Source organism: Oncorhynchus kisutch, linkage group LG28 (genome assembly GCF_002021735.2).
Source record: "Oncorhynchus kisutch isolate 150728-3 linkage group LG28, Okis_V2, whole genome shotgun sequence".
NCBI lineage: Eukaryota > Metazoa > Chordata > Actinopteri > Salmoniformes > Salmonidae > Oncorhynchus > Oncorhynchus kisutch.
Window position 1 is genome coordinate 10292381 of NC_034201.2, and position 144179 is coordinate 10436559.

The window sequence follows — 144179 nt, forward strand, 5'->3', positions numbered from 1 at the left end:
TTGGTCAGTCCGAATGGCATCACTAGGTATTCATAGTGTCCGTTAGCCATGTTAAAGGCTTTCTTCCACTTGTCCCCTTCCCGTATCCATACCAGATGGTAGGCCTTCCGGAGGTCCAACTTGGAGAAGATAGTAGCAACCCTGGAAAGGCTCAAAAGTTGAGGCAGTGATTGGAAGCGGGTAACAGTTTTTAACCGTGATGTCATTCAGGCCCCGGCAGTCGATATACGGGTGGCAGAGTCAGAAGGACGGATACCCCCTACAGCCAGGGAGTCCTCAATATACCTCTCCATCGCCTTGGTCTCCTACCCGACAGGTAATAAAGCCGCCCCCGAGGCGGTGTAGTGGCTAGGAGAAGGTCGATGGTGCAGTCATAGGGCCGATGAGGAGGAAGTGCGGTGGCACGGGCTTTGCTGAAAACCTCCCGGAGGTCCTGGTATTCGGCGGGAATGGCGGAGAGGTCCAGGCAATGCGCATGGCAAAATGGGCTCAAACCCAGGATAGAACCAGTAGCCCAGTCGATCAGAGGATAATGCCTCTGGATCCGGGAAAATCCCAAAACCACGGGTGCATGAGGGGATTTAATGGGCAGGAACTGCATAGACTCACTGTGATTAACCGACACTCTCAGGTTAATGGGAAACATCGTGTGGGTGACTCTGCCAATAGAGCGCCCATCCAGCGATCTGACGTCCATAGGAATAGAGAGGGGTTGTGTGGGGATTCCCAGCTCTGACACCAGGGTAGCGTTTATAAAGCTCTCGTCAGCCCCAGAGTAAATGAACACCCGAAGAGATTTGGGCTGGTCACCCCACAACAGGATAGCATGGATTGGGGTACGAGAAATGGAAGATGGGAAACTCCCCATATGGCTCACCAGTGTACTCGTACCTACTTGACAAGCCTGGGCTTTAAATGGGCAGGTAGATAAGTCATGTCCCATAGCTCCACAATACAGACAGGTCTGGGTGTTTAGTCTGCATAAGCACTCAGCAGGAGACAATCTAGCCCTGCCCAGTTGCAAGGGCTCCGGAGGAGACGACTTGACAGCCCTCGGTGACTTCCGAGAGAACTCGGGTGACATTTGATCCACTCGGAAATGTGGGCTTTGGGGATTTCCATTATTCCTCGAAGGCGAGGTGGAAATCGAGGATGAGCGTCGGCAACAGGGAACAGACTCCCTCTCCCTCCTACGTTCTCGTAGCTGCCCATCGATCCGGATGGTCAAGGCTATGAGGGAGTCGAGATCCAGGGACAGCTCCCGGGCTGCGAGCTCGTCTTTAATCACCTCCAATAATCGGTGAAGGAATGTGTCGAACAGGGCTTCCCGGTTCCAGGCACTCTCAGCCGCCAACTACGGGAATCCTGACGTAGTTGGAGCAGCTTACAGAGAATTTAACACTTTACTTACCTCTGCCCCAAATTCCTCCAGACTGAGACAAACGGTGGATTGTTGCTCCCACACTGTCGTAGCCCAGCCAAGAGCCCACACCTGGAGGGGGGGGGGTGGAGACAAGCACAAAGACAGGTGAAACAGATAAGGGTGTGCCACTTTGGTTCAGCCTCATCAGTATTATCCATATAGTTATTTTGACACATTGCTTACATTTGTTCCATTTAATTGGATACTTCATCCAACATACCATAAACAAAATTCCAGTGTTGTGTATGTTTATAACTGTGTAGTATGGTGGAAGGTAGCCCAGTGGTTAAGAGCGTTGGGCCAGTAACCAAAAGATTGCTGATTCAAATCCCTGAGCCCACTAGGTGAAAAATCTATCTGTGCCCTTGAACAAGGCACTTAACTCTAATTGCTCCTGTAAGTCGCTCTGGAGAAGAGCGTTTGCTAAATGACTAAAATGTAAATGTAGTGTCTACAATCTGTGAGCAATGCACTGATCCTCCTCCCCGCTCTCTCCAGCTGGCAGAGGTTGATGGGAATGGGAATATGCTACCCTCCCTTACCGCCTACCTGCACATGAAGTTTGAGGACAGCCAGGCAGTGCTGGACGACTACTCTGACGTAGTCCTGTATGAACGAGGACACCTGAATCCAGATCAGCACCAGTCTGACCCATATGACCGTGCTGCCACCTACATCCTGACCAACGTGGTCCCAGAGATCAGGGAGTTCAATATCGGGCCGTGGCGTGAGCACGAGGAGCGCATCCGCGTTCGCCTCAACAACGTGTTCGCCTCACCGCCTTCATCGTCACCGGGGTGACCACCACCGGTAACATGATCCGCCCGGAACAACCTGGAGAACTTCCCGAAGACCCGGATGGACGTGGACCAGAATCTACTGCATCTCCCCCTCTCCTCTTCCTCTGTATCTCCACCGCACCATATAAGAGCTCCTCAACAACGCTCACACACGCCTACTCTGTGTGCACAAGGGTTTACAACTATCTCCATAGATCTACTATTATGTGCTTATTATAATGATTAAGCATGTATTTTTAACATAACAATTATATAGTACTTGTGATGCTTTGGCAAAGCTTTCATTATCGAAGATCTGCTTTGCAAATGACTTCCCTTGTAGCGTAATTGTTCCTCCATTCTCTGTATTTGTAGCATTCTTTATTGATCTGCCCCCTTTATAAAACAGCTCAGTGACATTCAGACACAATGGTTCAGTGTGTCAGCCATTCATGGAGAGGTGTTATCGGCTCACATTTGGCAAAAGTGGCTGTAAAATGGATACCATCAAAGGTAGTTCTGAGCTGTAAAGGACATCTTCTTTGACTAAAATAAATGAGTTATTTGACTTCCCGGTGCCATGTTTTACTGTTTCAACCAGTCACACACAATGTTACAGTATGAAGCATAATAATTTAGGGTCACAATTATGAAAACGGTGTAATTACAATTATTGATACATCCATAGATGGGGTGGTTGTTTAGAAACAAAACCAATGCGTGCTCAACTATGGGGCAAAGCAGATGGAGCTGGCTTAGACTGTTGACAACATGAAAACTATGTTATGTCTCCAAATTTTGGGGGAAAACATAAATACATTTGCACAATAAGCACTTGTTGTCTCTCAAATACATTGTTACTCCCTGACGAAGGCCATGCAGCTATGAGGATTCTGTGTTATGCACTATAACCCGTTACCATATATGTGATTATTATCTGCTGTTGGCTTGTGTGGATGTATGTGTTATGCAACATAGCTGACTTGAACCATTGTTAACAGTTTCAGGGCCATGGGCCTTTCTCATGATGGAAAAATACAGAATGACATGAAGACAGGACCTGTGCAATGAGTTGGGGGGGCACATTCAGAACGTATTGTTGCGAGAACAAACGGTATTTTGTTAGATAACAGGAGCCAGGTGTCTGATAACTGTATATTCTACACAGCTACAATGACTGACCGCTGAAGCACTTAGAGGGCTGGGACCAGCCTCTGCACCAACAATCAACGATAGGCTGGGTGAGTCTAAACCACGTCCAGTCTCTACTCTGACAGGCCAGCTCGGAAGCAGGAACTACCTCTGTCAGAGTATATTTATAATATCTTTGTCAGGAACAAGTCAGTTCTCTGTTTGCCCTGTGAGGTGGAACAGAGAGCCCGTATATACGAAAATTGCATTTACCACTTATTGCTTAGCTAATTAAAAAATACATAGCATACAATTGGTGACTCATTGTCATATTTATCCTGATACCAGATTCGAATTGACGCAACCCTAACAATTGGTGACCCCGAACGTGATCTCGTGAAGGACTTCGCTGGACATTGGCGTGCCAGCCAATTGGCCGTTACTGTCGTCGGACGGTGTCTCTCACAAAAAGACCGGTCTACCAAAAAGGTAAGCAGACACCTATTGTGAAAAAACTAAAGTTCTGCATATTGGCATTATCCAAATTTATTTTGGGAGAATACCTGTTTGACGTAAGTTACCAAATTATAATTCCCTTATACCTAGTATAAAAAATATTATAACAATATAGACAAAACTGTGGTGAATGCAATTTTAATTGATCATCGCTATTTTGCAATGTGTAAATGAAATGTACTTGTATGAGTGGATAGTCAGGGACTACATGAGACGAATGTGAATATATGAAAAATAGTCGGGGACTATAAAGTATAAGTACTGAATGAGTGGATAGTCAGGGACTACATGTTATGAATGCGAATACATGGAAATAGTCAGGGACTATTGGGGGTAAATTACCATATGATAACGAATGCAATGTACTAGATAGGTCAGGGACCTGTAGGTTTGCATGTGGGTGGGTCGGTGTACCTACTAGTGTGAGTGTGGGGGAACGGCAATATAACAGATAAATACAGGTCAGGGACCTGGGTTATATTGGAAGTAAGATAAGTTTGCCGAGTGACTGTGGTACATTGGGTATTAAGTCAGGGTACTAATACCATGTGTGAATGACCTAAGGGGTTCAAGAAGTGTCGGGGACACAGTTCATATGGAATAATTTACCTAGCGTATGATAGTACATTTAATATTGCAGTCAGGGACTGAATATTCCTAGGGGACCCACATTGCAGGATTGAGTGTGTTGAGAAATAAGGTCGATTTATTTTGCTTTTTTAATTAATTTACACGAGTATACACATAGACATATGTACTAAAATGTTATTAGAAATAGAAAAGGTACTGAAAACGTTGAAGTCCACGTATGTTTGCAGGTTTGAGTGATTCAACCTTGTATGTTTGCAGGTTTGAGTGATTCGAACTGATGTATGTTTGCAGGTTTGAGTGATTCGAACTGATGTATGTTTACAGGTTTGAGTGATTCGAACTGACGTATGTTTGCAGGTTTGAGTGATTCAACTGTGTATGTTTGCATGTTTGAGTGATTCAACTGTGTATGTTTGCATGTTTGAGTGATTCAACTGTGTATGTTTGCATGTTTGAGTGATTCGAACTGACGTATATTTGTAAGGTTTGAGTGATTCGAACTGATGTATGTTTGAAGGTTTGAGAGAGTCGAACTGTATGATTGTAGTACATTAGGTATTAAGTCGACGTACTAATACCAAGTTTGTATGACGGGTAAATAACAGGTGTGAGACCTAGGTTATGTTTTGAAATGGTAAAGGAGAAGTGCACGGTGTTTACTAGACAGTGGCTAGATTGGGACACATTCTAAGGCAGCACACAATTTAACCTGATTATTTCTATTGTATTCAAATTAAAACAAGTAATTGAAATACATTAGACAATCGCTAATCAGGAGGCAGAGAAGATGTTGAAAACATTGAAATCGGCATTAGAGACCAATGGAGGAAAATAGGGAAAAGATTGGAGAAAGAAAGGAGAAAAAGTATACAGAAGATGGATAGAAGAGGGCAGTATCCCAGTCAATGGGAGCCTGGTAGAATGCTGGAAGCGCTGAAGCGTAAAACATACAAAACCTGTTCCGAGTGGAAACAGGGAGGGGAGCCGAGTAAGGGTAAAATCAAGGAAGAAATGGAGAAGGCTAAATTGAAGGAACGCATAGGACTGGCTATGCTGGAAAAACTCAAGAAAATGTGCACGGATGAAAACCCACCAAAACCACAGGGAGGTAGACTATACCCGGAACTTCCTAAAGCGCCACCACCCTATGATAGTCCACGAATAATGGCACCTGTACTGGATCTCTCAGCCACAGTAAACTACCACAAAAGACCAGATGATGGCAGCAGTGGACAAGAATGGTGCCTGGCATCAGAGGGAAGAAAATAAGAAATACAGGCTCTGGTGGAAGCTGCCAGAGAGCTGAGCAGAGGAGTGGCTGAACTAAGTAAAGTACAGATGGAAGGAGGAAATATGAGCATAGACAGCAGGAGTGAAAGTGGATCCTCTGATAATGGAATCAGATGGACTGAGACAAGCCTGACAAATACCCAAGAGGAAGAAGAGGAGCGGAGGAGAGTATGGAATGAACTCCAAGACAAACTCAGAAAGGAGGAGGGAGCAGTGAAAATACTGGAACGGATCCTGAAAGACATGGAACGGATTGAAATAAGGCGTAAGGAACAGACTAAGCTGAATCAATGCACACCGACATCAGGGCCAGGTGTACATTTCATCAGGCTGGGTATGCACAGCCAAGGAACAGAGGAATATGAAGATGGTGAAGACACACCCCGGGTTGGGCCCCCACAGTGTGAGCTTGACCAAAGATTCATCTGTGGCGTACTTGAGGGGGGCCTATGGGATCAACAGTCCGCTCCCGCACACCACACCAGGAGTAAGACCAACAACCACAATGGATTGCAGGTTGAGTTTATTTGGAGAAAGATTGAATGAGTTACATGAAACATCGAGTCAATTTAAAACTAATTATTGGAGGGAGTACATTTCCATTTCCCCAGAGACATGATATCTTAAAGGGCACACTTACATATGGAATATGAAAGTTTTTATTTAGGTGAAATCTTTTGATAAAGGAATGTTTGCTGTGTCTGTCATCGAAGTGTCCAGAGCATGGAGGCACTACCAGGAGACAGGCCAGTACATCAGGAGACGTGGAGGAGGCCGAAGGAGGGCAACAACCCAGCAGCAGGACCGCTACCTCCGCCTTTGTGCAAGGAGGAGCAGGAGGAGCACTGCCAGAGCCCTGCAAAATGACCTCCAGCAGGCCACAAATGTGCATGTGTCTGCTCAAACGGTCAGAAACAGACTCCATGAGGGTGGTATGAGGGCCCGACGTCCACAGGTGGGGGTTGTGCTTACAGCCCAACACCGTGCAGGACGTTTGGCATTTGCCAGAGAACACCAAGATTGGCAAATTCGCCACTGGCGCCCTGTGCTCTTCACAGATGAAAGCAGGTCCACACTGAGCGCATGTGACAGACGTGACAGTCTGGAGATGCCGTGGAGAACGTTCTGCTGCCTGCAACATCCTCCAGCATGACAGGTTTGGCGGTGTGTCAGTCATGGTGTGGGGTGGCATTTCTTTGGGGGGCCCTGGGTTCCTCCTAATGCAAGACAATGCTAGACATCATGTGGCTGGAGTGTGTCAGCAGTTCCTGCAAGAGGAAGGCATTGATGCTATGGACTGGCCCGCCCGTTCCCCAGACCTGAATCCAATTGAGCACATCTGGGACATCATTTCACCACACTGTCCAGGAGTTGGCAGATGCTTTAGTCCAGGTCTGGGAGGAGATCCCTCAGGAGACCATCCGCCACCTCATCAGGAGCATGCCCAGGCATTGTAGGGAGGTCATACAGGCACGTGGAGGCCACACACACTACTGAGCCTCATTTGGACTTGTTTTAAGGACATTACATCAAAGTTGGATCAGCCTGTAGTGTGGTTTTCCACTTTCATTTTGAGTGTGACTCCAAATCCAGACCTCCATGGGTTGATAAATTTGATTTCCATTGATAATTTTTGTGTGATTTTGTAAGTAAGAAACACTTCTTTGGAGGGATGGTATGACTTATGACCTCCATTGTAACTTTCCTTTGTGATCTGATCAGCCTCATGGGAAAGCCATTTGGATGGAGAATCTAGGGTCATTTGTAATACTGATATTAAGGTAATTTAATACAAAAAGGCAGTGAAATTTACATTATAGTGTCATCATATTTTCTCTGATGAATGTGGTGTGAAAATGAGTTTGGTTTTAACACCTGTGTAATGGGGGAGGGTGTCCGTATGGGGATTACATGATAACCAATTTGGGACAGTCTTGGGATTGGAGAAGAGGGTATCCTTATAGCATAGGGGATCCCACAAAGGTGGATAGGTTTTCCATGATATGGGGAAAACCTGGGAGCACTGTTGAACTCTGTAAAGGCGATGAAATCCTACGAACCATTAGGTCCATTAAGCTTTCTGATGCAGGAACCTATACCCTCGGTCTGGAAAGGAATGGGGCTGACACGATGGGTGTGTTCTCTGTAAAGGTGCTGCCGAGGCCACAGTGGTCCCAGATGAACCAGAGCCAGACCCAGACACACTCCTCCACCACTCCAAGCCCAACCCTGCCTCCACCAACCGAATGACCAAACCCTATCCAGGTAATTAATGTTAAGGATATCACAGATAGCGACCAATTGGGTACTGAAATTGGATATGACGGTAGGGAAAATATGTGGTTGGCATACATGCGATATACTGCCAAGACATTACAAAGGAAGGACTGTGTTATTTGTGGCCATACTTGGCCTGTATTGGCTACTCATCCATTTGCCTTGGGAAAGGGGGAAGGATGGAGGTGTATGCTGGAAAGTTTTTACCATGTTAAACCCAACTCCACCCTTTGTAAGACTCTGTCTCTAGTGTTCCTGGAAGTCCCTCCTCAAAAGGCTCCATGGGGTGTTAAGGCGTACGGAGGTAACTACAGTTGCATCACTGGTACAGGTAGGAGTTTTGACTATGGGCAGTTGCCTGCAGCAGATTGTAGTAATAACATACATTAATGCCACTGGGCCAGTGAAAGGCTTGAATCAAACTAAGGGTGTTGCTGATGTATGGTGGATGTGTGGCCCAAACAGGCATTTAACACCTGTCCTTAGAGGTAACTGGCAGGGTACGTGTGCTTTAGCCAGTCTGATAATACCACTAACCATTATTGAAGTTACAGCTAATCAGCCCCTGGGATCTACTAGAAAAGCACCTAATGATGTTCACCCGTACTCCAGATATAAGCGTGATACACCTTGGTCTGAGGAAACAGATCATATACATTTCAACCTACTAGGTGTGCCAGTAGGTGTTCCTCGGGAATTCCAGGCCCTAAACGGGAATGATGGTTTATGGCATCTACCACCAATTCTTGGCCCCGCTATTGTGGATAAATGATATATACTAGAATCAACAACGTTTTGTTAATTACACCCACACAACTCTTACTGGTATGGCTGAGCAATTGGAGGCTACTACCAGGACCGCCAGGCAGAATAGATTGACTTTAGATATGATCCTGGCCAGTCAGGGAGGGGTTTGCAAAATGTTTGGTGAACAATGTTGTACATTTATACCTAATAATACCAGTCCTGATGGGAGTATATCAAAAGCATTGGTTGGGTTGGACGAGCTTTCGGCATAAATGAAGGGCGTGGCTGGGGTGGAGGAGTCTGGCTGGATGTCTTGGATGGGGGTGTGGCTGGGTGAGTATGCATCACTGGTGGTTACTGGATTTCTGACCCTAATTCTTGTATTTTTGTTATTGATGTGTTGTGCTGCTTGCATTATACCTTGTTTGAAGAAGTATGTTACAGATGTGGTACAGGCTTCAGGTATGATGCCCTTGCTTGATGCTCCTGAAGGAGATGCAGATACAGAATCTAACTTCCGGGGAAAGATGGGGCTGACTGAGGATGACCCCTGGTTTGCTGTGGGTGAGGTCGTGGAATGATAACTTCTTAAAATACTTAACGTGTACGATATAACTTGTCCTCTCTTATGTGAAGGTTTAGAGTCCCTGGGTGGCAAGGAGCCCACCTGGTACAGGATAGGAGTAGCTGAGAGGACCAGATGGTTTATAATAATGCTTTGCTTTGCTTTACTCTGTTTTCCATTACAAAAGTTTTATCCTATATGTCATGTCAATAAACAATAAAGTTTTATCCTATTTCTGGTAAGTGACACCCTTGTGGGTGTCAAAAGGGGAGACAAAAGCATAAATCATTTGTTGATTTTTTTTCTATTTTTCTTTGTTGATTTTTCTTTTCTGTATTTCTGTAAAAAAATAAAATATTTTTTGAATAATAAACTTTTTATTATTTTCATGAAATGCTATTAACATATTACTACGTTGGGACTGCTGAAATAAAGGATAATGAGTGACACCCTTGTGGGAGTCAAAAGGGGGAATCAAAAACAGTTTATATATATGTTAATCAACAAAGGGACGTGCATGACTTCATATATTCACAAAATAAAGGTTTAAAGTTCCTGGGTTCATCAGCAACATAGTATATCGGATGGTGTGGTTACACCCCTCAGGGGTGTAAAAAGGGGGGTTATGAGGATTCTGTGTTATGCACTATAACCCGTTACCATATACAGTATGTGATTGAATATTATCTGCTGTTGGCTTGTGTGGATGTATGTGTTATGCAACATAGCTGACTTGAACCATTGTTAACAGTTTCAGGGCCATGGGCCTTTCTCATGATGGAAAAATACAGAATGACATGAAGACAGGAACTGTGCAATGAGTTGGTGGGGCACATTCAGAACGTAGGTTGGATGGGGATTGTCACTGCACAGCTATTTTCAGGTCTCTCCAGATATGTTTGATTGGGTTCAAGTCCAGGCTCTGGCTGGGCCACTCAAGGACATTCAGAGACTTGTCCTGAAGCCACTCCTGCGTTGTCTTGGCTGTATTCTTAGGGTCGTTGTCCTGTTGGAAGGTAAACCTTCGCCTCAGTCTGAGGTCCTGAGTGCTCTGGAGCAGGTTTTCATCAAGGATCTCTCTGCACATTGCTCCGTTCATCTTTCACCCAATCCTGACTAGTCTCCCATTCCCTATCGCAAAAAAAAACACAGTATGATGCTGCCACCACCATGCTTCACCGTAGGGATAGTGCCAGGTTTCCTCCAGACGTGATGCTTGGAATTCAGGCCAAAGAGTTCGATCTTGGTTTCATCAGACCAGGGAATCTTGTTTCTCATGATTTTAGAGTCCTTTAGGTGCCTTTTGGCAAACTCCAAGTGGGCTGCCGTGTGCCTTTTACCGAGGAGTGGCTTCCGTCAGGCCACTCTACCATAAAGGCCTGATTGGTGGAGTGCTACACAGATGGTTGTCCTTCTGGAAGGATCTCCCATCTCCACAGAGGAACTCTGGAGCTCTGTCAGAGTGACCATCAGGTTCTTGTTCACCTCCCTGACTAAGGCCCTTCTCTCCCGATTGTTCAGATGGGTCAGGTGTTGGGAAGGGATCACAGTAGTGATTGAATGAGGGTGTGAGGTATGAGTTGAGGTGTTCAGAGGCTTGACTTCAGTACACGGCAGGGGTTGAGGTGTTCGTAGGCTTCAGTGCAGGACAGGCTCATCATGGATGGATGGTGTTCGAGAAGAGCTCAACTCTTCCATTGATAACAGGACAGGATTTGACTGGGAAGACAAAAAACAATAACACAATACACTACACAGTTAGAAAAAAGAACTAAGAATGAGTTAGTCCAAGCAAGTAGTAAAATCATTGATGTGTAATAATGTGATTGTGTTTGTGTATATGATTAACTCTACATACAATAATGAGCTACAATTGACAGGTCTACTCACAGTGCTTGGAGAGGAAACATTCAATGTGCCTGTGGATGAGAGGGCACATGAGACGTGGCTTCATTTCATGTCAGGAGAGAGTTGACAATGGTAATGGAGTGGAGCTGTCATCACCTCTTAAACAGGGAACAGGAGGGGACTTAGCTGTAAAAACAAAAAGCAGATACATTCCACTACAGCAGCTCCATCACTTGGGCAACACGTTTCTCCATGAAGTTAATCTCAGACATCTCAGAATCCCCAAAGTCAAACACAGACTGCACATCTCGCCCACTTGACACATCAAAGTAGCCCAAGAAACGTTCCTGAATGAAGCTCTGATCATCCACACCATCATCCACATCATCCGTACCTGACGATAACTGACAACTGCAAGCAGACTGGTTGCACCATAGGTCCCAGAGTGGTGTAGAAATGTTTTATCCCTGGGGCCTGGCGTTTTTCCTTATTTGGTAACCTAACCAGGAAAACTCTGCACCCTAAAGTTTTATACGGGATATGATGGGACCAGTTTGTCTAATCAGGTCACATGGTTCTAAACAAATGTTGTAAAAAATTATCCTGGTCCTGGGGAGGACAAAACCCTGTCAAACTGCAGCTACCTTATACTTGTTCATATATGAATTATATTTAGACGAGACTACCAAGACACAGAGACAGCAACTGATAGACACTAGAACTCACAGGGCTGAGCTGGCTTTATGCATGTTTGCATCATGTAGGCCTATGCAACTGTAGGGCTTATGAAAAATGTATTCACAGTCTATGTCATCACTATTATGTTGATTGATTATTTCCAGTTAATAATTTTGGATCGAAGAAACTCCAAAATGTTGTGTGGAACAAGCCCAATACACCACACTAGGATCATTCTCTGATCCTAATCCTTTGATTGGTTGGAGGATGTCCTCCGGAAGTGGTCATAATTACCATGTAGGTCTATGGAAGGGGTTAAGGCATACAAGCCTCCTAGGTTTTGTATTGAAGTCAATAGCTGTCCTCCGACTACACCATGGTGCTAGCCTAGAGTGTGTTGTTGTTGACTACTGTAGACCTTCATTGCAAAACAGTGTGTTTTACTCAGGTATTTGGTGACGTGACTATATTTAGTACAGTTTTATCTAAAAAGCATAACTTTTTTCATGTTTAATTATTTTAATTTTAATAATTTTTTTTTTTTAATTCTGAAATTCACTGAGTAGGATGGTCCTCCCCTCCCTCCTCTGAGGAGCCTCCACTGATGCTGACATGTTCTGATTTACTTTCCCCATTCTCCTATCACAGTAGCTTTTATCATGCTTATTCCTGGGTAATTATTTATAACCTGTTCAGGTTATTGATAGTTAGTTAGCATTATAGTACAGGTACTTTATGTAGAGATATAGAAATTGCTGTTTGAACAGGTCGTATGGTTTCCCTTTTCTCTATGAACTAATCAAAAACCACAGTTTCCTCAGAGAAGTTCCTGCACACTTTTAGAACTGGTGTTTGTCCTGACCATGTGACCTAACCAGGAGAAACTCCAAGCCCTAATTTATGCCTCATAATTAATTTCCCTCTCTTTATGTCAGTCAAAGATGACTTTGACTGACATAAAGTCATCCTTCAAAATGTCCCCATAACTCAGAAGACATTGAGCTCTGGTCAATTAAACAAAGTGTTTGACATGTGCATGGTCAAATTTGAATGAATGGTGTGTGAGTGTGTGCGGTATGACAATTATTGGATAAAACTTCTGGTAAACTACAGCCACTCATATCTGATGATGAAGAAGGACTATTTATTAGGCTGCCTACTGTTCTCAGTGCAATTAAACATGAGCATTTGAACATGTGATTCGTGATATGGGAATGACAAGAACTGTGAGTATCAAGGTTACAGGTGATTCCTGGCCAATCATATATAACACTGATTTGCATAGGGGGGAGTCATGAATACGTTTAGTGAAGGAAGTGCCGTAATGCTGACATACTGCTGAATGGTGCTGACACAGAAAAAGTGACAGATGAGTGTGAAGGTACCAGGGCAGTATTAAATATGGGGCTATTTATAGACTTAGCATGGGGTCTATATGGTGGCAGCCTTGGAGTGCTGCTGTGTGCATTTTCCTCTGGGTGCTCTGGGCCTGGTGTGGTGTGGTGGAGGACTTTAACCATGTGGAGCACTGTAATGACTCTACATGCTCAGCTCACCACGGGGCTACCTGGGGGGGCAGCAACCTGAAGAAGATATGCCAGCGCCTGGAGGACAAGCCCTGATTTGTCACCCTCTATGACCCCCGCAGACACATGCCCCTCTAATCTGCCTACACCTTCAAATGGTGGTCTTATATGAAGAAGACTATTCTGGTCCCTTAGAAATGGACTTATATATAAACTAAAGCTCACTGTCTTGATCAGAGAATGTGTGAGCCTTTGTTTCGCCCACACATTCCATAACTCAATATCTTTCTTTAGTAATAGCATGAATCCCCGCAGTAAATATAGAGCTCTTGAATTACAGCAGTAGGTTATAATTTAAAAGATAAGATAGTAGATCGGTAGACAGTCAGGCACTGCTTTCCCGCAGTTCTGCTAACGACGGCAAGAGCAGGTGTTCGGGTACAGATTGTAAGGAGCTCTGGTAAGCAGGTGCATGGGGTTTCTCGACTAGTGATTCCGAACAGATGGGAATTAAATCAGGAAGCCCCTTTGTTAAAGAAACAGACAATGTCACACAGTATACAGTCTGATAAATAAAATCTTTGGCTTTGGAAAAAATATATATTATTGAAACACTGAGTTTTCTTCATTCCTGAAATGTTAAATCTGCACACCCTGTACAAAACAATCTGTATCAATAGGCACCTACCTCGCCGATAATCAAATTGATGACCTCTCTCTCTCTCTCTCTCTGCCTCTTTCTCTCTCTCTCTGCCTCTCTGTCTCTCTCCATGTCTCTCTGCCTCTCACTCACACACTCTCTCTCTCTCTCTATCTATCTCTGCCTCACTTTCTCTCTAGTTCTCTCTCTGCCACTCTTCCTCCTTCTAGCTGGCCTCCAGTAAAGCCAGTAGTAATATGAAGCCCTTCCCCCAGTCGGCCTAGATGCACATGCGTCTCATGGACAGTCAGGCGGTGCTGGATGACTTTGCAAATGTGACCCAGAACAAGAGAGGCCAACTGAACCCAGACAAGCACCAGTCTGAGCCCCTGGAAAAGGCAGCCACCTACACCCTGACCAACGTAGTGCCTTAGATCCGAGAGTTCAACACCATCCCCTGGGCCCAGCATGAGGACCGCATCAGACAACACCTCAACAACTACTGCCGTGGCAATGCCTAGGTCAACACCAGGAGTCACCTCGGCCGGGAACATGATCAGACGGTGACAACCAGGAATGTGTGGGCATACCAGAGTACATGTGTACGGCCTACTACTGTCCAGACTATTACCACAATGCCCCCTACCTAGAACGCTACCGCCTCCCCGTGTTTGGGGCCTACGGCCTGAATGATAGGGTCAACAATGCTGTGGTAGAGGTGCCTATATCAAGACCCTAGAGAAGTTTCTGAAGGGACGGATGGACGTGGACAAGAACTATCAGATATTCTACAATGAAAGTGTGCCTAATGACATGTAGCCATACTAGGAAATATTTTGTCTCTAGCTAAATGATGACAGACATAAAAGCAAGGTTGTAGTATTGTGATGTGGATGCATTTATTCATACATACACTAGAGGGCGCTCCTGACAAACATCTGTGGTCAAATGTTTCTTTAATCTGCTTTGAAGCAACCTTTAATGGTTATGTGATTGTGAAGAAATGCATAAGACTGATGCAACAATGTAATTTCATTTGTGTTGATTGACAAAGAGCCGGGAGGGAGAATCGTGCTGTGCTTGGTGTAACATTCATCTATTACATCCAGGGGAGATTGACTACCCCTCACAAGTTGACCGACCGCGGTACTGCAGGTATTGTCTCCAGAAAACAGGATACCCATTATACAGAATTGGGAAATGGCGATCTCCTTGGTCAATATTCATGGTATACAGTGCACTCGGAAAGTATTCAGACCCCTTGACTTTTTCCACATTTTGTTACGTTACAGCCATATTCTAAAATGGATTAAATAAATAAAAAAAGAATCATCAAATCTACACACAATAGCTCATAATGACAGAAATATCTTATTTACATAAATATTCAGACTTGCTATAAGTCTCGAAATTGAGATCAGGTGCATCCTGTTTCCACTGATGATCTTTGAGGTGTTTCTACAACTTGAGTGGAGTCCACCTGCGGTAAATTCAATTGATTGGACATGACTTGGAAAGGCACACACCTGTCTATAGAAAGTTCCACATTTGATAGTGCATGTCAGAGCAAAAACCAAGCCATGAGTTCGAAGGAATTGTCCGTAGAGCTCAGAGACAGGATTGTGTTGAGGCACAGATCTGGGCAAGGGCACCCAAAAAATTCTGCAGCATTGAAGGTCCCCAAGAACACAGTGGCCTCCATCTTTCTTAAATGGAATACGTTTGGAACCACCAAGACTCTTCCTAGAGCTGGTTGCCCGGCCAAACTGAGCAATTGGGGGAGAAGGGCCTTGTTCAGGGAGGTGACCAAGCACCCAATGGTCACTCTGAGAGATCCAGAGTTCCTCTCTGGAGATGGGAGAACCTTCCAGAAGGACAGGTTCTCCCATCTGAGCCAGTCCTCAGTAAAAGGCACATGGCAGCCCTCTTGGAGTTTTCTTAAAGGCATCTAAAGAATTGTCAGACCATGAGAAACAAGATTCCCTGGTCTGATGAAACCAAGATTGAACTCTTTGGCCTGAATGACAAGCATCAAGTCTGGAGGAAACCTGGCACTATCCCTACGGATAAGCATGGTGGTGGCAACATCATGCTGTGGGGATGTTTTTCAGCGGCAGGGACTGGGAGACTAGTCAGGATCGAGGGAATGATGAACGGAGCAAAGTACAGAGAGATCCTTGATGAAAACCTGCTCCAGAGAGCTCAGACCTCAGACTGGGGCAAAGGTTCACCTTCCAACAGGTCAACGACCCTAAGCACACAGCCAAGACAACACAGGAGTGGCTTCAGGACAAGTCTCTGAATGTCCTTAAGTGGCCAAGCCAGAGACCAGACTTGAACCCGATCAAACATATCTGGAGAGGCCTGAAGAGCTTTGCAACGAAGCTCCTCATTCACCCTGACAGAGCTTGAGAGGATCTGCAGAGAAGAACGGGAGAAACTCCCCAAATACAGGTGTGCCGAGCTTGTAGCATCATACCTAAGAAGACTCCAGGCTGTAATTGCTGTCAAAGGTGCGTCAACAAAGGGTCTGAATACTTATGCAAATGTAATTTCATTTTTAAAATTTGTGATGTAGACTGATGAAGCAAAAAACCCAATTCAATCCATTTTAGAATAAAGCTGTAACTTAACAAAATGTGGGGAAAAAATCAAGGGGTCTGAATACGTTCGGAATGCACTGTATAAACAAATCAGCAAACACAATCATGGTACCAGTAATTGCTCCAATTTCACCAGATATCTTTCACCAGATGTATGTCCTTGAGCCGATTACTTTAATATCCCTCAGCCTGCAGTATCTCATCAGCCGTCGACTTGAGAAAGTCAATGAGAGGGAACAATACTGAGCTACCCTCCAACGTCACTTCCTAGAGTAGCTCACATTGTGTATCTAATGTTTCCAACAATTCCTCCACGTAGCAAGGTGGTGACACTTCCTGACATTCTTGCGCAACTGAGCATTCTCATCGGAAACAATGAGATGACGTCATCGATGGCATTGTCACATTTTTTTTTTTTTACCGTCTATGATTACATGAGAGTAAACTTAACATTAAAATTCGGGTTCTTAGACAAGCATTACATCACTGCTGAAACATTACGCCTTGAGCCGCTGGCTGTGACAGAAAACCAGGACCATTAGGAATGTAGGTCAGAGGACCAGAAGGGGTTAAATGCAACCCATTTGCAGAATTGACCAGTCATAAAAGGCTTTAAGATGTATCGGTCTCTTCTTTTCATTGCTAAAGCACAGCTGAGTGGTTCCTCTGTGGTTCCTCTGTCCTTGTTGGCACACGTAGTCTTTTTTTCGGTCTAAACAAATCCCTGCAGCGATATTTATAGATCTGTATTCCTAGAACTGCAGGTAACTGCAGGTAGTCTAGTGGTTAGAGTGTTGGGTCAGTAATTGAAAGGTTGCTGGGTGAAATCCCAGAGCTGACAAGGTAAAAATGTGTCGTTCTACCCCTGAACAAGGCAGTTAACCCACTGTTCCTAGGCCATCATTGTAAATAAGAATTTGTTCTTTAACTGACTTGCCTAGTTAAATTTAAAAAACTGCAAGTCATCCTAAACAGCACAGACTATAGGCTACACATCCCCTGTATACCTGCATATGTATAAACTCCTTGTGTAGGCCTGTCTGTGCTAAATTACTTTCCACACACATAAAACAACTGAGAAAATATCTTCAGCTCAATAATACATTAGGTCTTTGAATCAATGTTCATTCAAACCACAGGGCTGGTAACCTCAGGGGCCCCCAGATAGGAAAATGTGTAGAATTGCAAGAAATGTGTTTTAAAACAGCTAAATATTTAGCTCAGCCTCTTGGCAAATTGTGAACAAAAGCAGACGATGAGCTTAAAGAACAGCAAATAAAGATCTCTGCCTCATGGCAAAAATGTGAAGAATAGCATTACTAAACAGGACAGTTTTCTCTCTGCACCGTGGCACAATGTGTTGAAATGCAGTAAGTTAGCTGATTCCCCACTCTAAAACCCCCCCAAAGTCGGTACCCTGGGGCCCGAAACGCAGTAGCCTGGTATTGGTTACCAAAATACATCAATGCCATCTCATTTAGAAAAGACCGCTGAAGAATGACAGCCTCTAATTGCAGGCTCAGAATTCAGTGGTGAGATAAATTCATAACTGCATAGTAGTTTGCCAAAACACGACCCAGTTAAAACTTCTTTGGGAACGGAGGGCAGTATTGAGTAGCTTGGATGAATAAGGTGCCCAGAGTAAACTGCCTGCTACTCAGGCCCAGAAGCTAGAATATGCATATAATTAGTAGATTAGGATAGAAAACACTCTGAAGTTTCTAAAACTGTTTGAATGATGTCTGTGATTATAACAGAACTCATTTGGCAGGCAAAAATCTGAGAAAAATCCAACCCGGAAGTGGGAAATTTGAGGTTTGTAGTTTTTTAAGTGAATGCCTATCCAATATACAGTGTAAATGGGGTCGGATTGCACTTCCTAAGGCTTCCACTAGATGTCAACAGTCTTTAGAACGTTGTTTCAGGCTTCTACTATGAAAGGGGAGCGAATAAGAGCAAAACACACATTTATTGTCTAACATGGAGTCCTGGGAGTACCATCCGGTGAAGATCATCAAAGGTTAGGGATTAATTTTAACGCTATTTCTGTCTTTTGTGATACCTCTCCTTCTTTGGAAAATGGCTGTATGGTTTTCTGTGGCTAGGAGCTGACCTAACATAATCGCAAAGTGTGCTTTCGCCGTAAAGCCTTTTTGAAATCAGATACTGTGGCTGGATTAACAAGAAGTTTATCTTTAAAATAGTGTGTAATACTTGTATGTTTGAGGAATTTTAATTATGAGATTTCTGTTGTTTGAATTTGGCACCCTGCAATTTCACTGGCTGTTGGCGAGGTGGGAAGCTATCGTCCCACATATCCCAGGTTTTAACCTGTAATGAAAGTATTCCCGCCATAGTTCTCCTCGCCTGGGCATGTTCAGTACAAAAACTTTTTGGGGAACGGTGCAGATGGAAATCTATGAACGTAACTGTAACGGTTCTCCTCGTCATCTGAGGAAGAGTAGTCAAGATCGGACCAATGTGCAGCGTGGTATGTGTCCATGTTAATATTTAATAAATCAACTGAACACTGAATAAAAAAACAACTAAGAGAGTGAACGAAACAGTCCTGTAAGGTGCAAACACACAAAACAGAAAACAACTACCCACAAACACAGGTGGGAACAGGCTACCTAAGTATGGTTCTCAGTCAGAGACAACGGTTGCCAGCTGCCTCTAATTGGGAACCATACCAGGCCAAACACATAGAAATACAAAACCTAGACTACAAAACATAGAATGCCCACCCCAACTCACGTCGTGACCAACCTAAACAAGAAACATAACAAAGGAACTAAGGTCAGGACGTGACAGTACCCCCCCCCCCAAAGGTGCGGACTCCGGCCGCAAAACCTAAACTCATAGGGGAGGGTCTGGGTGGGCATCTGTCCACGGTGGCGGCTCTGGCGCAGGACGTGGACCCCACTCCGCAATAGTCTTGGCCCCCTTACGTGGCGACTTTGGAGCGGCGACCCTCGCCACCAACCTCGGACTGGGGACCCTTGCAGCGGGCTCGAATCAACGGGAAACTCCGGCAGCGCCGGACAGGCGGGTCGACTCCGGCAGCGCCGGAGTGAAGGATGTCTCCGGCAGTGACTCCTCTTTCACCCCAGCTGCCAAACTAACCCTGATACAGTTGACCATCCTACCCATGCCAGATTACGGAGACATAATTTATAGATCGGCAGGTAAGGGTGCTCTCGAGCGGCTAGATGTTCTTTACCATTCGGCCATCAGATTTGCTCCTTATAGGACACATCACTGCACTCTATACTCCTCTGTAAACTGGTCATCTCTATGTAACCGTCCTCACTCCCCCCGAAATATCTACTGCAGCCCTCATCCTCCACATACAACACCCGTTCTGCCAGTCTCATTCTGTTAAAGGTCCCCAAAGAACACACATCCCTGGGTTGCTCCTCTTTTCAGTTCGCTGCAGCTAGCGACTGGAACGAGCTGCAACTAACACTCAAACTGGACTGTTTTTTCTCAATCTCTTCATTCAAAGACTCAATCATGGACACTCTTGTGGCTTCTTTCTGCGATGTATTGTTGTCTCCACCTTCTTGCCCTTTGTGCTGTTGTCTGTGCCCAATAATGTTTGTACCATGTTTTGTGCTACTACCATGTTGTGTTGCTACCATTGTTGTTGTTATGTTGTGTTGCTACCTTGCTGTGTTGTCATGTGTTGCTGCCTTGCTATGTTGTTGTCTTAGGTCTCTCTTTATGTAGTGTTGTGTTGTCTCTCTTGTTATGATGTTTGTTTTGTCCTATATTTATATTGTATTTATGTTTTATTTTTAATCCCAGGCCCCTGTCCCAGCAGGAGGCCTTTTGCCTTTTGGTAGGCCGTCATTGTAAATAAGAATTTGTTCTTAACTGACTTGCCTAGTTAAATAAAGGTTAAATAAAAACAAAAAGAAATAAAATGGTATTGTAGAATTCTAGTGGTGCTGTTTACTCAGTAGTGCTGAATTTCAGCCTCAGCTGAGTATCTTTAAATCACTCAAATGTATTTATAAAGCCCTTCTTACATCAGCTGATGTCACAAAGTGCTGTACAGAAACCCAGCCTAAAACCCCAAACAGCAAGCAATGCAGGTGTAGAAGCATGGTGGCTAGGAAAAACTCCCCAGAAAGGCCAGAACCTAGGAAGAAACCTAGAGAGGAACCAGGCTATGAGGGGTGGCCAGTCCTCTTCTGGCTGTGCCGGGTGGAGACGATAACAGAACATGGCCAAGATGTTCAAATGTTCATAGATGACCAGCAGGGTCAAATAATAATACTCACAGGGGTTGTAGAAGGTGCAACAGTTCAGCACCTCAGGAGTAAATGTCAGTTGGCTTTTCATAGCTGATCATTTAGAGTATCATTACCGCTCCTGCTGTCTCTAGAGAGTGGAAAACAGCAGGTCTGGGACAGGTAGCACGTCCGGTGAACAGGTCAGGGTTCCATAGCTGCAGGCAGAACAGTTGGAACTGGAGCAGCAGCACGACCAGGTGGACTGGGGACAGAAAGGAGTCATCAGGCCAGGTAGTCCTGAGGCATGGTCCTAGGGCTCAGGTTCTCCGAAAGAGAGAAAGAAAGAAAGAAAGAGAGAAAGAAAGAAAGAGAGAATTAGAGAGAGCATACTTAAATTCACACAGGACACCGGATAAGACAGGAGAAATACTTCAGATATAACAGACTGACCCCTAGCCCCCTGACACATAAACTATTGCAGCATAAATACTGGAGGCTGAGACAGGAGGGATCGGGAGACACTGTGGCCCCGTCCGACGTTTAAACATATAGATTTTCCTTTGTACTTCCTCATTTCCACCATTTGTTTGCCATGCATCCTTGATTTAAAAAAATAGCCTTCATTCCAATGCATTAGCTGTATCAGTTGATTCATCAGCGTTGCTTTTGTCAGGTCAGTCAGCTGTTTAGAGAACTCATTGCTTTGTTTTTCAGGTGTGCGCGGGTATTGGCCCGTTTATTTAGCTTTATTATTTTCTATCAATATTTGTTGTCTTTCCTGGAACAGCTGATGATGGTCGACAATATCAGTAGACAACTAGCCAATAGCTAGACACCAATACGCATCCAATCCATCCAACAAGTATACGTTAATGACAGTAGGCCTATAGTTGACTCTTTTGGTTAGAAGCATTTGATTTGGCAATGCCACAGGCCTACATTATTTTATGTGCCCATGAAAACAGTTTTCAAGGTGAAACATAATGAAATGTTACGTTGGCATAGCAACACTTACAGTGGATTTTCTGAGATCTCCAAGATTCAAGTATCGTACAGAGTTTAAGTTCAATGTTTGAATTCAGTTGTTAAATGCTTAATAATGACAAATACATGTCATTAATGTACGGAAAGAAAGGTAGTGTTTTATGTCACAGGATCTGTGAAGACTCCAAGTGTTCAACTCATGTAGGGCTATTATATTGAATGCAGGCTACCTGTTCTGCATGTGTTCATATGTGTCAAATGTCCTCGGCTGAAAGGGGAGGCTACCTACCGGCAGTGTTTTATGCCTAGTGGAGTAAACGCAGTTTACCCTCCTTTTTTTTCAGAAAAATACATTAAAAGTATAGGGAGCATAATTTATTTTCTCACCGCGACCGGCAATCAGAGTTTACCCAACTATTTAAACTTTTTTTTTTACCACTACATCACTGGCTACTGGTAGGCCTATTTGACGTTCATGGTAATACACAATAGCCTATACAAGTAAATTAACTGTGTGTTAGGGTGACCATCACCTTTTTCCAGGGACGGTTTCAGACCCATTTCGGGTGTCCCGACTTTTCAGGCTACAAAGCAGGTAAATTTGTCAGCATGATGCATCAATTAATGTAGACCTAATCAATGGCAATCACCGAATGTCATTAGACTCACTTTTTGGTGTAATTTGTAAACAGATGTTGATTTCCATTCGTCAAATGGTGCGAGTATACATGCAGTTTGGATGCTGGAATTATTTTGGAGTAGACAAACATGCATAACAGGTAACCTACTTTTTGAAGTGATTTGTTTGACAAATCATGTTCATGCCAAAAAGGTCATACGTTTTACCGTTAAATTATGTCTTTGTTATTAGGCCCATAACTTCTTTTTTTTAAAGAGACCCCCGAATGTCACAGTGTCACACTCTGACTGGATCGCCCTGCCTCCCGCCTGTGTACCAGTGTCCTAGCTTAAAAATGGACCAATAGAAGTATAAAGAGGGGTTCCGATGGAATGTAGGAATGGCAACATGCAGGAACGCCCCGAATTGCTGGGCGCAAATGCACCCTTCTCGAGATGGAGAACAACAGATGCCGGTGACCCAGTGGCATGTATTCATGAATGCCAAGGGAAGCCAGTCTTCCACAAAAAATGTACCAAGAAAAAAATGACCAATACTAAATAATTTATCTTTTGTCTCTCTGAGGTTTCATAATTTCCCTTCCATTTGCAAGAGGCTGAATGTATCTCAATGGAGGAGGGGCAAGCGAAACAGCGCCCCTCTGGCTCTGTATGTGTAGCCCATCTATCTGATGCTGTCTGGTCAAAAAGAGTATGACATTGTTGCTGCCCTTTGCATTGAATGCAAGGGAAGCCAGCAAGCATTTGGCCTCCCTTGATATTTTTTAAAAATACAATAATATCCAAACAGCTTTGACCTAAACTGTGAACGGTCCCGGCACACCAAAAAAAAAGCGTGAAGGGACGCCAGTTTGGATTTGGCTTCACAACAATCACACCACATTAAACCAAATGTCATTGACCGAAAAAAACATGTGAATTGTTTCATCTTGTTGTGTTGTTGTCCTCAGGTGACTAGCTAGCTAGCTAAAATTGTCCCTTTCCTAAATTAGCCATGGACTGAGATAGGGATGTGGACTTGTGGTTTTGCTTAATTATCCGTACTGGCCAACGATTATGATGTTAATTCTGATCCAACCATAAATTCATACATTGTGCCTCTGGCCTGAGAGGATGGAAGTTCAATATGTAGCTAGAGTAGTAGGCAAATGTTAAGTAGCTGGCTAATCGTTTCCCATGAAAGGAAGTTAGGCTAGCATCAAGTATTTTAGCCAGGTAGTCTAGGACAACAAAAACGAAAAGTGTGCACTGCGTAACAAAGTCATAGACTGTTTCGGCAACATGAAAAAGGAGGATGGCATTGCAGTTTCTCTACAAGTAGTATTAGTCAACATGTTTTTTTCTCCTTATGCACACACAAATCAGTATCATGGACTGCAACATGAATGTTCAGTCATCAGTGTATTAGACTAAGCATAGGTGGTTTGATGATGTTGAAATGTTGAAGTTGAAATGCTGGTGTGGTACTGTTTTCTTTGCGAATTGTGTTAATTTTCTGGTGTTCTAAATCAATAGTTGTTTAGTAGTCTGACAATCTCCGCAACATTGACTTGATTGACCATGCTGTAGGTCATGTTCGTTACATGCAATACGCTTTGTGAACTCCACCAGACATGTTGCTCTCCGTTTTTGTGATGAAACAAAGGTGTGGTTGAATCTATTCTGTGTTTTCTTATTGTATTGGCCTTATGCCTATATATCACGGTGGCAAGTCATATGAACTAGCCGGTTATATAGAGCAAACAACGCAAGTATCACAACACAACAGTTGTAATATGTTTTTTCCCTGGCTTGGCTTCCTCAGTGACTTTACTCATGCGCCACTACTGCGGTGACCATAGCAACGAAATAAACAAACATTTTCAACATGTGAAAAAGTGAATAGTTGTAACACCAAAAGCATTCATAAAAAAAGTATTTAAAGGCAGGATAAAATATTAATTCAAAATGAGGTTAGAAAACAATGATTTGTTATTGTTAGACGTGACTCTGTGAACCTATAATCATATAATTGCACAGTCAGCTAAATTAGATGATCTGTTAAAGGACGTGCTGATTTATCACCACGCAGGCTACTTTGTGTTGAGCGGGTTGGAATGGGAACGCGTCTCAACCAATGAAAACTGTTGGTGGGCGAGGCCGGTACGGGCCGAACCCTCCTCGTTACATGTGCTGCAGCAGGGGGTACTTGCTCCGGTGTGCACGCGGCATTTCTTTGCGCTCGGAACAATGGACAAGGATACAGGTGGAGAAAACGTAGACGAATTTCGAGAGAATTTCATATAGGCTGATGGAGTGTAGGCCTACAAAATAGATAATTTGGTCACGGATGTGTTTTTTTTTTTACTGTGTATATTACACATTTACTTTGTTTAGCAATGCATTCTAAAAATGTTGGACCATTTTGCGAATGTCTTCCATTTCAGGTAAGATATCTATAGCACACGATTGAAACAATTCTTAATTTGATAACCATACTGTGTTGGTGATATAGCTTAAAACTGAGGCAAACATATTCAGGAGAATATATCTGTCCATGAACTTTAGTGCGCAAAGTTCCAAACGCATTCTTGAAGGTTTCCAAAGTACCCTATATTTTCAGAGGGGCGTGCCTAATAATAAATGCACTATTACAACGACAACGTCGAATCATCATTATGCGTGTTCTCAAACGTGTGCTTCTGCCATACCAGTTAGTGAATATGCCAAAAGGCTAAACCACGTTTTGAAAACTGTGCTGATATAGCTGATACCAGCTCCATTTCCCCCACTGGCCAGAATAGGCCCGTGACTTAACTTCTCACTGAAGGTCAATGGTGAGTAAAGAACCCCTCAGGGTTGAATCCCCAGGGCACATGTTACGGATCAAATCGTGTAGTTGAGGGTAAAAACTATTTTGTAACTAATTTATAGCCCTCCACATCACAATCGAGTTGGTCATGCTGGTCTATAACGCACACATGAAAGGTCTATGTGTGAATTCTATGAAGTCAAAGTAATGCCATCTATTTTCCCATTCACAAAGCAATTTATAGCTAAGCACGTCATGGTAATTAACTGTGCAGTTTGCCACTGATCTATAACACCAACATTAAAGGTCAATGTTAGAATTCTATGCAATCAATGTAATGCCATTTCTATTCTTCCATTCATATAAACATACCTCACTTATCAAAAAGAACAGGGACACAACGCAGAATTTTCGGCCTAAAGAAAATATGAACATTTTCTAGATGAAGCACATTAAACAATTGCGGAGGACTTCGCGGAAGAATCCTACTATTGACGTTTTATATGTTAGCCTTTTCTTGAATAGATTTAACACAGATTCATATTAAAAGCATTCCAATTAAATTCCCCATTTCAGACTCATAGCATTAACTATTTAAGTGAGTAAAACATACTAACACAGGGTGTTAAAGCTAGTAGCTAGCTAGCCATTTCACACCGGTTACACTTACCCCCCTTTGACCTCTTTCTCCGCAGCCACCCCAGCAGCTGGGCAGAGCCCAAGTGAGTTATCTGTTAGCATCAATGTAAAAGTATACATATGATCTCATCTATCGAAACGCTTCTAGCGCGCAATGCTAACTAGCTAGCCATTTCATACCGGTTAACACTTTGAATATCAATCTTTATTAAATATATTGAACAAAAATATTATCGCAACATGTAATCATTTCAAAGATTTTACTGAGTTATAGTTCATATAAGGAAATCAGTCAATTGAAATAAATTCATTAGGCCCTAATCTATGAATTTTACAGAACTGGGAATACAGATTTGTATCTGTTGGTCAAAGATACCATAAAAACAAGGTAGGGGTCTGGATCAGAATACCAGTCAGTATTTGGTATCACCACCAGTTGCCTCATGCACCGTGACACATTTCCTTTGCATTGTGTTGATCAGGCTGTTCATTGTGGCCTGTGGAATGTTGTCCCACTCCTCTTCAATGGCTGTGCGAAGTTGCTGGATATTGACGGCAACTGGAACATGCTGTCGTACACATAGTCCCAGAGCATCCCAAACATGCTCAATGGATGACATGTCTAGTGAGTATGCAGGCCATGGAAGAACTGGGATATTTTCAGCTTCCCGGAATTGTTTACAGATTCTTGCGACATGGGGCCGTGCATTATCATGCTGAAACATGAGGTGGCGGCGGCGGATGAATGGCACGACAATGGGCCATCAACAAAATGAAATGTTTTCGTTGTCTGTAGCTTATGCCTGCCCATACCATAACCCCACCGCCACCATTGGGGCACTCTGTTCACAACGTTGACATCAGGAAACCGCTCGCCCACTCAATGCCATATACGTTGTGAGGCCGTTTGGACGTACTACCAAATTCTCTAAATCGATGTTGGAGGCGGCTTATGGTAAGGAAATGAACATTCAATTCTCTGACCACAGCTCTGGTGGACATTCCTGCAGTCAGCATGCCAATTGCACGCTCCCTCAAAACTTGAGACATCTGTGGCATTGTGCTGTTTGACAAAACTTCACATTTTAGAGTGGCCTTTTATTGTCTCCAGCACAAGGTGCACCTCTGTAATGATCATGCTGTTCAATCAGCTTCTTAATATGCCACACCTGTGAGGTGGATGGATTACCTTGGCAAAGGAGAAATGCTCACTAAGACTGATGTAAACAAATTTGTGCACAACATTTGAGAGAAATATGCTTTTTGGCATATATAACCTTTCTGGGATCTTTTATTTCAGCTTATGAAACATGGGTCTAACACTTTGCATGTTGCGTTTATATTTCTTCTCAGTGTATATTCAAGAAAAGTCCAACTGAAAAATGTCAACAGTATTAACTTTAGTAGGAATGATTATTCAGCGATGTCCTCAACATCCTCAGCAAAACACATTTGGTGCTAGCTACATCTATTAAATTGAAATAAAATGTTCATATTTCCTTTAACATTCTGTGTTGTGTGCATATTATTTTGATAAGCCTTATTAATGCTTTATACAGTACTAGTCAATAGTTTGGACACACCTACTCATTCAAGGGGTTTTCCTTATTTGTACTATCTTCTACATTGTAAAATAATAGTGAAGACATCAAAACTATGAAATAACACATATGGAATCATGTAGTAACTACAAAAGTGTTAAACAAATCAAAATACATTTTATATTCTTCAAAGTAGCCATCCTTTGCCTTGATGGCAGCTTTGCACACTCTTGGCATTCTCTCAACCAGCTTCACCTGGAATTATTTTCCAACAGTCTTGAAGGAGTTCCCATATATGCTGAGCACTTGTTGGCTGCTTTTCCTTTACTCTGCGGTCCAACTCATCCAAAACCATCTCAATTGGGTTAAGGTCGAGTGATTGTGGAGGTCATCTAGTGAAGTACTCCATCACTCCTTTTTGGTCAAATAGCCCTTACACAGCCTGGAGGTGTGTTGGGTCATTGTCCTGTTGAAAAACAAATGATAGTCCCACTAATCACAAACCAGATGGGATGGCGTATCACTGCAGAATGCTGTGGTAGCCTTGCTGGTTAAGTGTGCCTTGAATTCTAAATAAGTCACAGACAGTGTCACCAGCAATATACCTCCACACCATCACACCTCCTCCTCCATGCTTCACGGTGGGAACCACACATGTGGAGATCATCCGTTCACCTATTTGCATCTCACAAAGACACGGAAGTTGGAACCAAAAATCTCAAATTTGGACTCATCAGATTAAAGGACAGATTTCCACCGGTCTAATGTCCATTCCTTGTGTTTCTTGGCCCAAACAAGTCTCTTTTTCTTATTGGTGTCCTTTAGTAGTTTTTTTTCCAGCAATTCAACCATGAATGCCTGTTTCACGCAGTCTCCTCTGAATAGTTGAGATGTGTCTGTTACTTGAACTCTGTGAGGTATTTATTTGGGCTGCTATTTCTGAGGTTGTTAACTGTAATGAACTTATCCTCTTATCCTCTTTTTCTTTCTTGTGGCGGTCTTCATGAGACACAGCTTCATCATAGCGCTTGATGGCTTTTGCGAATGCACTTGAAACTTTCAAGGTTCTTGAAATGTTCCAGATTGACTGACCTTTATGTCTTAAAGTAATGATGTCGTTTCTCTTTGTGTATTTGAGCTGTTCTTGCCATAATATGGACTTGGTCTTTTACCAAATAGGCTTATCTTCTGTATCCCACTCCTGCCTTGTCACAACACAACTGATTGGCTCAAATGCATCAAGAAGGAAAGAAATTCCACAAATTATCTTTGAAAAAGGCACACATTGTTAATTGAAATGCATTCCAGGTGACTTATGAAGCTGGTTGAGAGAATGCCAAGAGTGTGCAAAGCTGTCATCAAGGCGAAGGGTGGCTACTTTGAAGAATCTAAAATCTATTTTGATTTGTTTAACACTTTTTTTGTTACTACATGATTCCATATGTGTTATTTCATAGTTTTGATGTCTTCACTATTATTCTACAATGTAGAACATGGTAAAAATGGTTGGAGTCATTAAAACTTGTTTTTCAACCACTCCACACATTTCTTGTTAACAAACTTTGGTTTAGGCAAGTCGACATCTACTTTGTGCATGACACAAGTAATTTTTCCAACATTTGTTTACAAACACATTCTTTCACTTATAATTCACTGTATCACAATTCCATGGGTCAGAAGTTTACATACACTAAGTTGACTGTGCCTTTCAACAGCTTGGAAAATTCCAGAAATGATGTCATGGCCTTCGAAGCTTCTGATAGGCTAATTGACATAATTTGAGTCAATTGGAGGTGTACCTGTGGATGTATTTCAAGGCCTACCTTCAAACTCAGTGCTTCTTTGCTTGACATCATGGGAAAATCTAAAGAAATCAGCCAAGACCTCAGAAAACAAATTATAACCCTCCACAAGTCTGGTTCATCCTTGGGAGCAATTTCCAAATTTCCACGTTCATCTATACAAACAATAGTACGCAAGTATAAACACCATGGGACCACGCAGCCGTCATACCGCTCAGGAAGGAGACGCGTTCCGTCTCCCAGAGATGAACGTACTTTGGTGCGGAAAGTGCAAATCAATCCCAGAACAACAGCAAAGGACCATGTGAAGATGCTGAAGGAAACAGGTACAAAAGTATCTATATCCACAGTAAAATGAGTCCTATATCGACATAACCTGAAATGCCGCTCAGCAAGGAAGATGCCAATGCTCCAAAACCATAAAAAAGCCAGACTACGGTTTGCAGCTGCACATGGGGACAAAGATCCTACTTTTTGGAGAAATGTCCTCTGGTCTGATGAAACAAAAATAGAACTGTTTGGCCATAATGACCATCGTTATGTTTGGAGGAAAAAGGGGGAGGCTTGCAAGCCAATTAACACCATCCCAACTGTGAAGCACTGGGGTGGCAGCATCATGTTGTGGGGGTGCTTTGCTGCAGGAGGGACTGGTGCACTTCACAAAATAGATGGCATCATGAGGTAGGAAAATTATGTGGATATATTGAAGCAACATCTCAAGACATCAGTCAGGAAGTTAAAGCTTGGTTGCAAATGGGTCTTCCAAATGGACAATGACCTCAAGCATACTTCCAAAGTTGTGGCAAAATGGCTTAAGGACAACAAAGTCATGGTATTGGAGTGGCCACAACAAAGCCCTGACCTCAATCCTATAGAAAATGTTTGGGCAGAACTGAAAGAGCGTGTGCCAGCAAGGAGGCCTACAAACCTGACTCAGTTACACCAGCTCTGCCAGGAGGAATGGGCCAAAATTCACCCAAATTATTGTGGGAAGCTTGTGGAAGGCTACCTGAAACATTTACCCTATTTAAACAATTTAAAGGCAATGCTACCAAATACTAATTGAGTATATGTAAACATCTGACCTACTGGGAATGTAATGAAAGAAATAATTCTCTCTACTATTATTCTGACATTTCACATTCTTAAAATAAAGTGGTGATCCTAACTGACCTAAGACAGGGAATTTTTACTAGGATCAAATGAAAACTGAGTTTAAATCTATTTGGCTGTTGTGTATGTAAACTTCTGACTTCAACTGTTTACAACAAATACACTGCTCAAAAAAATAAAGGGAACTAAAATAACACATCCTAGATCTGAATGAATGAAATATTCTTATTAAATACTTTTTTCTTTACATAGTTGAATGTGCTGACAACAAAATCACACAAAAGTTATCAATGGAAATCAAATGTATCAACCCGTGGAAGTCTGGATTTGGAGTCACACTCAAAATTAAAGTGGAAAACCACACTACAGGCTGATCCAACATTGATGTAATGTCCTTAAAACAAGTCAAAATGAGGCTCAGTAGTGTGTGTGGCCTCCACGTGCCTGTATGACCTCCCTACAACGCCTGGGCATGCTCCTGATGAGGTGGCGGATGGTCTCCTGAGGGATCTCCTCCCAGACCTGGACTAAAGCATCCGCCAACTCCTGGACAGTCTGTGGTGCAACGTGGCGTTGGTGGATGGAGCGAGACATGATGTCCCAGATGTGCTCAATTGGATTCAGGTCTGGGGAACGGGTGGGCCAGTCTATAGCATCAATGCCTTCCTCTTGCAGGAACTGCTGACACACTTCAGCCACATGAGGTCTAGCATTGTCTTGCATTAGGAGGAACCCAGGGCCAACCGCACCAGCATATGGTCTCACAAGGGGTCTGAGGATCTCATCTCAGTACCTAATGGCAGTCAGGCTACCTCTGGCTGTGCAGCCCCCCAAAGAAATGCCACCCCACACCATGACTGACCCACTGCCAAACCGGTCATGCTGGAGGATGTTGCAGGCAGCAGAACGTTTTCCACGGCGTCTCCAGACTGTCACGTCTGTCACATGCGCTCAGTGTGAACCTGCTTTCATCTGTGAAGAGCACAGGGCGCCAGTGGCGAATTTGCCAATCTTGGTGTTCTCTGGCAAATGCCAAACGTCCTGCACGGTGTTGGGCTGTAAGCACAACCCCGACCTGTGGACGTCGGGCCCTCATACCACCCTCATGGAGTCTGTTTCTGACCATTTGAGCAGACACATGCACATTTGTCGCCTGCTGGAGGTAATTTTGCAGGGCTCTGGCAGTGCTCCTCCTGCTCCTCCTTGCACAAAGGCGGAGGTATCGGTCCTGCTGCTGGGTTATTGCCCTCCTACGGCCTCCTCCACATCTCCTGATGTACTGGCCTGTCTCCTGGTAGCGCCTCCATGCTCTGGACACTACGCTGACAGACACAGCAAACCTTCTTGCCACAGCTCGCAATGATGTGCCATCCTGGATGAGCTGCACTACCTGAGCCACTTGTGTGGGTTGTAGACTCCGTCTCATGCTACCACTAGAGTGAAAGCACTCAAAAGTGACCAAAACATCAGCCAGGAAGCATAGGAACTGAGAAGTGGTCTGTGGTCACCACCTGCAGAACCACTCTTTTATTGGGGGTGTCTTGCTAATTGCCTATAATTTCCACCTGTTGTCTATTCCATTTGCACAACAGCATGTGCAATTTATTGTCAATTAGTGTTGCTTCCTAAGTGGACAGTTTGATTTCACAGAAGTGTGATTGACTTGGAGTTACATTGTGTTACATTGCCTAAAAAAAATAAGGCCAATGAGGTTTCAGATGGCACTCTATCCCAGATCTTCCAAAGTGAAAGTGGCTTATTTTTTTGTCTGATGCGGAGTGTCTGAACTAGGGCTAATGTTGTCCAACTGTGAGGAATGGAGCTAGACCTGCACCGACATCTATGATGCGTAAAGTATGCAATGTCTCCTGTCACTCCCAAATTCGGGAGGACTATCAGGGCAATCTACCCTTCCAATGAGTTATTGCATTAGAAAGCAAAATAGAAACCACCTAAACCAAATGCAAAACTGTTTGGACAGCCGAACAGTCGGCAGTCAGTTACTCCACAGTATTTCCAGTAAATCTGCTTAAGTGATTCCGCTAGCTGACATCCTCTGTTCTCTGGTTGACATCACGGTCTGTTATATGACTGTCTGTTATGTAAAGCTGCAATTGCTGCCCGTCTGTATCTGCTCTCAGCCACCATTTCCAGCGTCTGCCTGAGGATGTGTGTTGTTCCCCCAGGGCTGGTGGCGGTACTGCTGACGGTACTCCAGTGGGCAGGGCGAGGCCTCCCTTCTCCTGTCAGGCCCATCTGTGACCCCCGCGTTCTGGACCGCTTCATCATGGAGGCCCGCGACACAGAGAACGCTCTGGTGAGACACTGACTGCCTGGGCCTAACCACCACTAGATGGACCTGGGCAACTTTTACATGTCTGGAAAATGTCACATTAGAAGTGAAATGGATGAGGATATTATTACAGTGTATTATGTACAGAGACACTTCATCTTTATTTGTGTGTCTGATCTTGCTCTAACTGTCAATCTGTCTTGCCTTCTTTCCCTTACGCAGCGAGGTTGCAAGGCAGGATGTGGCGTGACAGGCACCTTCGTGGTTCCACTGACCAACGTTGACTTTGTGGTATTGGAGACAAAGGATGTGAGTACCTATTTGTCAGGGCATGGACTCTATGAGGTGTCGAAAGTGTTTCACAGGGATGCTGGCCCATGTTGACTCCAATGCTTCCCACAGTTGTGTCAAGTTGACTGGATCTCTTTTGGGTGGTGGACCATTCTTGAGACACACGGTAAACTGTTGAGTGTGGAAAACCCCAGTTCTTGACTCACTCAAATCTTCAATCTGCCCATACCGTAACCCCACCGTCACTATGGGACATGGTTCACGTTGACATCAGCAAACCGCTCGCACACACAACACCATACACGTTGTCTATGGTTCAATCTTTTGTCTTGCCCATTCACCCTCTGAATGGCACACATACGCAATCCATGTCTCAATTGTCTCAAGGCTTAAAATCCTTCTTTAACCTGTCTCCTCCCTTCATCTGAAATTAATAAGGGATCGTAGCTTTCACCTGGTCAGTCTGTCATGGAAAGAGCCTGGTCAGTCTGTCATGGAAAGAGCCTGGTCAGTCTGTCATGGAAAGGGCTCTGGTTCAGACAGATCTGTGTTGATGACCGCATCTGTGTGTCCTGCATGAGCTATATTTAGGAGCTAGATCAGCTTTAACATAGATTGTGGCTTCTATCAATGTATCAATGTAATTGTCTGCATCATTTCCAATCCCCCATATATTATTGTCAATACATATACAGTACCATTCAAAAGTTTTTGTTATTTTGTACTATTTTCTACATTGTAGACTAATAGTGAAGACATTAAAACTATGATTATAACACATATGGAATCATGAGGTAACCAATACAGTGTTAAACATCTATTTATATTTGAGATTCTTTCGAAGTAGCCACTCTTTGCCTTGATGACAGCTTTGCACACTCAGGTAAATGTTGCAATTCTTCAGCCATTTCTGAATCTGCAACCAAAAACAAGCTACGTATGGACAGTACCAAAACAAATGATTCAATGATTCTATCTCTTCGCAGCAAAATCTGCAGAGCTGGGATGGTTGTAGCCCCCATATTGCCCGGAAATGTGTATAATTTCAATTGAAAAAAATGCAAAGTTTTGAATCCGGTGTCATTTTGTGTATCAGTTCATAAACCACATGGAATCGGTACATTGAAAATCTCTTCACAACTATTTCTAAATCTGAATGGCACAGCTGTCTTCTTTGGTCCTTAAATGAAACTGGTATCATTTTCTTTAACCTATTTTTGGTCTTTAATACAGGGCCGACAGACAAGTTCCTTACTTTTTCCCCCTTTCACTTGCCTCTTCCATTTTTTTGCGGTAATGCTACAATTAGTTGGATGTAATTTTGGGTAGAGCAGACATTTCCATATATTTATCTTAGCTGCATGTGTGACATAACTCCAGCATTCATTTTTATGATATCATTATCAAAGATTAAATCGTTTTTAAACATTTCATCGCCCAACATTTTTTAAAATCAATTTGTTTATTAGAGTTTAACCATAGTATTTGTATATTTGAGTTTAACCATAGTATTTGTATATTAGAGTTTAGCCATAGTATTTGTATATTTGAGTTTAACCATAGTATTTGTATATTTGAGTTTAACCATAGTATTTGTATATTAGAGTTTAACCATAGTATTTGTATATTAGAGTTTAGCCATAGTATTTGTATATTTGAGTTTAACCATAGTATTTGTATATTAGAGTTTAACCATAGTATTTGTATATTTGAGTTTAACCATAGTATTTGTATATTTGAGTTTAACCATAGTATTTGTATATTTGAGTTTAACCATAGTATTTGTATATTAGAGTTTAACCATAGTATTTGTATATTAGAGTTTAACCATAGTATTTGTTGTAATATTATTATTTTTTTTTCTGGTGGATTAAAGTTCAATTGCGACCAGTTTCTACGGCTTGTTTTTAAAAAGCAACATTTTGGAGATGATTTCATTTTCAAATGACCAGAAGTGAGTGGTTGTAATCTGAATAAAGGAAAAGTCCTGTATGAACTTCCATTGAGTCCATTGAGCTCTCTCTGCCAATACATTTATTTACGTACAGTGTACCCATTAATACTGGAATACATTAGCCCTAATGTGCATGGTTCTTTTGCTATATATGGCAATGTATAATGACATATTCAGGGAGTTTTGTTTTAACGTATGTGTTTATGTAATGTGTAATATGTGTGTGTTTTCCCAGACTGAGGAGCAGGCTCTGGAGGTCCAGTCGGGACTGTTTCTGTTCGGCCAGGCCCTGGGTGCTGTGAGGGAGTCAGTGAGCCGTGCTGCCGTAAAGAGCCTCATCGACAACAACAAGAGCAACATCCACAGCCTGGGCCAGGTGCTGCGCAGCCTCCACATCAAGGTGACTCACTGAGGACTGTGAGTGTCTCGTCTACAGCATGACCAGTGGATGGGACTGTGGTGTGAGCAGGGGTTCCGTGTGGCTCAGTTGGTAGCGCATGGTGCTTGTAATGCCAGGGTTGTGGTTTCGATCCCTACGGGGGACCGGTATGGGAAAAGTATGCACTCGCTGCTGTAAGAGTGTTGTTTACGTAAGACCAGGAGATGTTCCTGGTCTGATCAATTGACCAGGGAAAAACTCCTGTCCCTTTTTTCATTGGATGTGTCTCAGTGTGCACATACTGTTCCTCCACAGCAGAGAGCCTAGTTGTAGACCATGGATGTGTCTCAGTGTGCACATACTGTTCCTCCACAGCAGAGAGCCTAGTTGTAGACCATGGATGTGTCTCAGTGGGCACATACTGTTCCTCCACAGCAGAGAGCCTAGTTGTAGACCATGGATGTGTCTCAGTGGGCACATGCTGTTCCTCCACAGCAGAGAGCCTAGTTGTAGACCATGGATGTGTCTCAGTGGGCACATACTGTTCCTCCACAGCAGAGAGCCTAGTTGTAGACCATGGGTACAGTCAGTCAGACGTTCCTCTCCCCTCAGCGTGCCCCCACCTGCCTGCTGTGTTTGTTTTGCTTCTCAGGGGAGGGCAGTTCAGTGACTGCAACGGCATTGAGCAGGCCAGACATAGCAGTGGGAGTTATGGAAAGGGAACAGAATGTGTCTTCATTTTGGCTGCGTATTGTTTTTGGTATGGAGTAGCGGGCGGGAAGAGAACCTGGAATAGAACCCCTTCCCACAGAACAGATGAGTGGTGCTTTCTTTTTAGGGTTTGTATGTTAGCCCTTGTTCTTCCTCTCATCCATTGAACAGGACCTGTCCCTCTCTCCAGCGCCAGCAGTAGGTGACTCAGCGACCAGGAAGGTGTCGTCCCTATCCGAGCTGCTCCGTGTCCACACCAACTTCCTACGAGGGAAGGTTCGCCTGCTGCTCACCAACGCACCTGCCTGTCAACAGAACAGCACGTGATTGGAGCTTTCCCGGAAGACAGAGGCTGTGATTGGACCGTTGTTTAGAGAGAGGATGAGGTCATTGGACTTCTGCTGAAATCTCTGAATGGACTTCCAAGTATGGAATGTGTAGACAAGGTCGTTGTTGACTGGATAGAAACTGGTGGGCAAGTCAGTTGATGTGGGTGGAGCTGATGAGAAACCATGAACGAGTGAGAGAGAAAAAAAGGTCACTTCTACAACTCATTGACCTCATCGGTTCCTAGTACTACCTGTCAGTACCACAATGAGCTCTGATGCATTCCGCGGGAATAAGCTACAGACAGTACCCGCTGGGCACAGACGCCAATTCAATGTCTATTCCATGTTGGTTCAACTTAATTTCATTGAAATGACGTGGAAACAACATTGATTCAACCAGTTTGTGCCCAGTGGGTACAGATCATACGAGAAGATGATACATAAAGTCCTAAATCCAATGATTTCGATTTTTCATTTAATTTATACATGGTCTTAAAATGTGTTTTTGTATAACTTTTGTGTTATAAATCTCTATTTTCATATACGAGTGTGTACTTGGAAGTCTTTGAACCATATTTTATGATTGATGCTCAGCTTTAACATACTGTAGTCTGTGGTTTGTGTGTTCATGTAATATGCTTGTCAGTACTGTTATAATTCAGACAATGTATTAGTCACTTCTCACTGTGTGCTCTCTGCACTCGGACTGTCTGTGTGGCCCTCCCTCCGACTTACCCTGTCTTTGGGGTCAGAGTAGACATTGTAATTTCACCACCAGGCAGCACACACAGCTCTCTGGCCTAACAAGCAGAGCACTGAGTCTGAGAATGAGATCAGTTCCTAGTGGAGACCGTTCTGGACTCTGCTGCCCTCTGCTGGATAGACCTTGGCATCGTTGCCCTACTTATGCCCTGGTTATACAAAGAACAGAACCGGCTCTGGCTCTAAAAATATAATCATGAAATCATCTCATTATGTGTATATAGACCTAGTCATTTTCACAAAAAAACGAAACAAAAGAACACCAATCAAAGAAGATCAATAATGTCAACATGGGTAATCATTAATCAGATTAGCAACCACTCACAGATTAGCGATGATAAATCATTGGATATTGTGTGTTAAAATATAGGGAAAGCAAATATGATCATTTGTTTAAGGATATCTTTTTAATGTTCTCCAGTTCAGACACACAACATACAGTGTGTCATAGCCTCTATATGAAATGTTAACGTCATTCTTTAAACCCGTTCGTTATGCTTCCTTACAGTGTCTCAATCCTCCAGTAGGTTATGGATTCCAGACTAAATGAAAACAGACACAAACAGGTGCAAGTCTTTTTCGGCAACCCAGCGCGAACCTTGGAAAAGTAGAGATTTGCATCTTTGCAATGTTTTTTTTTGTTTGTAACGTTGAGCCAACGCCAGACTTAGTGTCACCGTGTAAACAGGTGAGAGTGTGCTTCCAGTCTGTTGGCTGTCATATCCCCGGTTTCCAAATTTCAGTCATATTTTTTAAAATAGAAAAATACTGCCTTTTCTTCTTTTTTGGAAACATGGGCATCTCAAATGGACAGCAAACAGGTGAGCTGATATTCCAGAAAATGACATTATAGTAAAGGATAGCAAAGCAACCACAACCATCAGAGTCTGAAACAATACTGAAGAGTACTGACTGAAGGTGTTGACAACATACTGTACCTGCTCTAAGCTATTCGGTAATACTATGTCACTTCTCAGGACAAACAATTACCAACAGCACCACTATCAAGATTCAAGTTCCCTTGTTTTGTAGGTTTGGATTGAGCACAGTTTCAAACCATGCCTATCTCTACCATTATCACTGCCTTCCTCTACCTCTGCCATTATCACTGCTTTCCTCTACCATTATCACTGCCTTCCTCTACCTCTACCATTATCACTGCTTTCCCCTACCATTATCACTGCCTTCCTCTACCTCCATCATTATCACTGCATATCTACCATTATCACTGCCTTTCTCTACCACTACCATTATCCCTGCCTTCCTCTACCATTATCACTGCCTTCCTCTACCTCTACCATTATCACTGCTTTCCTCTACCATTATCACTGCTTTCCTCTACCATTATCACTGCCTCCCTCTACCTCCATCATTATCACTGCATATCAACCATTATCCCTGCCTTCCTCTGCCTCCATTATCACTGCATATCTACCATTATCCCTGCCTTCCTCTACCTCCATCATTATCACTGCTTTCCTCTACCATTATCACTGCATATCTACCATTATCACTGCCTATCTACCATTGTCACTGCCTTTCTTTCCTTCAGTCTCTCTCCCTATCGCTCTCCCTTCTTCCTTTCTCTCTGTATCCATATTTTCTCTCTAAATCTGCTCTCTGCAGCTCTTACCATTGGCCACTTAACAGATGCAAAAGAACTCCTCTTAAATGAATTGTCATACCAGACAAAAGCTGTCTTCAAGATTGATGTGGCAGTTGACAAAATGTGCAAGTAATGCCGACCACCCCCAGAACCCCACCCACGTCCAGTATGTCCCTCCTACCCTAGAGAAACCTGAGCCATATCCCTGTCCCCACTGCTATTTATGTTGAACTCAACCATGCTAGGATTTTAGATGTAGTTTTCATTCACAGATCATTCATGTATGTTAATAACTGTCTATATGTGCCCATAACTTGTTGCACTTTGACCTTGAAAATCTAAGATATGAAAGAAAATCAAACAACAAGAGCTCAAATCAACCGTCTGAACTTGCACCTGTTGTCACAAAGGAAAGATTTGGCCCTTCACTCATAAACCAAACCATAAACATAATATTTACAAATACCAGTTTGTTCTCTTACAATTTAACATTTTTTTTTTTACAGTTTGTTTTCTATGTGTGTTTTGTTCTTTTTTTGAGTCCCGGTTCTTTGTCCCCTGTGATGGACCCCAGTCTATAACCCCGGAGTGTGATCATCATCATCCCAAAACAAGACAGGAAACAAAACAGGAAAAAACATCCCACTAGGTGTGTTGTTTGTGTTACATGTGATTAATGTTTATCAAATGTTTTTCTACTCAAGTTTTTAGCATGTACCGGCGACATGTCAGGTTCCTGCTGATGATTAGTCTCTCCATTGCCATTGTTGTTTTCAACGTCAATGCTTTCCTAACGTCGTCTCAACTTCGGTAACAGTTTTGTTTCTCACGAATGTCCAAGAGTTTGACGTGTCCCTGTGTTCAGTTGTGCAGTTGAAAGATCTGAAACGTGCGTACAAGGTTTTTTTCACCTTTGACCCTACAGTATGTCAGTCTGAGCCCCCTTCATACCCCCTGCCCCTCAACAACAGAGAGAATCTCAGAACAACAGAAGAGATGAAAAGACTGACATATCCAGTATCCAGAAACCTGTAGCACGTAGCTAAAAGTCCACTGAGGAGAGGATAAGAGTGCGTAAAACTAAGATAATTGTTCAAAGACAACCCTCATTTCCAGGAAAATATTTAGAATTATATCCATTTTTACCATTGAGGCGATTCACGTGAAATATGACATCTTCACGATTGAAAAACGAGTATTGGCCTATCATGGATAAACACTGCAGGCTGACGGAGTGGTAAAGTCCAACAATATTTTTTTTTTTACAGAGGAATGATCAAAGACAATCTTCAGTTGAGACGGCAACGCGATGACCGTGCAACACTTCACAGCTGAAGTAAGGAGAGAAAGAGTGAACTAAAAAGAGAGGGGGGGTGGGGGTGAGACAGGGCTTCAAACAGTCTCTCAGGGCAGCAGGTGCTTGTGGCACAGCCTCGGTGATAAGAAATGAAAAAAAATAAAAAATAAAGGACATATTTGTTCTTCTTGCTCTAATCATAGTCAATATTCATCCCCTGATACCTCTTTTGAAGTATCTACAGAACAGAACATCGTTTCCTTTATGAAGTGCACAAAGTTCAGCAGATATAGAAAAACAAAAAGAAATGACTTTTCAAGAAGAAAAGAAAACAATTGTAAGAAAACAAACGTAAAAAACAAACACACTTTCCACTCCGATGTCCGGTGCTCCGTTTAGAAAAAAAGGAAGAAAAAAAATCATGCAAAAGATCCCAGACAGTAAACCAGTTATGAATCTTAATATTCTCTTTATATTTTTTTTACAAGGATATATTCAGTCTTTTCCCCCTTGAGTAAAGCCCAGCCACAGTGCAACACTGAATGCAAGAAAAAAAAACGAAACAAAGTGCGATAGATCAGAAAAGAAAGATGAAACATTTGGCACTTTTTTGATGGTAATTCCTTGTGTACGATCAAGTCAGGATGGGCCTCTCCTGGTGGTCCGTTGGACCCTCATTGAGAGAGGAGCGTTATCACAGTTCTTGGCACCAAGAATGCTGGTAAAAACGAGATATCAGAATAACCACTTTTTTTCATTCATATCCTTACAATTGATCAATGATACTTCATTTACATGTATGTGTTTGTATAAAAGACTCCAAAGAGGAAAAAAGGAGTCATGAAGAGGTTTATTTGAGAGAGAAGGGAGGACGAAAATGAGACTTGGGAGGATTGTGTGAACGTTGCGATCAAGAGCCACAGGAACAGACAGGAAGAGAAAGTGAGTGGGAGTCAGAGAAGAAGAGAAGCAGTAATATGGGTTGAGAGAGAGAGAGGAAGATAGACAGAGTGAGAGAGAGGAAGAGAGTGAAACACACAGATTGTACAGACATATGAACAGGTTGGAGGATGTGTGATAGAGTTGTGTTAGTTGTAATGATGGGTCTTTGTCCCAGCAGTCCACAGCCTGAGTCAGACTGAGCCATGTGTCCCAACGGTAGGGGGCGACAGCACAGCCTCATAGGGAGATTGACAGAGAGCAGAACAACAGAGAGAGAGAGAAAAAAAAGAAAAAAGCAACACAGAAAAAGAGTCCCAGGAAAAAGCTGGAGGATAATCCCAGTGAGAGAGAGAAAGAACAGGAGAGGATGCATCTGGGGTGTTTGTTTGTATCTCTGCTGAACCACAGGTTGTGCCTGGTCCTATACGCGGGTGGTGGAGTGTTGGTGTGGCAGGGCGTTGTTGCTGTGGCCAGGGGTGGGGGTGGTGGGGGGGGGCGGGGCAGGGGGGTAGGTGTTGAAAGGGTGGAGGGGCTGCATGCCGCTGATGGTGCTTGGGATCATGGTAATGGTGTTGGCCGTCATCAGCGGCACGTCCTCCGGTGCCCGCCGCAGGGCCAGCGTGTAGTCTGGTGGGCCCACCTGCGCCCGTAGAGGCTCCAGGTCGCCGTGGAGACCCCGGGAAGGGAGGGGCGTGCCGATGCCGTGCTCCATCTCCACCCTCTGCTGCTTCATCTGCAGGGACATGAGCTCCTCCTCCTGGCTCAGCGCCAGGTCGTTGTGGGACGGGGCGCCCACCCCTCCCATGGTGGTGCCCATGCCGCGCTGCGGGGACAAGCGGCGGTGGCGTCTCTGCAGCAGCTCGTGGCGTTTGTCCCGTTTGTAGTAGAGGGCTGCGAAGGCCAGCACGTTGAGGAAGAGCAGCGAGGCGCCCACCGCCACTGTCACACTCAGCTCCGTGGAGTAGTCCCTTATCTCGTCGGGGAACGGGTTGCGGCGGGGCGGCTCGGAGGGGTCTGGCTCGGGTTCGGGGGGGTTGGTGGAGATGACGGGGTGGCGGGTGGAGCGTGCCCCAGGGGGGCCAGGTCGGTGGGCGCGGGGACCTCCTCCTCCAGGCGGCAGGCGGGTGGTGATGGGGTAGATGTCCTCATGCATGGAGTGCAGGTGAGGCACCAGCTCCAGCCAGAAGGCCACCTTGTTGGCCCGGTAGTTGTCCCTGACGCGGGGTTTCAGGCCAATGTGGAGATACTGCTTGTCCTTGGAGCTGAACTTGGTCCAGATTACCTCCTCAAAGCGGTTGGGCTTGGTGTGGATGAATTTAGTGTCCTGGGGTACAGGCAGGTTGGGATCCCTTATGGGAGGGAGTGAGAGAGAGTGAGAGAGAGTGAGAGAGAGTGAGAGAGAGAGTGAGAGAGTGTGAGAGGGAGAGAGAGAAAAGATTATCACAAGTATTGAGCATGTACTGTATGCATCTGATAAAGTTTCTAATCTGATATTTCAATGCCGTGTCTAGGTCTTGTCTAACTCCAGTACTGACCCGGTCTTGGCAAAGTTGGTCCAGTACGTCATGACCACAGCGCTGAGCATGACGTCATTCTTGGAGAAGTTACAGGGGAACAGGTCGGTGGCTCCCACCATGGGGACCCCAAACACGTAGGGCAGCTCATCCCCGTGGGCCGCGTCCGCCCACTCTGGCCGGGCCTCCGTCTGGCAGTGGTGGTGGAAGGTGTAGAAGTAGACAGGAGACTGGAACTCAGCGTGCAGCTTGGCTGTGGCCACCGCTGGCGCCACCCACTGGTGATCTGTGAACAGTGCCAGCAGGGTCTTCCTCCTCATGTCTCCGTTGTCCCTGTCGGCCCAGTCTGTGTACATGAACTTTATGGTCTCCCTCAGGATGTCCTTACCTGGAGAAATAGACAGACCGAGAGCAATGGAGAGAGCAAGCAAAAGAGATTAGAGAGAGACACAGAACGAGGGGGGGAGAAAGAGACATAGACAGAAAGGGGAGAGAAACAGAGCAAGAGAGGGGAGAGACAGAGAGAGAGAGAGAGGTAGAGGAGGAAAGACAGAGAGAGAGAGAGAGAGAGGGGAGAGAGAGAGAGGGGGGGGAGAGAGAGAGAGAGAGGGGAGAGAGAGAGGGGGGAGAGAGAGACAGAGGGGATACACACAGAGAGAGAGAGGGGGGAGAGAGAGACAGAGAGAGACACACACAGAGGGAGGAGAGAGAGAGAGGGGGAGAGAGATATATAGGGGGAAAACAGAGGGGAGAGAAAGACAGAGGAGAGAAAGAGAGCAACAAGAGACGGGGAGGAGATGGGACAGAGAGACCTTGAATAGCCAGCAATGAAATACTAAACAATAGTAAAATAAAATATATATCTACTCTTAACACACATGGGTAACTGGAGCATTACTTCTGCTCCTGTGGGGATGTCTAACATGCAGTGGTGTAAAGTACTCGAGTAAAAATACTTCAAAGTACTACTTAAGTAGTTTTTTGGGGTATCTGTACTTTACTTTTTCTATTTTTGCCAAATTGTACTTCTACTTCACTACATTCCTAAAGAAAATAGTGTATTTTTTACTCCATAAATTATCCCTGACACCCAAAAGTACTCCTTACATTTTGACTGGAAAATGGTAGAATTCACACACTTATCAAGAGAAGATTCCTGGTCATCCCTACTGCCTCCAATCTGGCGGACTCACTAAACACAAATGCTTCGTTTGAAAATGATGTCTGAGCGTTTGAGTGTGCCCCTGGCTATCCGTCAGAAAATTGTGCCGTCTGGTTTGCTTAATATAAGGTTTTTGAATTGGTTTATAATTTTATTTTTGACACTTAAGTATATTTTAGCAAATGCATTTACTTTTGATACTTAAGTACAGTTAAAACCAAATACTTTTAGACTTTTACTCAAGTAGTATTTTTACTGGGTGACTTTCACTTTTACTTGAATCATTTTCTATTAAGGCATCTTTACTTTTACTCAAGTATGACAATTGAGTATTGTTTCCACCACTGCTAACATGTTTGTGTGTATGAGGACATTTATAACAAACTCTCACCCTCAGGGTATCCATACAGGTTGTCCACAAAGTTGGAGATGGTGTAGTCGAAGGAAGCTGCAGAGATCCCATCATCCCCCTCACTGTCGTCCACAAACTTCAGCCCTTCTCCCTGGTTCACCCCCAGCAGGATGTCATAGTTCAGGAACTCCCCCTGGTGGCAACACACACACATAGCATCACAGAACAATGGAGGAAGAAAAATACACTGCTACAGCAACAGTAATTGCATTAACATAAGAGACTGAGGAATCCAGATATTTGTATTTTTTGTAATGGTGACTGGAGCCAGAGGCTGAGTCTGACCTGTTGCATGAGAATCTCGGGGTCGTCGGGAACCACGTCTCCATCCACCACGGGGCCGAAGGCGATGTGATACCTGGCCGGCTGGATGTCCTGGTCCACCAGCTCCCTGAAGCTCTTCCTCCTCAGACACTCCACCAGGTCGCCTGTGTCCCCGTAGCTGCAGCCTACCTTCTTAGCCAGGATCTTGGTGTACATAAGGGGCCGGTAGTTGACCGACCAGCTGGAGATGGCTGAGCCGCTCTGGGCTATGGCCCTCTGGAACAGTCCTGGGGGCCACATGAGGGTCAGAGGACTTAGTGTAGTGTAGAATGTGTAGATCCCTGAGTGTATAAATATAAAGTGCATTCAGAAAGTTCTCAGATCCCTTCACTTTTTCCACATTTTATTACATTACAGCCTTGTTCCAAAATGGATTAAATAGTCCCCCCCCCCCCTCAATCTACACACCATAACCCATAATGACAAAGCAAAAACATGTTTCAAAATCTTTGTAAATCTTTATAAAAATAATAATGAAATATCACATTTACATAAGTATTCAGACCCTTTGATCAGTACTTTGTTGAAGCACCATTGGCAGCGATTACAGCCTCAAGTCTCCTTATGCATGACACTACAAGCTTGGCAAACCTGTACTTGGGGAGTTTCTCCCATTCTTCTCTGCAGATCCTCTCAAGCTCTGTCAGGTTGGATGGGGAGCGTTGCTGCACAGCTATTTTGAGGTTTTTCCAGAGATGTTCGATCGGGTTCAAATCCGGGCTCTGGCTGGGCCACTCAGGGACATTCAGGGACTCAGGGTACTCTTGCGTTGTCTTGGCTGTGTGCTTAGGGTCGTTGTCCTGTTGGAAGGGGAACCTTCACCCCAGACTGAGGTCCTGAGCGCTCGAGTAGGTTTTCATCTCTGTACTTTGCTCCGTTCCTCTTTCCCTTGATCCTGACTAGTCTCCCAGACCCTTCTGCTGAAAAACATCCCCACAGCATGATGTTGCCACCACCATGCTTCACTGTAGGGATGGTATTGGCCAGATGATGAGCAGTGCCTGGTTTCCTCCAGATGTGACGCTTAGCATTCAGGGTAAAGAGTGCAATCTTGGTTTTCATGGTCTGAGAGTCCTTTTGGTGCCTTTTGGCAAACTCCAAGAGTGCTGTCATGTGCCTTTTACTGAGGAATGGCTTCCGTCTGGCCACTCTTCCATAAAGGCCTGATTGGTGGAGTGCTACAGAGATGTTTGTCCTTCTGAAAGGTTGTCCCATCTCCACAGAGGAACTCTGGAGCTCTGTCACCTCCCTGACCAAGGCCCTTCTCTCCAGATTGCTCAGTTTTGCCGGGCGGCCAGCTCTAGGAAGAGTCTTGGTGGTTCCAAACTTCTTCAATCTAAGAATGACGGAGGCCACCGTGTTCTTAGGGACCTTCAATGCTGTCTCAGAGCTCCACGGCCACGGCTTGGTTTTTGCTCTGACATGCACGGTCAACAGTGGGACCTTATATAGACAGGTGTGTGCCTTTCCAAATCATGTCCAATCAAGTTTTAGAAACATCTCAAGGATGATCGATGGAAACAGGATGCACCCGAGCTCAATTTTGAGTCTCATAGTAAAGGGTCTGAATACTTATGTAAATAAGGTATTCCTGTTTTTAAATTGTTTTAATACATTTACAACAACAAAAATATTTGTTTTCGCTTTGTTATTATGGGGTATTGTGCGTGGATGGAGGAGCCACCACCGTGGCACCGTGAAGTATTACATATGGGGGAGCACTGGTCCGGGTACACTGCCTCTCTCCAAAGCCCCACTAAATCATTGTAAACATTAGGCTTGGCAAATCCGCTGGTTTCCTCACATCACATACGGAGGCAGCGACAAGAAAATGGCGACAGGCCCAGCATACAGCCGTGTTGGCGTTAACTGACTGGTGGCTGTGTTAAACGGAGAGAGAGAGAGAGAGAGAGAGAGAGAGAGAGATAAAGAGATAGAGAGAGCGAGAAAGAGAGCACTGCTGCACCGTTATGTAAAGTGCCTTGTTGTCCCCCTGTTTTCATCTGCAGATTCTGACATTAATAATTAAGACCCCCTCCCCTCCATTCCATCCCCCATCCTCTGCAAGTGCCCCCTCCCCTGCTCCTGTCCCTATGAAATCAATTAAGACTCGTCTCAGCTGCGGCTCAAGTCCTGAGCTCAGCTCAGCTCTGCTCTCTCCTGCTCAGACAGACATCCATATTTTCAGTCCTCATTAGAGTTCTGTCAAACACCTGTCTCACATACACAGGCACACATCCATATTAACACAGTCCCAAAGTCCTGACTCACACGCCAGTCTCTCCCTCTGATAGCTACACAAACTGAGACTCCTATTCCTATACCAAAGTCAAATTCATACGGCTGTCTGGTGCATATTGATCTGATTCTACGAAACCTATTCTATGTTTCTGATAGTCGTATCCAAAGTTATATCCAATTTTATACCTCATTCAAATTCACACATCATCCTAGGGTTCAATGCCATACTACCTTGTTGCTCAGTTAGACACTATGAAACTGAGGCAAGAGGGACGTTTGTCTTTAAGAACACCTTTCTGGGTTTCCTTGGTGACACACACCTGAAGTACACTTAAAAATCATCTTGGATGTTCCTATGGTAGTGAGGATGAAAATGACAGTTTGTGATAACGATGACAGGGTTGACAGTGACGGTGGGGATTGTTGTCCTAGATTCGTTTCAGTAGCAGTTTATTACAAGTTTACATGTAGGCCGTACTTGGCAGCTAAACGATGAATTTCAGTACACGTCACACACAACTAAATGCATCTCAAGGCGCTTTAAAAGCAATGATGGTGATGATGAGATCGCTGTCATTATAGAGGATGACTGATGAATATTTTTGATGATGTTGGCTATGCTGCTGTTGTTGCTAATGACTAAAACGATGATGACTGGTCCTTACCCTCAGAGTGGTGGGAGAGGATGAGCAGATTGACACAGGAGGCTCCGGCGCCGGAGCCAAAGATGGTGATCCTCTCTGGGTCTCCTCCAAAATGGCCAATGTTCTCATTGAGCCAACGTAGAGCCTGGATCTGGTCCAACAGACCATAGTTCCCCTTGGCTGACTGGTCCCCGGTACTCAGAAACCCTGCAGGACAGAGAGTGAGAGAGGGGGATGGAGGGAGGGATGGAGGGATGAGGCATGTGAGGGTGACAAGGGTGATTCGATGACAGAGGGAATATTAATGAGAGAAGAAAGAGAGCAGAATGAGAGCAAGGAAGAAATAAGAAGGCAGAGGGGGGTTAGTTGAAGAGGAGTAGGAAGAGATTCAAGGAGAGAATACCAAATAATTTAATATTTCATCCTGGTCTTTTTCTGTTCTCCACAAACAAAGATGGCAGCAGCATTCGGTGACAGTGGCCTGGGTATTTACGAGGCCACAGCTCGTTAGCATCCTCAAGTGCTTTAACAGAAACTTTGCTAAATTAGTCAAGCACTGTATTATCTGATAAAAGCAATGACACTCATTTTTAATACCCATGTCGTTAAATGAATGCAGTAAAGAGAGCTCGTTAGCAGAGGCACAGGAGACACGTTTCATATGCTTCCAATATAGAGGAAGAAATGAGTGCAAGTGGCTTGCGAAAGTATTCACGCCCTTTGGCATTTTTCCTATTATGTTGCCGTACAACTTGGAATTAAAATAGATTTTGGGGGGGGGTTTGTATCATTTCATTTACACAACATGTCTACCGCTTTGAACATGCAAATGATATTTTATTGTGAAACAAACAAGAAAAAAGAAAAGAAAACTTGTGCAAAACTATTCACCCCCCCAATTATAGCTGTATGCCTCTTGGGGTATGTCTCTATAAGCTTGGCACATTTTTTGCCCATTCTTCAAGGCAACACCACTTCAAGTTGGATGGGTTCCGCTAGTGAACAACAATCTTTAAGTCATACCACAGATTCTCAATTGGATTGAGGTCTGGGCAATGAATTGGCCATTCCAAGACATTTCAATGTTTCCCCTTAAACCACTCAAGTGTTGCTTTAGCAGAATGCTAAAAGGTGAACCTCCGTCCCAGTCTCAAATCTCTGGAAAACTGAAACAGGTTTCCCTCAAGAATTTCCCTGTATTTAGCGCCATCCATCATTCCTTCAATTCTGACCAGTTTCCCAGTCCCTGCCGATGGAAAAACATCCCCACAGCATGATGTTGCCACCACCATGCTTCACTGTGGGATGGTGTTCTCAGGGTGATGAGAGGTGCTGGGTTTGCGCCAGACATAGCGTTTTCCTTGATGGCCAAAAAAACTAAAAATGTTAGTCTCATCTGACCAGAGTACATTCTTCCATATGTTTGGGGAGTCTCCCACATGCCTTTTGGCGAACACCAAATGTGTTTGATTATTATTTTCTTTAAGCAATGGCTTTTTCTGGCCACACTTCCATAAGCCCAGCTCTGTGGAGTATACGGCTTAAAGTGGTCCTATGGACAGATACTCCAATCTCCGCTGTAAAGATTTGCAGCTCCTTCAGGGTTATCTTTGGTCTCTTTGTTGCCTCTCTGATTAATGCCCTCCATGCCTGGTCTGAGTTTTGGTGGGCGACCCTCTCTTAGCAGGTTTGTTGTGGTGCCATATTCTTTCAATTTTTTAATAATGGATTTAATGGTGCTCCGTGGGATGTTCAAAGTTTCAGATATTTTTTATAACCCAACCCCGATCTGTACTTCGGCACAACTTTGTCCCTGACCTGTTTGGAGAGCTCCTTGGTCTTCATGGTGCCACTTGCTTGGTGGTGCCCCTTGATTAGTGGTGTTCCAGACTCTGGGGCCTTTCAGAACAGGTGTAACTATACTAAGATCATGTGACAGATCATGTGACACTTAAATAAAGTCCACCTGTGTGCAATCTAACTAAATATGTGACTTCTGATGGTAATTGGTTGTACCAAATCTTATTTATTTAGGGGCTTCATAGCAAAGGGGGTGAATACATACAGTGGGGCAAAAAAGTATTTAGTCAGCCACCAATTGTGCAAGTTCTCCCACTTAAAAAGATGAGAGAGGCCTGTAATTCTCATCATAGGTACACTTCAACTATGACAGACAAAATTTGAAAAAAAATACAGAAAATCACATTGTAGGATTTTTTATGAATTTATTTGCAAATTATGGTGGAAAACAAGTATTTGGTCACCTACAAACAAGCAAGATTTCTGGCTCTCACAGACCTGTAACTTCTTCTTTAAGAGGCTCCTCTGTCCTCCACTCATTACCTGTATTAATGGCACCTGTTTGAACTTGTTATCAGTATAAAAGACACTTGTCCACAACCTCAAACAGTCACACTCCAAACTCCACTATGGCCAAGACCAAAGAGCTGTCAAAGGACACCAGAAACAAAATTGTAGACCTGCACCAGGCTGGGAAGACTGAATCTGCGATAGGTAAGCAGCTTGGTTTGAAGAACTCAACTGTGGAAGCAATTATTAGGAAATGGAAGACATACAAGACCACTGATAATCTCCCTCGATCTGGGGCTCCACGCAAGATCTCACCCCGTGGGGTCAAAATGATCACAAGAACGGTGAGCAAAAATCCCAGAACCACACGGGGGGACCTAGTGAATGACCTGCAGAGAGCTGGGACCAAAGTAACAAAGCCTACCATCAGTAACACACTACGCCGCCAGGGACTCAAATCCTGTAGAGCCAGATGTGCCCCTGCTTAAGCCAGTACACATCCAGGCCCATCTGAAGTTTGCTAGAGAGCATTTGGATGATCCAGAAGAAGATTGGGAGAATGTCATATGGTCAGATGAAACCAAAATATAACTTTTTGGTAAAAACTCAACTCGTCGTGTTTGGAGGACAAAGAATGCTGAGTTGCATCCAAAGAACACCATACCTACTGTGAAGCATGGGGGTGGAAACATCATGCTTTGGGGCTGTTTTTCTGCAAAGGGACAAGGACATCTGATCCGTGTAAAGGAAAGAATGAATGGGGCCATGTATCGTGAGATTTTGAAAACCTCCTTCCATCAGCAAGGGCATTGAAGATGAAACGTGGCTGGGTCTTTCAGCATGACAATGATCCCAAACACACTGCCCGGGCAACGAAGGAGTGGCTTCGTAAGAAGCATTTCAAGGTCCTGGAGTGGCCTAGCCAGTCTCTAGATCTCAACCCCATAGAAAATCTTTGGAGGGTGTTGAAAGCTCGTGTTGCCCAGCAACAGCCCCAAAACATCACTGCTCTAGAGGAGATCTGCATGGAGGAATGGGCCAAAATACCAGCAACAGTGTGTGAAAACCTTGTGAAGACTTACAGAAAACGTTGACCTCTGTCATTGCCAACAAAGGGTATACAGTGCCTTGCGAAAGTATTCGGCCCCCTTGAACTTTGCGACCTTTTGCCACATTTCAGGCTTCAAACATAAAGATATAAAACTGTATTTTTTTGTGAAGAATCAACAACAAGTGGGACACAATCATGAAGTGGAACGACATTTATTGGATATTTCAAACTTTTTTAACAAATCAAAAACGGAAAAATTGGGCGTGCAAAATTATTCAGCCCCCTTAAGTTAATACTTTGTAGCGCCACCTTTTGCTGCGATTACAGCTGTAAGTCGCTTGGGGTATGTCTCTATCAGTTTTGCACATCGAGAGACTGACATTTTTTCCCATTCCTCCTTGCAAAACAGCTCGAGCTCAGTGAGGTTGGATGGAGAGCATTTGTGAACAGCAGTTTTCAGTTCTTTCCACAGATTCTCGATTGGATTCAGGTCTGGACTTTGACTTTGCCATTCTAACACCTGGATATGTTTATTTTTGAACCATTCCATTGTAGATTTTGCTTTATGTTTTGGATCATTGTCTTGTTGGAAGACAAATCTCCGTCCCAGTCTCAGGTCTTTTGCAGACTCCATCAGGTTTTCTTCCAGAATGGTCCTCTATTTTGCTCCATCCATCTTCCCATCAATTTTAACCATCTTCCCTGTCCCTGCTGAAGAAAAGCAGGCACTGTATAACAAAGTATTGAGATACACTTTTGTTATTGACCAAATACTTATTTTCCACCATAATTTGCAAATAAATTCATAAAAAATCCTACAATGTGATTTTCTGGATTTTTTTTCTAATTTTGTCTGTGTCACGCCCTGGTCTTAGTATTTTGTGTTTTCTTTATTTTGGTCAGGCCAGGGTGTGACATGGGTTAATTATGTGGTGTGTTTTGTCTTGTTTTCTTTGTAGGTATTGGGATTGTGGTATAGTGGGGTTATCTAGAAAAGTCTATGGTTGCCTGAAGTGGTTCTCAATCAGAGGCAGGTGTTTATCGTTGTCTCTGATTGGGAACCATATTTAGGCAGCCATATTCTTTGAGTGTTTCGTGGGTGATATATATATATATATATATATATAAAAAACAAAATATGCAACAAATATATATATAGCGTATATATATATATTTATATATATATATATTTAGTTTTTTTAATAGATATTTATATATATATATATATCTATAAATATATGCTATATATACATATATATATATATATAAATATCTATTAAAAAAACTAAATATATATATATATAAATATATATATATACGCTATAACCTGTTACCACTTCATAAACCCATTACCTCCTTCATCATCATTGTTGGACAGCTAATTGGTGTTGCTGGTGTTTTCACATAAAACCCTGGGCACACTGGTAGCAGAGCAGCACTCTGTTATCTGTGGGTCTGAGGCCTAGTTACTGCTTTACGAGACATACACACACCCATCGGCCTGCCTCTCTGCCTGCCTCACGGTCTGCTGGTTAATTGGTAGTTTGGACTTGATAGTTACTGGGTGGATTGTAAACAATGCCGGCAGTGATTAATACCTGTGGTACTGACATGCTACAACTGTACCAGGAGAGGAGCACACGTGTGAACTGACGTGTTAGACATGACTTTATGAAAAGGGATTTGATAGCTAGGAAGTGGCATTCTGCGATTGGTGATTATACATATTATACAGCGTTTTGCCAAAAACTGTATTATTGCCTGAATAATGACCTTGACAGGCAGATTAAATGGATCATGATGTGTCAGTAACAGAATCCTAGCTAAGCGTGTTGTGTAATTGATTGTCCTTGAGCAGAGCATGCCATCTTGCCTCCATGATTCCACACCATGCAGATCAAGGAAAACACCACTCCAGGAGCTACAGTACAAGGAACTACATGGGAAAATATGGTGAAATCCTTCCATGGCTCCGGGAGAGGGTTTTGTATTCTTGGTAGCCCTGTTTGTAAGGAGCAAAGGGCAGAGAGAGGGAGAGAGAGGCCTGGGGAGAGACAGAGGAACAAAGACATATGAAATGCAGCTATTCACTCATCCACTGCTGCTTAACTGCCCCCGGCACCAAAGTCAAAGAAAAGAGACCAAAATAAGACTAAACACAAAAGCAATCTGACCTCTAACCCCTGTGCGAGCGAAAGCTCTTGGCCTCCTGTGACTCAGTGACCCTACGACCCTTAAACTGTGACCCGTGCTGCTGGCCAGGGCCAGAGGTGTGAAGATGTGTCAGCTCTCATAACATCCATGTGCTGAACTGTCTGCCTGCCTCTGTTGCCTGGCAACCGGCCAGAGCTACAGTCACAGAGATCTAGACACACACACACATGGACTTAGAGTCAGAGACACTTGCATGCTCACATGAGCTTCTCCCCACTGCCTTTGATTGGGTAAGAGGGAATATGGTTATCTGCCAATATTTAAGATAAGTCTCTCTCTCTCTCCTCCTCCTCCTGCCACTCTCTCTCCCTCTGTTTTCTTTTCCATACTCTTCCTGTCTGCTGAGTTGGGCTTCCTGCCGACTTTCGCGCTGAGAGCAGCAGTTTATGGGGGCCGAACTCATGCATATTCAATACTCGCTTTAGGTAATGGCCAAGGAACTGTGAGGAGAGTCTTCAACCTCGGAGAGCGAGAGAAGGAGAGATCTGGCAGAGAGAAAGAAAGGGGAGAGAGACAGAAATGAAGGCTAGAGAGCACTAGATTGAGAGTGATTTGAACAGAAATGAAAAATATGAGACGAAGAGCTCTCTAAGCATCCACCAGACAACACTTCATGAAAAACTACCCCTTCCTGCTACTGGAACCATGGTAATACCATCACAGCTGCTGGTAATACCCTACCACACATACCAATATGATGGTTGTTTAAAATGATCAAGTCTTATATTGTGAATGATTGATGTTTCTTCTTCAGGGGAGACGGTGAGAAACCATTATCATGAATTAATTGTAGCTTGCATAACTTTATAAATCATACAGACCTGGTATGTGTGGGATTGAATTGTGTGTTCTAATCATGAACTATGAGCAATGACACACACACATACACACACACACACACACACACACACACACACACACACACACACACAATGAAACAGTTGGCTATGAGTGGAGTCAGAGCTATGAGTGCCAATTAGGATGTGCTGTTCTCCATTACAGTGGCTCAGTAAAAGCCTGCAGTGTTCACTGTTCCAAGGACAGAGCTGTCAGTGTGTGTGAATAGTTGATGTAAGATTTGTTCTGTGAAAACTGTATTTCACACCTCATGATTCATGAGGTGGGCGTGGCAGGCGGTGATCAAATCAGGTCATTCAATTAGATAAGCACGTGGTGGCCACATGTTGTATGTAAACACCTTTGATCTGACTACTTTGATATGGATTACTTTGATGTACGTTCTGCTGCCGTGTGTGTGTGTGTGTGTGTGTGTGTGTGTGTGTGTGTGTGTGTGTGTGTGTGTGTGTGTGTGTGTGTGTGTGTACCCAGGTGTGAGGGGCTTGTTGTGATCCTGGGGGTAGTGTTTTGGGCTATATGTAAGACAAAATACTTGATGCTTTTAATCAAGTAGAGTCCTTGGTCAGTTGTGGGACAAAGATGTGTTATGCCGTTGATCAGGGGCAGTGCATTAAACTATTTGAGGAACTAAGGTCTATTGTGCCTTTTGATACATTTTGTGGGGTGGAGACGAGAGGAGGGGGTTGGCCATGTTGAAACAGTTCTGGTGTTGACGGTAGGGTTTTTGTTGGGGGGCCAGTTGAAACTGTTTTGAATGAGGTGCGTTTTAGGTTCTGGGCTGAAATCCAGCATTGTAATCAAACCAGTTGGGGCGAGGTTTACATGCTGACCACACCGCTTGCGTCGCGTGTGCGAGCATGGCAAAATAAATGTAAACTTACATGTTTTTCAATTATTGCACCTACACTGCTCGCGTGTGCCAACGAGCATCTGCGTTGCCAAGTGCTAAAATAGAAGTCAGTTCTATTTGTGGCGCTGAACGTGGTGCAAGTCCTGCCTCTCCCATCTCCTCATTTGTTTATAGAAGCAGATACCCACGTGCCATCTCCTCATTGGTTATACACACATGGGTGATTGAAAGTTGAACTCAGTTTGTTCGGTCGTCATGGTAATTTTGAAAGTTAGATGCCAATCGCCATATAAAGTCCAAAGAAGAAATAGCCTGGAAAGAGGAGAGATGACTAGAAATTATTTGGTTGACCGTTTTGTGTGTGGATTAATTGTCGGAGTAGAGGACCTTGTGCATTTCAGGTAAAATAACAACTCAACGTTTATATCCCAGGACAAATTAGCTAGCAACAGCAAGCTGGCTAGATAGGACAAATTGGCTAGAAACTGCAAGCTAGCTAGCTAAATTGCCATAAATATTTAATGCTTTTGACCTGTCCCTAAATTAATATAATTGGTACAGAGTTTGTTTTGATATTTCAACCGGCGTGTCATTATCGCGTTTGGTGTGGGGGGACAAAATTAATTTGCGCGCGGCCAGTTTGGGTACGGTGTTAGGCCTCCCAGAGCATTCACACCTGGCCCAGTGGGGAATCAACAAGCAGTTGGCTGGACTTCACAGAGCCTTGGAAGTTCAATTTTTATATGAAATATTTTCACAACTCTGAGCACAAAGATTTAAAATCTGATCATCAAAATGTCTCATGTTTCAAAACTCTAAGCACATTTTCAATTGACGGAGTACAACAAACTGCACCAAATAACTCGTTCAATCTAAGTGTCTGTTTTTCAAAATGCAATATTCACTTTACTTTTGATATGATTTACTATCAGTTAATCAAACTGTTCAAAACAGATAAGTAACAAACCAAAAGTATGTAATGCCTAGTTAACGGATATAGTTTGATAACGGCTGTACACCGTACATTTCTATATTTTTACCTCATAAATGTATACATTTGAGTCAATTTATGTTGGAAGGTAAAACCAAATATCTGGATGTGGCTTCAAATACTACATCATAGGACAAAGTAGAAAGAGTCACTACGTGCTACAATTTGGAATTATAGTGTACAGTGCACTGCTGAAAAACCTGGGTTATATCTAACAATATATTCCACTCATTATCTGAATGCCATTGATACATTGTAAGCTGATGAATTTCAAGGAGCGAGACAGGCGATACTGTATCAGTTGACAAGTCATATAAGAAAAGGCGATCTTGTAGTGTTGCATGGAGGGAAGAAATGGCATACAACACCATGTGCAACGTTTTTAGAGTAGCCAAATGCTTCACAATACTTTTCTTTACAAGGATAATGAGATTGTAAGACTGGAATATTTCTCAACATGCTCACAACCTGCCGAGGATAGAAATAATAAAAACAATTGCATGTCAAGTTTTGGTCAAATACTGCATGGAATATTATATTTACCATCTACTATTCTTTCTATTCAGCACTTCAAACAGAACAGTTTTGAAATGTCTATGTTATATTTTTGCTATTGGGATAAATGGTAGTTAATAAGACAAGAAATGGTGAGCATATCATTATCTGCTGTATTGGATGGATTTTCCATATATGTCTCCATCACACAGTTCAATGTTCACACAAACATAATACAACTATCTAGTTGATGTTTTTCATGTGCTTTATCACACAACTGAACAATCATTCAGACAAAAACACACAAGTGTTTATATTTGTGTTTTTCCATAAATCAGCTAGTCTCAGGTTGTCTCGATACGGATTTTGTTTGTTGCATTTTTTTTAAAAGATTTGTTTTCAGCACGCTTTCAGTTATACTTTATTTTGTCATTCATGTGAAGCAAGTTCAGGGAGTGAGTGTTGTAATAAATACAAGGAACAATGAACACGAAACACAAACAACGCACCGACACGAAAACAGAGTCAATAACACCTGAGGAAAGAACCAAGGAGAGTGACAGATTTTGGGAAGATAATCAAGGAGGTGATGGAGAACAGGTGAGTTTCATGAGGCGCGCGAGACGATGGTGACAGGTGTGCGGGATAATCAGCAGCCTGACGACCTAGAGGCCAGAGAGTGAGTATACGTGACAATAACTGTGTGGTATGCATTTACAATGGAATCAGTTCCTAATCTACTGAAAGTTCGTGGCCAAATTATTTTATTTATCATTCCCCCCAGTGTCTTGGTACTAAAGGTTTTCTGTACCAATTCTTGGGAATCACTTTTACCCATCCTTGGATTTTGATGGATACGACATGACATTGACAGCCCCATTTCACATGTTTATACTTCAAAAATATGTTTTTTACAGGGTAGTGAAATATTGTTTATATGCTAAACTGTTGAGAATAAGGAACCTATGGTGAAACAGGAAGAAACTAATGTTCTATATACTACACATATCCAGAAGGCTCATAAACAAGTACAGTGGCTTGCGAAAGTATTCACCCCCCTTGGCATTTTTCCTTATTTGATGCCGTACAACCTGGAATTAAAATAGATATATATATATTTTTTTATATAATTTAATTTACACAACATGCCTACCACTTTGAAGATGCAAAATATTTTTTATTGTGGAACAACAAGATAAGACAAAAAAAACAGAAAACTTGAGCAGGAATAAATACTCACCCCCCACAAAGTCAATACTTTGTAGAGACACATTTTGCAGCAATTACAGCTGCAAGTCTCTTGGGGTATGTCTCCGTAAGCTTGGCACATCTAGCCACTGGAATGTTTGCAAATTCTTCAAGGCAAAACTTCTCCAGCTTCTTCAAGTTGTATGGGTTCCACTGACGTATAGTAATCTTTAAGTCATACTACAGATTCTCAATTGGATTGAGATGTGGGCTTTGAATAGGCCATTCCAAGACATTAAATGTTTCCCCTTAAACCACTCAAGTGTTGCTTTAGCAATATGCTTAGGGTCATTGTCCTGCTGGAATGTGAACCTCCGTCCCAGTCTCAAATCTCTGGAAGACTGAAACAGGTTTCCCTCAAGAATTTCCCTGTATTTAGCGCCATCCATCATTCCTTCTATTTTGACCAGTTTCCCAGTCCCTGCCGATGAAAAACATCCCCACAGCATGATGCTGCCACCACCATGCTTCACTGTGGGGATGATGTTCTCAGGGTGATGTGAAGTGTTGGGTTTGCGCCAGACATAGCATTTTCCTTGATGGCCAAAAAGCTCAATTTTAGTCTCATCTGACCAGAGTACATTCTTCCATATGTTTGGGGAGTCTCCCACATGCCTTTTGGCGAACACCAAACATGTTTTCTTATTCTTTTCTTTAAGCAATGGCTTTTTCTGGCCACTCTTCCATAAAGCCCAGCTCTGTGGAGTGTACGGCTTAAAGTGGTCCTATAGACAGATACTACAATCTCCTCTGCGGAGCTTTGCACCTCCTTCAGGGTTATCTTTGGTCTCTTTGTTGCCTCTCTGATTAATGCCCTCCTTGCCTGGTCCATGAGTTTTGATGGGTGGTCCGCTCTTGGCAGGTTTGTTGTGGTGCCATATTCTTTCCATTGTTTAATAATGGATTTAATGGTGCTCCGTGGGATGTTCAAAGTTTCAGATATTTTTTTATAACCCAACTCTGATCTGTACTTCTCCACAACTTTGTCCCTAACCTGTTTGGAGAGCTCCTTGGTCTTCATGGTGCTGCTTGCTTGGTGGTGCCCCTTGTTTAGTGGTGTTGCAGACTCTGGGTCCTTTCAGAACAGGTGTATATGTACTGAGCCCATGTGACACTTAGATTGCACACAGGTGGACTTTATTAAACTAATTATGTGACTTCTGAAGGTAATTGGTTGCGCCAGATTTTATTTAGGGGCTTCATAGCAAAGGGGGTGAATACATAATCATGCACCACTTTTCAATATATTTGAAAAGTAATTTTTTAAATTTCACTTCGGTACTTTTACATGAAATCCAAATAAAAATCCATTTAAATTACAGGTTGTAATGCAACAAAATAGGAAAAATGCCAAGGGGATGAATACTTTTGCAAGGCACTGTAGTTTATTACTTTTAAAGGATGTTATAATATATATTTTAGTTATCAAGATGTTAGTACTGTACTACTACACTAATACTACATTGTAACATTCTACTACCTTTTACAGTCATACCCATATACGGGTTGTAAATGGCAGATTTGGGTACTGATAAGCACAAACTGGAACGCAGTGGCTGAAAGTAAGATTATGTATATTACGTCAGAGCTCAGGCTCTGTGCCTCATAGCTCTGTATGGGTTTTGACTGACAGCCATTTTCTATAGGCTAGACCTACTATATTTATTTCTTAACCTTCCTAATATTAAGCATATTGCTTATCTTTCCAACAGGAGTATAGCCTTCCTGGTTGGCATGAAAATTAACCACGGGAAAATCATCTTCCATTCGCCATTTAAATTCATAGATTACATGCATTTTTTTTGCACACCTCATGTAGCCTAGCCCATAGGCCTATATGTTTTGATAAGGTTTGAATCACAACTGAAGTGGCCAAATAACTTCTTAAAATTAAGCACATTAATCCAGTTTACAAGGGGTATAGAGCCTAACTGGCATACATATGCAACGCAAGAGTTTCAAGTTTGGGGGAAGATATTTTTCACCACCAGCGAATGGAAGATGATTTTCCCGTGGTTCATTTTCATGCCAACCAGGAAGGCTATACTCCTGTTGGAAAGATAAGCAATATGCTTAATATTAGGAAGGTTAAGAAATAAATATAGTAGGTCTAGCCTAAAAAAAAAAAATATCGGTCACTTTTGATAATTGTGTATTTCCGCTATTTGGCCATTCGCGCTTATAGCCTTCTGTTGTGTACACATTGCTGCGCTGTCACGTCCTGACCTTAGTTCCTTTGTTATGTTTCTTGTTTAGGTTGGTCAGGGCGTGAGTTGGGGTGGGCATTCTATGTGTTGTTCTAGTTTTGGTTTTCTATGTGTTTGGCCTGATATGGTTCTCAATCAGAGGCAGCTGTCAATCGTTGTCTCTGATTGAGAACCATACTTAGGTAGCCCGTTTTTCCCACTTGATTTGTGGGTAGTTGTTTTCTGTCTCTGTGTCTCTATCAGACAGGACTGTTTTCGGTTGTTCTTTTGTTTACTTTGTGTTTCAGTGTTCAGTTATTGAATACATTTAACATGGACACTTACCACGTTGCGCTTTGGTCCTCTTCTTCTTCCACCGCCAACGGCCGTTACATGCGCTTATAATGTGAAGAAATAGCCTAATAATTTATCAACATTATAAGCTAAATGTTCTGATCTGCTACGTCAGCCTCATTGCGTAAAAAAGTTTTTTTGATGCTAGTGGTTGTATTAATTTGGGATCTATCGCATCCCACAACTGTCCCAGACTAATATACTGTCCCAGACTAGTATGTTTGGAATATTTATTTATTGCACAGAATAGGTCAACTTTTCTACTATGGGGATAGTAGATTGACATAGGCTAATGCTTTTGCTGTTCGTTAGGCCTACTTATGTTCTTGGCTGACGAAAAGTACATGTGAACAGTTCTTCCAATAGGACGTGTGCAGTTGCGTCCCTGATGTGTATGTCTTCACTTGTAGCCTGTGAGAAAGACCCAATCACATGATGGAGAGCCATGTGAGTGAGAGGTGCTTCGGAGCAAGCAGCACTCAGGGAGAATAGAATTCAAATGATTATATTTTGCCCGAGGGCACAACGGCCGCTGGCCGCAAAAGGCATGTCTTTTTTTAGGGGGTTTTACGGCGACACAATTTTCAATTTGGATACACATTCAATCTAAGTATCTGCTTTTCCAAATGTAATATTTAATACATTTTTTCTACGATTTTCTGGTCATTTGATAACAATACAATTAACTATCACTTTGAAAACTATTACAATCAAACTGCTCAAAACTGATAAGTACTGACTCAAAATGATGTAATGCCTTGTTAATGTATATAGTTTTATAAAGGCTGAACACTGTAAATCTATCAATTTGACATCAATTTATGTTGAAGGTAAAACCAAATCATATATGGATGTAAATGCATCATAGAACAAAGTGGAAAGAGTCACTCTGCTACCATTTTGAATTATAGCGTAGAGTACAATAGACTGCTGAAATATCTGGGTCTACTTTTAAAAATCCACCTTTCCAGAAAAAAAGTCTCTCTCCGTTGCCACTTGTTATAGACCCCCCTCAGCGGTGCCCTGGACACCATAAGTGAATTGATTGCCCCCCATCTATCTTCAGAGTTCGTACTGTTAGGTGACCTGACTGGGATATGCTTAACCCGGCCGTCCTACAATCTAAGCTAGATGCCCTCAATCTCACACAAATGATCAAGGAACCTACCAGGTACAACCCTAAATCCGTAACCATGGGCACACTCTTAGATATCATCCTGACCAACTTGCTCTCTAAATACACCTCCACTGTCTTCAACCAGGATCTCAGCGATCACTGCCTCATTGCCTGCGTCCGTAATGGGTCCGCGGTCAAACGACCACCCCTCATCACTGTCAAACGCTCCCTAAAACACTTCACCTTGGAGGCCATTCTAACTGACCTGGCCCAGGTATCCTGGAAGGATATTGACCTCATCCCGTCAGTAGAGGATGCCTGGTTGCTCTTTAAAAGTGCTTTCCTCACCATTTTAAATAAGCATGCCCCATTTAAAAAATGTAGAACTAAGATCAGATATAGCCCTTAGTTCAGACTTGACTGCCCTTGACCAGCACAAAACATCCTGCGGCGTTCTGCATTACCATCGAATAGTCCCCACGATATGCAACTTTCAGGGAAGTCAGGAACCAATATACACAGTCAGTTAGGAAAGCTAAAGCTAGCTTTTTCAAACAGAAATTTGCATCCTGTAGCACTAATTTCAAAACGTTTTGGGACACTAAAGACCATGGAGAATTAGAGCACCTCCTCGCAGCTGGCAACTGCACTGAGGATAGGAAACACTGTCACCACCGATAACTAATCGATCATTTCAATAAGCATTTTTCTACAGCTGGCCATGCCTTCCACCTGGCTACCCCTACCCCGGACAACAGCTCTGCACCCCACGCAGAAACTTTTCCAAGTCCCCCCCGCTTCTCCTTCACCCAAATCCAGACAGCTGATGTTCTGAAAGAGCTGCAAAATCTGGATCCCTACAAATCAGCTGGACTAGACAATTTGGACCCTCTCTTTCTAAAATGTTCAGTCAAAATTGTTGCAACCCCTATTACAAGCCTGTTCAACCTCTATTTCGTATCGTCTGAGATCCCCAAAGACTGGAAAGCTGCCGTGGTCATCCCCATCTTCAAAGGGGGAGACACTCTAGAACCAAACTGCCCTGCCTTTTTAAAATCTTCGAAAGCCAAGTTAACAAACAGATCACCGATAGTTTTGAATCCCACTGTACCTTCTCCACTATGCAATCTGGTTTCCGAGCTGGTCATGGGTGCACCTCAGCCACGCTCAAGGTCCTAAACGATATCATAACTGCCATTGATAAAAGACAGTACTGTGCAGCCGTATTCATCGACCTGGCCAAGGATTTAGACTCTGAGAATGCGGTGATTGACATCGGCAGACTCAATAGCCTTGGTTTCTCAAATGACTGCCTCGCCTGGTTCACCAACTACTTCTCAGATAGAGTTCAGTGTCAAATCGGAGGGCCTGTTGTCCGGACCTCTGGCAGTCTCTATGGGGGTGCCACAAGGTTCAATTCTTGGGTCTACTATTTTCTCTATATATCAATGATGTCGCTCTTGTTGCTGGTGACTCTCTGATCCACCTCTACTTAGTCAATACCATTCTGTATACATCGGGCCCTTCTTTGGACACTGTGTTAACCTGTTGCGTCGAGCAATCCCGTATCCGGGAGCGTAATTATAGCCTCAAGCTCATTACCATAACGCAACATTTTCACAAAAACAAGAAAAGCATTCAAATAAAATAATTTACCTTTGAAGAACTTCGGATGTTTTCAATGTGGAGACTCTCAGTTAGATAGCAAATGTTCAGTTTTTCCAAAAAGATTATTTGTGTAGGAGATATCGCTCCGTTTTGTTTATCACGTTTGGCTAAGAAAACCCCCCGAAAATTCAGTCATTACAACGCCAAACTTTTTTCCAAATTAACTCCATAATATCGACAGAAACATGGCAAACGTTGTTTAGAATCAATCCTCAAGGTGTTTTTCACATATCTATTCGATGATAAGTCATTCGTGGCAGTTTGGTTTCTCCTCTGAAGCAAATGGTAAAATACACACAGCTGGAGATTGCGCAATAATTGCAACGGAGGACACCAAGCGGGGCACCTGGTAAATGTAGTCTCTTATGGTCAATCTTCCAATGATATGCCTACAAATACGTCACAATGCTGCAGACACCTTGGGGAAACGACAGAAAGTGTAGGCTCATTCCTTGCGCATTCACAGCCATATAAGGAGACATTGGAACAAAGCGCATTCAAAATCTGGGGCATTTCCTGTTTGAAATTTCATCTTGGTTTCGCCTGTAGCATCAGTTCTGTGGCACTCACAGATAATATCTTTGCAGATTTGGAAACGTCAGAGTGTTTTCTTCCCAAAGCTGTCAATTATATGCATAGTTGAGCATCTTTTCGTGACAAAATATCTTGTTTAAAACGGGAACGTTTTTTTATCCCAAAATTATAAGAGCGCCCCCTATATCGAAGAAGTTAACAAACCTCCAAACGAGGTTCAACTCTCCTTCTGTGACCTCCAACCGCTTTTAAATGCTAGTAAAACTAAATGCATGCTCTTCAACCGATTGCTGCCCGCGCCCGCCCGACTAGCATCACTACTCTGGACGGTCCTGACTTAGAATATGTGGATAACTACAAATACCTACGTGTCTGGTTAGACTGCAAACTCTCCTTCCAGACTCACATTAAGCATCTCCAATCCAAAATTATATCTAGAATCGGCTTCCTATTTCGCAACAAAGCCTCCTTCACTCATGCTGCCAAATATAGTCCGTTTTACGAGGGTATCCTACCGATCCTTGACTTTGGCGATGTCATTTACAAAATAGCCTCCAACACTCTACACAGCAAATTGGATGTAGTCTATCACAGTGCCATCCGCTTTGTTACCAAAGCCCCATATACTACCCACCACTGCGACCTGTATGCTCTCGTTGGCTGGCCCTCGCTACATATCCGTTGCCAAACCCACTGGATCCAGGTCATCTATAAGTCTTTGCTAAGTAAAGCCCCGCCTTATCTCAGCTCACTAGTCACCCTAGTAACACCCACCTGTAGCACGCGCTCCAGCAGGTATATTTCACTGGTCATCCCCAAAGCCAACACCTCATTTGGCTGCCTTTCCTTCCAGTTCTCTGCTGCCAATGACTGGAACAAATTGCAAAAATCACTTAAGCTGGAGACTTATATCTCCCTCTCTAACTTTAAGCATCAGCTTACCGATCACTGTACACAGCCAATTCTGTAAATAGCTACCGCATAACTACCTCACCCCCATATTGTTATTTATCTTTTTGCTCTTTTACACCCCCCGTATCTATACTTTCACATCATCATCTGCACATCTATCACTCCAGTGTTAATGGTAAATTGTAATTACTTCGCCTCTGTGGCCTATTTATTGCCTTACCTCCCTAATCTTCTACATTTGTACACACAGTATATAGATGTTTCTATTGTGTTATTAACTGTACGTTTGTTTATGTGTAACTCTGTGTTGTTGTTTTTGTCGCACTGCTTTACTTTATCTTGGCCAGGTCGCAGTTGTTAATTTGAACTTCTTCTCAAGTGGCCTACCTGGTTACATTAAAAAAAATACACATTCATATAGCCCAATACACCATCCCTAGGATCACAGCAAGCCTAGGTACAGACGCACACACACACACGAGGTGTGAAATACAGTTTGACAGACCAAACTCTACATCAACTACTTGTATGTGTGTGTGTATCCAGCCACTTAGGTATTGTATAGGACCTAGCTAGTCTGCAGTGTGAGGGAATAGGCCCTACATACTAGAGGTCGACCGATTATGATTTTTCAACGCCGATATCGATTACTGGAGGACCAGAAAAGCCAATACCGATTAAATCGGGCCGATTTTAAAAAATGTATTTGTAATAATGACAATTACAACAATACTGAATGACTACTTATTTTAACTTAATATAATAAATCAATAAAATCAATTTAGCCTCAAGTAAATTAATGAAACATGTTCAATTTGGTTTAAATAATGCAAAAACAAAGTGTTGGAGAAGAAAGTAAAAGTACAATATGTGCTATGTAAGAAAGCTAACGTTTCAGTTCCTTGCTCAGAACATGAGAACATATGAAAGCTGGTGGTTCCTTTTAACATGCGTCTTCAATATTCCCAGGTAAGAAGTTTTAGGTTGTATAGGCACTTTAGTATTGCCAGTGTAACAATATAGCTTCCGTCCCTCTCCTCGCTCCTCCCTGGGCTCGAACGAGCAACACAATGACAATTAGCATGCGCTAACTAGCTAGCCATTTCCCTTCGATTACACAAGCCTCATCTCGGGAGTTGATAGGCTTGAAGTCATAAACAGTGCATTGCTTGACAAACAACGAAGAGCTGCTGGCAAAACGCACAAAAGTGCTGTTTGAATGAATGTTTACACGCCTGCTTCTGCCTATCACCGTTCAGTCAGATACTTAGATACTTGTATGCTCAGTCAGATTATATGCAACGCAGGACATGCTAGATAATATCTAGTAATATCATCAACCATGTGTAGTTAACTAGTGATTATGATTGATTGTTTTTTATAAGATAAGTTTAATGCTAGCTATCAACTTACCTTGGCTTACTGCATTCGCGTAACAGGCAGTCTCCTTGTGGAGTGCAATGAGCAAGAGGCAGGTCGTTTTGCGTTGCACTAGTTCACTGTAAGTTTGCAAGATTGGATCCCCCGAGCTGACAAGGTGAAAATCTGTCGTTCTGCCCCTGAACAAGGCAGTTAACCCACCGTTCCTAGGCCGCCATTGAAAATAAGAACGTGTTCTTAACTGACTTGCCTAGTTAAATAAAAGGTATTAAAAAAATGATTTAACAAATATATATATTTTTTCAATTGTCAAATCGGCGCCCAAAAATACCGATTTCCGATTGTTATGAAAACTTGAAATCGGCCATAATTAAAATCGGCCATTCCGATTAATCGGTCGACCTATACTACATACCCAGTGTCTCAGATACAAACAGGACAATTATCAGGAAGTAACCGAACAAACGGCTATATGAATACATGAGTAGGTGAATAGAGCTCTACCCAGAGAGGAGAGGAGGATGGGGGGTATGGAATGGAAAGAAAAAGGAGATGTGAAAGGCGATGGATACAAAGGAAGCATATAGATTCAGTGCATTATTCAAATGGAACGTGGATGATGAAGAGTGATGGACAGATGGGATGAAGATCACGGAAGGGACTTTACATTGTCCAAACACATCTCTGTGTATCAGAGGGAGGGAACCAACCCATCATAGATACAAGGCCAATAAGAGAGAGACCGAGATATACACTGCTCAAAAAAATAAAGGGAACACTTAAAACAACACAATGTAACTCCAAGTCAATCACACTTCTGTGAAATCAAACTGTCCACTTAGGAAGCAACACTGATTGGCAATACATTTCACATGCTGTTGTGCAAATGGAATAGACAACAGGTGGAAATTATAGGCATTTAGCAAGACACCCCCAATAAAGGAGTGGTTCTGCAGGTGGTGACCACAGACCACTTCTCAGTTCCTATGCTTCCTGGCTGATGTTTTGGTCACTTTTGAATGCTGGCGGTGCTTTCCCTCTAGTGGTATCATGAGACGGAGTCTACAACCCACACAAGTGGCTCAGGTAGTGCAGCTCATCCAGGATGGCACATCAATGCGAGATGTGGCAAGAAGGTTTGCTGTGTCTGTCAGCGCAGTGTCCAGAGCATGGAGGCGCTACCAGGAGACAGGCCAGTACATCAGGAGATGTGGAGGAGGCCGTAGGAGGGCAACAACCCAGCATCAGGACCACTACCTCCACCTTTATGCAAGGAGGACCACTGCTAGAGCCCTGCAAAATGACCTCCAGCAGGCCACAAATGTGCATGTGTCTGCTCAAACGGTCAGAAACAGACTCCATGAGGGTGGTATGAGGGTCCGACGTCCACAGGTGGGGGTTGTGCTTACAGCCCAACACCGTGCAGGACGTTTGGCATTTGCCAGAGAACACCAAGATTGGCAAATTCACCACTGGAGCCCTGTGGTCTTCACAGATGAAAGCAGGTTCACACTGAGCACATGTGACAGACGTGACAGTCTGGAGACGCCATGGAGAACATTCTGCTGCCTGCAACTTCCTCCAGCATGACCGGTTTGGTGGTGGGTCAGTCATGGTGTGGGGTGGCATTTCTTTGGGGGGCCGCACAGCCCTCCATGTGCTCGCTAGAGGTAGCCTGACTGCCATTATGTACCGAGATGAGATCCTCAGACCCCTTGTGAGACCATATGCTGGTGCGGTTGGCCCTGGGTTCCTCCTAATGCAAGACAATGCTAGACCTCATGTGGCTGGAGTGTGTCAGCAGTTCCTGCAAGAGGAAGGCATTGATGCTATGGACTGGCCCGCCCGTTCCCCAGACCTGAATTCAATTGAGCACATCTGGGACATCATGTCTCGCTCCATCCACCAACGCCACGTTGCACCACAGACTGTCCAGGAGTTGGCGGAGTCCACCTCATCAGGAGCATGCCCAGGTGTTGTAGGGAGGTCATACAGGCATGTGGAGGCCACACACACTACTGAGCCTCATTTTGACTTGTTTTAAGGACATTACATCAAAGTTGGATCAGCCTGTAGTGTGGTTTTCCACTTTGATTTTGAGTGTGACTCCAAATCCAGACCTCCATGGGTTGATACATTTGATTTCCATTGATGAATTTGTGTGATTTTGTTGACAACACATTCAACTTATGTAAAGAAAAAAGTATTTAATAAGAATATTTCATTCATTCAGATCTAGGATGTGGTTTTTTAGTGTTCCCTTTATTTTTTTGAGCAGTGTTGTAAGAAGACTAGGAGAGATACATAGACAAAACAGAATTAGAGAGACAGAGGGACAAACACAGGGGTCAGGTTGTGTATAAAATCCCTTAATGGAGGTAAATCCACAGATGTACACGTCAAATTTCCTGTGTTTGTTCTTTACAGATGAAGTATTACTGTAAGCTGTTTGTCCTCCACAGATGAGGCTGTGCTCACAGAGAAGTGCTGTGTTTTCAGACTAAATTGTTCATGGACGGTTTGCTCTTTTTAATATTGTTGTAAACACGAGCCTGTGTCTAACAGCGTAAAATTGGACTCATAAGTGAAATTGCTCATTGTAAGGTAACCTTTGAGATCAACTGTATCCACCGTGGCCTTCATCAGTATCTGTGGGTTTTATAGAAACCACTATGGCACTGCATTCTGTTATTGGGCTGTTGTGCTCTCTACAATGTTATCCTGTTGTGGTATGCAGTATTGGGTTGTGGTATATTCTATTCTAGTGTGTCGTTTGACCATCTAAATGATGATTCCATACAGTAACATCACAACCCTTTCTCTTTTCATTTCATGCTTCCTCCACTCGGTTAATTTGTGCAAGCGAATTCACTCTCTCCTGACAGCCCCATGCAACAATAACCATATGATCGCAATACTGGCTCTATTTATTCAGTCTGAGCCGGGGTTGTAATTATATTGTACATCCAAACCAATAGAATGTATGCTGAAGTATTAATAACTAAAATAACTCCTTGGGTGCATCAGGAGAGAGCTGGGAATCATAATTCTGTGATTTGGTGTTTGTTGGTTGCAGAGGGAGAGAAACAAACACATGAGATTAACTCATTAAGAGTCATCCGATTTTGTCAATCAGATGGGACTGATCTGATGGAGAGAACAGGGATGAGATGAACAAAAAGAAGAAGAAGAATGGGGAGGAAGAAGAAAAAAGGAGAAGGAGGAGAGCGGAGTGTTCTTGATGTGAGACAGCCCCTCTCTCTCTCTCCCACAGCCCAGTGACGGTGGGCCCTTTCCCAGAGTTCATTAATTAGTTAATTAGTCAGAACAGATGGCTTTGCAGCACAAATCAGGAGGCTGCATGGGCCTGGAGCAGCCAGGAGGAAGGTAGGGGCAAGGTGAGCAGGCAGCAGCATTGGGGTGGAGCTCTACTGTAGGTAGGTACTAGTATACACACTCCTAACTTCACCATGCTAAACACTCCTGGACTGTACATGGCAGACATTTAGGATTTTCTTATAGACATATTCCCCCCTTTCACAAATCACAAGCATATCATGAATTAACTTAACATCCACCAAGCGCTAAAAAAGAAAGTGAAACCCCTTATGTAACTGTATGTGAGTATATAGAGATGTGTGTAAGCCTATATGTGTGTGTGTGTGTGTGTGTGTGTGTGTGTGTGTGTGTGTGTGTGTGTGTGTGTGTGTGTGTGTGTGTGTGTGTGTGCCGTGGCCACATTGCATTAACATTTGTTTGAATGAATTTTTTTTTGTTGCTTCGCCGCAGATTTAAAAAGCACTTCTGATGGTTTATTTTTAGATTGTTCCCATCTCCCCCTTCTGTTGCTCCTTCCCTCTCTTTAGCTATGTCTCTCTGTTTCTCCCTCTCTCATCTGTCTCTATCCCCCTTCTCTGTCGTACCCTCCCTCCCTCCCATCTCTCTGTTAAAGGCACAGGCTGAAATACGGTTGGCATATGTGAGTGTGCGCGTGCATAAGTATAGGATAATACTGTGTGATTATGTGCTAAACCTATTGTAGAAATGTGGAGCAGTTGTCTTTCTCTTTTCAGGCCAAAAACGTTTTTGTCCATTGAGAGTGTGGGTGGTGAGGATGGATGGCACATTGTACTGTTACATATTCAAACATACACGCACATATGCAAACACATACAACACACACACACACACACACACACACACACACACACACACACACACACACACACACACACACACACACACACACACACACACACACACACACACACACACCAGTACAGTAGAGTAACCCATTAAAAGCAGAACAGAGGGAGCGAGAAAGAGGAAACAGAGAGAGAGAGAGAGAGAGAGAGAGAGCGAGAGAGCGAGGTTAGTCTACTCGCCCACGTACCAAAATGTTCAACCATGTTAGAGGAATCGAGGGCACTGCATCATCTCTCTGCATCGCTCAGCAGGATCTCTCTACCTCTGTATGTCACTGTGTGTGTGGTGCATAAATACTGTACAATACACACGGGTAAACTACACACAGCACACATACAGTATGTAAATCACACAGACAAAGACTACTATTTGGCTTGGGAATGATGCAAACATGGACTCCATTGAGGACTGTTTGGATCAGTGAATTAGAGGCATGCAGAGCAAGGATTAGATAGTGCATTAAGGAAACTTAAGTTCACACAGCGGATTGTTCTCACGCTCCACTCGCTAATGCTTCCAGTTTGTCAGACAGATGTAGAAAAGCATAACAGCACATGACACATGCACCTCAAAACAGGCAGGCCCAAATCTAACAGGCAGGACAGAGCTGCTGCCAGGTGCACCTCAAACTCTCAGTATGTTCCCTCTACTGTCTGGCCCCGTCTGTCAATGCCTGTGTGGATCACGTTCCACTGTGTTTACACGAGTGGCAAAGCTTGGACTGTATCCTAAAATACTCCCATTTCTCTCTTTATGAATACTCTGATGTGTTGAGACAGGCTTGATACAATAAACCAGATCCCATTACCCAACCTGGCAACCACAATGGAGACTGTGGATGCTCTGTGGTGTACAGTACACAAACAAACAGCTGTAGAAACAAACAGGCAGTCAGCCCCTCAGAGCAGCTGACTAAACTCCTGTCCACTGGCTCAGAGTCTGTACACAGGGACAGGGCAGAGCACACAAAACTCAGGTCACATGGTACAGCTAGGGCCAGATGGTTGTACTGTTCTGGTCATGTGATCAGGACCTAGCTGTAGACTATAACTAGGACCCAGATATATTCCTGGTCAGTCCACATCATTAGGAAAAGCGCCTCGTTCTATATAAGTGTAAGTCGTCTAATTAAGGAGAGTGAAACCATAGAATAAGAGTTCTGGGACCTGATGGTGCATGCAGGAAGTGGTGTCATAGTATGCAGACAGACAGACTCACCGAGCACGCCCAGACGGTAGTTCATGGTGACCACGATGACGTTGCCGTAGGCTGCGAGGATGCTGGCGTCGAACATGTTTCCCGTCCCCTCCATGTAGGAGCCGCCATGGATGAACAACATCACCGGCTTCTTCCGACGGTCACGGATATCTGTGGCGAAGAGCGGGACGTGGACATACACAGAAGTATGCACAAACACAAAAAGATGAGAGAAAGAGAGTAGAAACACTTTAGATTCTGAGAAAGAGATGACAACTTTTGGTCTATCTACAAAAAAAAACTATCCACAGGAATGTCCACAGAGCCATATACAAAAAAATCATTAATCTGCATACAGATGTAGGATCTTAATTGGATCACTCTTTCGTTGCTGAGATTTTTCCTGCACAGGCTAAAAAGGCTTCTAAAGTTCAATTTCCACTGGCCCTAAAGGAAAAATGTATCAATCACTACAAAAAAAAATTCCATTAATTATAGTCAACATAATAATACACATTCCCTGTTGCTGCAGGATTATTTACCTGATGTAGCAAACTGGCTCAAATTAAGATCCTACATCGGTATGTGCCTTTTGATCTCCCTCATCTTTAACTATATCCCCAAAGTTTGAAACATACACTTCTTCTGCTCATTCCTACTCTTCATACTGAACTGAGGTGACATTATAGGTTGACGCAATAGTGTTGAAAGCTATAAGGTTGGATCCTATCCAGTACTGTCTCTTATCAATGGTTAGCCATTTTAGATATTGGAACATCGTCTTAGTGTTGTCATGGCAGTCTGTATTTTTCTGTCCCCTCTTGTAGTGTCGTGGTCCTATCTGTAAGTTTCCCTGCGTCCCCTCTCTCTGTGGTATTATGGTACAGTCTAACTCTCACTGTCCCTTCTGGTGAGTTATGGTACAGTCTGCCACTGTCTCTCCTACTGCCGTATAATGGTACGATCTGGGTTTTTCAGGGTCCCCCCCCTCTTTGAGGTACTGTGGTACGGTCTGCGCGTCTTTAATAAGGCAGAGCTGCCAGTGGTTCCCAGTTAGCCTAGCGTCTGCCCTGTGGATAATTCATATGAGAGACAGACCAAGTGGAAACATAAACAACAGCCACAGCATCTGTTTACCCTGATGACTTTCTGGAAGGAGATGGGAAAGAAACAGAGGGAGAAAGATGGGAAGAGAGAGAGAGAGAGAGAGAGAGAGAGAGAGAGAGAGAGAGAGAGAGATGAGAAAATACATACTGTAACTTAGAGAATGATGGGAAAAGAGACAGGAAGGAGAGCGAGAGAAAAGAAAAGAAAGAGAGAGAGAAGAGATAGAAAGAAAGGTACATGCCCCCTGAACAGAGACAGAGAGAGAGGGAGTGAGCAAGAGAAGGAGAAAGAGTAATGTCACAAGAAAATGGTGGGATGGGATGAGATTAAACAAACCGTTACAAAGTTGTACATGGCAAGGTCTCTTCACGGACACAGAGATGCATGTAGGAAAATGCACAAAAGCGCGCACACTGACAGAGACACAGGCAGGCAGCTGCGATGCTGAGTCGCTATGGAAACTGCCTCCTCTCGCTCTAATAGAACCGCACCAGCCATTCCATTGCATTGACTCACTCGGAGCCTGTTGCCGTGGTAACAAATTCTACTCACGTATTTGCACACCCGCCTGCATCACAACCTGAATCTCAGGTTACACATGCACCAGAACGCATCACTCACACACCACTGCAACAATGTACAATTTATCAATACACATACATGCAATCACCTTTTATAGAACATACAGTGCACTCGAGAGACATGAACATTCACACACAATACATTAAAGCCCTAACACACACACACACACTCGCACTCTTTTCCCATCTCTCCGATATTCACACTTATGCAACCAACATTGCATATGCACACACTCAGCAATGGAGGAATTCACACACTCTCCCACCCTCCATTCCCTTCCCCCCTCTCTCCGGTGTGTTGTGAGCCTCTGGTGATTTCCCAGAGGAGATGTAAACAAGTTCAATTATCCCAGCATTACCAGGCCAGCAGAGCCCTGGGTGTGATGCCTGGCTAATGGATCAGCTCTCCTCTCTGTCACCAGGCAGTCACACTCCACAAGCACATGACAAATGACACACACACACACACACACACACACAGCACTGGCGCTCACCTAGAGCAGAGCTAGGACACTTGGAATACCTGGAGCAGGAAATACGTTTCCCATTTCACGGAAGTTCAGCATTCATGGCGCGATTGAAATGTAAAGCATAGTTTACTGTGAACGCCGTCTACGCACACATTGCCTTTAAATGACATTCGCCCTACAGCGCTGAACTTCTGCGATCAGGGTTGAACTTCTGCGATCAGGGTTGAACTGAGACCTTTGTCTCTGAGACTGTTGTTGTATGTCTGTTGTGTGTATGTGTGACCTCCAAAGGAAGCAAGACAATATATCTCATTGTATAAACCACACAAAGCATTCAATTATCTCTGCATGAACAAGAGCTAAATTAAAGTACACTGACTGTACAAAACATTAGGACCTGCTCTTTCCATGACATAGACTGACCAGGTGAATCCAGGTGAAAGCTATGATCCCTTATTGATGTCACTTGTTAAATCCACTTCAATCAGTGTAGATGAAGGGGAGGGGGACAGGTTAAAGAAGGATTTTCCTTGAGACAATAGCAACATGGATTGTGTATGTGTGCCATTCAGAGAGTGAATGGGCATGACAAACGATTTAAGTGCCTTTAAAAGGGGTATGGTAGTAGGTACCAGGCGCACCGGTTTGAGTGTGTCAAGAACTGCAACACTGCTGGGTTTTTCACACTCAACAGTTTCCCGTGTGTATCAAGTATGTGCATTCTGAAATGATTCAGGTCCCTGGACTTCTTCCACATGTTGTTACTTTACAACCTCATTCTAAAATGGGTTAAATAAATTATTTTCCTCATCAATCTACACACAATACCCCATAATGATAAAGCGAAAAAACAGAAATAGGTACAGGTGTATCCTGTCTTCATTGATCATCCTTGAGATGTTTCTACAACTTGATTGGAGTCCAACTGTGGTAAATTCAATTGATTGGACATGATATGGAAAGGCACACACCTGTCTATATAAGGTTGAAGGAATAGTTCAAGACAGGATTGTCGATGTAAAGATCTGAGGAAGGGTACCCAAAATTTTCTGCAGCATTAAAGGTCTCCAAGAACACAAAGGCCTCCATCATTCTTAAATGGAAAAAGTTTAGAACCGCCAAGATTCTTCCTAGTGCTGGCCGCCTGGCCAAACTGAGCAATTGGGGGAGAAGGGCCTTGGTCAGGGAGGTGACCAAGAACCTGATGGTCACTCTGACAGAGCTCCAGAGTTCCTCTGTGGAGATGGGAGAACCTTCCAAAAGGACAACCGTCTCTGCAGCACTCCACCAAATCAGGCCTTTATGGTAGAGTGGCCAGACGGAAGCCACTCCTCAGTAAAATGCATATGACAGCCCGCTTGGATTTGGCCAAACGGCACCTAAAGGACTCTCAGACCATGAGAAACAAGATTATCTGGTCTGATGACTGGTGCAAAGGTTCACCTTCCAACAGGACAACTCTAAGCCCACAGCCACGACAACGCAGGAGTTGTGGCTATGGTCATGAATGTCCTTTTGTGGCTCAGCCAGAGCCTGGACTTGAACCCGATCAAACATCTCTGGAGAGACCTGAAAATAGCTGTGCAGCAACGCTCCCCATCCAACCTGACAGAGCTTGAGAGGATCTGCAGAGAAGAATGGAAGAAACTCCCTAAATACAGGTGTGCCAAGCTTGTAGCATCATACCCAAGAAGACTATAGGCTGTAATCGCTGCCAAAGGTGCTTCAACAAAGTACTGAATCCTTATGTAAATGAAAAAAAAAAAAAATGTTTTTGCTTTGTCATTATAGGGTATTGTGATGTCATTATGGGGTATTGTGATGTCATTATGGGTTTTTGTGTGTAGATTGATGACGAGAAAACTAACAATTCAATACATTTTCAAATAAGGCTGTAATGTAACAAAATGTGGAAAAAGTCAAGGGGTCTGAATACTTTCCGAATGCGCTGTACATGTGCGTTGGAGGTTGATTGCATGTATGTGCGTACATGTCTAACATGATGTTGCAGCATGTCTGTTCATGGTGAGTAAATATGTCTTTGAGCCACCTGCAGCAGTCTCCAGGTGTACCCGTCTCCTCAGAGAGATATCCCTAAGTGATTGACTCACAGCTTGTCAGACAGCATTTCATTAAACTATTAACAATGTTAGTAACATACCCAGTCACAGGAGCAGATTTTAGACATTGCCCCACGTATGTGGCATGCATGTAATATGCATATGTATATCATATTTACAGTGCCATAGATTTTCAAGCCTATTTAAGTCAAAACTGTAACTAGGCCACTTAGGAAGATTCAATGTCGTCTTGGTAAGCAACTCCAGCGTATATTTGGCCTTGTGTTTTAGGTTATTGTCCTGCTGAAAGGTGAATTTGTCTCCCAGTGTCTGTAGGAAAGAAAACTGAACCAGGTTTTCCTCTAGGATTTTGCCTGTGCTTAGCTGTATTCCATTTTGTTTTATCCAAAAAAGACTCCCTAGTCTTTGCCAATAACAGCATACCCATAACATGATGCAGCCACAACCATGCTTGAAAATATGAAGAGTGGTACTCTGTGATGTGTTGGATTTGCCCCCAGCAATGCTTTGTATTCAGTTGATTTCCTTGCCACAATTTTTGCAGTACTACTTTAGTGGCTTGTTGCAAACATGATGCACGTATTGGAATATTTTGATTCTGTGCGGGCTTCCTTCTTTTCACTCTGTCATTTAGGTTAGAATTGTGGAGTAACTACAATGTTGTTGATCCATCCTCAGTTCTCATATCACCACTATTAAACTCTAACTAACTGTCTTAAAATCGCCATTGGCCTCATGGTGAACTCCCTCAACAGTTTCCTTCCTCTCCGGCAACTGAGTTAGGAAGGACGCCTGTATCTCTGTAGTGATAATTAATAACTTTGCCGTGCTCAAAGGGATATTCAGCGTCCTTTTATTCTCTTTCTTTACACATCAACCAATAGGTGCCCTTCTTTGCAAGGCATTGAAAAATCCCTGGTCTTTGTGGTTGAATCTGTGCTTGATATTCACTGCTCAACTGAGGGAACTTTTTATTAATATCGAACATTTTCTACAAACAAAATTCCACTGACATTATGGGGTATTGTGTGTAGACCAGTGACACAAAATCTCAATTTAATCCATTTTAAATTCAGGCAGTGACACAACAAAATGTAGAAAAAGTAAAGGGGTGTGAATACTTTCTGAAGGAACTGTACATCATATATATGTAGCTGTACATCCCTTTGTACAATATATATCATTCATTCATTCTCATGGAGGTGTCTGGATTCATGTGTATGTGAGAGTGCTTGGAGGTCATATGTGTGTGTTTTCACGCATGATAAGAGTGCATGTGTTCGTGCATGATAAGAGTGCATGTGTTCGTGCATGATAAGAGTGCATGTGTTCGTGCATGATAAGAGTGCATGTGTTCGTGCATGATAAGAGTGCATGTGTTCGTGCATGATAAGAGTGCATGTGTTCGTGCATGATAAGAGTGCATGTGTTCGTGCATGATAAGAGTGCATTTGAGTGTGAGAACGTGTGTATCAATTTCCTCTCTAACCTTGCAGTGACAGTTGGGGATGAGCCTGTGTCCAGATGGGGAGAGGACAGGAGCAGTCTCACTCAGCCTGAATCCCAGGCCTACAGGGCCAACAATGCCCTCACTGTCCTGCCTGCTTCAAAACAGCCCCGAAAATATTCTCCCTCTCTCCCTCTTCCCCTCTCTCCCTCTCCAAACGGATTAGCAAGCTCTGTCTCCTTTTAAACCATAGCAATTAGAGACGGCAGAATGGGACAACTTAACACGTAAACAGCATACACACTCTAACACATGCACGCCCACATCATCACACGCACATATATACAAATCAGACACACAAACACCTGATCAGATGCACACACAAAGATGCGCACACACACACACACACACACACACACACACACAAAACACTATGGTAACAGTCTGATCTTTCTAACCTCTTGATTACATAAAGTCAATGCATCTTTTCCTGGCTAGTTTTAACAACTGATTACCTGGTTATTTGCATGTGGATTGCATGTCAGTTAGCAAGGTCCACTGCTTGTAATCCATTCAAATGACAAGCCCCCCCGCCACCACCACCCACCCAAACTATCATGCTTTTACTGTACAAATCCTCCCCTATTCCCCAACAAATAACTTAATAAAGAAATGGTAAAGTGGATCAATCAAATGACCAAATCCAAATGATGGAAGGTAAAGAATATTACACAAGGTTAAATATTCACTGGCGCAAGACAGAATACAGTCAAAACAGCATGACTTTGTAAAAAGTTCTATGCATATCAAATTCTGTTTATTGGTTGATTAACCATATAGCGAAAAGGAGAAAACTGCTCTGTGGCAAGGATGGGTGGAACAACTGAGGTGTGTGTGTGTGTGTGTGTGTGTGTGTGTGTGTGTGTGTGTGTGTGTGTGTGTGTGTGTGTGTGTGTGTGTGTGTGTGTGTGTGTGAGAGAGAGACAGAGTGAGAGTGAGAGTCTATATCAGTCTACTTCACGCCATTAACTAGTGTAGCTAGTTTGAAGTATATGGTATAAAATAATATATAATTGTATATATTATATTATTGTGAGACGATTACAATTACAGAGAAAAATAATAAGTGATTACACTTAGACACAAACTAATAATATAAGTTTGTTATTCAATTTAACTATCCCCTCCAAAAGTTTGAAAAATACAACAAAAAGGGTAAAACATGCAACAAAAATACCTTCATCCCTCGGTTTGTTCATTGTAGACTCATCGTGTTTTTTTGTGAGTGGACCTAAGGTTCAGAAAAAAAGGGAGGGAAAAGAGAAAAGAGAAAATTCAAAAAGATTGCACTTTGCTGAGAAAGCAAAAAAAAACAAAAAAAGTGAACAAGAACACAAGAGGAGAAAAATGACAAAGCAGGAAGAGCAACCTCGATCTCATTTTCAAAAGTCTCCGAAACAACCCGAAAGCCAAAAGTAAGAGAGCATTACAGATACAACTTGCCCTGTGGAGACAACTAGCCTGTTCCCCTGCACAGTGCCTAGCCAAGAGCTGCCTGGTCAACGACCCCAGAGAACATCTCATTGTTTTTCTCTTCCCATTTATTCCCTACACGTTAGTGCTTTGTAGAGGAAAATCAATGAAGAGAATCAAGCCATCATTCTTTGCCGTCAGAAGGCAGACAGGGGAATGCCAACCCATCATGAAGCATGTGCCCACTTAGCCCCTTAGCCCAGCGCTGCAGCCCTCAGGCTACAGGGTATCTGGGCTCTCTACACCACGTCCATGGGGACTGGTCTGCCACTATACACAACTACACTGGAGGGGATGACCAGGGACACACACGCACACTCCAGCGATGTTAATGCACGTGGTGAGTGTCTCTCCCTCCTCCAGTGTAACCATACAAGAAGCCGGCCAGGGAGTGGTGGTTCAGTATTTACGCAGCCATGTGAGGACTTCTGACAGGGCTCCCCTATGCCAAGGTCACAGAGGTCCACGTTCCGTTTTAATGGTGACGGCAGTTAAACGCTCCATAGGGGAAAGACAATAACGCCGCTCTCTGTAAGCCTGGCCAATATGGATCCTGTTCATTTGTTTATTGTCTCCATCTGTCAGCGGAGCGCTACATGGCCAGCCCAATCACTACACAGCTTTTATCGTCCCTCTCAATCACTGTTAGCATTTAGCACGCTAGCCTGTCCACACACACACACAGTGTGCTAATAACATAGTGCCACCTGGCATGCTAGCTATGCTAACAACACACTCTCCCTTTATGGTGCTAACACACTCCTTACTGGGCACACAATGGTTGAATCATTTCAATGAAATTATGTCGCACCAATGTGGAATAGATGTTGAATAGACTCCCTGTGTGTTGGCGATACACTCTCTCGTCTAACAGACACAGTATACTCTCTGTTGGTGAGCCAGCAGCTTTATCAGTCTCACAGTGTGCTAACTACATCTCTCCCATTGTCTTCTGATGGCTCCCTTATAAGGTGCTAACAACAGCCTCTGTCACGCTGTGCCACAAAGACAGATCTATTGGCAAAACGCATGGCCAACACTCTGCACTGCTGGACGAATGGCTGCTGGAACAGGGACACACCCAGAGAGCACCAGCACTGCTCTCTCGCTCTCTCTCTCTCTGCTCTCTCTCGTCATTACTATAGTGCTTCCTCAATCCTCATATGCAAGTGCTATTTTATAAGGGGAGTGATCAATGTTGACCCGATTCCCTTCCGCCCCCAGTCCCCCTGGTGTAAGGGCAGTTCCAGGAAAGGGGTGGGGGTGAGGGGCGACAGGTAGACAGCCTGTAAATGGAGGGGAAGGAAGATTAGCCCCTCTGTCCAGTCAGCACTTTCCCAGCAGCACTTTAATACCACACCTAACTGCTTAATGGAGAGCACAGTGATTTCATACCTGCTCTAATACCCATTAAAAAGCTTAAGCTGCATACAGAGAGCAGCTCTGCTGAAATGGAACCCGTCTCCCTTTGAAATAGAGTGGCAGACTTCAGTTAAAGACTTTGCATGGGCGTAATGCTTCCTGGAAGCCCAATTCTGTCTCTGATGGGAGAGGAGGCTCAATCCGGGATGATTGTTGGATGTGTTTTGTTGGGATCTGTTGTGCTGTCAAAGGAGGTTTTTTTTGTCGTGTTGGAGGAGAAAATGTAATGTGCTGGAGCGCACTTTGGGACATTTTCTGCAGTGCATTTTGGGATGCGACAAGCAGGTATGATAGCGTTGTTTCCTAACAGAGACATGACTCTGTGGGGAGAGAAACAAACAGGTTTGTCTTTGTGTTCAGCGACGATGTCAGCATGTGCAGTGGTGCTACATGGGGCTGTAGCTGGGGCCTTCTCTCACATCTAATTGACAGAGCCAGTTCTACGGAGTTGTCAGATCCACGTGGACAGCCAGCCACTTAGAGTAGGAAATAGTTACAGCACCTATACGCCTGCTTCAATGGCTTGACATTGAACAAGATGTCTGAGAATGGCCAAGAACACCTTAATACACACATCCATCCTTGAAACAGTCACAAATACTCCACCGGACATACGCCATAAACACGTATACCATACTGCAGTATTTACATACGGTACATCAAATCAAAATCAAATGTATTCATATAGCCCTTCTTACATCAGCTGATATCTCAAAGTGCTGTACAGAAACCCAGCCTAAAACAGCAAGCAATGCATGTGTAGAACACTACATGCCTCATTTTAAAGGGACAACCTCATTGCCACTTTCCTCATCTCTCAGCCATCAATCTCACGCCAATGAACTCATTGTTATACTTCCAGGAAAAGGATGGCAGCACAACAAGTTTTGGTAAAGAACGGTAGACACCCCGTTTGTCTGCATACTACTGAGCAAGAACAGTGTTACTAGATGTGAAAGCCTTCCCTTCGGTTTCTAGACAGGTCAATAAGGGCACAAATACATTTTTCATTCCGATTATTTTACCTTGGAGAATTCTTCTGCAGTTTGGCCCCTGATTCTAACACCATTTATAAAGTGAAATTGGCAGGAAGATGCAGCCAGGATCAGTCATGGAACCAAAAGAGTGAGAAAATAAAGAAAACACGTCTTACGCATAATAATCAACCACACCGATGAAAAAAACACGTCTAAAGAATTTTAACAAGCTTGATTTGAATATATGTGCAGTTGAAATGTAGCTGGGTCAACAGAGGAACAGAGTATCTATTTCAGCCCTTACATGTGCTCCAATTAGGAGCTGGGCAGCGGACTGACTGACACATGATGTAATGGGCTGGCGTTCAGTGAAATCCAGTGGTCCACAGATGATCATTTAGCTCAGCTCCTGTCCCCCCTCCTCCCAGTCAACACTGTTTCTCCACGGTTGAGTGAGCGTGGAGCGGCCTGAACATAAGCTGCTGTCTGCTGTCCTTCTCCATTTCCCCAGTGTGTCATGACCGTACTGTGCTGTGTGTTTGACGAGGTGTGAGACACAGCATCATGCCCTCACCGTGCTTCTCCAGCGGCTCACAGTGTTCACAGTGCCATTCCCATACCCCTCCCTCCGTCCATACCTAGCGCTGTGGCCCCCCCCCCCGCCTGCTGAAATACGGACGATCCGATCGTCTGGGGGAAATAGGAAGGCAATGACACAGTGCTCTCGTCGAGCAGGCTGGCTGCTAATACAGTACAGGGGATTCTCCACGTGAGGAACCCAGGCACAGCTGGACTAGAAAGAGCCCCTGTGTGTGTTTGTCTCTGACATTAGGTCAGCTTTGTTTTCATTATTCTAAAAAGCAATTCAAATTTCATTGGCGTTGAGGGCGCAGCAGGCTACATAGCGGCCTGGTGGGGAAGGACATGGAACTGATTTGCATTCAGAGCCTGTGACCTCCTCTACCACAGCCCGCATAGAGAGGAGGAGGGAGGGGGGATACAAAGAGAGAGGGAGGGAGGAGCTCAGAGGCTGAGAGCAGAAGGGGGTTCTGTCTGAGTATTTCCTCCTTCCACGGTACTACTCTTAAAATTGGGCAAAAGGGTGTGATGTGTGGTTTCCTCTATGGTCTGTGAGTGTTGGGTCATTCTGAGGCCTCAGATTCAGGTAGTAGATGAGGGTCCATTAGAGGGACAGTCAATAAGGGGGATACATAGAGTGGTGCACTAAACAGGCCTTGGGCGTGTGGGATATTGAACTGTGATGTGTGGAAACTGTAATAATCCATAGACCCGAAGCAAGTCAAAATATGTCAATACTGTATGAACATGGAACATTGATATTTTGACTTTCAAGAACACTGAATTGTTTCACACACAGGAAGTAATAGATGAGGACAGCGACAGGCCTGTGTGAGCAGTGACCCCTAACAATATGTGACAGAATATGACAAGAACACAAGCCACATGTAAAAAAACACACTTTCACTCACAGACAGGCACTCCTGTACCCTTGGGAATAACCAAATCACACACACAATCCATTTTCCTCCCAAGCAGCATAACCCATAGCAACTTGACATAGAATATGATTTCAGCCAATCACAAGCCAATCGCAGGCTTCCCAATTACAGTAATCTCCCCTTCTCTCCAGTACTTAGACAGTATTTAGAAAAGATTTACAACATAACTCACTACCCTATTCATACACTATTTAGTGTTCAAGGTGCTGGCTCACTTGATTAAATGCAATTAATCAACATGATGAAAAATGTCTGTTGGCCAGGTCGAGCTAGAATCCAGCAGTGTTTCTGGTGCCCCTCGTTTTCCCATCCCAGCCCAAAGCTCACTTTCAAAGGCATCCCTCTTTTGTGTACATGGAATTAGATAAACCTTCAGTTTCTGTGCTAATTAGCTGTGGAGTTGTGCACTAGGCAGGAGCTAGCAGAGGTGCGACTGCTACAATACAGTACACAACGATGTCTCATTTCCCCCGAAGAACAATCCTGATCCAATTTTCACCAGATCAAGGGCTGCTGCGATAGCAAAAATAGAATCATTTGTTTGAGGTTTGTTCTTGCATCAGAGGCAATTCACACGGTAGTTCTTCTGCAGTGTCAATTGTTATTTATTCATTTATTTATACATTCATATCAGTTTCCCCTCCCCCACCAATCATCATCACCCTACCAGTCTTCATGTGTATTATACTCTGAAGCTTGAAATGACTCTTGAGCACGTACCATCTTTCTGTTTGGCTGTGGAACATATTGATCGGATTAAAACGGAAATTAATTTGGAACACTGCCAAGACGTGGCCTGGTGGATTGTGATGTCACATCCTTCGCAGTGTATTGCTGCTGAGTAGACATCACAATGGGATTGCAAACACTCGAACTCTCTGTTACAACGCCTCATACACATTGAAATATGCATGTCGACTAAATGTAGACTGTAGCCTAAGCCCATTACATCTAGTATACTGTGTGAGCTGGGTTTTGACATATCATGGGGTGAAGCAAAGCCCAATATGTTACTACAGTAACACTATAGAGCCTAGACATTTACTTAGGTCTATAAAAAGCGTCTCTATTGTGAGGTCAGTGTTACAGTACAGGGGGATCGACATACTGCAATTCTGTGTGAAGTCAGTACTGTGTGTGTGTGTATATATGTATATATGTGTGTGTGTGTGTGTGTTTGTGAATGTGGCTTATGTTAAACACTACCTGCTAATTAGCTTTACTGAATACTGAACAATCTTTGAAGAAAAATCCTTCCCTTTCCAAATGTGTTTAATTGGTCCTGATTGAAGAGAATATTGAATTTACACTGTTATGTTCCATTATGCTTTTATTAAGTCAAAATAAATCAATGCTTGGACAACTAATCGACTACAAGGGGGCAGAACCTGTCAAAAGAAAAGAGTAAAACACTTTTTTATCCCTCTCCTTAAAGCCAATCCAGAGTCTGTACTTCAACCCAACAGCAGCCCAAACTCTGGTTTGGGCTATGCTATCAATAATACAAATGTAAAAAACATGAAACAGCAGGAAATATTACAGATTGTGCCTTTAAGTTATTATGTCAATCTTCAGCAGTAGATTTCTGTCACATAGAATATAATCAGAGATCAGCAGATCCCCCGTCAGAACACTGCTTGATGCAGATGGAAGCAGGCTGATCTGCTGAGGCAAGCACTTCTTACTGAGATGATTGGTTCGTGGCAGATAGTGGGAACAAATGAGGCTAGGATTCTCAGGCCCTCTATTGCAGTGATGCTTTGGGTCAACCAATTATGACAAGTTAATGTATAGAGGTTGACCTCCATGACAACCAAGGAGATGAGCTATCATCTGTAGCATATGAAGTCTCTCAACCTGATCATAGGTTCACTGTGCTTACTGGTTACTGAGCTGAGCATGTTAACATGTCATACCTACATTATCATCTTCAGGAAAGGAATTTAACTTCGGAGTGTGTGTGTGTGTGCGTGTGTGTGCGCGCGCATGTGTGTGTGTGTATTGGTGTGCTGGTCTTGAAAATAATTAAATATGAGTGCTATAAATGGCTTAACCCCAAACGGACTGGTAACACGGCCTGAAATCTGATTATAGCTAATGCTCAACTCCAATGAGATTCAGTACACAAAGGATTTCAGGAGCACAGCTGAAATTCGCAGAACCCGAATGCCCTTGATACAAGCAAGCCCACTGGGCAGCCTAAAATGGAGATACAAATCCTGCATATGTAAATGCTAAACCTAGAAGTCTCACAAGTGTGTGCACAACATTGTTTCCCCGAGTACACAGCGGGGATACAAACACAGCCCAGTTGGGTCAGACAATAGAGATGATCTGGTGTAAACATACAATTCATCAATTTGCTTCATTAGAGGGACATGTTTTTCCCTCTCAATACTGTGGTCTAGATTTTCGGTTGTCCCTCGCCAAGAACTCATGTTCATTTTAAGTTTATGTTATCTAGTCCATTTTTGTCATTGACATGTCTCAATCCTCAAGCCATGGGTAAATATACTTCCTCAACAAATGTGGACACACAGTGAGGGAGTAGCATAGCTAACAAACACTGACCTTTTGACCGAGCCGACCCTTCAACAAAGCATGAAGCATCACTATACACTAGTGATGGGGGTTTGACAGTTATGTATCATTTTGGAGGATATTATATCAATAGTTTGGACTCCAAGGTTGTTGTTTTTTGTTGCTAGCTGGCTCTAGTCGGCTGTACCTGTGCCAAGACTCCAGTATTTTTCATCCTATAGCGTGTTATCTCTTTTTAAATAGTGAGCCAACATGTTTTGAGCACTCTTATGGTTGGCCAACACTCCTTTTCTCATGCTCCCTCTCATCTCTCTGCAGCAGACATATAGTGAGAAACATGTTTGGAACGTCAAATCGCAATACATATAGAATCGTGAAAATCCCAATGAATATCGTAAGTATCGTGAAAATATAGTGTATATTGATTGACACATTGCTTGATGTGTATTGATGAGTATAAAGGGCTCATTTGTGAAAGAGACCTTGGTCTCGGCATGACTCCCTGTTAAAATAAATAGAATATCCTATTGTGAGGTCCTGGGCAATTTCCAGCTCTACTATACACTGAAGCTAAAAATCCCTTGCTCTGACAGGACTAGCATACAGTATGCATATCAAGGAAACCTTGCCTGAACAACAGACTAAACAGTAATCGAGGCTGACATGAGTGTAAGTGCTGCTATTCTTTGGTAATCTCATGGGTGTCTATTGGCTCAGCTTAAGAGCCCTTGTGTCTCTGATTACAATCTCCTGAAAGAATGATCCAAATGATACCACTCTATAAAGATGCTTCAATAGCGTTCCCTCTTGCTGGGACCAAATAACAGTTGCACTGTGACATAAAAAAGGCTGAGGATGATGACACATGTAATGCATCCTGGTCATTTTCACACTACCGTCTTACTCTGGAGTGAGATAGCCAAGAAGGACCTGCTTCTCAACCGGAGACGAAACAAACACAAGGTTAGTAGTGATAGGTGTAAATGTGGTATCTTACTGCTAACCTTAAATTAACCTAACCTACTCCACACCAGTTAGAACAGGATGTGAATGAACTATCTGACCAAAACTGAGGAGATCTCTTCATCCCCAGCAGTAGAAACCCTAGACAGTCTGTCCTAGCCTGAGCCTGCCTGACTGGATGTTTACTCTGGCCTGATAGATGGAACAGGAGCTGGACTCACCATCCTCAGTGGGCACGTAGACATTGAGGTACAGACAGTCCTCACTCTGGTTCTGAACGTAGCCTGCTGCAGCATCCAGGTTGTCAGTGAACCACACCGGCAGCATAATCTCAGGCAGCACCCCGTGTACGTTCTGCGGACATACAGGGGCAAACTGGGTGGCATTGCGGATCTCCTGCCAGGAACCTGGTGCCTCAGGGGGCTGGAAGCGACGCTCGCCGATGGGCGGGGTGGCATAGGGCACGCCCAAGTACTGCTCCACGGGCCCCAGGATCTCGTTGTTGAGCTCCTTCCTGACGCCGCGCAGCTTGCCGTAGCCCGTGGTGACCATGGGGTGTTTACCGCTGAGGTCGGCCCGCTGACAGGAAGACAGGGTCAGGCAGAGAGCCAGGCTCAGGAGACACACCAGACACGGGTCAGACATCCTGCGGGGGCTGGAGCGCCGCGTCCCACCAGAACCCTGCCGTCTGGGACCACTCTCTGAGAAGAAGGACATGTCCTTCAGTCTTCTGGCCAGAAAAACAAATTATGACCAAGAGTTCACTCGTGGGCAGAAATGGGTTTAGAAAGGACCTCCAAATAACCTAAAATTAGTAGGTTATTGGAGATACTGGGATAAATAAGGTATTGGGAGGGGTGGGGGGGGTCAGAAGCAGAGGTGCAGAGTGCGTCTTCCTAGCATGGTGTGAGAATTGAGAGAGCAGGTGTAGAGATGGGGATGGACGGGGGGCATCCTCAGCTAGACTGTCTGCTCTGGTCCATTCTCCTGAGAGCTCCAGATAGGCCAGCTGCAGACTGACAGCTCCCTCGGCCAACACGCCACACCTGGGTACACACAAGGGTCAGAGGTCATGTTTCATTAGTGGGTCTGTGTTTGGAGAGACACACACACAAAGTCATTAACTATAGCCGTTTTTATTATTATGTAAAAACGGCAGTCCTACATCAGTTACATATGCACGTAAGATTTGCATTACATCGTGTACATTGTGCACTTGAGCTGCCAGAACTAAGACATGTTCCCATTCACATGTTCACATCTTGGATACTGTATATCCATCCATGCTACGGTACTTTGAAGTGTAAAATGCTCTCCATGTAATCGACTTGACTCTTCAGAGAACACAACAGCAATAAAAGCCCATTGACACATCAATCAGGAAGCCTAAAAAAAGCGTGACACCTCTCTCCCCCCCCCCTCCGGTGCGTCTATGTTGGCTTCCCCCTCACAGCTTTGTTTAGTTGGTTCCTGCCTTCTCATGGTTCCACTCGAATGGGCGGCGCTAATCTGGCCCTGGCTTTGGGAGATGGAGCCGTTTAGGCGTGATAAAGGCTTTATGAGGCTAGCGCTCACTGTCTGCTGAATACCTCCCACCCCACCTCCACACCGCCCCTCACCTCCCCTGCTGCAGCCACTCCACCTGATGACAGACTAACACGCTACAGTGATGGCATATGATGCTACAACACGCTATGACAAGACGAGGATGTGAGCCCTATCAGGCTGAGGGAAAGGAGAAAGGAGCCAGCTAGCTGCCTGTAAAGACAACAATTTGGGGCGGCAGGGTAGCCTAGTGGTTAGAGCGTTGGACTAGCAACCGTAAAGGTTGCAAGTTCATATCCCCAAGCTGACAAGGTACCAATCTGCTGTTCTGCCCCTGAACAGGCAGTTAACCCACTGGCCGTCATTGAAAATAAGAATTTGTTCTTATGCCTAGTTAAATAAAGGTAAAATAAAATTAACAAGCATCTGACTCCATTTTAAGACCGGCAGGCTAGGCTGTCTGTAAATGTCATGGAAGTGACATTTCTGCTGTAGCCTACACATTCAACTGAGTCAGGGATAGTGTTTCCAACATGTCACTGTTTTTAAAACCAGCTGGTTGCAATTTCAGTTTAATCTACCAGAAAAGACAGAACAAATATCACAAAAATTATGGCTAAACTCAAATATACTAATTGCTTAAAAAATATATATTTGTTGAGAAATGTTTTTTAAAAACGGTATAATCTTTGTAAATATCATAAATAGGACTGGTGGAGTTGTCACACAGACAGTTATCAAAAATATGGAACCGTCTTCTCTATCCAAAATTACAACCAACTGATTGCAGCATTACCGCAAAAATGGAGGAGGCAAGTGGAAGCCAGAGAAGGTAAGGAACTTGTCTGTCGGCCCTGCTTTAAAGACCAAAATTGGTTAAAAGAAAGTTGTGATGACTAAAAAAGTAGACCAGTTTCATTTAAGGACCAAAACATTAACAGATGAGAAATACAGGTTGCAAAATAGTTGGTAAGAGATTTTCGATGTACCGATTCCAAGGCACATGGTTTATGAACTGTTACATAAAACAACGTTTTTCAATTTAAATGATACAATATCCTTGCACCCAATAGAATGTTATATACGGTACATTCGGAAAGTATTCAGACCCCTTGACTTTTTCTACATTTTGTTACATTATAGCCTTATTCTAAAATTGATTAAATAGTTTCCCCCTTCATCAATCTACACTCAATTGCCCATCAGGACAAAGTAATAAACCGTTTTTTTTGCAAAACTGAAACAAAACTGAAATATCACATTTACATAAGTATAAAGACCGTTTACTTAGAACTTTGTTGAAGCATCTTTGGCAGCGATTACAGCCTCGAGTCTTCTTGGTTATGGCGCTTCTTGGGTATGAAGCTTGGCACACCTGTATTTGGGGAGTTTCTCCCATTCTTGTCAGCAGATCCTCAAGCTCTGTAAGGTTGGATGTGGAGCATTGCTGTACAGCTATTTTCAGGTCTCTCTTAGATCGGGTTCTGGGCTCTGGCTGGGCCACTCAAGGACATTCAGAGGCTTGTCCCGAAGCCACTCCCGCGTTGTCTTGTCTGTGGGCTAAAGGCCATTGTCCTGTTGGAAGGTGAACCTTCTCTCCAGTCTGAGATCCTGAGCGCTCTGGAGCAGGTTTTCAACATGGATATCTCTGTACTTTGTTCCGTTCATCTTTCCCTCAATCCTGACTTGTCTCCCAGTCCCTGCCGTTGAAAAACATTCCCACTGCATGACGCTGCCACCGCCATGCTTCACCGTAAGGATGATGCCAAGTTTCCTCCAGACATGACGCTTGGAATTCAGGCCAAATAGTTCAATCTTGGTTTTCATCAGACCAGAGAATCTTAGTCCTTTAGGTGGGCTGTCATGTGCCTTTTACTAAAAGTGGCTTACGTCTGGCCACTTTACCATAAAGGCCTGATTGGTGGAGTACTGCAGAGATGGTTGTCCTTCTGAAAGGTTCTCCCATCTCCACAGAGGAACTCAAGAGCTTTGTCAGAGCGACCATCAGTTTCTTGGTCACCTCCCTGAGCAAGGCCCTTCTCCCCCGATTGCTCAGTTTGGACGGGCGGCCAGCTCTAGGAAGAGTCTTGGTGGTTCCAAACTTCTTCCATTTAAGAATGATGGAGGCCACTTTGTTCTTGGGGACCTTCAATATTGCAGAAATGTTTTGTTACCGTTCCCTAGATCTGTGTCTCGGAGCTCTACAGACAATTTCTTCAACCTCATGGCTTGGTTTTTGCTCTGACATGCACTGTCAACTGTGGGACCTTATACACTGCTCAAAAAAATAAAGGGAACACTTAAACAACACAATGTAACTCCAAGTCAATCACACTTCTGTGAAATCAAACTGTCCACTTAGGAAGCAACACTGATTGACTGATTCACATGCTGTTGTGCAAATGGAATAGACAACAGGTGGAAATTATAGGCAATTAGCAAGACACCCCCAATAAAGGAGTGGTTCTGCAGGTGGTGACCACAGACCACTTCTCAGTTTCTATGCTTCCTGGCTGATGTTTTGGTCACTTTTGAATGCTGGCGGTGCTTTCACTCTAGTGGTAGCATGAGACGGAGTCTACAACCCACACAAGTGGCTCAGGTAGTGCAGCTCATCCAGGATGGAACATCAATGCGAGCTGTGGCAAGAAGGTTTGCTGTGTCTGTCAGCGTAGTGTCCAGAGCATGGAGGCGCTACCAGGAGACAGGCCAGTACATCAGGAGACGTGGAGGAGGCCGTAGGAGGGCAACAACCCAGCAGCAGGACCGCTACCTCCACCTTTGTGCAAGGAGGAGCAGGAGGAGCACTGACAGAGCCCTGCAAAATGACCTCCAGCAGGCCACAAATGTGCATGTGTCTGCTCAAACGGTCAGAAACAGACACCATGAGGGTGGTATGAGGGTCCGACGTCCACAGGTGGGGGTTGTGCTTACAGCCCAACACTGTGCAGGACGTTTGGCATTTGCCAGAGAATACCAAGATTGGCAAATTCGCCACTGGCGCCCTGTGCTCTTCACAGATGAAAGCAGGTTCAGACTGAGCACATGTGACAGACGTGACAGAGTCTGGAGACGCCGTGGAGAACGTTCTGCTGCCTGCAACATCCTCCAGCATGACCGGTTTGGCGGTGGGTCAGTCATGGTGTGGGGTGGCATTTCTTTGGGGGTGGCATTTCTTTGGGGGGGCCGCATAGCCCTCCACGTGCTCGCCAGAGGTAGCCTGACTGCCATTAGGTACCGAGATGAGATCCTCAGACCCCTTGTGAGACCATATGCTGGTGCGGTTGGCCCTGGGTTCCTCCTAATGCAAGACAATGCTAGACCTCATGTGGCTGGAGTGTGTCAGCAGTTCCTGCAAGAGGAAGGCATTGATGCTATGGACTGGCCTGCCCGTTCCCCAGACCTGAATCCAATTGAGCACATCTGGGACATCATGTCTCGCTCCATCTACCAACGTTGCACCACAGAGTCCGCCACCTCATCAGGAGCATGCCCAGGCGTTGTAGGGAGGTCATACAGGCACGTGGAGGCCACACACACTACTGAGCCTCATTTTGACTTGTTTTAAGGACATTACATCAAAGTTGGATCAGCCTGTACTGTGGTTTTCCACTTTAATTTTGACTCCAAATCCAGACCTCCATGGGTTGATAAATTTGATTTCCATTGATAATTTGTGTGATTTTGTTGTCAGCACATTCAACTATGTAAAGAAAAAAGTATTTAATAAGAATATTTCATTCATTCAGATCTAGGATGTGTTATTTTAGTGTTCCCTTTATTTTTTTGAGCAGTGTATATACAGGTGTGTGCCTTTCCAAAGCATGTCCAATCAATTGAATTTACCACAGGTGGACTCAAGTTGTAAAAACATCAAGGAGGATCAATGGAAACAGGATACACCTGAGCTCAATTGCAAGTCTCATAGCAAAGGGTCTGAATACTTATGTATACTTATGTTTTTTAAATTTTTTTAATACATTTGCAACATTTCTAAAAACCAGATTTTCACAATGTCATTATGAGGTATTGTGCGTAGTTTCATGAGTAATTTACATATTAATCCATTTTACAATAAGACTGTAACGTAAAAAGTCAGTAAGTGAAAAAAGTCAAGGGGTCTGAATAGTTTCCGAATGCTACAACCATCCCAGCTCTGCAGATTGTGCTGTAAAAGAGACAGAATCATTAGATAATTTGTTTTGGTACTGTCCATATGTAGCTTGTATTTGGTCACAGGTTCAAGGCTAAAGAATTGCAATATTTACCTTGCGCAAACTCTGCAAATAGCACTGCTGGGTGATAATAATCATAGCAAAAATGTGTATCTGTAGAAACTATGAGAACAGAAAGGTTCAGAACTTTTGTGAAACAGCACAGTTGAAGAATATATGGTAATTAGAAGTCTAAACTGGATGGCCTTCAGGGATAGATGGGAGGGGTTGAGGATAGCTGAAGGCTGGGACCTAAAACAAACAAACAAAAAGACAACTAATGTAAAATATATTGTGTCTGTAAAATGTATACAGTATGTATAAGCTGGAAGTAGAAGCCTAAGTATTAGTTTTTACTCCAATTAGGGGAGGGATGGTTGGGTTAGGGGAAAATACTAAAAGAAAATATATATATTTAAAATATATACAGTACCAGTCAAAAGTTTGGACACACCTACTCATTCCATTTTTTTTTTTTACAATTTTCTACATTGTAGAATAATAGTAAATACATCAAAACTACTACATAACACATATGGAATCATAACCACCAAAAAGTGTTAAACAAAATATATTATATATTTGAAATTCTTAGAAATAGCCACCATTTTCCTCGATGACGGCTTTGCACACTCTTGGCATTTTCTCAACCAGCTTCATGAGGAATGCTTTTTCAACTGTCTTGAAGGAGTTCCCACATATGCTGAGCACTTGTTGACTGCTTTTCCTTCACTCTGCGGTCCAACTCATCCCAAACCATCTCAATTGGGTTGAAGTAGGGGGATTGTGGAGGCAGCACTCAGCACTCCATCAATATCCTTCTTGGTCAAATAGCCCTAACACAGCCTGGAGGTGTGTTTTGGGTCATTGTCCTGTTGAAAAAACAAATGATAGTCCCACTAATTGCAAACCAGATGGGATGGCATATCGATGCAGAATGCTGTGGTAGCCTTGTTGGTTAAATGTGCCTTGAATTCTAAATAAATCACAGACAGTGTCACCAGCAAAGCACCAGCACACCTCCTCCTCCATGCTTCATGGTGGGAACCACACATGCATTGATCATCTGTTCACCTACTCTGCATTTCACAAAGACACAGCATTTGCAACCAAAAATCTCAAATTTGGACTCATCAGCCCAAAGGACAGATTTCCACCGGTCTAATGTCCATTGCTCGTGCTTCTTGGCCCAAGAAAGTCTCTTCTTCTTATTGGTGTCCTTTAGTATTGGTTTCTTTGCAGCAATTAGACAATGAAGGCCTGATTCACAAAGTCTCCTCTGAACAGTTGATGTTGAGATGTGTCTGTTACCTAAACTCTGTGAAGCATTTATTTGGGCTGCAATTTCTGAGGTGCAGTTAACTCTAATGAACTTATCCTCTGCTACAAAGGTAACTCTGGGTCTTCCTTTCCTGCTGGCGGTCTTCATGAGAGCCAGTTTCATCACAGCGCTTGATAGTTTTTGCGACTGCACTTGAAGAAACTTTACAAGTTCTTGAAATGTTCCTGGTTGACTAACCTTCATGTCTTAAAGTATTGATGGTATGTTGTTTCTCTTTGCTTATTTGAGCTGTTCTTGCCATAATATGGACTTTGTCTTTTGTATGCCATCTTCTGTATACCAACCCTACCTTGTCACAACACAACTGATTGGCTCAAACACATTAATAAAAGGAAAGAAATTCCACAAATAAACTTTTAACACGGCACACCGGTTAATTGAAATCCATTCCAGCTGACTACCTCATGAAGCTGGTTGAGAGAATGCCAAGAGTGTGCAAAGTTTTCATCAAAGCAAAAGGTGGCTACTTTGAAGAATCTCAAATATAAAATATATTTTGATTTGTTTAACACTTTTTTGGTTACTACATGATTTCATATGTGTTATTTCATAGTTTTGATGTCTTCACTATTATTCTACAATGTAGAAAATAGTAACAAATCAAACAAAAAAACTCTTGAATGAGCAGGTGTGTCCAGACTTGAGTGGTACTGTATATTTCCCAAAAATATATATGGGGGATTGGAAATGATGCAGACAATTACATTGATAGAAGCCACAATCTTTCTGCAATATTAAAGCTGGGGAAAAAAAGTGTCACTCTTACTCTAAATGTCTGTAATTTTAAGATTCACACATTATTTGAATCTATGTAATAAAAAAAAGAAAATCGATATATTTAACAATAAGAGCAATGGTGTGAAATTGTACATTTCATTACTGGAGATAAATGGAAAAAGTGAGATACATGACACTGTACCTGTCCTTTAAAAGGTTAAATATTGTGTGGGTCGTAACAGAGTGAGAATGTGTGATTTGAAAAGACGTTCCTAGGTTCGTATCTCAGACCGCCAAGTGGAGAGGCAGAGGAAGGAGACAGGTGCCAACCTCTCTCACAGAGATTTACACCCAGATGAGAGACCTCTTCTGACCGATATGCCATCGGTTTGCCAGCCAACAACTACCCGTCCTGTTTTAAATATGGCCCATTAAAACAATGAAGTACGACAATGATGATTATGATGATTATGATCCCAGTTTGGCAGGTGTAAAAGCCAGAGCACAACTTCCTGTGTCACATTGTATATGAGGGTAATAGGACAGAGATTAAGATAAAGCATGATACATTTCTACCTTTGAAGTTTCAGCCCATTGGTTTTTGAGATGTGATTGTGGACAATTGGAATTCCTATACTTGATGACTAAGGATTTGTGTATTGATCTGTGTTGATCCAATTGTTGATCTGTTTCTCAACATTATGATGTTGTGGTATTGGCGTTGGTGTCATGTTAGACTGTAATGGTTTCTCAGGGTGTATATACCTCATGACTGCATCCAGATATGAGTCACCCTCGTGTTTTAATGAGATCTCTTTGCTCTGATTATTGGAGATCCTCAAATGTCGTTAGTCATGCATATTTATCAGATATAATTAGGGCCTGCTGCATATCGCACTTGGCAAGTGGGCTGAAATTAGATTTCATAAATATGCATTTGTTTTTTTGACCCCACACCCCCCGAAAAACAAGACAAGACAAAGAGAAGGAAATGAAAGGAATATGACACACTAAACAACAATAGGGAGACATAGCTATGGCTGCATCGACCAAACCTTCATAATCACCACATGTCCACCCGGTTTTCACTCCCACAAATTAGAGAGCAGGAGACGAGGAGCGAAGGTAGTTATGCTAGCAGATGACAGTACAGTGTTGGCCTACCACTGGAAATTGTGCGCTATCATTAATACGGGCAACACACCTGGAGGGCATTACTAGCAGCAACCCCCCAGCCATATGCATAATATTATTGATTTTATGAAAATGGATCCACCACTATTTTCAAAAAAAATAAAATAAGACAAAACAAGCCTAGGTACAGGCAGGCAGGCAGGCAGGCAGGCAGGCACACACACACACACACACACACAGTAAATTGCAGTCTGGACATAGGCATGCCAAGCATAGTTACATTCACTAGGCTATTGATAAGGCCTAAAAAGACAGTATACAATGAAAAACAAAAACAACAATATGGTTTTAAATAGGCTGTCTAAACAGTTACAGGCAGCATAATTGCTCCCCGTAGGCGTATTATAGGCCTATAGACAAGGAAACTGAAGACTATGGAGGGTTTTACACCACCCAAATTTTTCACAGGAGCTGGACATAGATTCAGTATGAAGAGAATGGGGAATGTCCACTCACCGTGACACTGTTCCCAAATGTAATGCTTTATAAACATCATGGAATTATCTCACAGACCATATTTGGACTTCTACAGAAATAGCAGACAAAATTGCATCGCATTCGAGCCATGTACGTTCTCAACAAACTCATGGACGGTGAATCATTCTAATAAGTTCCCCCCCCCCCATCAAAAACAATCTGTTTGTTAAATAGGATATGGTCAGAAGCATGATATCATAAATCACATCTCGTTCCATGAGCAAAAGGCATTGTGTGCACCCTAACCCCCACCAGAAATATCAAAATGAACTCTGAATTCATTTGGAGACATTTAGCTATTAGCGCTGCTTGAACATTGGGGCACGTTTGTAAGGACACACCTCAGTTATTTCCACCACTCCCACCTCAGCGCAAGCAAGCTCTTATAATAAGGCGCCAGGGTTGGAAAATAGCAGAGTGCCAGAGAAGTGCAAGTCGAAATTGCAAAAGAGCACGTGCCTTAACTTCTGCCGAGTCTCTGAGAGACAGGTTTATTTATATATCAGCATGATAAGGTCAGCTCATAAATCTCTCACAGATAATATTTCTCTCTTCGCGATGCAGTATACGTGTGTGTGTGTACAGTAAATGTGTGTGAGTATGCAGATGTCTCTCAGTCAGGGAGGTGTTGTGTGTTCTGGCCCAACAGAGTGCTAGCATTAGCGTTTAGCTCACGGGGAGGAATCCCACATGTGAGCCCTTATTGATTAGCTTAGCGTGGGTTAGGGTCACATTCTACAGGGCCTGCAGTCTGACAGACTTCCTCCCCACTGCCTGCCCAGCTCCCTGAGTGTGCACGAGCTACAGACACATACACACTCTCACACAAGATGCAGAGTATTGACTGCAGGGGGAGGGGCTAGTGCACAAAGCTCTAATTATTCCATTATCAGCTCACACAATGAGAAAGACAACACTAGCTATATCTCTAAGGAATGGCAAGGGGAAGCAATGAAACCAGCCCAAAAATTATATTACCATTGACATATTGTTCAGGCCCACCACATAGGCCTACAATATGTGTTGAAATAGGGTCAGATAGTACAAGCACCAGCAGCCCCATCAGTAGAAGTGTGTAGGGTTGTGTAAAAGGCCTACAAATGTAGGATCTTAATATGATCACTCTTATGTTGATGAGAATTTTCATCCACAGCAGGAAATGCAAACTTGTAGTGTATTCAAGGTTTAAAAAGGCTTCTAAAAGGTTGTAACTTACTTCACCTTAAAAATTTCAGACATGATTTGCCCTAATGTGAAACGTATCAACCCCTACGAAAAATATCCATGAAATATAATCCACATGTAATGTAATAATTTATAATAATAATTGACTGTATGTTTGTTTATTCCATGTGTAACTCTGTGTTGTGTCAAACTGCTTTGCTTTTTATCTTGGCCAGGTTGCAGTTGTAAATGAGAACTTGTTCTCAACTAGTCTACCTGGTTAAATAAAGGTTAAATAAACATTTTAAAAAACATTTCCTGTTGCTGCAGGATTATTTTCCTGCTGTAGCAAACTAACTCAAATTAAGATCCTACATCTGTAACAGTCATTGTGGCTTTGTCAGGTGAAGCCGTTTGATGTAGTAATACCTTCTGCCTCCAGGACAGTTTAAGAAGTGTGTTTAAGTGGACGAATGGTCAAAGTGAACCGTGAAAACCCTGCAGAATGGTGGCGTTTGAACAAACAGCGTGTCATAAGCTTCTTTGTCTCTGCCGCCGGTGCTAAAAAACAACACATGCACCGTTTCAACTATCAAGCTGTTCTGTACTCCTGTGTTAGTGTACTTCTGTGGATGTCAAGCAGTTTATAAGGCCAAAAAACAGAATGCCAACGTCTCTGGGATAACGAACTTATGTTTCAATCCACAGCAACTCAGGCGTCCGTTTCTATGAGCAGAAAACACACAGGTGCACGCACGCGCACACACACACACACACACACACACACACACACACACACACACACACACACACACACGGCGGATTTACTGCAAGTACAGTAAAACTGAAAGCTGGATAATTCAACTCTAATGTTATTCTTAGTTAATCTATCCCTGGTTAATATACAGTGGAGGGTAATATCCCCTCTCCTCTCCCACTCTGACTGAATCTTTTCTGATTCTTAGTTCAATCTATTCTTAGCAAATCTGTTCTGGACAGCAATATCCCACTGAAGGTTAATCTGTCTGAGAAAATAATCATTTTAGCATGTTATTTCTTGTTCCAGTGTTAATTTCAGGGTGACCTCATAATCACACTGAACCCCTGGGCTGTCATCCTTCATGAAGGCTGGGAGCTTCATCCCAGAATTCCCTCTGTTCAGTGTGAGCTCTCTTTCTCTCCAAGCAGCTCCACTCTGAGAAGTGCTCAGTCAAACACTACAGAGTTCCCGACCACCACCCTCAAACCCCATCTCACTCCAGCCAGGGGAATTTAGATTACAACTAAACAAAGTTCCCAACTTAAAGTTACGATATTAATTAACCCAAAGTTCAACCATGACTTCAAAATAGTTAATTTTTTTAAGTTTCTAAAAATGTAAAATTATTAAAGTTTCTGGCTAGGGGAATCCTAGAGGAGCCAGTGACAAGGAGACAGAAGACCATTGAGTTCCTTTGAGATTTTATTTGTCATTATTTCTCCCAGGATGCATTCCTACAAGTCACAGCATGAGAACCAATCAGATAAACAAGTTCATGAATAATCAAATAAAAGTAAATTAAGGGGCCTCTAACGAAGCAGGGGTAAAGGTTGTAAACGAGTCAGGGAAAGAGACTAGGGACATAAAACAGCGGGCAGAAGGGAAGGTGAGACAAAAAAAAATGGCTCTCCGCCGGACAGTTAATGTGTCGCCCACGGTGACCACTGGTCTTTAATCTTAATGCTAGCAGCCCACATACCAGCCAGTGACCCTTCATCTGACTACCCTTCACACACATACACAAAAACACGGAAGCATTGCCCGCACACAATAATTATTGCCCAGATAATGTAGAAATCTATTGAATTGTATGTTTTGTATGCATGTACAGTGTAGCTGTGTTCGAATAGTCATACTAACCGCACTAACCATACTATTTGTGACGTAAATTGAGTATGTAGTATGTTTATTGGTCATAGTATGGATAGAGTTAGTATGCCACAAGTTACCGGATGTCGTACTCCATTCGCCAAAATACGAAGACTACACACAGTGGACACTATTTCCATACTTTTAGGCCCGATGACGCAATTCATCGAACTTGCCAGTATATTAACTATATGCTAACTTATCTACCCAACGTTTATTGACTTGATTATTCACGTCAATCTTAGCTAAATCGTATAGTCGTGCGTTCTGAGACGCAATGAACATATTCGCTCTGGCCATCTACTCCGATTACAGAGCACTCTCATCTGAATGTGCCAGAGCGCAGATTAACTGATGAATTTACGAACGCTCAACACCCGTTGAATATGGCCCGTGTCAGTAAACGTCGGCCAAAAAAAAAGCGTAATTAAATTGTTGCCAGCAGCACAGATAGTCACCAACGCTCTGGAAAACCATCTCTGCTAGGGCAGTTGTGGTCAGAATGCTCGGAACGATCCCCACTCCCCAGCCAGAGCGCCCAGTATGCATTCTGAACGCTACCAGGGGGAAACGCTCTGAATTTACGAACGGACAATCTGGCAACTCTCTGAATTTACGAACGGACAATCTGGCAACGCTCTGAATTTACGAACGGACAATCTGGCAACTCTCTGAATTTACGAACACGCCGAAGTGTAAGGCTAGTCATTTGTTATGCTAACAAGCTAGCAAGAGGTTGCATAGCAACATCCTCAAATACCGGTAGTACGCTCAACTGAAAGGATACCATTTGTTTACAGTATACAAAAATGAACTAATAGTACATTAGTATACAGTATGTTAGTATGGGTATTCGAACACAGCTTTTGTCTTGGCTGGCATTCCTGAGTGCCAGTGTGCGTGTTACTGAGGTACACTGGTGTGAACAATCTGGCCACACACTAATTACTATTTATCGAGGCAGCAAACTAGGTGTGTGTGTGTGTGTATATTGGGGGAGTGTGAGCAGTTTGACAGCTGCTTCCCCTCTAGCCACGGCTAATTTAAGGAGAGCGATCCTGGCTGAGAAGAATGGTCTGAAAGGTTGAATAATGAACCCAAGTGGCCCCATAACACAGAGCGCAGCAAAGCACAATCTAACTGACCCATTGTGTCTGCGCCAAGTCATGTCAACTGCGTTCACATGTCATGCCAGCTCTTCTATGACTGCTTACTGGTGATGTTTAATGTTCCAATTGATAGAAGGATAATCAACATTTGTAATAGATTTGAGCTGTACTCGTATCTTTCAAAGTGTATATGGAATCACTTAAAACATGACGTGGTCATGTTACACCAGCTGAGAGATGATGAATATGACTGAATATTGCAGGTTGTGTGCAGGCTGGTGTAACATGGGAGGTGGCCTGTGTATGGGGGAAAGTGATGTACCTGTAGAACAAAGGGATGAGGGGTGGTCTAAGGAGTAGTAATCACTCTGAGCCATATCAAATGCAACAGCTACACTTCATCATGGATTAAAACAGATACAGCCCCCACATACCTTCACTTGCCAAACACCCCCCCCCCCCCCCACACACACACACAGGCACACACACAAGTTCCAGCAAATTGGTCCATGCCTAGGGGCAAGACCTGGGAGCTAGGCAGGGGAGCTGGGAGTTTACAGCCAGGCTCAGGAGAGAGAGAGAGAGAGGAATAAAGACAGAGAGATAGAGAGAAGGGGTGGAAGAAAGAGAGGGGGAGGAAGAGAGAGAGAGAAACAGGAAGAAAGAGAGAGGAATGGAGGGAGGGAGAGCAGAGCAAGGACTAAATCCTGTTTGTGTACTCTCATGTGTCTGTCAGGGTGTGTGTGGGTGTGCATGTGAATGTGCGAGTTTGGGGGTATGCCGCCGTGCATGCCAGAGACAAACAATATGTGTGACTGGACCGGGTGCCGGCCCATCCCATTGATGTGAGTGTATGACACACACAAATGTGTGGCATTTAATTTCTAAAAGCTGGACACCTTTTCATATGTCTCTGAATGAGAGGGCAGAGTAGTGCAGTGTCCTCTACTGTGGCACACACCTGCATCTCAGTCTCCCCCTTCTCTCTCTCTCTCTCTACCACCATCCCTCTCTCGCTCATAGGTGCTGCAGGGGCCTGATCTATGGCATGGAGTGGCAATGTACAGATGAGAAGAGGCGAGAGGAGGATGTGTGAGAGATGCTGGGGGAATGGGAGGTGCACTCATTTCTGACGCGTGTGGCGTTCTTGCGAGCGGTTCTCGACCCGACGGAAAGAGGGCTTTGATTTAGCTGGGGGTCCAGGGCGCCCTGGATGGGCTCCATCCATCTTGTAAAGTAATTACGCTACGAGCGTTTCCATTGGAGGGAGGAGGGGGGCAGCTGGGGGGGGATCTCAATAGCTTTGTAAATCACATTCTCTCACTAGAAACTAGAGGGAGATGGAGGCTTAGAGAGTCCTATTATATTTCAGACTTTGTAAAAAAAAAAGACTGTAAAACACTGCTGTCACACCTTAAAAAACCCATTTAGAATTTAGGGAAAGTGCAAGGAGAGTGGGAGCTATAGCATGAGAGAGACATTGTAATGGTTCAGGTATAGCTTTACTAACTTCCTTATCTTCACAGCTTTGCAGGTCTGTGTCTTGGTCAAGTTTCTTTATTATGTTTTATTGTACTTCATTTAGTTAACTAGCTATGGATTGTTATAACCTGCTTTAGCAACATTAATATACAATAGTTTGCAAAGATAGAAGCAATGTATGTATTTGACAGAGATCACGCACAAAACACATGTAAGCACGGAGGCACTCTTTCACCCTGCCTCCCTCTCTCTCGGGACAAGAATGAGTAAATGTGTCTTCAATGAGGTTGCCATCCTCTTCACTCTGTCTTTAGGGACAGCAATCACATCCCCCACAGTCACGGCCTGTCTTAAAGTGGACTTAGCTAGCATTAGCACGTCCACAGCCAAGTTATCCTTTCCTCCGACCCTAACATGGACAGAATGATAAGCGGTTTTAGGGCTAGTTGTCTTGGCATATATATAGATCGGGGGTCGGAAGGTTGGTCTGGCTTGATACGTTTCCCCCGAGGACCCAGCTACGTCACTCAGGCCTGCAACTGGCCTAGGGGATAAATTGCAGCAGATACGAAATTGACCATCCCATGACTCAAACACAATATCATAGTTCCATGCCTTTTGGCGTTTGAGATATCTTAATTACTCCATACCGTCTATGTTGTCTGTAGCTTAGTTCACACAGAGTTCAAATTCTTATTTTTAGTTGGTCAGAGTTGGTGATGTCTGGATCTCTTTTTTAGCAATGTCAGATACAGAACACCTTGAGGTGAACCATAGGATCAACAAAATGTGCATCTATGCGCATTGAAAAATAAAGAAATCATTGACCTATTTGTCGGTAGGTTGGCATTGTATCACTTCTACACTGATAGATAAGACATGCAATATTTGTATTCATTTTATTGCTGATAGTCGGGAACGTTTGTTTTTAAAGGCTGGAATAATTGTCTATGCCGGTTTTGGCCGAGAATCAGAACAATGCTAAATTAAAAGTTTAAATTGATATCCGGATTTGGCGCGTCTGAAACTCTTCAATCAGTCACTAAAAGACTACAGGTGCATGCTGCCAAACTCATCAGTGGGAAGGCATCCCTCACGTGTCCCTACAGCGGTGCTCTCGAGGCACAGGCAGTCTCTCAGTCCTCAGAATACTTCTCACTTAACAGACGCTCTTAACCAGGAGCAATTAAGATTAAGTGCCTTGCTCAAGGGCACATGAACATATTTTTCACACAAGGGCACGTCAACATACTTTTCACCAAGTTGGCTCGGAGATTCGAACCGGCGATCTTTCGGTTACTGGCCCAGCACTCTTATGCGCTATGCTTTCAATTTGGTTGTTCAATAATGTCAAAAAAGGGATCTCTTTTTGGTTTCCTTTGTTTTAGCAGCAGCTCCTTCAAATAATGTATTTATGCGGTAGTTGTTTCTCAATATTTATATCAGCTGCTTCTAGGGGGGGGAACGAAATGAAATATGCAAACGGCTACGAGGAGTCATATTGCTGCATGCAATGGATTTTTTTAATGACGTTACTGGTGGACAAAATGAGGAAGAGTTCTAGGGCATTTCTAGTTGGCCTTGTAATCTCCATACACCTCATTTCACCTGTCCATCAATATATCTGTCCACCATACAGGTTTGGCTAACAGTAGGAGGAACTTCCAGAGGACTCAACAGGTTGTTATTGTCATGAATCTTGCCCTGGAGGCAGAACTAAGCAATTTCTGCTAGATGGGCCAGCTGCAAAGTCAAAATTGTATATACCGTAAAGATTTACGAAAACAAAAATGTGCTTTTTCGTCTTTAAAGTTAGGGTTAGGCATAAGGCTTAGCAGTGTGGTTAAGGTTGAGGCTAAGGTTAGGTTTAAAATCAGATTTTATGACTGTGGCTGTACCAGCTAGTGACCACTCTGCAGAGCTGCCTCCAAGGCAAGAATCATAAATGCCAACCTACGAGGGCTCAAATCACCATAGCTTATATACAGTGGGGCAAAAAAGTATTTAGTCAGCCACCAATTGTGCAAGTTCTCCCACTTAAAAAGATGAGAGGCCTGAAATTTTCATCATAGGTACACTTCAACTATGACAGACAAAATGAGAAAAACAATCCAGAAAATCACATTGTAGGATTTTTTATGAATTTATTTGCAAATTATGGTGGAAAATAAGTATTTGGTCACCTACAAACAAGCAAGATTTCTGGCTCTCACAGACCTGTAACTTCTTCTTTAAGAGGCTCCTCTGTCCTCCACTTGTTACCTGTATTAATGGCACCTGTGAACTTGTTATCAGTATAAAAGACACCTGTCCACAACCTCAAACAGTCACACTCCAAACTCCACTATGGCCAAGACCAAAGAGCTGTCAAAAGGACACCAGAAACAAAATTGTAGACCTGCACCAGGCTGGGAAGACTGAATCTGCGATAGGTAAGCAGCTTGGTTTGAAGAAATCAACTGTGGGAGCAATTATTAGGAAATGGAAGACATACAAGACCACTGATAATCTCCCTCGATCTCCCCCGTGGGGTCAAAATGATCACAAGAACGGTGAGCAAAAATCCCAGAACCACACAGGGGGACCTAGTGAATAACCTGCAGAGAGCTGGGACCAAAGTAACAAAGCCTACCATCAGTAACACACTACACCGCCAGGGACTCAAATCCTGCAGTGCCAGACGTGTCCCCCTGCTTAAGCCAGTATATGTCCAGGCCCGTCTGACGTTTGCTAGAGAGCATTTGGATGATCCAGAAGAAGATTGGGAGAATGTCATATGGTCAGATGAAACCAAAATCGAACTTTTTGGTAAAAACTCAACTCGTCGTGTTTGGAGGACAAAGAATGCCGAGTTGCATCCATAGAACACCATACCTACTGTGAAGCATGGAGGTGGAAACATCATGCTTTGGGGCTGTTTTTCTGCAAAGGGACCAGGACGACTGATCCGTGTAAAGGAAAGAATTAATGGGGCCATGTATCGTGAGATTTTGAGTGAAAACCTCCTTCCATCAGCAAGGGCATTGAAGATGAAACATGGCTGGGTCTTTCAGCATGACAATGATCCCAAACACACCGCCCGGGCAACAAAGGAGTGGCTTCTTAAGAAGCATTTCAAGGTCCTGGAGTGGCCTAGCCAGTCTCCAGATCTCAACCCCATAGAAAATCTTTGGAGTGAGTTGAAAGTCCGTGTTGCCCAGCAACAGCCCCAAAACATCACTGCTCTAGAGGAGATCTACATGGAGGAATCGGCCAAAATACCAGCAACAGTGTGTGAAAACCTTGTGAAGACTTACAGAAAACGTTTGACCTCTGTCATTGCTACAAAGGGTATATAACAAAGTATTGAGATAAATAAGTATTTGGTCAATAACAAAAGTTTTCCACCATAATTTGCAAATAAATTCATAAAAAATCCTACAATGTGATTTTCTGGATTTTTCTTTCTAATTTTGTCTGTCATAGTTGAAGTGTACCTATGATGAAAATTACAGGCCTCTCATCTTTTTAAGTGGGAGAACTTGCACAATTGGTGGCTGACTAAATACTTTTTTGCCCCACTGTATGAGAGCAGAGCAGTGATCTATGTCCTCTGAGACACACGATGCTGAGAAGAGCAGAAGTGCAAGCCATATGTCATATACGCTACAACATGGGACATAATGTGTCAACATTGATCTAATCATATATACTTTTTATATATATATATATATATATATATATATATATATTTATTATGTGAAAAGGTAATAATTGCCACAAGATAAATCATTTATTTTTTTTATTTTTTTTACTGTCTAATAGATTGGTTTTATGCTGATTATGATATAAAAAAAACAGTGTATTGTGTCTGGTCACGGTTTCAGCAAATGTTTGGTTTTGATGTTGCCATTTTTAACTTTCAGTGGCTCAGTTGCTGCTATAGCTAGCTTCACTAGACCCAACTGTGATTCACAGCTCTCTCTCTCCCCATGTCCAGAGTGAACCGTGTCTGCACCACCTGCCTCCGTCTTACATAAGAGCCTGAGAGTGCAAAGAAACCCTGGGCGGCAGGCGGCGCAGCACGCACGCACACACACACACACACACACAGCTGTGCAATCAGGGGATAAATGCAGGAGAGACGGTCTAAGTAGTAGGCAGGTACTATACCAAAACGAGAACCCATGATGTTGGACCCAGATGGAGTGGTTTGGAGGATGATGGAGAGCCATAGGGATGTGGAGTGATACAGGAATATTGAGAGTGATATGGGAGTAATGAGGTTTGAAGACTAATGCAGAGCATGTAGAGAATAACCAGGTAAAATGGATGGTGACAGACAACGGTGGTGTAGAATGACATGGGGGAGGTAGAGTGATACAGGGTATTCAGGAAGGATAATATGGACAGTGACATAGGATGATGTGGAGATGGTCATGTGATACTGTTTAGAGTAGGATGTGACAGGGAGTGATTAGAGATGAGTTATGAGGAGGGTCAGGGGTCAACCAATCATAATCATTTGTCTCAAGGGCACCCCGTGTTGCTCTAAAATAAACAATCAATATACAATTTTACAATCATCACGTGACACGCAATACATAATTGGTTAGAAATGAACTTGTAGAATATCAATAGAGCGTTTGATGACAGGGCCATGTGAGAGCTGTAGAATGAACCAAGTCTTGATCAGCCTCAGCAGACATACAAAGCTTCCTTTTGATAAATGGTTAATATCCTGCATTAGTTAAGATGCTTGTTATGTGATGTATCATCATTTGGAAGGCCAGATGCTCACCTTCAGGGAGCCTTGCATGCTTTAAAACAGAGCACATTCCAGAATGTTTCATTACACAGCACTGTACACTAGCGCTTGGCGTTAAAAACTAAAGTACATCACTTATTAAATGGGGACACGGACGTTACTCAACTTGGGGTGAAACAAATGTGTGGCCAGGTGGCAAACCCAACCCTTGTGATGAATAATGTCTGGAGGACTTCTACACCCTTGCAAAAAAAAACATTTTAAATGATCAGTTCACAAGGGATTTGCAGTTTCACAAGTGAAAATGTGATTTTCACATATGAAAATGTAAATTTGACATGCGAAATAGCTGTTTTCAAATGTTGAGCTTAAAAATGTCACGTGAAACCATATTTTTTACATGTATTAAATGTAGAGTTCATGTTCACACCACATTTTCACATGTGAGGAGAAGAACATGTTTTTTAATCTCACATGTGAATTGCAGTTCTACATGAAATTTGTGGTTTCACATGTTAAAACCTTTCACAGGTGAAAAACACACCATGTAAAAAAAACTCCACGTGAAAATGAATCACATGTGAAACAATCTCATTTGCAGGTTCACATGTAAGAAAACTCTCACTTTCACATGTGGAATTGCAAGTTCACATGTGAAAAACAATCACATGTAAAAAATTAAATTTGCAGTTTCATATGTGAAAAACTTCTATGTCACTGTTCAATTTCACGTGAAAGTATAAATCTAAATGTGCAATCTCACTGCATAGCCACATTAACTACAATTTCTGTAAACAAAGTCAAAGTAAACAAACACTGTTTAGCCTAAAAAGCATCATTTACAGTATATAATTTTGATATCATGGATGGTCCAGCCTCATACCTCAGCTTTTTACCAAAACTGAGGCAGCGAGACGCCTTTGTTAATCTTTCAATTAAGGATTGCAGCTTTAAACACCTTTAGAGTCATAGTGTTGTTATATAGTGGAATCCTCTAGGGAGTGAGTTACTTTAATAGAGTCATAGTGTTGTTATATAGTGGAATCCTCTAGGGAGTGAGTTACTTTAATAGAGTCATAGTGTTGTTATATAGTGGAATCCTCTAGGGAGTGAGTTACTTTAATAGAGTCATAGTGTTGTTATATAGTGGAATCCTCTAGGGAGTGAGTTACTTTAATAGAGTCATAGTGTTGTTATATAGTGGAATCCTCTAGGGAGTGAGTTACTTTAATAGAGTCATAGTGTTGTTATATAGTGGAATCCTCTAGGGAGTGAGTTACTTTAATAGAGTCATAGTGTTGTTATATAGTGGAATCCTCTAGGGAGTGAGTTACTTTAATAGAGTCATAGTGTTGTTATATAGTGGAATCCTCTAGGGAGTGAGTTACTTTAATAGAGTCATAGTGTTGTTATATAGTGGAATCCTCTAGGGAGTGAGTTACTTTAATAGAGTCATAGTGTTGTTATATAGTGGAATCCTCTAGGGAGTGAGTTACTTTAATAGAGTCATAGTGTTGTTATATAGTGGAATCCTCTAGGGAGTGAGTTACTTTAATAGAGTCATAGTGTTGTTATATAGTGGAATCCTCTAGGGAGTGAGTTACTTTAATAGAGTCATAGTGTTGTTATATAGTGGAATCCTCTAGGGAGTGAGTTACTTTAATAGAGTCATAGTGTTGTTATATAGTGGAATCCTCTAGGGAGTGAGTTACTTTAATAGAGTCATAGTGTTGTTATATAGTGGAATCCTCTAGGGAGTGAGTTACTTTAATAGAGTCATAGTGTTGTTATATAGTGGAATCCTCTAGGGAGTGAGTTACTTTAATAGAGTCATAGTGTTGTTATATAGTGGAATCCTCTAGGGAGTGAGTTACTTTAATAGAGTCATAGTGTTGTTATATAGTGGAATCCTCTAGGGAGTGAGTTACTTTAATAGAGTCATAGTGTTGTTATATAGTGGAATCCTCTAGGGAGTGAGTTACTTTAATAGAGTCATAGTGTTGTTATATAGTGGAATCCTCTAGGGAGTGAGTTACTTTAATAGAGTCATAGTGTTGTTATATAGTGGAATCCTCTAGGGAGTGAGTTACTTTAATAGAGTCATAGTGTTGTTATATAGTGGAATCCTCTAGGGAGTGAGTTACTTTAATAGAGTCATAGTGTTGTTATATAGTGGAATCCTCTAGGGAGTGAGTTACTTTAATAGAGTCATAGTGTTGTTATATAGTGGAATCCTCTAGGGAGTGAGTTACTTTAATAGAGTCATAGTGTTGTTATATAGTGGAATCCTCTAGGGAGTGAGTTACTTTAATAGAGTCATAGTGTTGTTATATAGTGGAATCCTCTAGGGAGTGAGTTACTTTAATAGAGTCGTAGTGTTGTTATATAGTGGAATCCTCTAGGGAGTGAGTTACTTTAATAGAGTCGTAGTGTTGTTATATAGTGGAATCCTCTAGGGAGTGAGTTACTTTAATAGAGTCGTAGTGTTGTTATATAGTGGAATCCTCTAGGGAGTGAGTTACTTTAATAGAGTCGTAGTGTTGTTATATAGTGGAATCCTCTAGGGAGTGAGTTACTTTAATAGAGTCGTAGTGTTGTTATATAGTGGAATCCTCTAGGGAGTGAGTTACTTTAATAGAGTCGTAGTGTTGTTATATAGTGGAATCCTCTAGGGAGTGAGTTACTTTAATAGAGTCGTAGTGTTGTTATATAGTGGAATCCTCTAGGGAGTGAGTTACTTTAATAGAGTCGTAGTGTTGTTATATAGTGGAATCCTCTAGGGAGTGAGTTACTTTAATAGAGTCGTAGTGTTGTTATATAGTGGAATCCTCTAGGGAGTGAGTTACTTTAATAGAGTCGTAGTGTTGTTATATAGTGGAATCCTCTAGGGAGTGATTTACTTTAATAGAGTCATAGTGTTGTTATATAGTGGAATCCTCTAGGGAGTGAGTTACTTTAATAGAGTCATAGTGTTGTTATATAGTGGAATCCTCTAGGGAGTGAGTTACTTAAATAGAGTCATAGTGTTGTTATATAGTGGAATCCTCTAGGGAGTGAGTTACTTTAATAGAGTCATAGTGTTGTTATATAGTGGAATCCTCTAGGGAGTGAGTTACTTTAATAGAGTCATAGTGTTGTTATATAGTGGAATCCTCTAGGGAGTGAGTTACTTAAATAGAGTCATAGTGTTGTTATATAGTGGAATCCTCTAGGGAGTGAGTTACTTTAATAGAGTCATAGTGTTGTTATATAGTGGAATCCTCTAGGGAGTGAGTTACTTTAATAGAGTCATAGTGTTGTTATATAGTGGAATCCTCTAGGGAGTGAGTTACTTTAATAGAGTCATAGTGTTGTTATATAGTGGAATCCTCTAGGGAGTGAGTTACTTTAATAGAGTCATAGTGTTGTTATATAGTGGAATCCTCTAGGGAGTGAGTTACTTTAATAGAGTCATAGTGTTGTTATATAGTGGAATCCTCTAGGGAGTGAGTTACTTTAATAGAGTCATAGTGTTGTTATATAGTGGAATCCTCTAGGGAGTGAGTTACTTTAATAGAGTCATAGTGTTGTTATATAGTGGAATCCTCTAGGGAGTGAGTTACTTTAATAGAGTCATAGTGTTGTTATATAGTGGAATCCTCTAGGGAGTGAGTTACTTTAATAGAGTCATAGTGTTGTTATATAGTGGAATCCTCTAGGGAGTGAGTTACTTTAATAGAGTCATAGTGTTGTTATATAGTGGAATCCTCTAGGGAGTGAGTTACTTTAATAGAGTCATAGTGTTGTTATATAGTGGAATCCTCTAGGGAGTGAGTTACTTTAATAGAGTCATAGTGTTGTTATATAGTGGAATCCTCTAGGGAGTGAGTTACTTTAATAGAGTCATAGTGTTGTTATATAGTGGAATCCTCTAGGGAGTGAGTTACTTTAATAGAGTCATAGTGTTGTTATATAGTGGAATCCTCTAGGGAGTGAGTTACTTTAATAGAGTCATAGTGTTGTTATATAGTGGAATCCTCTAGGGAGTGAGTTACTTTAATAGAGTCATAGTGTTGTTATATAGTGGAATCCTCTAGGGAGTGAGTTACTTTTGTGCCATTAATATATATTATTGCAAACAAAGATAATGATATTGAAAGCAAAACATAAATAGGAAAGTATTGATAGCAAAACAAAATATTGCAAGGAAATAATGTTCTATTGCAAGAGCAAATTAATTGTATATGGATGCAAAACAATAGTTTTCAAATATTTTGTTAAAAATAAAACACCTCTCTCTTTCCTACAATTTCCCCGGTCTTTGGTTATTACACTGGCCTTTGCTTTCGCTTTCTTTTTTCCATTTGCAAGTCATTCCAGCAACAAAGCTAAGCAGGGTTGGTATTGATAGGTCCCTAGATGGGAGACCAGATGTAGCTGGAAGTGATGAAAAAAGTTCACCCGGGGAATTGATTTTTTTCACGAGGGAAAAAGGTGAAAAATGTAAATGTGAAACTTGACACATGTTCAAAAACCACATCTTACTCATGAGAACATTTCAAATGGGATTTGCACACACGTGTTCGAAAAGCACATCTTTTTTTCACGCTGTTTTTTTGTAAGGACAGGTACAAATTAACTTTAGGGCCAATACTACAACACCTCTGTCTGCTCTGCTCTGACTCGGGCCTGCCTCTGTCTATTTGGCTATCTGCTTACCATCTGGTTTGCCCGTGTTTGTTTGCTTGGCTTGTCTCCTCCACCACTGCTGAAACATAGTCCCTGAACTGACGCAGCAATGTAGTCCAGCTGGGATCTGAGTTTCCAAACAACTGAATAATTTAAGGCAGTTTTCAGAAAAGCAGGAATAAACTGCATTGCTGTTTTTTTCCCCAGCGGTATAATTCCCTATTCCCCAGCAATGTGATAGTGAGGCTTTCACCTGAAAGCGCATTTATTCCGCAAAAACCCACTGGCAGTCCACTAACTCCACAAACGGAAACTCCTCCCAATTATGCCTCTGTGTTTACTTGTGTTTTCCCTTCAGGTTCACCCGTCAAGCGAAGGAGCTCTATGTCCTGTGACATCAGGGCCTAACACCCACAGGAGCCGCTTACTTACTAATCCCTGGCCCCTGAAACACAGAGGGAACCAAGATTTTACACACTTTATCACACATAGAAGCTATATTCCAGCTCTGTTAAAAAGAGATGCTCTCTTCTCATAATCCTTGATTATCCCTGTAATGTGACAGGGTGAATGCAATAAGAGGTCTGGAATGTGAAATTAAGAAAATGGGACATAAGCTGCCCTGTGTCATGTTGTTGGGTTGTGACTCGATAGTGACACGTAGCAGAGGAATGCTCAGGAAATAATTGCTCCCGGGTCTTGACAAAAGGGACAGGCTGGGGACTGTATCTAGAGCAGTGGCCACCAACCGGTCTATCTTCAAGGCATTCCTAGTCGATCGCCAAACATTTCTGTAGAAAAGCCAATGATAAACCTTTGCGCTCCTATTTGTTTTAAATTCGTCTCGCGCTGTTGCCACCGAGTGCTAACTCAAGTGTCAGATAGCTCAAATCAAGGTGCCTGGAACTTCCAAGACACCACAGCAAAGTTTCATACTAAGTGAGATTCCCGAACTGTTAAAACCAACACCAGAAAGAGACTGTCAAAGAATGCAGCTAAGAACTCCTGTTTTTATGAGTGTTCACGTTTAAGTTTTTATTCAGCACTGTTAACATTGGTTTTTATGAAACACTTTTACAAACCATAAAACGTGCCTCTCCCTACTTCCACTCTCGCCACAACCAACCAACCAGCACTGCAACTGCAATGAATGAGTAGCCAAATGTAGCCTGTTGATAGGCCTGCGTTGTTATTATTACCGGCTTGTTGTTTCCATTTTAATATCAAGGAATATTTGACTTTCTATGGTCATAGGAACAATATGAATTTGTGCATGAGGCAGAAATAATGCAGTGCGACTCGAGTTCCACCAACAGGTGGAAGACGGTGTCCCCTCTCTCTGGTCAGTCTCAGCGGAGGGAGGGAGAGAGCAGAGAACGTAAGAGGCGGACCCTCTGTTGCGCTCCTCCTCCCTCCGCTGAGACTGACCATCAGAAAAATCCAGTAAAAACAAAAAATCTAATTAGTTCAATTTATGCTCAGCTGTGCCCCAAGTAATACAACAGATCTATTTAGCTCACGTTTTGAAATATAATATGGTCTGAGAAGAACAATATTGCCATGCCAAGCATCGCCAATATGCTGTGATCATGTATTAGGTCTAATGCACAAACCTTATTCCTACAGAACAGTTTTTAATAGGTTAATGTTGCATAGGTTTACGTTTTTTACATTTTTTAAAAGTTTGAGCGGAGGATCTCAGCTTGGATTTTGACTTCGAAAGTGATCTTGACTCAGAAAAGGTTGGTGGCCGCTGATCTAGAAGCTAATTGGACAACACTGGGTTTGACTAGAGTTCCGCTCCATCATTTACAATGTTGTTTTGAATCATCTCTACATTACTGGTCGGAAGGTCACAAAGTTTGCAACAAATGTGGCATGTTTGACCAGTTTCCTCATTTTCTTTTCCTTGTAATACAGTAAAAGCTCAAACTTTAGTCTTCACATTCTGAATAACACGAGCACTTTCCATCAGGCCTCCATAGCCTGTCAGTCGTAGCTCACGATGGAACACAACGAAGGAAATCTCCTTAGTCAGCAGCTGCAGCAGAGGCAGGACAGGGCAGGAGGGGACCAGCCACTCCTCTCAGTACAGCCAGTGTTGCTCTGCGTCCCGGCAGGCATCATTAGCCTGGTTCACTGGGCCACATTTGGGGATTTGGGGTTAGGCACCCATCTGGGCAAATAACCACGGTTCATTGGGCCATGTTGAGAGCTTTTTGGAGCCTGGCACCATCACAGGCAGCTGCTGAAATATAGATCTTGCCTTGAGAAAAGTGTTGAGTCCAGCCGATGATTCACACGCTACACTGGTCTGTTTGGTGTGAAGCCTGTGAATGTAGCAAATGATGAAGAAGAAAAAAAATGACAGCTGGCTACAGTACATTGAGGTGGTGAATAGGTCAACCAAAGTGGTGCACTGAGATCAGCTGTGTGTGAGAAAGGACCGTACCGACATCATTTGTATGCGCAAGAGGCAAGTGTACTCTGAGATTTCCTGTCCTCTGAGGGAACTGTACGGAAGTCAGCGTAAGACAGGGTTGTACTGATATCAGCCTGATAAGTGTGTGAGAGAGGACTAGGGATCACCTGGATGGGAAATGAACCAGCACTAAAATGACCTTGTTATATACGGTGAAGACATGAAAAAAGATGGCTGCACTGGCCACACACACCTGCAAAATGCAGCGTTTTCTGTAAACAACCCTATTCATTCTACCAAGAAAAAAATGTCTACATCCACACATTTCTACTTGCCAGACAATTCACTACATATTGCCATGGAAGTTGCATATGATATTGCATGGTTATAAAGTTTCACTTAGGACAAGAAGCCGACAACTTAAAAAAAGAACAGGATATGAAAATAAAAGCACAAAACCGAGCCAACGGTCTTAAAGTTAATATCTGAGTGTGAAGGAAGCAGGCTCCACCCACCCTGATGATGGTAATGGTAATCCAGCTGCAGTAGATGCCTACAAGCTGGCCCCGTGTAAAACAGAACACACATTAGTTGTGCCAGGCACCAGAGAAGAAGTGCATACTCAGGGGTTGGTGCAAACTGAACATCGGCGTACCCTTCATTATTCATCCGCTCTGAGGAAAGGCCCCATATGCATGCATCCATGATGAACTCACTGCAAGGCTACATCCCTATAGCCCCTTCTCTTCCCTGGACCTGGCCTGCTCAACACAGCCACACGAGACTCCGCCAGTCTCCACACAGAGAAGATGCAGTATAGGTCTACTAGGTGAATCTCTCTACTCCGACAGGCTAGGGTAAAGATACTCTCTCTACTTTGCCAACAAAAAAGTATATGGTAGATTCTGTTATATATGAAAATGCTATGTTTGTGCTGTGAGCATGTCAAAGTGTGAATAATGAGTGTGCCTCATAGGTGAGTGCAGACCCTAAAGCCCTACACACTCCTTTGCATGTAGTCTTTGATTTGATGGCAGCGTTATGACACAGCGAGTGCTGCTCCAGGCATGGGGCCAGGGTACAGGCCATAGACTTAGACATAACCTGTTGGTTTTAGTCAAAAGCTCACACTTTTTCCTCATAACCGTCCAAATCATTGGACTGATAGAATCCTTCTCCATACATCATGTACACATCGCAGACGTACCCGGAGTCATTAGTGTAGTTAGGAGCACTAGCTGATTAGGAGCCCATCATTCAGATCAGTGGGCAGCGCAGAGACGGATCTGCTATCATTAAGAAGGCCAGAGTATAAACGTACCCAGGACCTCCATCTGAACAGAGGTCCTCTTGTCTGAGCTGAATTCTGCCATTGACTGAGTACTGCCCAACCAGCAATGAATATAAATGGGCCTCTCTCCTTAGACGAGAGTGTGTGCATTCACTTGCGTAGTCACAATGCACTCTCCTGTGATGTGCATCTGATCATACCTGTGTGGGAGTGTTTGTGCGGGTGTGTGTTTTACATGTGTGACTGTTAGGGCTGATGTTGATGACAGTGATCAATATTAAAAATTGCCTTTAAAGTGGCACTCCAGTCTCCTTTTCACCTCATTTAACACCTGATTTACTTAGCAAAAGGCACATCTCAATAGGAGGTCCAGGTAAGTCATGACATGGCACAAGTGTGTGTGGGGGGTGCTCCTCAAGTCAGAGGGAGGCCGATGACATCACGACTTCCCATCAGACCGACACTTTGAATGCCCTACTCCTTGAAGTTACCAGTTGTGTATTAAAAAAACACAACAATGTTTTACCTTTTTGTGTGTGTACTTTACTGTATTTATACTTGGGATATCGCATTTCAACAGGAAAAGTCAAACAAAAAAAGTCGCTGCAGGACGTTAAAAGAAATCGCAAATGCCATCAAACACACGACAATCTATTTAACCTATGGTGGAGGGATCTGGCACTCTTAAGAGCACAAAGCCTACAACCATTATCTTATCAAGTGAAAAAAATAAGTCCCTACGTAGCCTACCTAGCGATGGGCGCAATTAAGCCCCTAAATGGCTCCTCGGTTGGTGAGCAGCACTGCCTGTCCGACTCATAGATAGGCATGTCCTGATTCAAATAAAATCTGATACCGACCGTCTTGGTTCCATTTTATTATTGGGTAAGACGGAAAGACAACTCGGCATCGTGGGTTGTTCTGCGGATAATAGCCAGCCATAATGTTACCGTCAAAAACGTCAGGAGGCGACAGTTTATCAACAGGCAAAGGCCACTGATATAGCCCACCGTTGAAGGAAAACGTTACAAATTCACAGGAAGATTTGCCAATTGACATCTCATTTCCCAACAGTGACAGTGCGCCATGATCGATACATGGGAAGAACCTATGGAGCAACCGCATCACCCAGATGCTTGCACACACATAAAAGCTATAGGAAATCATGACAATTATGTTTCAAAAAGGTAGGAATAGGCTTACCCAAAATATTCCCAATAAGCGTGAGAACGCGAGGGTCTCCCTTGAAGATGTGTCTTGTTCGCTCTCTTGTTTTATGGGGTTATGCTTTACGCCATTTCTTTCTTTTGCATTATTATTTCTCAGGAAAGTGACGTGTCGCAGGCTTTCGCACATCAATTCACCTTCTCGGTGTCGGTCTGTCTCCCCCGTTCCCCCCCCCCCCCAAAACACCTAATGCCCCCTCCTTCTGTCTTTCCTCTTTCTGACAACACCCTTCTCTCTCTCTCTAGTCGACAGATAGCTCACCACATGTTTGATACCGTAAGAGAAAGCAGAGAGCATAAAACAATAATAAAAACAAATGCGTGTAACGCATTAGCGGCTAACTCAACGCAAAGGATGCTCGTCTTCTCTCCGTCTCTCCATGGTGATACATTTCCACGGCGCCTCCCTCTGTTGCGAGAAGGCCAACATTAACGAATGATTTAAATGAATAAAATAAAGACTCTCCAAACAGGGTTTCAGACCTCTCCTTTGCTTTAGCCTACTTGCGATTCTTCGTTGATGTTTTATATTGGCTACAAAGGGGAGCTATGAATGGATCTTCCGTTTCGTTGTGGCTTCGTTTGGCATATCATAATTACTTTTACAGGATTGTTGCCTAACGATGTTCATTAATTTGCAGCCTCTCGCTCGTGAATATTCCTCGGCTGCTGCCTTAGAAGAGCTGCTTGTGTGTTTCATCTCTCTTTTTCTTTCTTTCTCTCTCTCTCTCTCTCTTTCTTTTTCTCTCGCTCTCTCCCTCTCTCTCTCTTTTTTTCTCTCTTTCTCTCTTTTTAAAACTGACACATGCTCACTCGAATTCACTCAAAGCTGCTGCAGAATGAGTGCGGTGCCCATTTTTGCCACAATAAGGATGTCTTATTATCTGCCGAAGCCACTCTGTATCTGTGAAATAATATTTACATACATGTTGTTTTGTCCACACTCGGAGCAGTTTTAACTCTATTGAATAAAGTATATTTTCAGATCTGCATCTGGGTGACGTCATAAAATGTTAAAGCGATAGGAACATTTTCCTTCTCCCTCGTCGACAGATAGGCTATCTACTGTATCTCAGATGGGTTATGTTGCACCGGGTCTCGGTATCTTGAAATAAAGCATCTGTATTCAGTATCCAATGACTTCAATGAACCATGCTACTGTGATGTTGCATTCAGTCCTACAAAATGTGTTATAGGTATAGGCGATGCCAGAGTAGCCTATGATGCCAGAGGTTCACTTCTGTGGCACCTTGGGAGAATCTCAATTGCATACTCCTCACATCCTCTCTCCTCGCCTCCTTCTCAAAACCTATTGGAGGAGGAGTTTCTCTGACTTTCTCATCCAATAAGTTTTGAGAAGGAGGTGAGAAGAGAGGACGTGATGAGTATGCAATTGAGGTTTATGGCGCCGAAGGAGTGGATGTCGATTAAGGCAGCCCCCCGCACCTCTCTGATTCAGAGGGGTTGGGTTAAACGCGGAAGACACATTTCAGTTGAAGGCGTTCAGTTGTACAACTGACTAGGTATCCCCCTTTCCCTTGTGCGGGCCCTGTCTTGCTCAGTCTGAGTAAAATATATACTGTATAGCCTTGGTATTCAATGGGCTGAGGAAAGGGATATGATTATTGGCTGGTGTTTCTGTGTGCTGTTATTCTGTAGCAAGCGAAACTCAGATGTCATGTTAAAATGAGAGAGGGGGTGGGTTGTTGGGTGCTGGTGCCCCCGGGGGGTCTGTGACCACTCATCACAGGTAAGGGGAGAGCAGAGGACTGACAGAGAAGAGAGCTGGCGGCTGCAGGCACATCATCCGCTCTGTGAGTCCGTGTGATTAACCACAACAACAAAACAGAAGAGCTGCCCAAACCAGCCCCAGGGGTTTTACTCAGCAACTCTGCGTGTGTGTGTTTGTGTGCATGCCGTGTGTCCTATGCATGTGTGTGTACCAGGAGATCATATTCTTTAGGTTAGGACATGGGTCAATAATGCACTAGAGTTCTATGAGTTTCAATCATGAATAAACTGTTCATACACAGTTGTAAATGTATGGGTTTGTTGCCTCGTTATGTAGATGATAGCTTGCAGGTTTCTACGTCCGAGGTTGTAAATGCTAAGAAAGGTCACACACACATACTGTACACACACACACACATCAACCCCTAGCCCACCCTGCCTGTGTATGTCAACAACTTTGGGCTTGATTAAATCCGTATCGCGAAAGTTCAGCGCTATAGCGCGACTGAAACATAAAAGTCATTTCAGATTGAGCTGACCTCGGCCGTGTTTACCGTGGATGCAGAGTCTCTGCGAAAGCGGGAGCATTGGCTTTTTACATTTCAATTGTGCTTGACTCAAACCTTTTATTTCAGACATATAATGTTGTTCATCTATATTCATCTCAGTCTGGGCCATGGTCTCGCAGACAGTCATCACCGTACACATCATCAAATAAGGTGAGGGAGGGAGAAGAGAGATGGGAAAGGATGAGGGGAGTGAGTGGGAGAGAAACAAAACGGACAAAATAAGAGCGGGATTTGGTGAGGCACTGCGTTTCAGAACGCTGTCTGTGTAATACACTGTGTCATAATCAACTGTATGCTTACGGTATACATTTGTGTGAGGACTGGGTTAAATAGGTGGAAGTACAGGTGATTGTGAATGTACGTGTGTTGGTAGCAGGATGGCGTTTCATGTGCTCGGGAGCATTCGTGTAATGCATACAAAGTGTTGTATTGGGTGTGTTTTGTAGCCAGGGCTCTGCTTACAGTCTTTTCTGACCAGGTGCTAATTGGAGCCAGTGGCAAAACCCATCCGTTTGTTTCCATCGACTTTAGGGCAGGAGCACAAAGCAATCTAATGAGCACCTAATTATACTGACCACTCTCTCTATAGCCAAGACTACAAGACAGGACAATGCTGTTACACACACACAAACACACACGCACACACAGACAGATACAATATACACTGAGTATACTAAACATTAGGAACACCTTCCTAATATTGAGTTGCACCCCCTTTTCGCTCAGAACAGCATCAATTCATTGCACAAGGTGTTGAAAGCGTTCCACAGGGATGCTGGCCCATGTTGACTCCAATGCTTCCCACAGTTGTGTCCAGTTGGCTTGATGTCCTTTGGGTGGTGGACCATTCTTGATACACACAGGAAACTGTTGATAGTGAAAAACCCAGCCTGGCACCTACTACCATAACCTGATCAAAGGCACTTCAATCTTTTGTCTTGTTTCACTCTCTAAATGGCACACATACACAATCCATGTCTCAATTGTCTCAAGGCTTACAAATCCTTATTTAACCTGTCCCCCTCCCCTTCATCTACACTGCTTGAAGTGGATTTAATAAGTGACATCACTAAGGGATCATAGCTTTCACCTGGATTCACCTGGTCAGTCTATGTCAAATCAAATCAAATTTTATTTGTCACATACACATGGTTAGCAGATGTTAATGCGAGTGTAGCGAAATGCTTGTGCTTCTAGTTCCGACAATGCAGTAATAACGAACAAGTAATCTAACTAACAATTCCAAAAAAAACTACTGTCTTATACACAGTGTAAGGGGATAAGGAATATGTACATAAGGATATATGAATGAGTGATGGTACAGAGCAGCATAGGCAAGATACAGTAGATGATATCGAGTACAGTATAACATATGAGATGAGTATGTAAACAAAGTGGCATAGTTAAAGTGGCTAGTGATACATGTATTACATAAGGATGCAGTCGATGATATAGAGTACCGATGATATAGAGTACCTATATCATCGGTACTCTTCATGTTTTGTCCACTCAGTGTATATTATTGGGCTCTATACAGAGCTAATGCTTTATGTGCAGTGTATTTGCGAGGTGGTGTTTTTCTCTCTCAGTAAATGACTCCAGTGTGAGTGCATCCCTCCATGGTTATGTGGGAGGGGAGAGAAGTTTGGGACATTCAACATGGCGCAGTAGAACAGTGCTCTCTGTTGGACATAACTTGTTAGTGTACCCACACACAGAAATGGATTTGAGTTTTAATCCTATTTAGTCTATACTCTATAGATGTCGTGTCAATTAATAGAGACGACTCAAACCCAGAATCTCTAGCGGCACAGGTAGCACTATGATGCAGTCCCTGAGACCACTGCGCCACTGATAAAATATACTTAAGTATCAAAAGTAAAAGTATAAACCAGACAGCAAAATTTTATTTTTCAAAATTGATTTACGGATAGCCAGGGACACACTCCAACACTCAGATATAATTTACAAACGAAGCATTTGTGTTTCGTGAGTCCGTCAGATCAGAGACAGCAGGGATGACCCGGGATGTTCTCTTCATAAGTGTGTGAATCGGACCATTTTCCTGTCCTGCTAAGCATTCAGAATGTAACAAGTGCTTCTGGGTGTCAGGGGAAATGCATGGACATGATTTTCTTTAGGAATGTAGTGAAGGAAACGTAAAAGTAGTCAAAAACATCAATAATCAAAGAGTATTCAAAAAAAAATACTCAAAAGTATTTTTACTTAATTGCCTTACACCGCTGGTAATGATCCAGACACGGCTGCTATGTCTGTGTGTCAGGAGCAGGTGTCTGTGTCGTCTCGTAAGGCTGTGTGAATCATGTTCCTCTATCCCTGCCATTTCACACTCCCACTGAATGCTTGATTATTTCACCGCACCTCATCTCCTGGAGTGTTATAGTTTTTCACCGTCGGTTTTCTCTGATGAGAGGTGCGTGTTCAATCAATTTGGGTTTGAACACATTACACACACGAGTGCTTCTAAAATGATGGACCTCCTAAAAATCTAAACTCTTACATTGTCCTCCCATTGTAAAGCAATGGACTGCCAGCATAGCCTACATAGACTATCATAAACCCAGGCAGATCGTGACTTTGAAATTGGACGTCTATCCGTCTATCCTGACGTCGTCGGGAAATGCCTTTAAAACCGGCCACTAGGGGCAACAGTAACTGTTATTACCATCAAGTAGGCTTGGGTTATGGGGGTTTTGGATGTTGTGGATGAGCTTAATCCAATGATTCTGGATCAGAAGGCTGCGTGTTCGATCCCAGTAGTGGATACTTAAAAAAATTAATTACAAAAATTACCCTATCCCAAACCTTAACCCTTATCTATTCGGAATGAGTGCCTATTCCTGTTTTAACCCTAACCCTATCAAAAATGTATTTGAAACGTGGATAAACTTCTAATTCTGCCGTGAGGCTGTGAGAGCTAATTGTGGTCCACACACACACGTGCACGCACACACACACACACACACACCTTAGCTCTCACTCTATCACAGCTTCTCTCTCTCCAAAGCCTTGTCCTATACATGCCTGCACCTCTGAAGCCCTTTGGGAATACTGATAGGGTTTCCTGTAATCCGTCCATGTGTTGTGGGTTTTTGGACCTGCCCATTGTCACAACCTCCACCGTTCCAATTATCCGCCTTGTCAGAGTCCCTGCTTAGGCTTCAAAGAGGACACATTTCAAGGTGACACTGCAGTGGTGAAGGGGATTCTTTAAAGGGACGGACACAGGAGCTCAATAAATGATGTTTCCTCCCAAGATTGTTAGAATCTCAACTTTATTTCCTGTCTTGGAAAGGTTGGATAGAGAAATGGACACATTGAGTGAACTAAATTATAATGGTAGTTACTCTAATATGAGGCATTTGGAAAAACTATGTATGCATTTCAACTTTTAATTGGTTCCAAAATAGGTATGGTTATGCATGCTAAAGTATTTCAGGCTTGGAGAAAATTCACTGCAGTTCTATTTAGTTCTGTTCTGTTCACTGTGCAGTACAAAAATAGCAAAAATAGGAGTGTATGTAACTACGTTACATACAGGCAATGGGTTTGTCTTTAGAAGACATTGAAATAACGCCTGGTACAGTGTATTTACACCAGTTGCCCAGAGGGTGTCGCTGTTTCCTCACCTACTGCACCCATCATCTCCTCAGCAGCAGGTCCTGCAGTGAAAGTCAGTGGGATGGAGCATGGCTCACAGTTAACAGTGACAGAAACCAAGAGTGGGACAATCCTTTTAGGATTAAACTGGTCAAATCTCTGTTTAGTTACAGTAGACTACACAAGTTGTTGCATGTATAATTAAAGTGCAATATGTCTCTATCCTACTGACAGTGTCCCCTTCAATGACCGCAATGCTCCCAAGGCTTTTAACACTCTCTACCTCCCTTCCCTTTTAATACAACTCTTCTTTCTATTGGCTGTCACATGATTGTCAGCTGTAGGCTGGAAGAAAGAGATAGAGAGAGAGAGTGTGAGAGAGACATAGTGTGTATGAGAGTAAGAGAGAGAGAGAATGAGTGAGAGAGACAGACAAGGAAGGAAGGAGGGAAGGAGTGTAAGAAAGAGAGGTGTGGGTGTGTGAACCATGCAGGGGGGATCTGAGTTGCAATGAGTGTCTTTGATCTCACTGACATGTCTCCATCTTATACCTCATCGATACATCTAAGTCCCCTGTCTCTCTGTTAGAAGGAAAGATTGAAGCTTCACCTTCATTTGACCTTTTACTGATGCTGAGAGGAGAGGGTGAAAAGGGAAGATGAAGGAAATTCAAAGACAGATGAGGAGTTGGTGAATGTGGTTTTGATGTGAATGTTGATTAAATGTTTTATGCCACCATTAGCATCACACACAAACACACACACACACTGTATTTAACAGTCTCACTTCCCATAACCATGTCTGTAATAGGATGAGGGAAATCGTGTTAAAGGATTTAAACCTCTGCTGCGAAGCCGTGTAGGGGTCCAAAGCTCTCGCTCTCATTCTGTTTCCCCTTCTCTCTCCTCCCCCTCTCCTTTCTCTTCCAGTCACTTAATTCTGTCACACACTGTCACTCCCACAGACTTCTGACTAACCGCAGGGGTCCCATAAGGACAATGACAAAGGCAGAAATGCAGAGAAAAGGAATAAAAGTTTGTGTTTCTCCCGCCCCCTCTCCCCAAACACCAGTCAGAGGCACTGCTGTGCTGTGAGAAGGCTTGTCTCTGATACAGATAAGGACTGTAGTAATTGATAGTTACGTAAGGTGAGGTTCTATGCACTCGGGGCTCCTGAGTGGCGCAGCGATCTAAGGCACTGCATCTCAGTGTTAGAGGTGTAACTACAGACCCTGGTTCAATTCCAGGCTCTATCAGTCATAGGGTGCGCACAATTGGACCAGTGTCGTGCAGGCGTAGGCTGTCATTGTAAATAAGAATTTGTTCTTAACTGGCTTGCCTAGTTAAATAAAGGTAAAAAAATAAATAACCCAGACCTTTTAGAGATAAAAGGGCTCCTTAACATTGCAATACCTCACTCCATGATGACAAGGAGTGAACACACTTGTTACTCACCAATTCGGATGAGCCAGGTTTAATGAGAGGCCTCAGGCTGATGAAGAGAGAAAGAGAGGGACCGATACAGAGAGAGAGAAATAAGCTGTGTCTCTGTCAGCTGAGGATGCTGATTGGCTGAATACCCAGGGCAAGAGATGGTGGGAGTTATCAACTAAAGCAGCATGACAGAATACTGCCACGTTTTCAAACTACCGGTAGTTTATTTGAAAAGATATATAAAGCAATCTATTTCACATTTGCATGACGAAAACCGATGACCACTGGTGCACTTGCTGCAACTGTTTTGAACAGATTAGATTGCACTATTTAGAATGAGCAGCCAGCTCACGATCGAACAAGTGCACTAGGGTGAACAGTCGTCACTAGTTACCACAACCATAAAGTCATCAAGCCGGCCTATTTCTACAATTTATCTTAAATTGTGATTTTAAACCTAAACCTAACCCTTTAACCTAACATTTACCACACTGCTAACCTTATGTTTAAGCCTAAACTACCGTAAGGTTTTCATGAATTTTTACGACAGTCAATTATGACTTTGTGGCTGTTGTAACTAGTGGAAACCAACATAACAGGCGTGTTCAGAAAACACGATCTAGCTGGGGATAGCTAGCTAACATAATGCCACAGCATGATAAGCTAACCAAGTAACTTTCATTCTGAAATAACTTAGTTTAGAAAGACTTAGTTTAGAAAGCTAGCTGCTTATCAAAGGTAGATAACTGGTTAATTTGACAAAAAAAACAACTTCTCAATGTTTCTCAAACGTACTGTAGCTGGCTAATTAATTTCATGATGCTTTGTGATACACCCGGTTTGACGTGTTTTAGTCCACACAACATGTCGCCCTGTCACCAGTAGAACCTGATGGACAACATGGAGGGGAAACAAAATTGGCCATACTTTTTTGTCCTACCAGATCCACAATGAGAAGGTTGTAGCTTCACAGCCTTTTCTCACTGGGCACAGACTTCAACTTCTATTCCACATTGGTTCAACGTAATTTCATTTAAAAACATAGAAACAATGTTGTTCCCACGGATTAATTTCCATATCCAACTTGAAGTGTCGTATTTTGAAGATGAAAGCTAATTCTAATTTAAATAGCACAATGTCAAATGGCTCCAAGTGTGTTTGAATTGAATGCACCGTAAATTCTTGGTTGGTGTTTGGTACTGATGAAACAGGAACGAACAGATATTCATCATCACCGTGTCATCTCTCCTCTCCCCCTTGTTCTGATCAGACCCCCTTCTCAGTTGAAGAGGCAGACAGTGAGACATGGCACCCTTCAGTCAGGCATCATTGCCTTCACATCAATACGAATCTCCTCTGAGATTAAACACAGTTCAAGCGTTAGAAGATATTTAGTCATTTATAAATGATGTTGGAAATCAGAGCATTACCGTCAGCATCAATATTCAGCATGCTGAGGTATGATGCCTCGTTCAGTTAAGCACTCTCGATCAATTAGAACATGACATACCTCCTTCTATGTTGCTCAGCTGAAGATGCCTATGTTTGAGTCCAATAGAGCTTAGAATGTATTACATGTAAACTCGCCTATTAACACAAAGGAATCGGCAGAGTCACCGGTATTTTTATTCACAAAGATGGAGCGACCTTTAGCAAGACAAATGAATCCGATGACTTTGATTAGTCCTGTAATCATAGATTCATTCCTACACCACAATGAATCACTGAATCAATAGCACACGACCCTTGCTCTGTTTCTCAAGAAGGACACCGTGGCTGGGTCCGTTCTGGCTGTGGCCAGCAGGAGGGGCTGGCTGCCTACACTAACCTTCTTCTTCTTTCTTAATCCGGTGGCAGCTCTGCTTGTGAGAGATAGTCACGGTGTGTGAGAAAGACCATCAAGGAGGAGAGGGAGACCAGGACGAGAGGAAATGAAGGAAGTAGAGGACAGAGGGAGAGGAGGATTGATGAAGGTGGTGCTGGGGAGGCAAAAAGATGAGAGCACTGGACAAGTGTGTGTGTGTGTATGTGTATGTATATATTGTGTATATATATATATATATATATATATGTGTTTCAGTAGAGGCTGGTGGGAGGATTTGTAATGGCTGGAATACAATTAATGGAACGGTATCAAACACATATGGAAACCACATGTTTGACTCCTTTCCATATATTCCATTCCAGCCATTACACTGAGCCCGTCCTCCTATAGCTCCTCCCACCAGCCTCCTCTGGTATGCGGGTGTGTGTGTAATTGGGGGAATGGAAGAGCTCTCCTTAAGGACATGGCTCGATTTAGAAGTACCTCTTTCCCCCCTCTAAGAGTCTGTCTCTGTTCATGTCTTCTTTTCCTCTGTCTTCTCCTTGTTGGATTTGGTCCAACCGCTTGTTCTAACTTTCCATTCTCTGCCACCCCCAACCCCCTTCCACTTCCTCCTCCTATTCTCTCCCCAAGGCTTGTCTCTGTTGGAGTTGCAGGAGGAGCTGGTGGGTATCATTTCCCACAATCAGCAGAATACAGTCCATAGCCCCCCTCCCTCACCCTGCCTCCCTCACCTTCCCTGCCTCTCCACCTCACCCCTCCACCCCCTCCATTGCCCCATGGCCAGAGGCAGAGAGAATCCCCAGCCGTCTCAGTGGGCAAAGAGAGAACACCCTATATTTCTCTCCTCTAGGGGGATCTTTCATCTTCTGATCACAGAGGATAGGACAGACAGAGAAGGAGGGATAGAGAGGATGAAACAAAGAGATTGTGGGAATGTGGGAGATAAAGGGATGGATACGGATGACAGACAGAGGTGGAGAAGATTGGGGTTAAACAGATGAAAAGCACGTAGGATATTAAGGGATGAAGAATAGACTATGAGTGGGAGGGATGCTAGGACAAACAAACTGCACAACACACACACATGCACCAATCTGCCATGGATAAGAAGATTAAGGCCCTTTGAGTTTCCTGGAATGTACTCTGCTGTAGCCCCCTCTCTCTCAGTGTTGGACTCCCCAGTCTGTCACAGCTCTGGTTATGTAACCAACTAAACTACGGCCCCACAGCCCCTCAGCTGCCTGCCCGCCTGCAAGCCTCACTAACTCAGACTCTCTACTTTAGCACACACACACACTGTCCCAAACAGCCTGCAGCACTCTGACTGTTTACTGTCAATAGTCTGCAGCGGTCGGACACCGTCTGAAACAGTCTGGCCGTTTGACATGGTCTCAGATAATGGGAACTCTTGGCAGTTGTCTGAAGCAGCGTGACTCCTGGCTAGTTACATATTCATATACAATTAGCTGGCCTTACCTGTGCTACTGTCAACTGTCCTATCCTGTGCCATGCCCTGCCTTACTGTGTTCTGCCTGACTCCTCTATGCTCTACTGTGCTGTAACATGTTACCATGTTGAGCAGAGACAATGGGCATGGTGATAGTGTTACTGTATTGCTGGATCATGCTGGGCCAAGCTGAGTCATGCTGGGCCATGCAGAGTCATGCTACGCCATGTTGGGCTGTGCTGAGCCATGCTGGGACAAACTGGGCCATTCTGCGCCATGCTGGGCCAAGCTGCGCCGTGCTGGACTATTTGTGTGTGTGTGTGTGTGTGTGTGTGACTAAACCCCTTTAGCTCTCTCATTGAGTATAGCAGGGACAATAAGCTGCAATCCTTCGGGGAACACCTTGCTCCGACGGAGGGCCTTTGTAGAGACGCTGTGATAAGGTGTTTTTTAAAGCGGAAGTCAGTGTTCCCTTCTTCTCTCCCTAATTGCATCTATCTTTCACTCTGCTCTTCTTTCTCTCTGCCTCCCTCCCTCTATCTATCTATCTATCTATCTATCTATCTATCTATCTATCTATCTATCTATCTATCTATCTATCTATCTATCTATCTATCTATCTATCTATCTATCTATCTATCTATCTATCTATCTATCTATCTATCTATCTATCTATCTATCTATCTATCTATCTATCTATCTATCTATCTATCTATCTATCTATCTATCTATCTATCTATCTATCTATCTATCTATCTATCTATCTATCTATCTATCTATCTCTCTCTCTCTCTCTCTCTCTCTCTCTCTCTCTCTCTCCTCTCTCTCTCTCTCTCTCTCTCTCTCTCTCTTTCTTGTTCCCTTTCTGTGGAATGTTGTTGCCTGTGTCCATTAATCTCCATTAACAGAGTGAAAGAATTCATAGTTTCTGGGGCGAAACAGAAAGGATATGGCTGCTGGAGTTTGGAGGGGTGGGGGTGTGAGGGTAGGATTTGCTGAGGAATAAATCGTGTCCATTAACTGGGTATTTTCTGTGTCTCTATCCTCCCTCTCCCCTGTCATCTCTCCACATTTATCAGTCTGCACATGTGTCTTTCCCCCTCCCAACCCCAATAGTCCCTCATCCCCATATCCTCTCTCTCTCCATCTTTGTTGAAAGGAACCCCCCCCCCCCCCAAAAAAAAAAAAAAACATGCTAGCAAGATTTTCGGCCTCACCAGATTGGATATGTTAATTCTCTTGTGCATTGGAGTAGGTGTGTCAGATTCACTGGCTCACTAGAATTGGTAGTCTGAATAAGATTCACACATTCACTAGAGTGGGTCCCAGCAAGTCACACTATGCTACAATGGATCTGTCACTTTCATTTGTTCATGGATTCTGGAGGAGCGACTTAATGGTTGTGAAAGAGCCTCCGTGAATGGGATCCATCCTGTGTCCTCATATGAACACAGAGCTAAAAGATTTATTTTCTGCCCGTGACTCTATATTAATTAAAATTCCCTTTAATGATATATTTTTGAATTCCAAAGGGAAATCTTGGATGCGACGTAATTGGCCATGTCTCAAAGTCTTTGAAGTGAAATTGCTTCGGTGAAGTTGACTATTGAAAACTGGATTAAGAGTCAATGGGGGAAATCAGTCATTCCTCTCTCCTCTTCCTCTCTCTCCCTCACTTCCTCTTCCTCTCTCTCCCTCACTTTCTCTTCCTCTCTCTCCCTCACTTCCTCTTCCTCTCTCTCCCTCACTTTCTCTTCCTCTCTCCCCCTCACTTTCTCTTCCTCTCTCTCCCTCACTTCCTCTTCCTCTCTCTCCCTCACTTTCTCTTCCTCTCTCTCCCTCACTTCCTCTTCCTCTCTCTCCCTCACTTCCTCTTCCTCTCTCTCCCTCACTTTCTCTTCCTCTCTCTCCCTCACTTTCTCTTCCTCTCTCTCCCCTCACTTCCTCTTCCTCTCTCTCCCTCACTTTCTCTTCCTCTCTCTCCCTCACTTTCTCTTCCTCTCTCTCCCTCACTTCCTCTTCCTCTCTCTCCCTCACTTCCTCTTCCTCTCTCTCCCTCACTTTCTCTTCCTCTCTCTCCCTCACTTCCTCTTCCTCTCTCTCCCTCACTTCCTCTTCCTCTCTCTCTCTCCCTCACTTTCTCTTCCTCTCTCTCCCTCACTTCCTCTTCCTCTCTCTCTCTCCCTCACTTTCTCTTCCTCTCTCTCCCTCACTTTCTCTTCCTCTCTCTCCCTCACTTCCTCTTCCTCTCTCTCCCTCACTTTCTCTTCCTCTCTCTCCCTCACTTTCTCTTCCTCTCTCTCCCTCACTTCCTCTTCCTCTCTCTCCCTCACTTCCTCTTCCTCTCTCTCCCTCACTTTCTCTTCCTCTCTCTCCCTCACTTCCTCTTCCTCTCCCTCACTTTCTCTTCCTCTCTCTCCCTCACTTCCTCTTCCTCTCTCTCCCTCACTTTCTCTTCCTCTCTCTCCCTCACTTCCTCACTCCGTTGCTGCACTTCCAGCTCAATGTCAGGTTGGGAGGCCCATTCTGCAGCTAGCCTGTCATGATCAGATAAAAGTTCAAGACAGCGTTTAATTTTTTTTGTTTTAACTTATTGAAAAACACTGCTTATCAATACACTGCTATTTTACTGTTATTATTTTAACACCATTCCTCAATAGATCGGCAACAAGCTTCAAGTTACATATTTGGAAGGTATGGTATACTACTTGATCATAGCACCAACTCTAACTCTGCCTGTAGCTCAAATGAATTTCCAACCTACTTTACTCATAAACCCGAAGCCAGCACCAGCTCTTTAACCAAACATTAACGCTAGCCCAAACCTGGTTGAACAGTAACCGACAAAAGCCTCCATCTGTGAACCAAGATCGCTGGTTAAACTTTGAATCCGTCCTTTGCAGTATCAGTGTCATGCATCCTGCACACCCACAGCCCAGTGAGTGGCGGTGTGACTAAGTGCTCTGTGAGCCATGCCTCTGGAGATGGGCTCCAGTCCAACAGAGGACCGGAAGGAGAAGAGACACTGTCTACCAGTCTAGATAGGCGAGCGAGTCTAGACAGAAGATGTAGGAGTGAAGTAGGAGGAGAATCATATGACAGTAGCTGGCCTAGTCTGGGAATGTAAAGGTTACAGTCACTCACAACTCATCCCTTACGCTAGCAGCATGTGGCAGGACCATGAGTATTGACTGCCAAATAACTGAATAGGGATGAGCACTGACCCATTCCAATACACAGAGAAGGGACTGCAAGTGGACAGGTCTTAGAACCACTTCATTTACTTTCATAGAAATGTGCATTTATTATCCTTAGGTTATGGCAACGCAACTTTTCCCTAAAAGCACGGCCATTGTGCACCATCATGATTGAGTAGCTCCATCTGAAATCAATGTGTGTTTGAGTAAATGGTCTGGAGTCAGAGGTCCAGAATGAATTCATCTGGACATTTGATGACCCACTGCTCACACACTGGTTGAATCAACGTTGTTTCAATGAAATGACGTGGAATTGACGTCTCTGCCCAGTGGGGAGTGACTCATTTAATTTCTCTCTGTCTACCCACACACTCCAGAGCCTGAGTATCTGATCAAGATTTCTCAGACACATAGGAACACTCAAGTACTGTAAAGAGCAGTTGAGGACACACAGGCGGATTATCCTGAAGTGTCTGTGTCTCTTCTCTCATTGGCTGTGTCTTTCCATGAAACGTGTGTGTGAGAGAAGCTGGATGGGACATCGCGTCACATCATCTTCACAGATCTAACAGACAGGTGACAGTGAGAGACAGAGGAGAGGAGATACTCACACTCTCCCTCCTGCCTCCCTCTCCCCACCCTCTTCACACTGCAGTGGTCTCCCCCGGCAGCCCAACACCCAAATCCACATGGCATGTGAGGGGCATCTGTAGGCTTATTTATGAGTCCACTAGGTAGATTAGAATGTATCATATTAATATCTGCATTGCAGGCATTGCCAGGGCGTCTGTTGACAGACGGGCTTAGCGAGTTGATAGATGAAGGCTGAATGGTGTGAACCGAGGGTTGTCCTCTACCACAGGTGAGAGGACAGAATTGGGGTTGGGACGGGGGATTACTGGCTAGGTGCTAGGCGCTGTCCTGAATGGGTGGCAGGTAGCCTAGTGGTTAAAAGCATTGGACCAGTAACCAAAAGGTTGTTGGTTTGAATCCCCGTGTTGACTTGGTGAAAAATCTACCGGTGTGCCCTTGAGCAAGGCACGTAACCCTAGCTGCTCTGTATAAGAGAGGCGAGAGGAGACAAAAAATTCCATAGCGAGGCTTCAGTGGTCACAGGGGACCCAAGCATTAGCCACCAGATATTAGTGACTAAGTGATTAAGGCTCTCAGAAACAATTCTCTTATTCTCTCTATTATCTGCATAATGTGTTACAAACGATATGTTCAACAGGATGTGGAATTGGCAGACTTACCTTTGAAAAGGTCAAAACATGAATCATACCAGTTATAATGAATTTGGCCACCCACCTTACTCTGTAAGCTGTAACCACTGAGAGTATCAGGATATGGTAAGACCCAGATGCTGACCGTGTCGAAGTAACAATGTTTATTACAGCAACAGGTACAGGATGACAGGCAGGGTCAGGTCAGACAGAGGTCAAAATCCATGGACAAACGCTTGTACATGGACACTGGTCGTGTTGAAGACGGACTTCCACCCGTCCCCCTCTCACATCCGCACCAGGTGGTAGGCGTTCCGTAGATCCAGCTTGGAAAACACAGTGGCCCCCTGGAGCGGGTAACAGTTCTTAACCATAATGTCGTTGAGTCCACAGTAGTCAATGCACGGGCGCAGGGGCATGTCTTTTATCTCCACGAAGAAGAAGCCCGCGCCGGCGGGAGAGGAAGAGGGACGGATACATCCAGCAGCTAGGGAGTCCCCAATGTAGGTCTCCATAGCCTTGGTCTCCGGTCTCGACAGAGAGCACAGATGTTTCCGGGGCGGCGTGGTGGTAGGGAGAAGGTCAATCCGGCAGTCATAGGGTCGGTGCGGCGGAATCGACTTGGCCCGGGCCTTGCTGAACACCTCCTGGTGGTCCTGGTACTCCGCAGAATGGCGGAGGGGTCCAGGGCGACTTCCGAGCCTCCAGGAAGACGTCAGATTGTGCTGACTTCAGGTAATGGGTGTGGCAAAACGGGCTCCAGCCCATGATGGCACCAGTAGACCAGTTAATGAGGGGATTGTGTTGTTGGAGCCAATAGAATCCCAATACCACAGGAATCAGAGGGGACTTGATGAGCAGGAACAGGATAGCCTCGCTGTGGTTCCCTGACACCTGTACGTTGATGGGAAGGGTGTTGTGGGCGACTCGGCCTATAGAGCGCCTGTCCAGCGCTCTAACGTCCATGGGAATGGAGAGGGGCTGAGTGGGGATGTTCAGCTCAGACGCCAGGGTAGCGTCCAAAAAACTCTCGTCGGCCCCAGAGTCAATGAGAACCCGGAGAGATTTGGACTGGTCTCCCCACAGCAGAATGGCTTGAAAAGGGGTGCGAGCAAGGGAAACAGAAACGTTCTCCATATGGCCCACCAGAGTCCTTGCTATTACCGGTGAGCCTGGCTTCTTTAGAGGACAAGGGGACACAAAATGACCAAGAGTCCCACAATACAGACAACTCTTTGTGTGGATCCTGTATTCCGCTGGCGACAGCCCTCTCAGCAGCGAGACCACCGGGAGCTTCTGGTTTGACTCTGAGACAAGGTGGGATCCCTGGGACTGCGAGCGAGATTGAATTTCCTCTCCCTCTGTCGTTCCCATAGTCGCACATTGATTCGGATGATCAAAGCGATGAGGGAATCGAGATCCGTAGTTAACTCCCGAGCAGCAAGCTCATCCTTGACCTCCTACGAGACGCCATGCAGGAACATATCGAACAGTGCTTCCTGGTTCCAAGCACTCTCCGCTGCCAACGTGTGGAAATCCACCGCATAGTGTGCCACACTGCAGGAGTCCTGCCAAAGCTGGATTAGCCTCTGGGCAGCTTCTCCCCTGGAGAACGGGGAGTGAAAAACATTCTTCACCTCTGCCACGAATCTGTCCAGACTAACTCATATGGCCGGGTGTAGACCAGCAGTAGGGGGGCAATGAGATGGCGCTGCTAACAGCTGAGTTACTGAGGGGCTCTGGGGTTACCACCGTGGTAGGCTGCCTCCCAGACAACCTGCGGAATTGCTCCAGCAAACCGTCCAATGCCTGGTCATGGCGTTCAGCCAACGTTTGGACCCCCTCCATAAGACCACGAAGCAGTTCCTCATGCCTCCCGATGGTGGGTCTTTGGGAGGAGATGGCGTCGCGCAGCTGGCCCCGGGTCTGCTGGGTCAGTCATGGCCAGTTCATACTATCAGGATAAGTTAAGACCCAGATGCCGACCGTGTCGAAGTAACAATGTCTATTACAACAACAGAGGCAAAGGTACAGGACAGCAGACAGACTCATGGTCAGGTCAGGCAGAGGTTAAAAACCAGGAGGGCGAGAAAAAGAGAGTCTGGGAAAAAACAGGAGCTGACAGGACAAATGCCGGTAAGCATGACAAACAAGACTAACTGGCAACAGACAAACAGAAACCACAGGTATAAGTACACAGAGGATAATGGGGAAGATGGGCGAACACTGGAGGGGGGTGGAGACAAGCACAAAGGCAGGTGATACAGATCAGGACGTGACAGAGAGGGGATCTGGCAATATTTAAGCTTTTGACTGTAGAAAATAACCAAGGTTTTCAACACTTTCTATATGCTTCCTTTTAAAGGTTACCTCACAGGTTTGGTCCATATGCGTTACAGTAATGCGTCTCTATGCGTAAAGTCACCCTGACAGAGATATTAGTCTGAACCTCAGCCCTCTAATCCACAGGGCCAGGAGTTCATCCAGTAGAACTCACGTCTGAAGACACTCTCTTTCTAATGTACCCAGTTAAGAGCGTCCCATTGCTCAGTGAACTGGTGTCCTCTCATGTATTAGTTTGGTTTAATCATGCGGATGATTTAATGAGGCTCTACAGCTGGTAGGGACAGAGAGTGCCTGAGCAGAGGACTGCTAGGAGCAGCTGATAAGGGTAAACTTCTGCCCCCGGGGGCCAATACATCTAAATGTACCTCTCCAGTATGGCTGGGAGACTGGCTGTGTGTGCGAGCTGACTGGCCCTTGTTGGGCAGTGGCAGACAACGTGGGTGGTATCACTGGGGGCTAGTCCATTAGCATGAAGACAGAAGAGAGAAGAGAGAGACAGAGGAGGAGGATACAGGAGGAGAGTTGAGTGTGGAGCTGCTGGGGGAAGGGAGGAGGAAGAATAATGAAAACAGTTAAATGCATGGGGGTGATAATTGAGACACCTGGTGATTATGCACATTCACCATGCATTATGCATATGTGAGTCAGAGTTTAAAGGGCTGTTTTCTCTATCCATGCAGAGCTGAAGCCAGCTTGGTGAGTGAGAGAGCGAAGAGAGACCGAATGAAAGAAGCAGAGGGAATGGGAAAAGATGAGCATTGGCTCACGAGCTGCTCCTCAGGGATTCACACCTGGGCTAGCTGCAAAGCCCTTCTGTGAAAATGAGCCCACTCCTCAGCTCTCTCTCTCTCACTCAGCACAGGACTGATACCTCGCTGTAAAATCACACGGATCTTTTTCTCTCTTTCTACTTTCTTTATCTTCTTCTCTTTTATCCCTCTTCTCACCTTTCATCTCTTTATCATGTTTTTTTCCCAAACCTTTATTTTTCTATTTGTCATGTTTGTTTTCCTGCTCACTTCTATTTGTATTTACCTTCAGGTCTCACACACTGTCCTCTTCTATCCACTTCTCCCCACACACTGTCCTCTTCTATCCACCTCTCCCCACACACTGTCCTCTTCTCTCCACCTCTCCCCACACACTGTCCTCTTCTATCCACCTCTCCCCACACACTGTCCTCTTCTCTCCACCTCTCCCCACACACTGTCCTCTTCTATCCACCTCTCCCCACACACTGTCCTCTTCTCTCCACCTCTCCCCACACACTGTCCTCTTCTCTCTACCTCTCCCCACACACTGTCCTCTTCTCTCCACCTCTCCCCACACACTGTCCTCTTCTCTACTCTTCTCCCCACACACTGTCCTCTTCTCTCCACCTCTCCCCACACACGGTCCTCTTCTCTCTACTTCTCCCCACACACTGTCCTCTTCTCTACTCTTCTCCCCACACACTGTCCTCTTCTCTCTACTTCTCCCCACACACTGTCCTCTTCTCTACTCTTCTCCCCACACACTGTCCTCTTCTCTACTCTTCTCCCCACACACTGTCCTCTTCTCTACTTTTCTCCCCACATACTGTCCTCTTCTCTACTCTTCTCCCCACACACTGTCCTCTTCTCTACTCTTCTCCTCACACACTGTCCTCTTCTCTACTCTTCTCCCCACAAACTGTCCTCTTCTCTCCACCTCTCCCCACACATTGTCCTCTTCTCTCTACTTCTCCCCACACACTGTCCTCTTCTCTACTCTTCTCCCCACACACTGTCCTCTTCTCTCTACTTCTCCCCACACACGGTCCTCTTCTCTACTCTTCTCCCCACACACTGTCCTCTTCTCTACTTTTCTACCCACATACTGTCCTCTTCTCTACTCTTCTCCCCACACACTGTCCTCTTCTCTACACTTCTCCCCACACACTGTCCTCTTCTCTACTCTTCTCCCCACACACTGTCCTCTTCTCTACTTTTCTCCCCACATACTGTCCTCTTCTCTACTCTTCTCCCCACACACTGTCCTCTTCTCTACTCTTCTCCCCACACACTGTCATCTTCTCTACTCTTCTCCCCACACACTGTCCTCTTCTCTACTCTTCTCCCCAGACACTGTCCTCTTCTCTCCACGTCTCCCCACACACTGTCCTCTTCTCTACTCCTCCCCACACACTGTCCTCTCAATGTCCTTTTCTCTCCGCTTCTCCCTACACACTGTCCTCTTCTCTCCACTTCTCCTCACACACTGTCCTCTTCTCTCCACTTCTCCTCACACACTGTCCTCTTCTCTCCACTTCTCCCCACACACTGTCCTCTTCTCCCCACTTCTCCCCACACACTGTCCTCTTCTCTCCACTTCTCCTCACACACTGTCCCCTTCTCTCCACTTCTCCTCACACACTGTCCTCTTCTCTCCACTTCTCCTCACACACTGTCCTCTTCTCTCCACTTTTCCCCACATACTGTCCTCTTCTCTCCACTTCTCCCCACACACCGTCCTCTTCTATCCACTTCTCCCCACACAGTGTCCTCTTCTCTCCACTTCTCCCCACACAGTGTCCTCTTCTCTCCACTTCTCCTCACACACTGTCCTCTTCTCTCCACTTTGCCCCACACATTGTCCTCTTCTCTCCACTTCTCCTCACACACTGTCCTCTTCTCTCCACTTTGCCCCACACATTGTCCTCTTCTCTCCACTTCTCCTCACACACTGTCCTCTTTCCTCCACTTCTCCCCACACACTGTCCTCTTCTATCCACTTCTCCCCACACACTGTCCTCTTCTATCCACTTCTCCCCACACACTGTCCTCTTCTATCCACTTCTCCCCACACACCGTCCTCTTCTATCCACTTCTCCCCACACACTGTCCTCTTCTATCCACTTCTCCCCACACAGTGTCCTCTTCTATCCACTCCTCCCCACACACTGTCCTCTTCTCTACTTTTCTACCCACATACTGTCCTCTTCTCTACTCTTCTCCCCACACACTGTCCTCTTCTCTACACTTCTCCCCACACACTGTCCTCTTCTCTACTCTTCTCCCCACACACTGTCCTCTTCTCTACTTTTCTCCCCACATACTGTCCTCTTCTCTACTCTTCTCCCCACACACTGTCCTCTTCTCTACTCTTCTCCCCACACACTGTCATCTTCTCTACTCTTCTCCCCACACACTGTCCTCTTCTCTACTCTTCTCCCCAGACACTGTCCTCTTCTCTCCACGTCTCCCCACACACTGTCCTCTTCTCTACTCCTCCCCACACACTGTCCTCTCAATGTCCTCTTCTCTCCGCTTCTCCCTACACACTGTCCTCTTCTCTCCACTTCTCCTCACACACTGTCCTCTTCTCTCCACTTCTCCTCACACACTGTCCTCTTCTCTCCACTTCTCCCCACACACTGTCCTCTTCTCCCCACTTCTCCCCCACACACTGTCCTCTTCTCTCCACTTCTCCTCACACACTGTCCCCTTCTCTCCACTTCTCCTCACACACTGTCCTCTTCTCTCCACTTCTCCTCACACACTGTCCTCTTCTCTCCACTTTTCCCCACATACTGTCCTCTTCTCTCCACTTCTCCCCACACACCGTCCTCTTCTATCCACTTCTCCCCACACAGTGTCCTCTTCTCTCCACTTCTCCCCACACAGTGTCCTCTTCTCTCCACTTCTCCTCACACACTGTCCTCTTCTCTCCACTTTGCCCCACACATTGTCCTCTTCTCTCCACTTCTCCTCACACACTGTCCTCTTCTCTCCACTTCTCCCCACACACTGTCCTCTTCTATCCACTTCTCCCCACACACTGTCCTCTTCTATCCACTTCTCCCCACACACTGTCCTCTTCTATCCACTTCTCCCCACACACCGTCCTCTTCTATCCACTTCTCCCCACACACTGTCCTCTTCTATCCACTTCTCCCCACACAGTGTCCTCTTCTATCCACTTCTCCCCACACACTGTCCTCTTCTCTACTTTTCTACCCACATACTGTCCTCTTCTCTACTCTTCTCCCCACACACTGTCCTCTTCTCTACACTTCTCCCCACACACTGTCCTCTTCTCTACTCTTCTCCCCACACACTGTCCTCTTCTCTACTTTTCTCCCCACATACTGTCCTCTTCTCTACTCTTCTCCCCACACACTGTCCTCTTCTCTACTCTTCTCCCCACACACTGTCATCTTCTCTACTCTTCTCCCCACACACTGTCCTCTTCTCTACTCTTCTCCCCAGACACTGTCCTCTTCTCTCCACGTCTCCCCACACACTGTCCTCTTCTCTACTCCTCCCCACACACTGTCCTCTCAATGTCCTTTTCTCTCCGCTTCTCCCTACACACTGTCCTCTTCTCTCCACTTCTCCTCACACACTGTCCTCTTCTCTCCACTTCTCCTCACACACTGTCCTCTTCTCTCCACTTCTCCCCACACACTGTCCTCTTCTCCCCACTTCTCCCCACACACTGTCCTCTTCTCTCCACTTCTCCTCACACACTGTCCCCTTCTCTCCACTTCTCCTCACACACTGTCCTCTTCTCTCCACTTCTCCTCACACACTGTCCTCTTCTCTCCACTTTTCCCCACATACTGTCCTCTTCTCTCCACTTCTCCCCACACACCGTCCTCTTCTATCCACTTCTCCCCACACAGTGTCCTCTTCTCTCCACTTCTCCCCACACAGTGTCCTCTTCTCTCCACTTCTCCTCACACACTGTCCTCTTCTCTCCACTTTGCCCCACACATTGTCCTCTTCTCTCCACTTCTCCTCACACACTGTCCTCTTCTCTCCACTTTGCCCCACACATTGTCCTCTTCTCTCCACTTCTCCTCACACACTGTCCTCTTCTCTCCACTTCTCCCCACACACTGTCCTCTTCTATCCACTTCTCCCCACACACTGTCCTCTTCTATCCACTTCTCCCCACACACTGTCCTCTTCTATCCACTTCTCCCCACACACCGTCCTCTTCTATCCACTTCTCCCCACACACTGTCCTCTTCTATCCACTTCTCCCCACACAGTGTCCTCTTCTATCCACTTCTCCCCACACACTGTCCTCTTCTATCCACTTCTCCTCACACACTGTCCTCTTCTATCCACTTCTCCCCACACACCGTCCTCTTCTATCCACTTCTCCCCACACACTGTCCTCTTCTATCCACTTCTCCCCACACAGTGTCCTCTTCTATCCACTTCTCCCCACACACTGTCCTCTTCTATCCACCTCTCCCCACACACCGTCCTCTTCTATCCACTTCTCCCCACACACCGTCCTCTTCTATCCACTTCTCCCCACACACCGTCCTCTTCTATCCACTTCTCCCCACACACCGTCCTCTTCTATCCACTTCTCCCCACACACCGTCCTCTTCTATCCACTTCTCCCCACACACCGTCCTCTTCTATCCACTTCTCCCCACACAGTGTCCTCACTGTGAGGTTATTTAGCTCTCAGTTTGTCAGTATCACTCTCTGTTTTCACCAGTGCTGTCTATCTGTCTCTCTCTGCATGGCCACATCATGTCTCTTACCATAATCTCACATAAATGGGTATTGCGCTAAGCCTTGCGACCACTAATGCTTTTATGTAAGGCTCTTAAAATATTTTAATTAAAAACAAAAATGAAAGCATCATTTGGAGTGGTGGTTAGTTCCTCCCCAAAAAGCAGATAGCTTTGGATAGAACGGGAGCGCAGAGATGCTATTTATAGAGTATTCACAGCCCCGTTGTTTATCAGTGATATTTAATCACAGTCAAACAACATAGTAAAGGAGACTAACGTAAGCTGTTAACTCCGTCACGTCCAAGAGCAATCATTCCTCCCTTTTACACACGTCACCAAACAAGTGTCCTAACAACACACTGCTCCTAATGATTACGTTGCACAAGTAACGATGAGTGTACTGTAAGTACAGCTACAATGTAGATACGTCAGTGGTCCATGAGACCAGACCTCCAGAGTTCCCTTTATCTGTAGTTGTTGTGTTTTTGCCCTGCTGTTGTTCCCTGTTCCCTGTCTGGCACTGTGTGTTGTTCCCTGTCTGGCAGTGTGTGTTGTTCCCTGTCTGGCACTGTGTGTTGTTCCCTGTCTGGCAGTGTGTGTTGTTCCCTGTCTGGCACTGTGTGTTGTTCCCTGTCTGGCACTGTGTGTTGTTCCCTGTCTGGCACTGTGTGTTGTTCCCTGTCTGGCAGTGTGTGTTGTTCCCTGTCTGGCACTGTGTGTTGTTCCCTGTCTGGCACTGTGTGTTGTTCCCTGTCTGGCACTGTGTGTTGTTACCTGTCTGGCACTGTGTGTTGTTCCCTGTCTGGCACTGTGTGTTGTTCCCTGTCTGGCACTGTGTGTTGTTCCCTGTCTGGCACTGTGTGTTGTTTCCTGTCTGGCACTGTGTGTTGTTCCCTGTCTGGCAGTGTGTGTTGTTCCCTGTCTGGCACTGTGTGTTGTTCCCTGTCTGGCACTGTGTGTTGTTCCCTGTCTGGCAGTGTGTGTTGTTCCCTGTCTGGCACTGTGTGTTGTTCCCTGTCTGGCACTGTGTGTTGTTCCCTGTCTGGCACTGTGTGTTGTTCCCTGTCTGGCAGTGTGTGTTGTTCCCTGTCTGGCACTGTGTGTTGTTCCTTGTCTGGCACTGTGTGTTGTTCCCTGTCTGGCACTGTGTGTGTTGTTCCCTGTCTGGCAGTGTGTGTTGTTCCCTGTCTGGCACTGTGTGTTGTTCCTTGTCTGGCACTGTGTGTTGTTCCCTGTCTGGCACTGTGTGTTGTTCCCTGTCTGGCACTGTGTGTTGTTCCCTGTCTGGCACTGTGTGCTGTTCCCTGTCTGGCACTGTGTGCTGTTTCCTGTGCTCTTGTCTACCTGGTGTGTTTAGAACAGAACCCTCTTCTTGAGTGTCATCCTCTGTCCCTCACAGACTGTCCCACCTCACATTTGAGTCATTTTGCAGATGCTCTAAAGCTTACCGTATGCTTCCCAGTCAAAACTGTTCTTGCATATTATGACACAGCTTTGTGACGTTTTTGTTTGTTTTGGTCTTCAGCAGATTGTTTTGGGGCTGTTCCTGCACACGCATTTATTTCTTGAGGCAAGGCAAGTAGCAGTTTGGTACCCGAACTCTAAGCCCATTTGACGGTGATTGGTCGACAGTACTAGGAATGGGAACATGGAATGGGAACATGAAGTGTCTATTGTCATTAAACGAGAGACTGGATACATTTTTCCATTTGAGAAATACTGCACCAAACATCTTAGCTGGATGTAAAATTGCATTACTATAAGACCTCCTCAGCAAAAACGATTTTTGGATTTATCTTAGATTCATTCAGACTATTCTGAGGAAGTGTTTCTGGCTATGTTGTTGCTACGATGGCTAAAGAGGGACAAACAGGATGGACACTCTGCAAACCATCTCCTGGACAGAGCTGAGAACTTTTTGGTGATGATAGACTGATCAATAGACTAGTAGGTATAACCTTTCAAATACATACCAATTGTCCCTGAGACGGCCGCTGTCCACAACTCAACAGTGCTGAATGTCAGAGCTCAGGATCTGTCCATGGTATCACTGCCATGTTATCGTTGTCCATGGTGCTGTAATCTACCATGCTGGTTATTTACAGTACATCAGACCATCAACCAGCCACCACAGTTAGCTCCCAAATAGCACTGATGCATTAGCTAAGTGGGGCTATTACAGTCGTGAGCTATGCAGAAACAGCCAAATGGACCATCACATGGTAACGTTTTGACGAGCATGACTAGTTCAGAGCCGTCATCAGAATGCCTTGGAGTGTCAGCTGTGGCTGCAGCGGTGATGAGTTCACACAGTTTGGTCAACCACTGATTAATACTGGATGGTTGTGCCGCCTCCAGTAATTGACATCATTGATATCTGCTTACTGCAGACATTTTATTGCCTTCTTTATTCAAATCATTCAACGCTTTTAGTTTAGTTTCATTTCTGTTTAGTTTATTTGCACCAAAGAAAACAATTGATTAACAATAGAGATGAAAATGAATAAAAAGTAACAAAACGGTGTGCAGGTTTGGTTTGAAGCCCAAGGGCTTATATGAAAAGCACACCACAAAAAATGATATACACATATATACACACTTCAACTATGACAGACAAAATGAGAAAAAAAATCCAGATTTGTTAATGAATTTATTTGCAAATTATGGTGGAAAATAAGTATTTGGTCAAAAACAAAAGTTTATCTCAATACTTTGTTATATACCCTTTGTTGGCAATGACAGAGGTCAAACGTTTTCTTTAAGTCTTCACAAGGTTTTCACACACTGTTGCTGGTATTTTGGCCCATTCCTCCATGCAGATCTTCTCTAGAGCAGTGATGTTTTGGGGCTGTTGCTGGGAAACACGGACTTTCAACTCCCTCCAAAGATTTTTTTTCTCATTTTGTCTGTAAGTACAAAAATAAAAAGGTTTGTTCCAACAGATAACAAAAGTTACAAATTATGATTGTACAGTTGAAGTCGGAAGTTTACATACATTTAGGATGGAGTCATTAACACTCGTTTTTCAACCACTCCATAAATTTCTTGTTAACAAACTATAGTTTTGGCAAGTCGGTTAGGACATCTACTTTGTGCATGACACAAGTTTTTTTCCCAACAATTGTTTACAGACAGATTATTTCACTGTATCACAATTCCAGTGGGTCAGAAGTTTACATACACCAAGTTGATTGTGCCTTTAAACAGCTTGAAAAAATTCCAGAAAATTATGTCACGGCTTTAGAAGCTTCTGATAGGCTAATTGACATCATTTGAGTCTGTCATTCCGCTCAGGAAGGAGACGCGTTCTGTCTCCTAGAGATGAGCGTACTTTGGTGTGAAAAGTACAAATCAATCCCAGATCTTGTGAAGATGCTGGAGGAAACAGGTACAAAGTATCTATATCCACAGTAAAACGAGTCTTATATCGACATGACCTGAAAGGCCGCTAAGCAAGGAAGAAGCCACTGCTCCAAAACTGCCATGAAAAAGCCAGACTACAGGTTTGCAACTGCACATGGGGACAAAGATCATACTTTTTGGAGAAATGCCCTCTATTCTGATGAAACAAAATTAGAACAGTTTGGCCATAATGACCATCGTTATGTTTGGAGGAAAAAAGGGGAGGCTTGCAAGCCAAAGAACACCATCCCAACTGTGAAGCACAGGGGTGGCATAATCATGTTGTGGGGGTGCTTTGCTGCAGGAGGGACTGGTGCACTTCACAAAATAGATGGCATCATGAGGGATGAATATTATGTGGATATATTGAAGCAACATCTCAAGACACCAGTCAGGAAGTTAAAGCTTGGTCGCAAATGGGTCTTCCAAATGGACAATGACCCCAAGCACGCTTCCAAAGTTGTGGCAAATTGGCTTAAAGACAACAAAGTCAAGGTATTGGAGTGGCCATCACAAAGCCCTGACCTCAATCCCATAGAAAATATGCGGGCAGAACTGAAATAGCGTGTGCGAGCAAGGAGTCCTGCAAACCCGACTCAGTTACACCAGCTCTGTCAGGAGGAACGGGCCAAAATTCACCCAACTTATTGTGGGAAGCTTGTGGAAGGCTACCCGAAACGTTTGACCAAAGTTAAACAATTTAAAGGCAATGCTACCAAATACTAATTGAGTGTATGTCAACTTCTGACCCACTGGGATGAAAGAAATGTGATGAACCACACCACATTTCTGAACAATAAAAATGCCCAAATAAAATGGTAGTAAACCCAAAAGGGCTTTGTAAAAGTATACCAGTGACTGAGCCTACTATTGACTAGAGAAGGCCAGCCGACCTGCTATATAACGTGCAGCTGTGCGTAAAGGTTTTGAGACACTGAAATCAAATAGGCACCAATCTCATCATGGCCTGCATCATGGCCTCCAAAAGGATTCCCATCAGTTTTCTCAATTGTCTTTGACAGAGAGGAAACCACATTCACAAAAAAAGTTATTAAATTCACATGGAATAACGTCATTCAATATAGAGCCCACAAACCTCTCTCCACCTTTCTGTTTTATAGCCTCTTTTTCTTTCCACTCAGGCCAGTAAATGTAGTCAGGCGCTCTGCTGTACAGTGGTATGTCCCTATCTCTGCACGTCTTTCAGATATATTACTGTGATCTTTATGGCCCCGAGACTCCTGGGATATCTGAGTTACATCTACTTCTCGACACCTCTTCATTTCTTTCCTCTCCTCCTCTCTTTAAAAGAGACAAACAAATGCACGCGCACTCTCACAAACCGACATAAACACACCCACCCACACACACACACACCCGCACACACACGCCTCTGTCCTCAGCGCCCCTTTTCGTTCCTGTCTCTGTCTGTATTTGTGGGGCGGCAGGTTGCCTAGTGATTAGAGCGTTGGGCCAGTAACCGAAAGGTAGCTAGATCGAATCCCCGAGCTGATAAGGTCAAAATCTCTCTGCCCCTGAACTAGGTAGTTAACGCACTGTTCCTAGGCCGTCATTGTAAATAAGAATTTGTTCTTAACTGACTTGCCTAGTTAAATGTAAAAAATGTACTCAGATGTTTTGGGAGGATGAGAAGCTGTTCTCGGTAGATTAACTTTGAAATCACACGATTTTGTGTGCCCAATACTATCCTAACTCCTCTCCTAATCCATCAGATTAAGGGTCATATTTGTTTTTACATTCTTTCCTGGGGAAATTGAGGGAAGGAAATTGAGGAGACCATCTAAAGCGAGGATTGTGCTAGATTGCAGGTGTGAAGTCAAAACATCGTTGTCTCAATGGCTTTCGATACAAATCCCCTGACGTTCACAGAATGGGGTAGCTGAACCAGATGACAATTCCAATGCAACATTCCCTGCTATATGACATGGATCTTTACCTAATGTTTTATACAACAGTAATGGAAATGTTTATGGATCTGAGTGACTGCCATTTGGTCTGTTTGAAAATGTGACATTGATGTTATAAGCTCAATAACCACAACCTGATGATTACTCTGATGGACATGACTTAATATTCTAAACATCTGGTTACTGGGCACTAACGTTACATACAGATGAATGCATACACACACAAACTATGTCCCCACATCCCCTCAGCTGCTTGCCCTCCTGCAAGCCTCACTAACTCAGACCCCTCGACTTTAACGCATGCATGCCTGCACACACACCAATACACACACACCAATACACACACACATACACACACGCGCACACGCACACACAAACACACATAATGCAGAGCGGCACTCAGGCCTCAAACATAATTACCAGGCGGTCTGAGTAAATACCAGAGAATGGAAATGATATCTGCAGCTCACTGCTAATGAGGAGCTGACCTGGAGGTCATGGACATTAGAAATATCATCTCTGCAACCAAAAAGAGAGGCTGGTATTCCACATGGTTACATAATGGTGGGGGGATTACTGAAGGATACCTCCTGTCATCTGTGTGGAGCAGTGATAGAAAGAGAGAGAGAGAGGTAGAGGGAGAGAGAGAGAGAGGTAAAGGGAGAGAGAGAGAGAGAGAGAGAGAGGTAGAGGGAGAGAGAGAGAGAGAGAGAGAGAGAGAGAGAGAGGTAGAGGGAGAGAGAGAGGGAGAGAGAGAGAGAGAGAGAGAGAGAGAGGTAGAGGGAGAGAGATAAAGAGAGGGTGTGACAGAGAGACAGAACTGGGCCAACTGCTTGGACGTGCCTGTGTGTGTGTGTGTGTGTGCTTGTGTGTGTGTGTTTGTGCCCTCCCACAATGAAGGGGAACTCAGGGGAGGGATGCCCACATTTGTCAGGCAAGTCTGGGGGTCCTCTGTGGAATGCAGTAGCTTTGGAAAAGCAGATCAAGGTCGCACTTAAGCCTCTATGAT

At 43.8% G+C, this 144179-nt stretch overlaps 2 protein-coding genes and 1 long non-coding RNA gene across 4 annotated transcripts; 1 reads left to right on the top strand and 2 right to left on the bottom strand.

Moving 5' to 3' along the window:
• Positions 1 to 10786: 10786 nt before the first annotated feature.
• On the bottom strand, positions 10787 to 21002 carry LOC116358137 (uncharacterized). The gene is made up of 3 exons (XR_004206018.1): positions 20904 to 21002; positions 11210 to 11353; positions 10787 to 11038 (listed from the first exon to the last, which is right to left on the bottom strand). It is a non-coding gene; the product is annotated as an uncharacterized LOC116358137 (long non-coding RNA).
• Positions 21003 to 24647: 3645 nt separating this feature from the next.
• On the top strand, positions 24648 to 36863 carry LOC109872494 (erythropoietin). Its single transcript, XM_020463753.2, has 5 exons — positions 24648 to 24904; positions 32551 to 32681; positions 32880 to 32966; positions 35138 to 35302; positions 36164 to 36863. The coding sequence occupies exons 1-5, from the start codon at positions 24889 to 24891 to the stop codon at positions 36317 to 36319; spliced, it is 555 nt and encodes a 184-aa protein (XP_020319342.1). The 5' UTR covers positions 24648 to 24888; the 3' UTR covers positions 36320 to 36863.
• A 608-nt stretch (positions 36864 to 37471) lies between these two features.
• On the bottom strand, positions 37472 to 115880 carry LOC109872974 (neuroligin-2). 2 transcript variants are annotated; one of them, XM_020464420.2, is made up of 9 exons: positions 114923 to 115879; positions 85660 to 86484; positions 77720 to 77773; positions 70818 to 70967; positions 47247 to 47432; positions 44302 to 44567; positions 43996 to 44149; positions 42464 to 42830; positions 37472 to 42277 (listed from the first exon to the last, which is right to left on the bottom strand). In XM_020464420.2, the coding sequence occupies exons 2-9, from the start codon at positions 86153 to 86155 to the stop codon at positions 41350 to 41352; spliced, it is 2601 nt and encodes an 866-aa protein (XP_020320009.1). In that variant the 5' UTR covers positions 86156 to 86484; positions 114923 to 115879; the 3' UTR covers positions 37472 to 41349. The 2 variants fall into 2 exon arrangements, with proteins under 2 accessions (XP_020320009.1, XP_020320011.1); XM_020464422.2 differs by lacking the exon at positions 77720 to 77773 and having other exon boundaries at positions 114923 to 115880.
• Positions 115881 to 144179: the final 28299 nt, after the last annotated feature.

Bases quoted from the DNA above. Each gene is read 5' to 3' on its own strand.
- LOC109872974 (XM_020464420.2), bottom strand. From the start codon at position 86,155: ATGTCCTTCTTCTCAGAGAGTGGTCCCAGACGGCAGGGTTCTGGTGGG. The intron at 77,774-85,659 runs GTGAGTCCAGCT...TCTGAACCTTAG, and splicing joins CTACGTGCCCACTGAGGATG to GTCCACTCACAAAAAAACAC. The intron at 70,968-77,719 runs GTATTTTTGTTG...TCTTCGCCACAG, and splicing joins GAACAAACCGAGGGATGAAG to ATATCCGTGACCGTCGGAAG.
- LOC109872494 (XM_020463753.2), top strand. The intron at 32,967-35,137 runs GTGAGTACCTAT...GTGTTTTCCCAG, and splicing joins TGGTATTGGAGACAAAGGAT to ACTGAGGAGCAGGCTCTGGA. The intron at 35,303-36,163 runs GTGACTCACTGA...TCCATTGAACAG, and splicing joins TGCGCAGCCTCCACATCAAG to GACCTGTCCCTCTCTCCAGC.